This window comes from Theobroma cacao, chromosome 4 (assembly GCF_053813885.1).
Source record: "Theobroma cacao isolate CCN51 chromosome 4, ASM5381388v1, whole genome shotgun sequence".
Lineage (NCBI taxonomy): Eukaryota > Viridiplantae > Streptophyta > Magnoliopsida > Malvales > Malvaceae > Theobroma > Theobroma cacao.
The window spans coordinates 20,534,594-20,678,772 of NC_142642.1; the positions used below are offsets into that span (position 1 = coordinate 20,534,594).

General features: G+C 33.4%; 10 protein-coding genes, 1 non-coding gene and 2 pseudogenes across 14 annotated transcripts; 9 read left to right on the forward strand and 4 right to left on the reverse strand.

Annotated features, from left to right (window-relative positions):
- The first annotated feature begins 10,400 nt into the window (after positions 1-10,400).
- Positions 10,401-14,074, forward strand: LOC148763160 (uncharacterized; annotated as a pseudogene).
- A 3,740-nt stretch (positions 14,075-17,814) lies between these two features.
- On the reverse strand, positions 17,815-21,153 carry LOC18601440 (NADH dehydrogenase ubiquinone complex I, assembly factor-like protein (DUF185)). The gene is made up of 10 exons (XM_007032374.3): positions 20,870-21,153; positions 20,721-20,782; positions 20,300-20,443; positions 20,097-20,207; positions 19,739-19,943; positions 19,507-19,565; positions 18,867-18,919; positions 18,552-18,774; positions 18,305-18,413; positions 17,815-18,180 (listed from the first exon to the last, which is right to left on the reverse strand). The coding sequence occupies exons 1-10, from the start codon at positions 21,078-21,080 to the stop codon at positions 17,921-17,923; spliced, it is 1,437 nt and encodes a 478-aa protein (XP_007032436.2). The 5' UTR covers positions 21,081-21,153; the 3' UTR covers positions 17,815-17,920.
- An 86-nt stretch (positions 21,154-21,239) lies between these two features.
- Positions 21,240-21,312, forward strand: TRNAA-AGC (transfer RNA alanine (anticodon AGC)). The gene has a single exon. It is a non-coding gene; the product is annotated as a tRNA-Ala (tRNA).
- A 1,901-nt stretch (positions 21,313-23,213) lies between these two features.
- LOC18601441 (F-box/LRR-repeat protein At1g55660-like) lies at positions 23,214-24,062 on the forward strand. The gene has a single exon (XM_018119006.1). It carries the CDS (start codon positions 23,214-23,216, stop codon positions 24,060-24,062), a length of 849 nt encoding a protein of 282 aa, XP_017974495.1.
- A 997-nt stretch (positions 24,063-25,059) lies between these two features.
- LOC18601442 (uncharacterized) lies at positions 25,060-26,014 on the reverse strand. The gene has a single exon (XM_007032377.3). It carries the CDS (start codon positions 25,921-25,923, stop codon positions 25,375-25,377), a length of 549 nt encoding a protein of 182 aa, XP_007032439.2. The 5' UTR covers positions 25,924-26,014; the 3' UTR covers positions 25,060-25,374.
- Positions 26,015-29,058: 3,044 nt separating this feature from the next.
- On the forward strand, positions 29,059-33,595 carry LOC18601443 (protein CLP1 homolog). The gene is made up of 10 exons (XM_007032378.3): positions 29,059-29,432; positions 29,829-29,897; positions 30,026-30,121; positions 30,569-30,810; positions 30,981-31,119; positions 31,250-31,306; positions 31,562-31,696; positions 32,145-32,380; positions 32,920-32,964; positions 33,075-33,595. The coding sequence occupies exons 1-10, from the start codon at positions 29,208-29,210 to the stop codon at positions 33,160-33,162; spliced, it is 1,332 nt and encodes a 443-aa protein (XP_007032440.2). The 5' UTR covers positions 29,059-29,207; the 3' UTR covers positions 33,163-33,595.
- Positions 33,596-34,714: 1,119 nt separating this feature from the next.
- On the forward strand, positions 34,715-36,963 carry LOC18601444 (Pectin lyase-like superfamily protein). Its single transcript, XM_088805745.1, has 8 exons — positions 34,715-34,855; positions 34,988-35,125; positions 35,358-35,531; positions 35,651-35,671; positions 35,785-35,992; positions 36,074-36,155; positions 36,294-36,402; positions 36,718-36,963. The coding sequence occupies exons 1-8, from the start codon at positions 34,715-34,717 to the stop codon at positions 36,961-36,963; spliced, it is 1,119 nt and encodes a 372-aa protein (XP_088661871.1).
- A 1,449-nt stretch (positions 36,964-38,412) lies between these two features.
- Positions 38,413-41,113, forward strand: NMD3 (nonsense-mediated mRNA decay NMD3 family protein). Of its 2 annotated transcripts, none has more exons than XM_007032381.3 (2): positions 38,413-38,535; positions 39,368-41,113. In XM_007032381.3, exon 2 carries the CDS (start codon positions 39,373-39,375, stop codon positions 40,891-40,893), a length of 1,521 nt encoding a protein of 506 aa, XP_007032443.2. In that variant the 5' UTR covers positions 38,413-38,535; positions 39,368-39,372; the 3' UTR covers positions 40,894-41,113. The 2 variants fall into 2 exon arrangements, with proteins under 2 accessions (XP_007032443.2, XP_007032444.2); XM_007032382.3 differs by having other exon boundaries at positions 38,426-38,535; positions 39,371-41,113.
- Positions 41,114-43,381: 2,268 nt separating this feature from the next.
- LOC18601446 (serine/threonine-protein kinase PBL34) lies at positions 43,382-47,975 on the forward strand. Of its 2 annotated transcripts, none has more exons than XM_018119509.2 (6): positions 43,382-44,076; positions 44,842-45,176; positions 45,270-45,405; positions 46,256-46,395; positions 46,476-46,599; positions 46,869-47,975. In XM_018119509.2, exons 1-6 carry the CDS (start codon positions 43,902-43,904, stop codon positions 47,381-47,383), a joined length of 1,425 nt encoding a protein of 474 aa, XP_017974998.1. In that variant the 5' UTR covers positions 43,382-43,901; the 3' UTR covers positions 47,384-47,975. The 2 variants fall into 2 exon arrangements, with proteins under 2 accessions (XP_017974998.1, XP_017974999.1); XM_018119510.2 differs by having other exon boundaries at positions 43,387-44,076; positions 46,259-46,395.
- Positions 47,976-55,024: 7,049 nt separating this feature from the next.
- On the forward strand, positions 55,025-58,270 carry LOC18601447 (hypersensitive-induced response protein-like protein 2; annotated as a pseudogene). The gene is made up of 5 exons (XR_016025934.1): positions 55,025-55,159; positions 55,356-55,476; positions 55,628-55,718; positions 55,809-55,905; positions 57,626-58,270. The product of XR_016025934.1 is annotated as a hypersensitive-induced response protein-like protein 2 (transcript).
- Positions 58,271-58,678: 408 nt separating this feature from the next.
- Positions 58,679-61,059, forward strand: LOC18601448 (hypersensitive-induced response protein-like protein 1). The gene is made up of 6 exons (XM_007032387.3): positions 58,679-58,804; positions 59,526-59,752; positions 59,906-60,026; positions 60,118-60,209; positions 60,303-60,399; positions 60,517-61,059. Exons 2-6 carry the CDS (start codon positions 59,564-59,566, stop codon positions 60,876-60,878), a joined length of 861 nt encoding a protein of 286 aa, XP_007032449.1. The 5' UTR covers positions 58,679-58,804; positions 59,526-59,563; the 3' UTR covers positions 60,879-61,059.
- Positions 61,060-61,242: 183 nt separating this feature from the next.
- Positions 61,243-63,896, reverse strand: LOC18601449 (mitochondrial outer membrane protein porin of 34 kDa). Its single transcript, XM_007032388.3, has 6 exons — positions 63,736-63,896; positions 63,565-63,632; positions 62,844-62,954; positions 62,275-62,361; positions 61,880-62,088; positions 61,243-61,784 (listed from the first exon to the last, which is right to left on the reverse strand). Exons 1-6 carry the CDS (start codon positions 63,782-63,784, stop codon positions 61,478-61,480), a joined length of 831 nt encoding a protein of 276 aa, XP_007032450.2. The 5' UTR covers positions 63,785-63,896; the 3' UTR covers positions 61,243-61,477.
- Positions 63,897-67,291: 3,395 nt separating this feature from the next.
- PIN8 (Auxin efflux carrier family protein) lies at positions 67,292-69,567 on the reverse strand. The gene is made up of 6 exons (XM_007032390.3): positions 69,008-69,567; positions 68,336-68,510; positions 68,147-68,232; positions 67,799-67,956; positions 67,650-67,726; positions 67,292-67,577 (listed from the first exon to the last, which is right to left on the reverse strand). Exons 1-6 carry the CDS (start codon positions 69,513-69,515, stop codon positions 67,511-67,513), a joined length of 1,071 nt encoding a protein of 356 aa, XP_007032452.1. The 5' UTR covers positions 69,516-69,567; the 3' UTR covers positions 67,292-67,510.
- Positions 69,568-144,179: the final 74,612 nt, after the last annotated feature.

Consider the following 144,179-nt stretch of genomic DNA (forward strand, 5'->3'; position numbering starts at 1 on the left):
GGCTTGTCCCCATCTCTAATCCTTAATTGATGGTAGCTCGATCTCAAATCAATCTTAAAGAAAGACTTGAGCCCTTTACAATAGATCAAACAAGTCATCAATTCATGGGAAAGGATATTGGTTCTTTATAGTCACTTTGTTCAACTGCCTGTAATCGATACAAATTCTCATTAAACTATACTTTTTCTTCACAAACAATACTAGTGCACCCATTGGTGAAGCACTAAGGCATATGAAACCTTTGTCGAGCAAATCCTCTAACTGATCCTTGAGCTTCTAGAGCTCAACTGGTGATATTCGGTAAGGTGGTATGATATCGAATTGATGTCCTACACCAAGTCTATAAAAAACTATATCTTCCTTTTTAAAGGTAATCTAGGTTTATCTTCCGAAAACACATCAATATAGTCTCCCATAATTGGCACATCAGCCACATTACTTATTTCCACCTAGGTGTTTAAGACTATGGCCAAACATCCTTGGCATCCATGCCTCATCAAGCTACTAGCAGTCATGGACGATATCATACTACTTAAGGCTAATGTTACGATCTCTTTGAATATAGAATGGTGTCCTTTTTAATTTTGAAATTTGATGTTCTCTTCATCATCACTTGATAAGCTTTCAACTAAAAATAATCCTCTTCTAGTTCTCTTTTAAGTGGTTGTCCATGTAGCAATGTAGCTTATCCCACATTTCTTTGGCACTACCACAACTTTGAACTTGATTGTGTTGCTTTTCTCTAAGTGCACTGAGGATAGTATGCATGGCTTTGGCATTGAGTTCAATCAAATCAAGATCATGTGAATTCCAATTTGCCATGTCTTTCTCTATTTTGTATGGACCATCTTCAATTTGCTTTCATGTTTGAATCATTTGCAATAATGAAGTGACTCATTCTATATCTCCAAACATGAAAATCTTCACCATTGATATATGGAGGCTCAAGATGTGGCGATCCTTCTTGAGTCTTGTAATCATCAAGTGCCATCAGACAAAAGTTTGCAACATCATCAGCCTTCTCATCTTAAAAATCATCATTATCACTCCAAGTTGCTATCATCCCTTTTTTCTTGAATTTCTTGAAGTGTTCCTCATGTTGTTGTTGGGGCATTCATATTTGGTGTGACTGAGCCTTTTGCAATCAAAACATATCAAGTGATCTCTTATATGTTCTTCCTTAAGCACATTCCTCCTTGAAGGTTTCCTATTTCTAATATTTATCTTCATGAATTTATTAAACTTCCTAATTAGCATAGCCATGTTCTCATCATTTTCATTTTCACTACTTTGGCTTTTTTCTTCTTCTTTCACTATGGATTAGAGGGCTATTCCCTTTTTCTTTGTGTCTTCTCTCTTAGACTCCTCTGACTCACTCTCACGTTTCAATGTCATTTCATATGTGAGTAGGAATCCTATTTGTTCTTCTAGCTTAAAATTGTCGAGGTTTTTAGTTTCTTCTACAGTCGTTGCTTTGGGTCTCCAAGATATGGGTAAGCTATTAAGAATTTTTTTGATAAGTTGTGCATTTGGGAAATCATTTCCTAAGGCTATTAAACCTCTTACAATATTAGTAAATCTTTCAAACATCTATTTTATGGACTCATTTTCTCTCATCCTAAAAGGCTCATAGTCATGTGTAAGCAATCCAATTTTAGATTCCTTGACTTAGTTAGTCCTTTCATATGCGGTCTCTATGGTATCCTAAATTTGCTTGGCATTTTTGCACATTAACACCTTATTAAACTCACTAGCTCTTAAGGCACAACGAATAATGTTATAAGCCTTACAATTTATTGAATTAATTTCTTATCTTTATCGTCCCATTCTTTCTTAGACTTAAGGATTATTTTGCCATTTACCTCGTTACTTGGAACATGAGGACCATCTAGTATTGCACTCCGAACATCTAAGTCCATTAATTGTATAAACATTTCTATATGTTTTTTTCAATAAACATAGTTTGTACCTACAAAAAAGGTGGTTGTTGGATCGATAGCCCTTCACCATGTACAGTTGCCATCACTTCCATTTTGTCAATTTGAGTTTTTACAAAGGATCTCTCAAAAGCAATTAGACCTACAAAATTTGAGACCAAGCTTTGGTACCAATTGTTAGTGTAGAAGCCTCAATAAGGAATATACCCAAAGGAGAGAAATTGAAATTTAAAAATTCTTTTGAAGACTAAGTATAAAATCAAAACTTTTGCAACCAAAAATCTCTTCTTGTGTCAAAAATAAAGTGTGAGATTTTTCTAAACTAATTTTCAATAATAAATTGAAATGAACAAATAATAAATCAAATAAAGATATTTTTCTAAGTCAAGTGCAAGCAAAAATAATGAAAAATATTTTCTTAAGCAAAAAATAATGAATCAAGGTAAAATATTTTCCTAAGCTAAATGCAAGTGATAAATCATGATAAGAAAAATTAAAAAAAAAAAGACACAATATTTTTATAGGGGTTCGACTTTCTCTAGTGCCTACATCCATTCCCTTTAAATACCAAGGAATTTCAAATTCACTAAAGGAATGAGCTTTTTATGAGATCAAGTGAAACCCTCACAATAGATTTTTACGAGATCAAGCGAAACCCTCACAATGCTTTTTCATGGTATCAAGCGAAATGTTTACAATGCTTTTTCATGGGATCAAGTGAAACCCTTCAACAATGGTTTTTCATAAGCTCAACCACACACCCCTAAATATCTTTTCAAGGTTAAGCTAGAACCTTAACAATGAAGTATGAAGTTTAGCAAGAAAATGCCTCTACAAAGGCTGGGTGCTAGGAGTTTAAGCATGAGTATATGAAGAGAAGAAATATCAACTCAAATGAAGCAAGTGTAAAACTTTTCAAAGCTTGGTGGAAGATTAAGATGAAGCTATAGAGTGAGGATAAGCTTTTGGAAGTCTCTAGAGGGTTTGAAACTTTATCTAAAGTCTTCTCTTGCTTCCAAATAGTTCAAAGGAGGCTATTTATAGCTGGTGTGAAGTTTGGAGCCATTAGACACAAGTATGAATCAAATTTAACTATTGATGGAGCTTGAGGGTTGACTACAACGCTTCTAGGTTGACTATGTTTCTTCAAATTTCTCAAATTAGGGCTCCATAATCGAGTATAATCTTTCTCTATTCGATCCAATTCCTAAGAGCTTGTTTTTTGCAAGTTTGGTTTATGGTTGTCAATTACCCCTTTGCAATAGTTGACTATGGCTATGTAAAGTCTTTTTTCTCACACTTTCAACTTGTTAGGGTCGACTATGTTTGTTCAACTCTTCACTTTTTTGAGTTTTATGGAACAAGGTCGATTATAAGCACTCTAACATTGACTATGGCTTTATATTCTTCAAGTTTTTCACTCTTTCTGCCTTTCGATCGACTTAAGCTTCTTTAGGCCAACTCTTAACTTATGTCTTGAGATTTCCTTAGCCTTTTGGCACCTCTCTTCAGCAATTTCTTCCTTGCTTTATTCCTACAATCAAATAATAATTCAAAGAATATTTGCTCTTTGTTTTCTTAACTGAATTTGCATTGTTTGAAAGCTTTTATGATATTTTCTAACAATGCATAGCTTTTCAAACAATTATATCACCTTAGGGAATTAAAAATATATTTAAGACAATTTCAAATGCTTGACATTAAGTTCAAGAAAATATATAATTTTTTTGTTAAATCAAAACATGATGTAACTCAAGTCTAACACTTTTAGAATTATATTAAATTTATTAATTTATAGATTTAACTTTTTTAAGGAAAAATATTTTCAAAGTCCAACAAGAATGAAAGTCTTGAGGAATACGGAAAATATTTATCCATAAAGTCTATGAGGAACACAGTGCGGTGAAAAGATGGATTAGTAAAGATTTCAATTAAATGGCCCTTACTGATATTTTTTTTCATTTTAGAGGTTAATTCCAATCTATTGGTAAACATTATGGCAATTAGCAGGTAAATAAGGTTTTTTTAGTTATTTAAAAAACTAAAATAATAAAATTAGATTAAAAAATTTTCAAGTAAAAAAATTAATCATAAGACAACATGGACTTAGACTTACAACTTAGATACCTAAGAATGACATGCATATTCTTCTTCTAAGTTTTCAATAAGTTTTGTTGGAATATGTACTGCATTTAATGGATCCAAATCCATTAATATAGCCATATAGGCCAGAGTTGTTACTTAGTTGACCATCAAAATTATTTAACAATCAGTTTTAAAATTTAAAAAAAGTAGAAGCATGAATCTTTTAAAAAGTGACACACTTGAAATTTTTTTGGAGTAGATCTTTGAGATTTATCTTAAATATCAATTGTTGTTATTAAATTGAAATAAATTTTTGCATCTTAGAATATATCAATTGTAGCAATAGTTGTTTCTTTCCTATTGAGTTAAAGTCGTTTGTCTTTATAATTGTCTTCTTTTAAGAGTATATTGCATTACATTTTTAATATTTAACATTATTTTCATTTGTTTTGAATTTGTTAGTTTTATAGCCTTACAATTGATCCTATGTTTTGAAATGACAAAATTCAATGATCAAAATTGCTTAAATATGTTTCTGAACAAGTGTGAAAACCCCTCAACATGTTTAAGAGAAATGGTTAAGTATTTATAAAAGAAAACCAACCCAAAAAGCTTTCAAAATTGGATTCTACACCAAAAGGCTAAGTATTTATAAAAGATAACCAGCACAACAAGCCTTCAAAATTAGATTCTACACTAAAAGTATAGAAACTTGATGATCAAGTATCAACACCTTCATGCAAGTATCAATATCGTTGAATTTATCGATACATGTTTTTCAAAAAATCAAAAAGTCAAACTAAAAGTATTGATACCCATCGTACAAGTATAAATACATTTTTGACAGAATGCTTAAGACACTTAAGTTGATATGTAAGCATCAATACTTGGCTCTCAAGTATCGATACATATGAGGCAAAAGCATTCTGCCTGATAAGTGTCTATACCTACCCAGTAAGTATCGATACATATGTGCGTAATTCAAAATTCTTGCTACGTGAAGTATTTATACTTAATCATAAGTATCGATACCTAGTGACTGTTGAGAGTGATTTCCAAGGGCTACTTTTGCATTAAATGCTACTCCAACAACCTCCAACGGCTCCCACACTATAAATACAGGCTTTTTACTAAATTTATGAGAAGAGAAGACTTTGGAATCAAATCAAAACAAGAAAGCAAAAGCTAAAAGCATTAAATTGCTCTTTATTCTCTCTTAAGCCTTGTAGTCTTCATTTATTGTGCTAAATTTCTCCGTTCTCCATTCATTACTCCTTCACTACTTATACCTACCAAGCTTACCAGCCTTAAAAAGGCATCTTAGCTTTTCTATTCCTTCATCATTGTTATCATTTTTGGCTATACCTTAACCATTTAAAAGGAAGTTACATTGGTTACACCTTAACGTCAAAAAAGGTAGAGGGATTAAATCTTATCATTGAAAAGTTCGTTGTAAAGGTTATGCTTGCACTTTCAAAAGCCATTTACACTTAGTGGGTTTGAGAATTCCTTAGGAAGTTAAGGGACAGGACATAGGCAAGACATTGAACCTTTATAAAACCTCAATTGCAAGCTCTTTTCTTTACTCTTTAAATTTTGTTTTGTCAAATCTTAATCTTTGAAAAGAGTTCTTGTACACATTAATATCTGAAATTTAGTTTCAAACTCATTTCCTAGTCTCAAAATCAAATTTGCAAAAAGCTTCGATTATTTCCAATTCACCCCTTCTTGAAAATCTTTTATAGATTAAGCTTTTTCTTTAACAAATTATTACACGGTGATGTCAAATTTCTTAAATCTCCAATATAGATTTTTTACACTATCACGACCCAAACCCAAAGGTCGTGACTAGTGCCCGAGTCTAGCAGGCGAAGCCCATTAAACCTAAGCAAGCCTCAAAATACAAACGATCAAAACACCAAATAAACAAACACAACATTTGTCTAAACAGAAAATGCCCAATGGCTTACTTATCTAACAAGAGTTCAAATCATTGTTTTACAAATGTTACACGTTGGCACATATTTTAACTTAACTTAATGCTTCAACATAATCAAAAGTGCAAACATGAACTATACACAAAGTATGCCATATCTTGGCTAACATAATGGGTTTAAACCCATACATAACAACTGGATAAAATCAACTAGCAACAACGTGCCTAAAAAACCAAAACTAACTAAGATAAACCAAGACAACCAAAATAGGACCAGCAAAACGGACTTGTCAAATTGGAATTTCTACTAAATGCCAAGAGGGTCATCTACTGAACAAATGCTAACCACTCGTTTCTCAAGTAGGGATCCCCAAAAAGATACTTATTTACACAAGGCAAGAATTTAATTAGGGTAGGTTCTTTCATAACTCAATGAGTGCAAAATAGAGGGACACAAGCCAAATATAAGGGAGTTTTTATATAAAAATAGAAAGTTCAAAAATATACAAAGTAAACTTATCATAATGTAAATCAGTCTCATAAACCAAAGTAAAACAAGTTATATACACATGTAATGTGTAATTCAAACAAAGAGCAAATTTGGCATACTTGAGCCAATTCAAATATCGAACAGAGGCAAATTTGAAAGTCCATCTCATACGGCAGATTGGGTATGCGCATAACTTGTAAGAAAAATATATAGAAAAAGGCATACTGAACCAAAATAAATAGCCACACAAGGGCTAACTTAAAGACCATCATGCTGCCCACATTTACCCAAGTAGGGTTTTCATATCCTAGTGGTTCCTCAAAATCATATTGAGGTCCTTTTTACCTCCAAAAGTCAAATTTCATGTGAACATCAAATGCTTTTATTAATTAACTTTTCACATTGGCTATAATGCTGCACTTATGCACAATTTAGATGTAATCTTAATTAGGGATGTCAACGGGGTAGGGTATCTACTAATTTTAAGGTAGCAAACCTGAATCTTACAATTACCCAATTATTTTTTAAATTTACTACCTTAACTCGAACTCAAACACATACCCACTATCCAATAATTACCTGAACTCGTTTAAAAACCCGATTATGTAAAAAAATTATTAAAATGCTCTTAATGGGTACCTAATTACCTAAACCTGAATCTATACTTGTATCTATATACAATAATATTTCCATCCATATTCCATATAATTCACTAATAATTAAATTTATAAAAGCACACAAATAATAAAATTTAAATTTAAATAATCAAAAAAAATCTCAAGTATCAACTTAAATAACTAAAAACAAATATCCAAACAACAACTTAAACAACAATATAAGTTTAATTAAGTATATGGGTTTGTCCTTAATTACAAGAAATTACAAAAAAATAGCTAGGTTCTAAAACTATTCTAATCTCACAACTTCTCTTTAGGTATATATTTTATAAGTTTATATAAATAAAGATATATATTATACTAAATAATTTTATAAGTTATAACTTTTGTAACATTAACACAAAAAAGAAAGTAAACATGTTTATATTTAAAGTATATATATAAAAGTAATTATAACACAATATATAAAGTATATGTATTAAAAAAAGATTATTAGTTAATTAATAATCATAGTTTCATAAATTAATTTAATTAACAATATGAGTTTGCCTTTAATTACATAAAATTAAAAAAAAACGTAATCAGGTTTGGGTATCGGGTACCCAAAAGGTTGCACTCGAACCTAATACAAGTAGTGAAATTACTAGATAAACCCTACCCGAACCTGATTATAAGTTACCCTGATCCTATATAATTGAGTCGAGCCCGTAACAAGATACCCTTTACCATCCTAATCTTAATCCAAACCAAAATGTCATGGGTAGACATGTATAAGTCAAAAAAAGACTATTAAAAAGAAACAATTTAAATTCACATATGACATTTCAGCCAAGTGGAAAACTTCAATGCATAGTCAAACCAATATAAATGTCCAATGATGACTAACCCGGAAGCCTATCTTAGTACCCAATATACACACATAAGGGACTCGGAGCTTTTCAAATCTTACAAAAACAATTTTGGGGTTCTATCCTACCACCAAATTTCATTTAAGTAACATGCATTCTTATTAATTAATAAGATTTCATCAAATTAATGCCCCATGTAACTCAATAAATAAGATCAGATTTCAGAACTCCTTGCTTAATGCTTCTTCAACGAATGCATTATTTAACTCATGATCTTTCATGATCCACAAGTCACAACTAATTTAGTGAGGTACAAGCGTCTTACTAAACATAACCAATTTGAACTTACCTTAGCACTTTTTCAATTGCCAAATACCTTTAAGTTCATGTAAATGTCACAATCAAAATTTATCACAATAATTCACCATGGACAGATTTCATCATTAATATCAAATGCATTGGGAACTTCCCTTTTAATTGGCTATATAAAAATCATAATTTGAACAAATTGACAAATTGTGGCATGACAAATATTAAACTTAAAGCAAGGCTTGGATCTTTTAATTAAACTCCCAATACAGAAACCCTATAATAGAGCCTTTCCAAAATTTATCTCTAACTCCCTTGCCTTTTCAGTGTCAAGGCTACTAATGGAATATCAAAGTCATCATCTAGAATTAAAATCATCGGATGGCATAATTAACTCCACAAAAACGTATGGAATCATAGCCATCAAATGAAAATCAAAGCATTGCAGACGGGAATCACAAGTGAGACTTTTACCACCGTCCCTGCTTACCACCATCTCTGCAAGTGACAACTAGTACCTATGAGAACACTGCAGGAAATAATCATAAACGAAACTCTTACCACCATCCTTGCAAGCAAAACTAGTACATATCAAAGCACTACACACAAAACTCTTACCACCATCTCTACAAGCAAAACTCTTACCATTATCCCAGCAGGCATTGGGTGGAGAGCCATATGCAACACAAATATATATGTACATTTCAAAAAACTCAACAAACTATCATAAGACAAAGGCTATAATGCTCAATCGTCAATCAAACTTATTCATGGCAAGCTCAATAAACCATCATAGTGCAGAAGCAAATTTGCTTGCTGGGTTATCATAATACAGAAGTAAATCACATTTCAGAAGCAATGGTGCTTAACAGCTTACGTAAGGTAGACTAACAAAGCCAATAGGCCCTACTCTCAATACAAAGAGAATCAAACATAATTGTCATTCTATGGCTCTTAACAAAACAAAAAGAATTTTACAGAAATCTTTGAAGGATTTGAAACGTGTTTTAAAGGGCTTGTCTCTCATTTGCAGAATACATATTAATATTTGTATGTATAGCTTTTATAGGTTTATGAAACTTTTTCAGAAATTAGAATCATTGCTCAAACAAATCGGAAATTCAGTTTCATAACCAAACAATAACCTAGGCTCAATCTTTCTATGTTATCTTCCCATAAATATATAGCGCTAGCACGTGCGTACACACACACGCATATATATATATATATAGAAATTTAGTTTATTTTATTTTTTAAAAAATGCCTCTCTCACAATGACAATTAATCCTCCACCTAACAAGCCAATTCGGACTCTCCTTGTTCACCAACACGCCTTCAAGCTCAGCCACAACCCTTTAAGCTTGAATACTCACTTATACAAAGCATCAACCATTTCTCAACTTTTGAATAAATTTCCAAAACATAATTCAACTTAACCTTTAACTAACAACATGTCAAGATTTACAACATCGGCCCGATAGTTCTAGAAAGATAATTCTAGGACTTATGTGACCAAGTCTGTTGTTATTTTTTAACTTTGGTTTGTTAGCATAACGTAAATGGGTCTAGTTACTGCTACCAAGTCTTTTGCTAGTTTAAAAGTTATTTCTATTTGTTAGTGGATTTAGTTGAGTAGTGTTACAAAGTCATGGTTTAGTGGGAGTAAAAGGAGGAAAACATGTCAACATGTACTTCTTACTTTGTAAGCCTATATAAAGCTGATCAAATAAAAAGGTGAATTGTCTTGTCATATTTAACAAGTGGTATCGAGCAAGGTTGTGTATCAATATTTTGGTAAAAGTTATCATTACCAATACAATGAATCATCTCCAAGTAGTTAAAAGAATCAAAAAGCTAAACAATCAGAATTTCAACACATGGGCGACATGTATGACGTCATATATGCAAGGCCAAGATCTTTGGAAGGTCGTCAATGGAAGTGAAGTTCAACAACCGGAGGCAAAAGATGTAAATGGTGCCTTGTGAAAATAGAAGATTAAAGCGGGTAAAGCAATGTTTGTTTTAAAGACCACAATTGAAGAAAACATGTTGGAACACATCCGGGATGCTAAAATACCAAAAAAAACATGGGACACACTTGCTACAATTTTCTCAAAGAAGAATGATACAACATTGCAACTTCTAGAGAATGAGCTGTTGTTGGTAGCGCAAAGTGACATGACGATCACTCAATACTTTCACAAGGTGAAGTCAATACGCCACGAAATTTCAGAGTTAGATTCAATTACTCCTATTGGTGAAACTAGGATGAAAAGAATAATTATTCATAGTTTGAGACCCGAATACAGAGGCTTTGTTACTACTGTATAGGGATGGCCAAATCAACCATCACTTGTTGAGTTTGAAAACTTGCTCGCCGGTCAAGAAACCATGGCTAAGCAAATATGAGGAGTCTCATTTAAGGGTAAGGAAGAAGCACTTTATGCCAACAAAAACAAAGGTAACTTCAAGCAGCGCACGTTGGTGGATCTAAAAAATGATTGATGACAAGGCAAAAAGTCATCAAGGAGAAGGGAGTTTTAATTCAGGGGGAGCTTCGAAAAATCGTAGCAACAATAAAAGATTTGAAAGGAAATGTGTCAAGCCCTACTCTATAATATACTTGCCATGTCATTCATGTATTTGACAACATGCTTGCATACTTGAACACCTAGAAAAAATCGTCAAAAGTTGGTAGTGTACCTAGTGGTACAACTAAGTTGATTTAAGCCTCGAACTAGTTCAAATAAAGATTTTAAGATGCAATTGAGAGTTATTGAATCTTAGAATGACTTAATATGGTGATTCGGAGTTCGAAGATTGATTTGGAATTAAATTGGAATTTTCATAACGTAGGGGTAAAATTGTCATTTTTCCACTCGAGGGCAAATTTAGGATGGTGGATGAAATTTTGATCAAGTTTGACTATTTGGAACATAATTTGAGCTTGAGAAGTGAAAAATTTTAATTTCGATAATTTTTCGAACATAAGGGCAAAAAGGTCATATCACGTGTCCACAAGAACGTAATTAGAATTTTTAGAATTTTACACCACCTTGACACTTGTCAAACCCATAAAATTTATTTTATACTTTGGATAATTGAGGAATTTTATGTGGTGGAGAAGAAATGCTTAATTATTAAGTTTTATGTATGGACCAATCACATGGTGACAAGTGTCAAGCTTTAATATTATTATATTTTCCTTTATAAACACAACTAAAACTCTCCCATCTCATTTCTCTTGGCCGGCCAAGGCAAGAACAAAAGGGAAAAAGCATAGAACAAACCCTATAGAAGAAAATCAAGAGAAAATTCATTGGATTTCAAGGAATTAAGCAAGTAAAGGTAAAATTTCTTAATTCGAGCTGGTGATCTACCTTTTCTATGCATTCTTTTTCAATTACCATGATTAAAATTCAAGATCTCATGAAGGATTCATGGCTGACCGAATTTAGGGAGAGAAGATTTGATGATTTATTTGGTTAGATTTCAAGGTATCTTAGTGTTTTTAGTTGTTTGGTGATGTTTAGCATGAAAAACAAGCAAGAAATTTCATGCCCTTCACCCACACTCCTTGGCTGAAATTTTCAAGAGAGAAATTGGATAATGGACTTTGATGAATTTCATGCTATTTAGGTGTTTTCAGTTGTTTTATGATGTAAGGTGTAAAAATCAAGCCTGAAAATTACATGTTCTGGACTAAACCTTCAATGGCCGAATTTTACAAGGAAGATATTGATGATGGATTTTTGTGATATTACATATTATTTAACTTGTAATTGATGACTTGGAGTGTTGGAAGTGGAATCAAGTTAATTGAAGTTGAATTGGATTTATTGGCCAATTAACCGGTGTATAGATCGAATTAGGCCAATACCATTTTATTTCGATACATAATTGAAGCTACGTAGAACACCATAATTAGATAATAATTCAAACATTTCGCATCCCATTTCATGCATTCATATAGAGCCTAAATTAGTTTTATAACGATTTAGTACAAATATAGTAAATTGCTTGTTGTGCATTACGTTTAAGTGGTGAAACTTCCGATAAGGGTAAGGAGATTGTACCCGAAGATCGGGACTAGGAGTACTTTGACTCCCGATATTGTGAGTAACCTTATTATCGTCTTAATTATCTAAAGTAGTTTTTATTCGTTTTTGTGATTTTATAAAAAATGAGTTTAAATGGTAAATTCTTATGTTTTATAAGTAAAATGTGATTAAATGAAATGAGTTTTATAAATTATTTTGAAATTGAATGATGATTTTAGAAATTGAGTAATTGGAGATTGTTTGATTGTGTTGTAAATTTATGGTTTGAATTGAATGGCTTATGGTGATATTGGCATGAATGGCTGAATTGAAAATTGTGTTGAAATTGTATGAACTGTTTGTTTTGCCTTAACAAGCTGGGTAATAATATAATTGTCATGTCATGCTATCAAAACTTTTATTGATTTGGTGGGATATTGATTAGTCACTGCAGTGGTGGGTTTCCGTGAACCAGCCTGTTAGAAAAAGCCACGGTAAACCCAGTTATATTTTACCTCAATACGAGAGGTGCAGAAGGTATCTCGTGAGGTAAAGCTTTAGAGTTCACTACACGCTAAACCACCACGTGAGGGTGAACTCAGCCAACGTCAAGGAACGACTATGCTTTTAAACGTAAAAATGTGTTTTATGCGTATATGAACTTTTCTTTAACAGCCTTGGCGGACTCGATTTGATGCCCCGGCCAAGGTATTCCCGAGAATGAGTTTTGGCATGAGCCAAATTTTTAATAAATTCATAAGCCATATTGATTATTTAAGTGAAATGAAATTATTTTATTTAGTTGAAATGAGTTCGAAACGTTATGAATCATAGTACGATGAACTATTTTAAGTTGTCTACATTTACTTGACTTTAGATATTTTAAATGATGTTTGTTTACTCACTGAGTTTATATAAACTCACCACCTTCCTTTCCACTCATTCCAGGATCAGGACAATCTGTAAATAACTGATTACGTCGAGGGTAATTATTGGACTCGCCTCCTCAGAAATTATAGGTCCATAGCCTTTGTTACTTTTGGTCATTCGAGGGCCCACACGTCATTGTAAATTAAATTATATACTCTGGTTATCTATGTTACTGTATGTATGGATTTATTTTACTTTTACGCTACAAAAATTATTTACGTAAAGTTTTATAAATATTGTTTTATAAGAAAATGGAATTTTTCATTTAATATTTTTATTTTATTCTATTAGCTACAATTTCACCCTAAATGAATGTTTTAGACATAAAAACTTGTTTTTAGTTATGAAATGTGTATTTTCCCCTATATATTATATTTTCAACAAGTTTCAAAATTTTTGGAAAAAATGATCAAAGTGCCCTTGTGAGACAGAAAATATTTTTTTATTATTGTTTTGATTTGGAAATAGCTTATAATCTTTTAAAATATGATATTTAGTAATTATTGCTCATAAGGGAGGTGCGAAAACTGATATTAAGCCTTGCGAGGTTTCGGTTGGCATTCAGGGTAATGAATGTCTATCGAGACATCGTGACTGTTGTCACGGGCTCGAGGAGAGTACCGGGTCATGACAAAATGTTACAATTATGGAAAAAATAGTCATATGGCAAAAGTTTGTTAGTCCAGTAAAAAGTCTGTGGAGAACAATGCTGCTATTTCCAATACAAATGAGAGAAACAAAGATGATTGGGACGCTGAAGCATTCTTTACTATAGAAGATGAGGAGTTAGCTCTCACAGTAACAACGTCTAAACAGATTGATTATGAGAATGACTGGATCATTGACTCGGGTTGCCAAAATCATATGACGAGTGATAAATAGAAGTTGCAGAACTTATCAAAATACAAAGGAAGCCATATGGTGGTGATTGCCAACAACTCAAGATTATTGATAGCTCACATATGTAAGATGACAGTTTCTCCCCAAATTGGTGCTAATCAGATGTTGCTTCAAAATGTCTACCATGTTCCAAGTATGAAGAAAAACCTGTTTTTAGTATCACAGTTAAGATTATCAAGCCATTTTGTTTTATTTAGTCCACCAGATGTGAAGGTGTATCGTGACCTCAAGATCTTAGAAAAGTCGATGATGAAGGGATGCAGGTTAAAGTCGATCTATGTGATGTCAACTGAGTTTGCATATGTAGACAAGACAAAGAAGAACGAGACAGCAAATTTATGGCACATACGGTTGGGTCATGTTAGCTACTCCAAGCTAAGTATGATAATGGAAAAGATGATGCTTAAAGGGCTTCCTCTACTTGAAGTACAAATAGGCACAGTTTGTACAGGATGTCAGTATGATAAAGTGCATCAATTACCATTTGAAGAGTCCAAGTTTAAAGCAAAAGGACCACTAAAGTTAATACACTCTGACGTGTTTGGACCTGTCAAGCAACCTTCAATTGGCAAGATGAAATATATGATGACTTTTCCAGGTATATGTGGGTTTTATTTATGAAAGAAAAATCTGACACTTTTTCAAAATTTAAAGAGTTCAAAGGGACAGTTAAACCAGAAGTTGGAAAGAAAATTCTTTGCTTGCACACTGACGATAAGGGAGAATATAACTCAAGCAAGTTTTTTCAGTACTCAAGGGAATGTCGAATACTTCATCAATATACTTGTGCCAATACACCACAACAAAATGGTGCAGCGGAAAGAAAGAACAGACATCTTGCATAAATCTATCGAAGTATGCTAAATGCAAAAAACGTACCAAAAAGGTTTTGAGCAACAGCAATGAGGATAGTAGCCTTTGTGATCAATAGAGTTCCTTAACAAAGGTTAAGTTTTCTTTCACCCTTTGAGAAATTGTGGCATATGACACCTACAGTTAACTATTTTCAAGTATTTTGATGTGTATGCTATGTGTTTGTACCAAATCATTTACGTAGCAAGTTGACAAGAAAGTTGTTAGATGCATTTTTGTGGGATATGACAGTCAGAGAAAAGGTTGGAAATGTTGGGATCCTATGACTAGAAAGTGTTACACATCATGAAATCTGGTATTTGATGAAGCATCTTCATGGTGGTCCTTAGAAAAAGAGACAGACTCGAACAAATTTAAAGATGAGTTTCACATTGCTCAAATTCGGTCAAGTTCAGATGAAACTGGAAATTCATATGAAGACGGTAATGCCGAACAAGGAGCAACTCAAAATTCTTGGCAAACTAGTCTGTATCGACTACCAAGCGAAGAAGGTGAGCCTAGTGAAGTGGAACTATCAAGCCCACAACTTAGAAGATCAACAAGAATTCGAAAGCCAAACTCCAAATATGCCAACGCAGCCATAGCGGAAGAAGTAAATGCAAAAGAACCTGGGACGTCTAAAAAAGTATCTCAGAATTTTATGTGAACTAAAGCTATGGAAGAAGAAATCATTGCACTAAAGCACAATCAGACTTGGGAACTTATGCCAAATCCAAGAAATGTGGAACCTATTTCTTGCAAATGGGTTTATAAAGTAAAACCTCGCACAAATGGTTCAATCGAGAGGTGCAAAGCTTGACTGGAAGCTCATGGGTTCACTCAACAATATGGGCTAGACTATGATGAAACATTTAGTCCAATAGCAAAGCTTACAACCGTGCGAGTCCTACTTGCACTTGCAATTAAGAAAAATTGGAACTTGAGGCAGATGGATTTGAAGAATGCGTTTCTACATAAGGAATAGGATCGAGAGATTTACATAATTCAACCGATAGGTTTTCAAAACGAAGGTCATCCTGAAAAATTTACATCAACTAATAGACTATGCAATTCCCCTATACTGTGACAACCAGTCGGCAGTTCGTTTGGCAAAAAATCCAATTTTTCATGCAAAAACAAAATATGTGGAAGTGCAATATAATTTTATCAGGGAAAAAGTTTTGCACGAAGAAATTGAGTTGAAGCAGATCAAGACGGAGTATCAAGTTGCTGACTTGTTCACAAAAGGCTTGAGCGTCAGCAAATTTGAAAACTTTTGTCATCAACTAAGCATGATTAGAAGAATATTGAGAGCTGGTTTTGAGGGAGAGTGTTAAGATTACAACACCAGCCCGATGGTTCTAGAAAGATAATTATAAGACTTGTGCGACCAAGTCTATTGTTATTTTTTAACTTTGGTTTATTAGCATAACGTTAGTGGGTCGAGTTGTTGCTACCAAGTCTTTTGCTAATTTAAAAGTTGTTTCTATTTGTTAATGGATTTAGTGGAGTAGTGTTACAGAGTCATGGTTTAGTGGGAGTTCAAGGAGGAAATTCTTGCTCTGTAAGCTTATATAAAGCTAGTCAAATAAAAAGGTGAATTGTCTTGTCATATTCGATACAGCATACCATAGCTAACTTTCAGCTTATCTATATTGTCCAAATCTCATTTCACACTAAACTTACCCTTAGTAGCTCACCTCAAACCAATTCAAGATTCACAAATTTCCCAACTTAGAGAAACACGATTTAGCTTAAACAAAGCAAAATCTAAAATTATAAACTGATTAAAATGTAAAGTAAGTAGTCAGGAAGCTTAATCTTACTTAACTTTGCGTTTTCTAGGCTCTCAAACACTTCAAAGGAGGCTTGATCATCATGGAGAAACTTGGGGTTTCGATGGCAGAACATTGGAGCTTTATTTGCCTCTCATTTAAACTAGATGGACTATCCAAAATCTTTTTATTTTTTGCCAATTTACCCTAATTTATAGATAGTTTTCAAGTAAAATGCCCCTAATTGTGTTCTGCCTCATATCTATCAATAGATTCTTATGAATCTATTAATAGATAATATCTAGAATGATCCCCAAAGCTCACTATCATGAATCTATTGATAGATTTAAAGAATTTATCATAGATTTTGTATGGAATCTAAAATTTCCATAGTTCTCAGCCTCTAACTTCATTTTTAAGCCTCCAATTCATTTCCACTCTGTCCAATCATCATAATTCAGCAAGCATGCCTCGTACATTCAATATACGTGTCAAAATATATCGAAACATAACCCAAAATTCAATACATACTCATCATCAAACATATAGCCTTGTTTTGCATAAGCGACATGATTCCATACACTTATAGCCTTGTACACATGTATTCCCATTCGTAACCTTCAAACATAGGAAACTTTAGATTCTCTATTCAAGCCTACAGTCATTCTCTTAATTTCATATACATTTACATGATTGCTCAGCCAATAGCCATTCATATACATCAAATTCAGAATTGTGCACCCAAATACACTCTTGCATACTTAAGCACATAGACATGCTCCCCAATTTATATACATATATTCACTTGTCCTTATCAAGACCAATAAGGTGATCTACCCAGAACTAAGCATAGTTCACTTGACTTCCTCGAAAGTCGGGCGTCACATACACAACCAGAAACCAGCGTATACACATCTAATGCGTTACGATTACCAATCAAAATAGAATTAGCCATGGGTGAAGATTTTACACGTCAAAGTTGTGGGCAATTCTTCAACAATATAGCACATGGCAGAAGGGTACATCAAACACAGAAGAAGAAAGAACACAATAATATAAATGCATCCTACCATCTGTGGTACAACTTGAATGAAATTTCAGACAAAAAAAAACTTTAGCTTTATTAAATTGTAGCAGTAAAAGATAATGTACATATATGCTTAAAAAAGATTTTATAAAGACAACACTGTTTAAAACTTCATTAAAATGGAACTGGGATGCCTTGCTTCTTGTTAACAATGGCCATTGCCAGGTAACGGGTTCCCATCCCAATAGGCACCTGTTCATCTGGTCCCTCCCAAAAGGGGCCTTCACCTTCACCCACCAAACGCCAGTATCCTGTCCTTAGAGATTCAGCTTGTTCATCTGTGCAGTTCTGTAGCAGGGCTTCAACTCGGAAATTTATTCCAAGGGAACCGAGGAACTCAGACTGAGTAATAGGGCCATGAACAGACACATCATCTGAAAACATGTTGAGACCTTGAAATTAATCTTTCATTATTCCCTCACTGACTTCATTCCACACTCCTTTCAGAATGATATATAGAAATACAACTAGTACAGCCAATACAGTAACGATGCAAACCTGAAGCTTCCTCAGCAGAGTGCCTGATGCAAGCAAAATCAACATAAGCACTGAGATCAGCAGTCCCAGGGTTGTCTAGCATGTCAACAAATTTATGCTTTCGAATGGCCTGCACAAATTTACTAGGGATTACGAAAATGGAGGGAGAGAAAAAAGAAAGAAAAGCAATTTTATCATTGTTAAAGTGGCAAAAGCTAGAATCAGTTATTGTCCAGTGCATCATTGATGCAACAGTGAGGAACTAGACCTGCAGACTATCTGACACTACTCCATTCAGGCCATAATCAATAATAAGAGCCCCGCCTCCATCAGCACTTATTCTCTTCGCAAGTGTGTGAGTTAAGTCCATTGCTTTGGGGCAAACTTCAATTTGATTAAGTTTCTTTATTTCTTCAGGCACAGCCCACTTGCAGCGCTTCAGTAGGTACAGAGCTGCAGGTGTAGGCTGCGGAGATAGAACAAAGCGAAACCTAACCACATTATACAATAAGGTATCAAGCATCTGAACTCTTAAAATTTGCAAAGTGACTGAATGTTGTCAGAGAAGATGCCAAATTCTTACAATGAATCTTCCGTGACATCTATCATTTTCTCACACCAGCCATGAGAAGCCCTCTGCAAACAAGTTCTTTAATTAGAACAATGCTTGTGAAACAGCAGATGAAAAAAACCATAAGAACCCATATAATGTATAAACAAGGTTGAAAACTTTCAGCACAAGATTGCTAAAAATTATTTCACTTAAAGAGGAAGACAACAACTCATGACTAGGTAACAAATTGACAATTTATATAGCCAACTTAACTTTTAAGTTATTTAGCTTTAGCAATTGTTCAAAGCATAAAATTATAAAATCTGTCCATGTCTTACATGAGTAGATGCAGATTTTACTGTTACATTATTTATTCATGATCTTCGATGACCAGCAATTAGATAATGGATCAGTAAGATGTATTTTACAATTTTCATAAAACATGATAACAGATGATTCAAATGGCAAGAATGAAGGCAAAAACAAAAAGTTTGCACTGTTTAATCAAGAAAGCTGCAAATGATAATAGAAACCTCCTATAATGAAATTCGTCCAAATAAAGGGTCTCTAAGAGTAAAAATCTAAAAATCAACTTTACAAGTTCCGGGGATTTAATATTTGATGATGCAAGGAACAGGCAGCACAGGTAATTAAAATGAACAAGACAAACCTGAAATTGATGGATTGGCAGTGCATCATAGAATTCATGGGCAATAATTATTGTGGGCACTGCAATATAAGCAAACAAATAAACAAGCATCAAGGGAAGAACAGAGCAAGTTTTTTTTAACCCAGTCCATTAATTATGGGATATGAATAGAATAATTCAAACTGCTTTCATAAACCACAGGGCATGCGTGTGCTTGTTTTCACAGAAAGAAAATTTAGAAGTAATCCCATACATCCTGATGGAACCTGTTCCAGGGCCACATGCCACGATACAGGTGTTCCAGCCAGTGTACTTGTAATCCTTTTCTCAACACCTTCGCTGGTATTATCATCATCCATACATTGCAAACTTTGGTGCTGAAGCTTTTGCAATGCTGGGCTACATTCTACCAAATGTATATGCAATGACTCTGTGAAATGTTTAAACTTTGATGCACCCTATAAGAAAAAAAAAAAAAACCCACGCATATTTAACACCAGGCTAAATGGAGTCCATATAAAACTGATGCAAAAAGTAAACTTAAAAGCACTAACTTGCATATCTTTTACATTTAGAAGGAAATTTGACAGAAATATAAATGGCTATCATACACGAAGAAGATCAGCCATCAGAGTTCCTCGGCCAGGGCCAAGCTCAACCAGGTTCACTCTCTTTGGTTGTCCCATTTGCTCCCATAAACACATAGCCCAAACACCAACCATCTGAAATCATTCCAGTAGGAAAAATAAACTAACTGCGTCCTTGAATATTTATACACATACACAAACTCAGAATCCAGTAGAGATTAAATTACCTCGCCAAACATCTGGCTTACTTCTGGAGATGTTATGAAATCACCTTCAGCTCCAAAGACATCCCGGTTAATGTAGAACCCAGCCTTGGGATTTGTTAGGACTTCTTCCATGTATTCTGCCACCGATATCGGCCCACCCCGAAACTGACAAAATTTATAAGCTCTAAAGCATGATGTTCAAAGCACAAAAGCCACATTTGCAATTTCCCAAAAGAGACATCAGAGGCATAAGTTTACGGGTTTACGGGTTTTCGCTTAAGAGTGTCTTAAGTGCTATCCATAGAAGTATTGCTATGTTAAATGCAGCCGTTGACAGGTAATTTTGATGATTCCCAATGCTATTGAAACGAAGATATTATCTTAAACACAAGAGTAACAAAACCCTCAATTTATTAAGTCATAAAGGACCAATCTTACTAACCTTAATAATGCCTTTGAGATGCTTGACAAGTTCAGAGTCTGAGGAAGGTTCATGGGAATGCTCTAAAACACACCCACAGAAAAAAAAAAGGAAATAACTAAAAAAGTTGAATGATAGGAACATAGATAAAGAGAAGCTGAGAAAGTTACCTGGAGGATTGTAGAGGCCAGAACGGTCAATGGAAATGGTCTTCGTGGGTTGGTCTTCAATCTGTTCGATGGAATTAGTCTGAGGGATTTCGGACCGTGAAGATGAAGAGTACGAGCAAACAGAGCATTTGTTGAGTAAAGGAGCTATCGACTGAGCAGACAGTAAACGCCGAGCTGTGGAAGCTTGTTGAAATAGCAGCTTCCTCAGCATTTTTGTTGCTCAAACTGCCAAAGAAAACAAAAGGCAGTGTTCTTTTTCTTTGGAATGCCAAGGAAACTGAAATCGGGTTGGGGGCAGATCATCAACGGGATGATTCAAAACCGAGAGATCAAGTTGGTTAGATGTAGATTGAACAGTAAACATTCTAAGGGGGATGTAGCTCAGATGGTAGAGCGCTCGCTTAGCATGCGAGAGGTACGGGGATCGATTCCTCGTATCTCCAATTGATGTTTTTCAAGGGGTTACTAATATTAATCTAAAAATTACTCAATACTGTTAGAATTGAAAAAATATATTTTTTAATAAAAGTAGTTCAAATTTATTAATATGTATAATAAAATATATTTTTCGTGATAGTATTTGATACATATCCGCATTCTTATTTATTTGCAAATTATCTATAGATAATTTTTTTAATAGTAATAATAAAAAATATTTAAAATGATAATTTAAACATATAATAAAGAAATATGATAATTTTCACAAATAAAAAGTTTGTCATACTTTGATGAATATTATAATTTTTTTTTTAAATTGAGTCAAATTGAAATCCTTATATATAGGTTATATTCGATTAAGTAGTCCTATTTATTTCTTGGATCTTAAGTTTCCCCATAATAAACCCTAAATCTAGAACTTCATATGTATAAAAGGAAAACATAGGAAAGATCAGAAAATTTTCTCTGAATCTGCCAAGAAACTAATACAAGGTAATTTAACTTTTCCTTCTCTATTCCTATGAGTATATGTTTTATTTAATTTAATCTTAATTCATTCAACATAATCTATTGTTTTGATTTATCAATTGCATTACTTGAGCTCTAGATAATATGTCTACAGCCTTACACTAGTTGGTAGACGTCGTATGCTTTTTTTCTTATTTTAATTTTATTGAATAGTTGTTAAGTGTTATGCTTTGAATGATGATTGCAAATGTTGTTCAGGATTTAATTTCTCTTTTTGTTCTTGATGTAGAATGTCTAATAGATAATTTTTAAAGATAAGTTGCGCATCAGAAGCCAAAACAAAAACCTAAAAGTCATAAAACTAAAAGTTTTAGTCTTAGAATTGAAAAACACTTCAATCCATACACTATTAGTTAGATTAAAACAGCAAAAAAGATTCATGTAACAGAACGGTGTAAGATACTTTTTTCTATTGATAAATGCAAGAATGAAATATATTTTAATATTATGGATATAGATGCTTATCACCTGTTATTTGGTAGACCTTGGCAATTTGATATTGCAACGTAGCATGATGAAAGAGAAAACACTTATAGATTGGAAGGGTTTACTTTCTTTACCCTTATTCATTCAAGAAATGAGATAGAAGCTACTTTTAAGGAGTCAAAGGAAGTGCATGCTCTGATTGTGAAATAGGTGTTGTCAATTGAAGAGGCTTAGAAAATAATAGAGCATTTAAAAGCAATCAAACCATTATTAGAAGAACTCAATGAGGTGATGCCAGAAGATTTACCTGATGGTTTACCATCATGAGAAATATTTAGTCTCATATTGATATGATTCCTAGTGCTAGACACAATGACAATGCATATGTTGTGAATTTGCCAGACATAATGAGAATTTTCAAAACATTTAATATGGTAAATATTTACTCATTTTATTCATCAGATGAACCTTTATATTCAAATGTATAAGTTAAACTTGAGGTCGAATTTTTTCCAAGTGGAATGAACTAATGTAGAATGACAGGTAATTTCTTAAAATAAGTTGAGCATCAGATATCAAAACAAAAACTCAAAAGTCATAAATAGGTATATTCATAATTTTTAATATTTTTCTTATTTAAGTCATAAATGGGCATATTCATAATTTCAGTAGGAGTCCTAAATAGAAATTATAAGTATAATAGAATTTTTTTTATTTAATTTACTTGTTTTAAAACTTTAAGATAATCATATTCTAATTAAGAATAGAATATTTATTGTATTTAAATATCTTATTAACTACTCTAGTTATACTGGATAACTAAAAGTAGAGTTTTATTAAGACTTTGGCCTATAACACTCTAAATAGGAGTTTTTACATTTAAAATTTTGTTACTTAATCAGGTATTAGTATTTGTTTTCACACTAACTCCATGGAAACCCCACGGGAGTCGATGGAGCTGATCACCTTCAATATGCAAAACCTTTGTAGTTTATACGATAGATTCAGTGATCTTCCGGAACCAATCATTCTTCATGTTTTCTCATTCCTGGGTTCCAATGATATTGTTCGGCTATGTTATGTCTCTAGAAAATTTCGAAAGCTATGCATGTCTAGCCCTAACTTGTCATTCAAGTTAACATTCGATTCTGAAAAATGCACGGCCAAATGTAAAAAGTTGCAGAGGTTTCTAAAGGATTTTCTGAGTATACATAATGCACCAGAGATTCATCGTCTTCGACTGCATTGGTTTTGCCACTCCGTCAGATATGATGCTAAAGGATCTATTTTTAGTTTGTGGGTTCAAAAGGCTGTAAGGAATAAGGTGCGAGAGCTGGATATTGGGGTTCCTGTAAAACCTCATAAAGCCTTCTACTTGCCTGCTGGTGTAGAGTCGCTGAGGGTGTTGAAATTGAAGTTGCAAGGGGGAAATTTAAAATCGTTTGCATCGGTGTTTGCCTCACTCGAGACCTTGTCACTAAATTCGGTATCGATTCCTTTCTTGGAATTTGGAGAATGGGTGTGCAATTCCTGCAAGTCCCTTAAAGTTTTAAATCTCGAAAAGGTTAATGGCATTGGCAATCTCAACATTAGCAGTTCATCTCTCAAGGTCTTGACAATAGTTTGTTGCGCTGATGAAGAAGATGGTTTGGTTTCAGATTATTCGGTCACCAAAGACTGTAAAATTTTCATCGACTGTTCCTCTCTTGAGAACTTAGCAATCTCTAAATGTCTGTTTGACGGCTTGCATCTCAATGTCAATGCACCTTCTCTCAAGGGTCTGGAAATCTCCGACTGTTAAATGTATGACAACTTTGATATTAGCATCTCAGCTGAGCAACTGCAAACATTGACTTTGACTATGCAGTTGATGAGTTTCTGTCTCCGGTCTGGCCGCATATGTAAAATCTATTCAGAGAACTTGCTGTCTCTACGCAACGCCACCCTTAGTCTTGGAGATAATATGTACGACGAATTCACCAATGATGGCTTGGTTGAGCTTATTGATAGTGTAAGATATGCCAAAAGTCTACAATTGAGCTTTCAGATTATTGAGGTAAGTGGAATATTCTCGTATGTGTGTAAATAGTCCTTGCTGTCTGTCTTGTAAAATGTCTTTGCTACGTCCTTTGGCATTCCCTTATAATCCCTGTGGTGCTTCCACAGAGCTGACCAATTTTCGATATGTATGCAGGCTTTGTTTATAAAGGATCAACTGCAGGATATAACATTCCAACATTTGGAACATTTGGAAGTAAGAGTTTCCCAGTTAAGCTTAGATGACTTCACTGCAATAGCTGCCTTTCTTGTGGAAGCTTGCAGTCCAAAGATTCTTACATTGCGATGCGATCAGAATGCTAGTGAACTTTGTGAAACCGAGGTTGGTAACGGCTCAGCTTTTTGATTTTCCTGTGGGATCGAATTTTCAGCTATTTAATTTGTTTGGCATAACGTTTTTCCATTGCTCTTGCAGATAGTCGACCAACCATGCGCAGAAGTGGAGAAGTTTGGGGCTGAGTGTGGAGATATAAAGATTAATTGCAGTGTAATCAAGTGAAGGACGGTGAAAAAGAAAAGGCTTCCATGGAGGTGGAGAACAGGAGAGTATGAAGGGCCAAAGGTGCACAAGGCTTTGACCGCAATTCAAGTTGGCTCCTATAGCACTAGTTGTTTCTTTCCTACGAAGCTGCTTAACTTTTTAATTGTCTTCGTTTAAGAGTATATTGCCTTCTTTCATTCCCCTGTCTTTCACGTTTTCATAGTATTCAAACTTGACAATAATGAAAATGACATTGAAATTGCACATAGATAAACTTTGAAAAGAAATTGCAATAATAATCAGGTTTTACAACTTTTTTTTAAGATTTTTCTCATATAACAAAGAACAAGCTATGAATACTTTACGATTTTTTTTTTTTTTTTTTGTGTTTTTGAAAGGCATTGAAGTTGATTTCATTGCTTCATAAAAATACTTTAGGATATAAATATATAAACTTGACACTAGTTATTGATGCCAACAAAGGCTTCACCCCCGAGTGTGGGGGTGTATCTCAGATGGTAGAGCGCTCGCTTAGCATGCGAGCGGTACGGGGATTGATGCCCCACATCTCCATTTAGACATTTTCTGGACCTGGCACAACTTGCCTAATTTTACTGTCACATACTTTACTAGTGGATGGAGAGAATCCAAGTACATGGATTCTAAGTCTGTAGGTAGAGCTACCACTTTGTTTTTGTTGTTGTTGTTGTTGTTGCTGTTGACCATCATAGACAAAATATAAGAAGAAGATGAAAGCACTGGCCAAAATTGCAAGAGCAAAGACAAAAGCGGCTGCAACAGGGTGAATAAAGGTGGAGAATTGATAAGCAAATCCAAAAAAGATGACACTGGTTAAAACCCAGATGACAGATTTCAAGAAATCTTTCCTTGGCGAACGATCCTGGGGAGGTAAAGCTTGCAACAGCGTCATGCAATACATGAGAAAGAAATACGCGAGGTAAACAAAAACAATGAAAGCTACCATGGGAAAGTCACCATGAGCGTAGGCCTGGTAGATTGTGGAGAAGATGTTGAATGTGAGGTAGAAGTGAGCCACGACTGGAAGGAATATGGGTATTTCAGGATTATTTGTGTTTTGGGTTTGATCATTGGTTGGCAGCATTTTGTCGAATAGGAAATTGAAGATTTGCTGTGGAAATTATGCTTACTCTAATGGAAGATTGCTGGTTCGTTTTGAGAATGATCTGGTTTTGGAGTTGAAAGCAGCACCAATTTATACTCAAGTGAGTTTTGAGTTTGTGAAAGTACAGAGAAACTGCATTGAAGATGTCTGGATGTGGCAGAAGAAAGCTCTCGCCTTCCCCGAATAAGAAAAATAATAGAATATACGCGTAACACTTTACATGAAGTTTCCTGGAAAATTGGTTAAGTTTTTTTCTTTTCTTATCAGAACTTTCATGGAAGTTGGAGCAATGAAGAGTATAAATTCATTTGAAAGTTAAAGAGTATAAATTCATGGAAACTCTGAGAAATGAACTTGGATATATGGTCCTTAGTTCACGCGATCAGCCCATCAGACTATAGAATTAAAAGCAAAAATTTTGTAATTAAAGACATAATAATAATACTCCCTTTTCAACCGAAAGAAAAATGGATTTCAGTATGAGAGAATAAAATGTTTCAAAAATTAAAAATTTAAAAAATCTTGATACAGGTCAAATTGTTTATATTATTTTATTATTATTTTTTAGTTTATTAAATTTCAAAAGCTTAATATATAGACTATATAAAAAATTTCCTACCAAACGGGTAAAAATATTGAATTCATGGAATTTTACTAAAATTTATGCAATTATTCAATTTGTTTATTGTAGATAGTCAATTTTAATTAATATCTATTCTCTAAAAAATTATTTTATAATATAATATTATACAGAGAATAATATGAACAATTATTACAAGTGAAGCACTATTTTGTGCATAACAATTAAAACAAGTGAAATATTACTAATTCACATACAACAACTAAAATAAATAGAGCACTACTTCATGGAACAATTAATATTATTAGTACCTGTTTGGCTTGACTTATTTTTAATTTATCTATTGCTTCAAAGCAAAAGTTGAGTCAAACAGGATTTCGTAAAAAACTCTTAAAAAAAAGTAATTTTTTTTAAAGAATAAAATTTGAAAAAAAAAGGAGCTTAAAAAAAAGCTCCAATTAAGAGCTTTCTCTTCTTTTTTTTTTAAAAAAAAAAAACACGTCAACTTATTAAGAAAGCTATTTTTTCCCAAAAAGATCTTCTCTCTAAAAAATACTCCCTTCCTCTCTCCATATCGATCTTCCTCTCCTCTCTCCCTTTCTATAACTCATCATTTTAGGTTTTTTTTTTAATTCTTGCAAAAATTAAGCAAAAAGAAGATCCAAAATTTAAAACTGCATTCAGGTATTATTTTTTTTCTTTATATTTTGTTTTTTATTTTATTTTTTTTATCTTTTTTTGTACTTTGAAAACTCTTTTTATTAGTTGATATTTCTCAATTTATTGTTTGATATGACAATTATATGATGTTTGTTTATTCTTAATTTCTTTATGGTGCATATAGTATTTGATGATTATGATTGAAATAATTAATTAAATAGGTCAATGGTTGTTGAGATAAATTAGATGAAAATTGAGATAATATTTGTTGATTATGATTGTTAAGATAATATTGTTCATGGAGGTGAACTTTGTTAGTAAGGACATAAATAGCTAAACGTGATTTTCTTGATTTATTATTACCATCTTAGACTTCTCTTTTCTTTTTTTTTTAGTTCTCATTCATTGTTAGGGTTAAGAGTTTCAGTAGTCGACTCACTTCTTTCTTTTATTTCTCATTTTTTTGTTTAATTCAATTTTTTTCTCTTAGTTTTATTTATTTATTATTATTCAATAAAAAATTATTTATGAATTATGTGTTACTTATAAATTGTTTGTGGAACTCTTTTTTTATGATTTATTATTAATTATAAACTTTATATTATATAAAAATCCTTTTAATATTTTCAAAATTTTATTTTAAATAGATAAAAAAATAAAATTAATTTTTTTATTTTGAATAAAGAAATTCGTGATTAATAAAAAGTTATTTATTAAATACCTTTTATGTTAATTTTAACTAAAATTAGAGTTTATATAAGTTATTTTGCCAAATAACTTATCTATAAAAAAGAACTTATAAAAAGTAAATTTACCAAACAACTTTAACTTAATTTTAAAAGCTATTATTTTTTTATAAGAGCTTTATAATAGCTTTTAAGTTAAAAAAAAGCTAGGTCTTAGAATAACCATTTCACGCAAATAGTAATGAAAGCAATTTGAAATAAGCGACACAATTCATAAGTTACTTTCATCTTAATATGTTTTGAAGAATTTAACTTAGTGACTCAGATGTGGAGGTAGTTAAAAGGTCTTCCTCTTAACATTTTTTTTAAAGTACAAGTGGTTTACCCTTCTATCTTATTTTCGTGTACTTATTCACATATAACTTCTTCTTTTAAACCTGTTTACATACACTTTTTTCTCTAAACTTTTTTTCATATACCTTTTCTCATATACTTGTTCTCTACTACATTCAATTCGAGAACAAGTCTTATTATACCCAATTACTTTAACAGTCGCTCACATTATATGTCCTAAAATTATCACCTTAATGTCCATATAATGTATTACAGTAACGGTTACTCTCGTTAAAACTCTTTATAGTAATATCATTCATTAGGCATATTAAAATCTATTATTGAGTAATCCACACTTTTTGCACAATATAAATATTTACAATTCATTTAGAGGGACTTCTTTTCTTGGAAAGAACTAACACATTCTCCTCGATAGCTTCTCTCTAAATTCACTATCTAATTCTTTTTTACTTTCTAATTCTCTTTCACTTACCACGACACTTAGTACTTCAAGAATTACTCTAATTTTCTTCTCCGTTGTCTCCAGTGCACCCTTTTACTTGTTTGCAACATTTCCTCATGTGTTAATTTTTTTTATCAAGTATATATAATATTAATTGTTGAGTTTTGATAAAATACAAATTAAATTGTAATGAATATATAAAATGAGATGTTTATTTTTTGTAATTTTGTATAAATGAAGATTTGAATTTATTTTTGAATGGATTTATTTTTTAAATTAAATTTAAAAAATTATAGAAATACAAAATTTCTACTTTGAAATCTAACTTCTTTAAGAAATATATTGAATAAAATAAATCCCTTTTTGTTAATAAAACACTTGGAATAAAGAAGAGAATAAAGTTCCGTTTCCCGGTCCAGTCCAAGAGAGGGATACCATAGAATGCACAAAAGAAGAAGAAATTCTGGTCATACGGATCGGGTCATTAAAACCCTATATAAACCCCAATCACAAGCTCCGGCAATCAAAACCGCGAACAACCATGTCCTATGGCGGTAAAACCATGGCGGCGCCGGCGGCGGTGAGTGGCTCTGCCTCGGCGTCGACGATAAAGCAAGTGAAGTTAGAGAGAGAGAGCGAGCTGAGAATCGAGGTGGGTAGTGAAACGCCGCTTAAGCTCCGACTTCTTAACGGCTCAGCCGAGATTTTCGGATCCGAATTGGCCCCTGAGATATGGCTCACTTTCCCTCCTCGCCTCAAATTTGCTGTAAGTTTCGAAGATTCCTCTGCAACAATAGAAAAATGAGTTCATCTTGAGGAGAATATGAATATTTTAGTATGCAATTTTAGCCTTGTTTAGTAGATCAGATTGAAGTGTACCAACTTTTATAAATTGGTGTCTATGGGGTCAGTGAATGGATTGTTTTCCTATGAATAATTTCATTAGGAAGAAATGAAATGCAACATCAAAAAGTTTTCCTTGTTATGTAATGGTGATTTGATGCATTTTTAATTTTGTCATTTGCTTTATCCAAATAGTTTTGTCATAGTTAGTTCTGCTTTTCTTGCTTTTGAAGGCAAAACAAAGAAACTGAATGACTATTTCATTCATGGGTTATTTGGCTACGCTATGTGGTATTAAAGGGAATTTGTTCATGTATAGGTTTTCACTTGGTATGGAGCTACAATTGAGATGGATGGCGCTACTGAAACTGATTATATGGCAGATGAGGTACTTGTTTAAATTTCAAACTTTTTGGAATATGATTTAGATACATGCTTTATTGTAGTGCAAAATGAAGGGCAGACCTCAAAACTCACATGATGATTGCTGATTCTGTTGCAATGGTTGATTTGCAGACACCTATGGTCAGTTACGTCAACGTGCATGCTGTATTGGAAGGACGTAGAAACCGTGCTAAAACTTCATCACCTAATGATTCTGAGGCATCCCAGGTATTTTTTTTTCATTTCTTTTCTTTTCACAACCTCTGACAGAAGTTATGTATTTGACAGCAATGAGTAGAGGCATTTAGAATAGCTTTTGTCCCTTTTTACCTTTTCAAATGTGGTTTTTACTACAAGAATGAGAATTGGTTTTAATTTAAGACGGTTCTGTTGTAGAAGGGTTTTGTCTTTCTTAGATTACACTTGGATTTTAATGGTGTTACTATTCTAATGTTTCAACTATCATCCATTTTTGGTATTAATAATACCCTTGAAGGATGTACCTTTTTTTTTCTTTTCTCAGCACCTTGAAGGATGTAATTAGGCTCCTCTTTTTTACCTTTTGCTTTGGTATCTTTGTGTTTCATTTGTGCTAGCTAATAATTTTTGTTTTCAACTCCATTTGAGCACTCATGCCTAACTTTTATATGTCAATGTGATACTTTGGGTGGTCAGGGACCTAGGGTGATTGTTGTGGGGCCTACAGATTCTGGAAAGAGCACCTTATCAAGGATGCTTCTTAGTTGGGCAGCTAAACAAGGTTGGAAACCTACCTTTGTGGATTTGGATATAGGCCAAGGATCTATAACTGTTCCAGGATCTATTGCTGCTACGCCTATTGAAATGCCCATTGATCCAGTGGAAGGAATTCCTCTTGAGATGCCTCTTGTTTACTATTATGGGCATACAACTCCTAGGTATAACTAACTTTGTGTTTTCTGATTTTTTTTTGTGGTCATATATTTTCTTTGGATAAAATTCAGACTGATTGACAAATAATGAGAAATTTTGTATGGCCGTATACTCCTTTTTAGATTCAATTTGTCGTTAAAATTCTCTGATATTTATGGATCTTGCTGGTTTGCAGTAATAATGTAGATTTGTATAAAGCACTTGTGAATGAGCTTGCTCAAATGCTGGAGACTCAATTTGCTCATAATGCTGAATCACGAGCTGCTGGCATGGTAATCAATACCATGGGTTGGATAGAAGGTACAGGCTATGAGGTAATGAAGTTTGAACCTTCTACAGATGTAAATGCTGATAAATTTAATGGTTATGTTTGCTTTTATTAATATAAAAAGTATCATTTTTTGGTGTTTCTGACTGTTCTTGATGTTCTATATCTTCCCGCAGTTGCTTCTCCATGCAATTGATATATTTAAAGCCAATGTTGTCTTGGTTTTGGGTCAGGTAATCGCCAACATTGTCCCTTTTATTGTTTTTTTTCCTTGTTGTTTTAAGTTCAAACTAAATAATTCTAATACATAAGCATTTCTCAAAGTATCCCTTGATCTTATCTTTTCTTTTATGGTTAAGTTTTTCTTTAGACTTGCAACTCCTAGTGTATGGCCCAAATTATATCGTTGCTCCTAAATCATTTCTGAATGAAGTACATATTGGTATTTTTTTTTTGTTTACTCAGTAATCTTTCTAAACTTGGTGCAGGAAAAACTGTTCAGCATGCTCAAGGCTGTAGCAAAAAGTAAGCCTAATGTGGATGTTGTGAAACTTCAGAAGTCAGGGGGTGTTGTATCCAGGAATGCAAAATTCCGTCAGAAAGCTAGGGCTTACAGGATTAGGGTAAGTGCAATATTTACAGTCAGTGGATGGATTCTTTCATTTATGTTTTATTCCTAGTTTCCTTCCATGTTTGTTTCATCAGAAATTCATTATTTCATACTTGTGACATGCCTTTTAAAGGGAAATAAGGAAAAAAAAAAGAATAGTAGGAATGACGAATGATAAATGGTGATTCTTTTTTTTTTTTTTATGACATCACAAGGTAATGGATGATAGTCAAATATCTCATTGCATTTAGGAGACCAAATTTAGAGTTCATTTTCAATTGGTTGGTGATAGCTTAGTTCATTGATGCCTTAAAAATCTGGTTTCTCTCTGTCTCTTATTTTTTTAAATTTATTCATTTATTGAGAAGGGATATGGATGGTTGTATTTCTCTTGATTTCATAATGTTTGCACTATATTTTCATCCTCCTAACAAGTCTGGTCATGCTGTTGATTCTACCAGGAGTACTTTTATGGCCTCGCAAATGATCTTTCCCCTCATTCTAATATTGCAAACTTTAGTGATCTACTGGTCTATCGGATTGGTGGTGGTCCACAGGCCCCAAGATCAGCTTTGCCAATTGGTGCAGATCCTGTTGCTAACCCTTTAAGAGTAACACCTGTGAATATTGACCAGGATTTGCTTCATACTGTTCTTGCTGTTTCATATGCCAAGGAGCCTGACCAAATTTTGTCAAGGTTAGTTGTTGCTTCTTGAATCTCTTACCAAATCTTTAGTCATCGAAGTAACTAGGAAGAACAAGCAAAGTTATAGATCTATTTCATGTAGGAGACTGTCAATTTAGTGGGATTTTCCATAAGGTTCCTATTGTTTAAATGCCGAAATAAATGACCTAAGTTTTCTGAGGCATGTATGCTGTAGCTTCTTAGCAATCTTATGAATTGATCTACAATCAGTCATTAGGACTAACTACTAGGGTTTAATTTAAGTTGAATTAGTGACTAGTGTTCAAATTGACTGCAATTGCAACAAGTTGTATGACTTTGTTATGTAGATCTGACATCTGTTGTGCTCTGTTTATGTGTAGCACACAACTGGGCTATACATGTAGGAACTTTACTCATTGAACAACCTTTCTAACTGTAGGATAGTTCATGTTCGGTTGATCTAGAGAATTTATTTAGCACACCTATGAATAAAATATATATATATATATATATATATATATATTCTCTCTTGCTTTCCCTGCTGCTTACAGTATTTCTCTTTGGTGCAGTAATGTTGCTGGGTTTATTTACATCACTGACATTGATATTCAGAGGTTTGAATCCTGTGCTCTTATAACACTTTAGTATAATTTCTTACATAAGTATAGGTTTATTTCTTGTACCTTTTTTATTCTCAATTTTTACTCTACTTGGAACATTGCAGGAAGAAAATTACATACCTTGCACCATCAGCTGGGGATCTACCAAGCAAATATTTGATTATGGGAACCTTGACATGGCTTGAAACTTGAATCATCTTTGAGCAAATATATTTGATTCTGCCTGTATTTCACCTACTGAAGCGAAACAGAGGAGCTGTAACTTTAACAAGTCCAATGCCTGATGTGATTTAGCTTGGACCATCGAAACTTTATTTCTGTAAAGCAACAAAAAATTGTCATGCTTCCTGGTTTTGGTATTACCAATTTGTTCTTCTTAACCAATCTTGATAGTTAATTGAGTGGTACTGTTTCACTTTCGTGCTTCCATATTCAGGTTAAGCTTGCTCAAGGAATAAGCCAATGTTATCAATATATATCGAAATTACATGCTCATGGGCCGACCTGGCCGTTGGAACTTGTCTTTTCTCGCGATGGAGGTGGAAGGAAAAGAGAAAACAGGATTTGGCGGTGCTGGTGTCAGCCGGCGGACGGTTGCACTGGAGCTTGTTTAGTAGGCCATGAAGAGAGAGAAAGAAAAAAGAGGAATTTTTTCTAATATGTATGGTAGGTAGGGTTAGTAATTTCTTACATTTTTGTTTAAAATAAGGCCCAAGAGGCCCTAATTGGCAATTAAGGTGCCTTTGGAACCTTACTTTTATATTATGTAATAAATGTCCTAATTTTTTGTTAGTAAATATGAAAAAGAGTCAAGATATCATATGTCAATCAGTTCCGTATGATTGCAATTCAATATAACAATAACTCTTTTATATTTAGAAGATAAAATCTTATTACTATTTAATAATTTTAATTAAAATTAATCTAAAGTTTTAGGCACATCTTTACTTGGATATATATTATGAATTATAAATTATCGATGTAGATTATATATGATAGATATATAGATATAGATTAAAAAGAGAGATAAAGTTATATTATTAAAGTTCCTTTAGATATATACAATATAAACTTCTATAAATAAATACTCTTGAAATCATCAAAATTTATTAATTAATCGAGACATCATTTAATTGATAAATTAATAATTTATTAATTTATACATCAATTAATAAAAAATTAATTCATTAAGATACCTTTTTTTTTAAAACATTAAACTTAATACATGTATTTTACGTAATTTTCTTTTACAATACAAGAACACTACACTAGAGTTTTTTAATACACTAAAAAAAGTTAAAGACGAGGTCTAATGAGACATCAATTTTAAGAGAAAAAAAGTAAAATTGAAATTATATTTTACAAAAGTCTCCTAATTGAGTCATATGATGTACAAAGAGATTAATAATTTATATATCAAGTGAGACCTCTTTGTTTTTTTTTAAATGCATTATTTTATAAATTTAATGAATTATTAATTCATCACATTAGTCTTAAGTTGAGATCGGTCAAAAATATTATTTAATCGAGATTATTAATTTATCGGAGTATTATTTTATAGAGGTTATTCTTTACTATGACTCCAACTTAGTGAAGATAATGAAAAGAAGAAATTAAGGATAAAGCAAGAAGCAGTCCATTCTTATTAGATAAAAACAAAGGATAAACCTCTCTCTCTCTATATATGACTCCTAACTCAAAACTTTGTTTTTGTTTCATGACTAATTTGACTGACTATGACTATATGGCCACCTGCAAACCACTCTTCCTAATTCTTTTGATTCAATGCATTTTATTGGCTGAATCTTGTGATCAAGATCAACACAACATTTTTGATGTCATTAATTTTGGAGCCATTGGAGATGGAGCTAACGATGATACAGAGGTTTTTGAATATTAATGACTGCAACCATTTTTTTTAGGGTGTATATATATATATATATATGTATGTATGTATAAGCCAATGTTTTTATTATTATTTTGACTATTTATTTACAATGTAAGTGTATAATTTTAGGCCTTTAAGCATGCTTGGGATGCTGTTTGCGGATCTTCAGTCTCTTCACCAACCTTCGTTGTACCTGGAGGAAAGACCTTTGTGCTGCAACCCTTGACTTTCAATGGCCAATGCAACTCAACTACCTTCACTTTCCAGGCAATTATATCTCTTCTCCCATATCAATTCTATCGTGTTTTGCACCTTTTGGTCAGAATGGCTGCACACATAGTGAGCCTGGATGCATATATATAGACTCGTTTTCATTTTTTTAAACCCATGAAAGGGTCACTAGCACTAGAAGTGTTCTATATACGTAAGGCCAATCATTAAACACGTAGATAAATTTTGGATTTAGCAACCTCTTTTCTGATTTCTTTGCCTTGTGCAGATTAATGGCACTATCATTGCCCCAAGCAATCCTTCTGAATGGAAATGCAATGATAAAAACTGTCACCAGTGGATTACGTTTGAACATTTTGATGGCCTCTCCATTCAAGGATCTGGTACCATCAATGGCCAGGGAACAAACTGGTGGACTCTTTCTTGCGAAGATAATGAAGAGGTAATTGGCATCACATTTTGTATACACATAGAAACCCAATTTAAAGGAGAAAAACAAAATGTCTTAATTTGTAAGTTGTAATCAATCTGCTACTGACACGTTCCTTGCTCTGCTCGCAGCTCTGTGACAAAAAAGCAACGGTAGGTGGACCTCTCAAGTTGAAGTAGTTTTGGAGTTGTTAAGGATATGCATACCTACATAGAAAATTAAGTTAAGATCCACTAAGTCTAACTACAATGTTGAATTTGTCCAGGGCTTTGTTATAGCACACTCCAACAACGTACAGATTAGTGAGTTGACCTTTGAGGACAGTCCCAAAGTGCACATCTCATTAGAAAGGTCTACGTTGATTAATGCCACCAGACTCACAATCCAAGCCCCAGGGGACAGCCCCAACACTGATGGCATTCACATCCAGCACTCCACTAATGTCTCCATAGACCAATCTCTCATCCAGACTGGTACATGATCCATCTCATCCTGCATGCCACTAATTTAACCTGTGTTTTTTATTTCATTTCATGCGGTTTTGGATCTTTCAGGTGATGATTGTGTATCAATCGGAGACGGTTCATCATACATCGATATTAGCAACATCAACTGCGGTCCAGGCCATGGGATCAGGTAAATAGCAATTTCCTATACTCTTTATGCTACACACACACATATATATATATATATATATATGATCTTCCTCTTCCTTGTGAAAATTATTTACTAGGTTTTTCTTTATTCTATTCTTCACCCCCCCTCCCCCTGAAGCATTGGAAGTCTTGGAAGGAATGGACACAATGAGAGCGTTGAATTTGTTCATGTAAGGGATGTTTCTTTCAACAGATCAACGAATGGGGTTAGAATAAAGACATGGCAGGTAATTGAGGCATTCACTGAAACTATGAGTAATATTGCCATGTATTATACTTATAGTAATTATATTTAGAACAAAGCATTGTGTTTGATGTGTTTAGGGAGGACATGGACATGTAAGAAACATAACATTTGAGCGTATAACATCTCATGGTGCAAGACGCCCTATCATCATCGACCAATATTATTGTCCCCATGATCATTGCAGCAATGAAGTAAGTGAATGAATGATTTCCTAGTCCCATTCATATATTTTTCCAGCCCCCATGAACATTCTTTCTAATCCTTGTTGCGTGGGTGGGTGCGTATGTTATTGCAGACCTCGGCGGTGGAGATTGACAATGTTGCTTACAGTCAAATAGAAGGGACAACAGACAGAGAGACTGCAGTGCAGCTTGCATGCAGTGAATCAACTCCATGCACGAACATCTTCATGAAAGACATAAATTTGCGATATGAAGAAGATGAAGAGAAGACTTCATCATATTGTTTGAATGCTCAAGGGTTGAGAAATGGAAGAGTTAGTCCCAATGTAACTTGTTTACAACAAGATGATAATTTCTAAATAGGATATATATTGCTTCTTATGACTTTGTAATTTCATTTTTCAAGTTTTGGATTTTTGGTTTAGAAATATATATGAATGATTATATACCTTGTTATTTATAACAAAATATGGAAAATGTCTCCTTTAGTCTTTATAATTTGGAAAAGAATATATGGTGACTTGGTTACCATTTGGTTCAAAAATATCATGTCACTTTTTTTGGATCAATGATTAGGGTAGACATGTAACTAACACATGACATAATTTCATTACTTAAAAATTTTAAAATTAAAAAAAAAATTGCAAAGATTTTTTAAAAATATTTTTTTTATATGTTGAATAACAAAAGTTAGAAAATTTAAAAGAATTATTTATTTTTCTTCTTTCCCTCTTTCTCCTCTCATTCTTTTTCTTTTTTGTCAAGATTCAAAAATAGAGTGAATATATGTGTCAACAATGTATTTGCTTAATAGAGTGAATATATGGATGCAAAAGTAGTGGTATATATGATAAATGAGGGTCATTAAGGATCCTTTAGGACTCGCTTACTTCCATTCACAGATTTTTGAGTGGTATCTCTTTTCGGATTTCGCGCATCCATCGAGAGGGACCATGCACATCCATCGAGAGGGATCATCTCTCAAATAAAAGGCATACACACCAGAAACTGCAGGTATTTTCAGAAGTAGAAGGGCAACTTAAAGGTATACTTGGATTAGATAAAGTTAATTTTCCTTATGTTCGTTTTAAATGAAAATAAAGGAGTAATACTCCTAGTTTATTTTTCTTATTTTGTTATTCACATAGATTTTTGTAGTATGGGAGTGTTTCAATTTTATGACGATAGTAAAAAATATGGTCATAAAATTAAACACCCTATTCTAGGTGCTTTTCTTATTTAAATTTTCAGTTTTAAATTTTACTTTAGTTTATTGTCTCAATATAATAGTAAGGAATATCTGTTTTACTGTAACATCAAAAGTTATGCACGTAAAATGATTTTCCTTACTCTAGGTGCTTCTTCGAAATTTTCTCATGATCATGTAATTTGAAGGTACGGTTTAGGTCCCTCCTTTGTATTTTATTTCGTAATTAGTAAAATTTAATAAGGTAGCTGGATCTTGCGTAAATTTTCAGCATAAAAAAAAAATATGTGTCAACACTGTAGGAGCAAACTAAAAGCTATACATATAACGACCATGTTTATATACATTTATAATATAGAAAAAATAAGAGTATTGAATATTAAAAAAAGAATTCATTTAAGGATATCTACACAATTTTTTTTAATTATTTCATAAACAATATTATTGGATTAAATTTAATTCATAACTGTTATAAATTAATAATGTTAGAATTTTGGGCCCATGAGTAAGTCTGATCAAGTAGTTGTAGGCCCAACCATCCCTAAGCCTAGGCTTTTGGGCCTAACTAAATACGCCTGAAGAATACTGAGCAATTCTAAGACAAATTAGGCCTTCGGCTTTTACCAGAAAAGCCAGTGGCTTTATATTATAGGGTTTTGCAGGAACCACCACGGTTTCCCCCATACTTCGTTGCAAATCAGCGGTGCTATCGGCGGTGGTAAAGGTAAATTTCTCTTTTATTTTGCTTCGTAGAGTTAATTTATTTTCATGATAATTTTGTAGTATCAAATCATGCGTATTTATCGCTTTTGGATTTCATAAAGAGTAATAAAATTCATGCGTATTTCTCTAATTTGTGCTGTTAGGGATTTTGATACTATTTTTCATATTAAATTGGAATTGTTTTTATTGTTTTTATTTTTATATGATTGAGCTTTTCTTAGGTATGTGTAAAACTTTGAATATATTGAACTTTAAAGATTGTCCTTACATTACTTTTTTATTTTATTTTATTAAAATTATTTGAAATCTGGGTTTCTCTTGTTTTAACTGGGAATTTTGTTGTTGTATTATTTCTCTGCAAGAAAAAAAAAGTGGCTTTTGATGATTGTAAAAACCAAAGGGTTAACTTTCTTATTCTGCCATTAATTTCTGTTGCTTTTAGCTGTTCATATATATATTTATATATACTTGTTGTCTTTATTTTTCTGTGACCGGCAGCCATGGCGGCAAATATGTTCGTGGTTCCTCAAACCATAGGTAGTGTCTTGTTGAATAGTATGTTGAACTTAGGAGATTGTCCTTATATTTGATTTTTATTTCAAACTCGTTTTAATCCGGGTTTCTCTTGTTTTAACCTAGGATTTTGTTAATTTTAAGTTTTTACAATGAAAGCAGCAGCTTTTAAGTTAACCTTTCATATGAACAACATAAAGGTTAACTTGCTTATCTCTAATAGTTTATTCTTAGTCTTCTTGCGCCATTGATTTCTATTGCTTCGAACTGTTATATACTTATTAATATCTTCCTTTTGTTTTCTCATCTTTATGCACCAGTAGCTATGGCTGCAAATATGTTTGTGGTTCCTCAGACAAGAGGTACTGTCTTGTGTTGCAAGTGTGGTATTCCAATGGCACCAAATCCTGCCAACATGTGTGTGACATGTTTGCGGTTGGAAGTTGACATCACGGAAGGATTACGAAAGCATGTGATCATTATGTATTGTCCTGAGTGTGAAAGCTACTTGCAGCCCCCTCGTACTTGGATAAAAGCTCAGTTGGAATCAAAGGAACTTTTGACATTTTGTGTGAAACGGCTGGAGAATGATTTGAAAAAGGTTAGGCTAGTAAATGCTGAATTTATTTGGACTGAACCTCATTCTAAGAGAATCAAGGTCAAGCTGAAAGTTCAGAAAGAGGTTCTTAATGGAGCAATTCTGGAGCAATCTTACGTTGTTGAGTATGTTCAACAAGATCACATGTGTGAATCTTGTACAAGGTTTCAGGCCAATCCTGACCAGTGGGTGGCTGCAGTGCAGCTCAGACAGCGTGTTCCACACAGGAGAACTTTCTTTCATCTGGAACAGCTTATTCTGAAGCATGATGCTGCTGTCCATGCCATTAAAATTAAGCAGATGGATCAGGGTATTGATTTTTTCTTTGGTAACAGGAGTCATGCTGTGAAATTTGTCGAATTTTTGGGTAAAGTTGCTCCAACTAAGAGTAGACATGACAAACAGCTTGTTTCTCATGATCCAAAGAATAATAACTACAATTACAAGTACACGTTCTCTGTTGAAATATCCCCCATTTGCCGTGAGGATTTGATTTGTTTGCCTCCAAAAGTTGCTGCTAGTTTGGGGAATCTTGGTCCACTTGTGATCTGCACAAAAGTGACAAACAATATTGCATTGCTGGATCCTTTTACTCTGAGGCAGTGTTTCTTGGACACTGATCAGTATTGGAGGCATTCCTTTAAGTCTCTACTTGGTAGCAGGCAACTGGTGGAATATGATGTTTTTAATGTTGAAGTTGTTTCTCCTGAATATAATGTTGGGGGCTCCAAATATGTTTTAGCAGATATTGAGGTGGCTCGTATAACTGATTATGGAAAGTTGTTTTACATAAGAACACATCTAGGCCATATTTTAAAGCCTGGAGATCGTGCTCTTGGTTATGATCTTTATGGGGCTAACAGTAATGATATGGAACTAGACAAGTATAAAGGACTTGTTCTTCCGGAGGCGATTTTGATAAAGAAGAGCTATGAAGAGAAGCGGCAAAAGAAGCGTGGGAAGCCTCGTTCATGGAAGCTTAAGTCCCTTGATATGGAAGTTGATGATACTAAAGGTAGAGCTTATGAAGAGAAAATGAACTCAGAGTACGAAGAGTTCTTGAGAGATCTGGAAGAGAACCCTGAATTAAGGTTCAACTTATCACTGTACCGCAACAGAGATTACCAGCCATCAGAAATGGCATCAGTGTCTGAAGGGGATGATATGCCTTCTGTTCCTCTGGAAGAGTTGCTTGCTGATCTTGATTTGAGTGAACAGGAAGATGGTGAAGATAGCATGAGGGAATGATTAAAGTTGTCTTTTTCTTGTACTTTTTTTGAGTCTTGCCTTAATATGATGTTTGAGTTATTGCTTTGTGTTCTCAGTTTCTTTTCTTTTTTTTTTTGGTGTGATAAGCATATAAATAGTAGTATCAATTTTGTTACGACCCAGGATCAAACTGGGGACCTTTAAGCGTGTAATCCTACATAAATGTCAAAAAACTGTGCTTTTCTGTTTGTTTGAAGAAGTTATTTGATAATTAACCATACAATATAACAATTCAATAAAACATGGTGAGTTCTTCAATATTTTTGAACATGTAGGTTCAAACATAAGTGGTCTATCTCTTAAATGGTGCCTCTTGGCAGGTAAAATAAGTTCCAAAAGGAACAAGCTGACATGAGTGAATGAAAAGGAAGACAGATTGTAGAAAATTTGGAAGCACTTGCTAATCTAAAGATGATTTGAAGATATAAGCCAAATGATAAGGCTAATTCTGGATATAAATTTGCATGGTTCATTTTGGATTTTGTTGAAATGGGTTGAGAAGAAGAAGCAACCCCAACTCTCATTCAGGACATTGCAAGAACAACAAAGGCTAGCTTACCTACACGTATGCACGCGTGTATGCACACGCTAAATTATTAAAATATTAATTGAATATGAGATCATAAAAGAATATAAAATTTTAATTAAGTTCAAATCAGCATAATTTAGATCTACAGGCTAAGTCTAGATTTGTAGCAGGTTCTATGTTATTAAATATTTATTTTTAACTTTTAAAATGCATTTAAAGTATCAAATATCAAGACAAAAGTTTATAATATTTTAATAATAAAATAGATTGATTTGATTAGAGGAGTTTGAGTCTAAATTTTAGAGGTGTCAATGGACCCAACTCGGCTCGTGGTTGATTGAATAATTAAAAAAATTGGATCGCAGCATAAGGAGGACAGCCAAAATTTCAAAGCTTTGTTCTAAAGCTTTCTCTAAAGTCACCTCAAATCATCTTCCTCACAGTTAAAGCAGTGCAAGTTGCACAAAAATTCAGATGTGTCTTTCTGCTGCTAGGTTGTCAACATGTAGATTTTCAGTCCACACTGATTCACAAAGAAACCATGGTTGCTCATTCCATGTTCAGCGGTCAATGATTTTAGGCTTTTATTTTCTCACTGTTTGGGTGCAGACAAAAAGGGGCAGATGGGGTTTGAAAAATAGTGGTAATACACAAAATCTATTGAGAGTGATTAAAATATGATTCAAGATTTGCATAACTCATTGCATGGATTAAGTTTTGTAAGCCTCCTTTTTCTCTGTGAGTGCTGCCATATCATAGAAATTGGTCCAATAATAGTGGCAAGTGGCAAGTGGCATGCATTTTTTCCTGGATGTGATTATGTTAATGGAGGCCAGGCTTAAAGGGCAAATATGCAAATCATACAACAAATTATTGATTGCAATTGGGAATCAAAGCAACTATAACAAGGTTTCAGAGACTTTCTTTCTTTTTATCTGGACAACTAGACTACTCAAGTGGTCCTCTTTAGATCTTTGTATCATATATGCCATTTTTCTTTTAATTCATTATTGCTTCTTTAATGAGAGGCCCTAATACTTTTTCTTGTACCAGCAGCAAAAAACCTCTCAATTTTCTTTGGAAACAAATATTATCATTAAATTATAGGGTTAGGACCAGTATCAGGTCATATCGGAAATATGGTGAATGAAACTGTACTAAGAATCATTTTGATAAATAAATAAATAAATAAATAAAATTGTTTACCATTTAAAGAAGTAAAAAAAGAAAAAAAAATAGAAAAATCTGTCACAAGAAATGGACTTGCATAGCAGGTCTCAAAAGCAAACTGCAAGAATAAGAAAAAAAAACAAAGGAGCAGAGTTCCATTACATGCGAAACCTATAGCATGCATTAGGCTGCCAATATGACAAATTTTGGTATTCCTATCAACCCATTAGCCTTTGCTTTGCTCTGATATATGCCATCACCATCTAGGACAAAGCTTATCAGCAGAATAAAACATGTTTTAGAAATATGCTATTCCTTTGTTTGTTGTTTGCCATGTGTGGTAGATGTTGGCATACCAACCCATCTTCACAAATGGTGACACAGCAATCAGATTATCCTCCCTTTGAATCTTCACTAATTTTTACTTTCTTGGTAAGAATATGTTATGTCCCATTTCTAAAATGGAAAAAAAGGTACAGTTTAGAGGATGAACATATTGAAAAATTTTAGATCGTAAAGCCAAAAAATGAGAAGATGAATAGGGATATCCATTTTAAAGATGTGATTCGTAATTCCACTAACTGGCGTGTGGTAATGGAAAAATTCAAGCACTGTTAGTTTGGCAGCAAACACACCAAAGAAAGTGATAGTTGTCTTTGTCTGTTTGTAAACATGTTTTCTCCTTTCATTTTTTATATATTTGTTTAGGCAAAGAGAAACCCACCTCCATGCTAAGGTGGCACACGCTCAATGGAACTTCACGCATCCTAATCTTTTCAAGATGTAAGATAATCCTAACCCAACCCCAGAAGCCATTAAACAAAACAAAATCGTAAGTATATCCACTTCGATGTCCTTTTTCTAACATATGAATTTCTTTTTCTTTTTTGTTTGGAATATGCTAAGGTTACTGTTGTTAGTTAACAACACAGAAATGAGAAATGAAAATTTTACTTCTTTCTTTGTTTCTCTCTCCTGCCCAACCTGCCCTTTTTCTCTGTTTCAAGCTGCCCAACCTGCCCTTTGTTGAACACTTTCCCTCTTTCTCAAGCAGCCATTCGTTGTCTCTCTCTCTCTAAAACGCCCTTTTGACTAAATTTCATAAACTGGGTCTTAGTGATTATCAGCTAAAAATCCATTTTTGGATGTGTTTGATTTCTTAAAATCACTTGTTTTGAGCTGTTTTAAGATGGGTTTTTCGGTTTTATGACTACAAGGTCTTGTGGTTTGCTGGCAAAAAAATTATTTTCCCGAGGAATTTTGATGGTTTTAGATCGGTTTTAGAAATATGGGTTTTGGTCATCAGTCTGAAAAAGTTGAGGAGAAAAAATCATCTAGGAAGAAGAAAGATGGAGGAGAAGAAGAAACAGGATGTTGGGTTAAATTAAGGTTTATGGGAAGTTGCATGTCTTCAAGATCAAGGGTTGATAACTCTATGAGTGGAAGAACAGGCACTCATTATGGTAATCTTCTCTTTTCTTTCTCTTATATTTATTTATCTTTTAAAAAAGGAATATTATAAGTTTTATGTGTGAAAAAGTGTTTGCTTTTTTCAATAGGTTGAGGGGCAGGGATATTATCATTTGTTGGGAACATTTAGGAGAAAGAATTGTATTGATATAAATGAAGAACTGGAAAATTTTAAGATTGCATAGCCAAGTTTTTCGTATTAAAGTACTTATCTTAAATTGTAAATAAACAGAGAAGAAAAGATTTGTATTTATACTGCATATAAATTCATCTGAAATTAATAAATTGTTCTCTTTTATGGTTGTTTCATCTTTTTTAAAGGTAAATATATTAGTGATCAAATTTATTTTTTGGAAAATATAATTAGTTTGAGGAAGAGATGGAGCCTCTGCAAAAGTTATTCATTTAATGGTTTTCTCACATGTTATATAAGGTTGGTTAATTAAGCTAACATAATATTTTGGTGGCTATTTTACTATATTTGCATGTTAATGCGTTAATGGTTTTTTTTTGTCCTTTCCATTCGGCACAGGGTAAGTTTTGCTGAATGAGGTTATGAGTTGAAAGCAACTAGTTTTCTACCACTTATTATTTTGGAAAGGCAATACTTATATGATTAGCCTTGAAGCATTGGATGCAATTTTCCAAACATTTAGTGTGTGATAAATGCATCTGTATGACACGGTATCTGATAGTTACTATTTTTGGTATTGTTGCATGACCATTAATTTTACTGCCTTGGTCTTTGTAAAATTCAGCGGAAAGCAAACCTACAAAAGAGAAAAGCAGAGATCAACCAGTCGTTCCAGTGTCTTCTACAACCACTAGTAATGCAGAAAGTGCTTCATCCACACCAAAATTCAGTGAGGAACTGAAAGTCGCTTCACAGCTTCGGAAGTTTACATTTATTGACCTTAAATTAGCAACCAGAAATTTCAGACCTGAGAGTCTTCTTGGTGAGGGTGGGTTTGGTTGTGTCTTCAAAGGTTGGATTGAGGAAAATGGAACTGCTCCTGTGAAACCTGGTACTGGGCTTACTGTTGCTGTCAAAACCCTAAACATTGATGGACTTCAGGGTCACAAAGAATGGCTGGTATGACATCTGAACTTACTTTTTTCCTTTTTCTGAATGATGTTTCTTTCAATCTTATCCATTTAAAATTTCATGTTTTCTCTCATATGTCAGGCTGAAGTGGATTTTCTTGGTAACCTCCTCCATCCGAATTTGGTTAAATTGGTAGGTTACTGCATTGAAGATGATCACAGATTACTGGTATATGAATTTATGCCTCGAGGAAGTTTGGAGAACCACCTTTTCAGAAGTATGTAATCATCTTTGGTTTGTCATATACCTTTAGCATGGTTTATGTGATTGTTTAAGCAAAGTACTGTAGCACTTAAATGGTTCAGTTGAATATGTGGCCAATGGCATTCAAAGGTTGTGTGATTTGGATGCTTTGCTATACATGTCTGATTACTAGGATGTTTTTTAACTTAGGTTAAACAGAGATTCAAGGCTTTATTATTGGAAGGTATTCTCATCAGTTGTTCAAAATTTAGCTTAGAGACTATTATGATGCCTCAAGTGATCCTCTATATCATGTTTTAGTATCATACTTTATTTACCTTTGACATGTATGTTTTGTCCGTGTAAGCTTGTATGCTGATTTGGCACTGAAAAGATTCATCAAATAGTTGGAATTTGGCAGTTAGGGTGCCATATTAAAAGTGATCCTTCTGTGATTATAGCAAGTTCTAGCGTTAGAATTGTCCTTTTCATTTTTATTTGTGTAAAAGAATCTACTGTGTGAAGTAGCCAAGTAAATGTCTGGCAACATAACTTGTATGCTAGCATTAGTTTTTTGTTTGCTGTGTTTCAGCATAGCCTAAGTGACATATTCTTAGAGACTTTGTCCAAGTGACATACCATCTTAATCTTCTCTTACCATTGTCTTACAGTGCTGCACCATCTTATGCTGATCAATGTCCTTTCTCCTTGTTGCCTGAGTTTGTCATACTATGTTGTCTAGATGGTAGTGGAATGACCACTTACGGCGGGAACGAAATATCTGTTGCTTGGGATTATTACTATTGTTAGCATTGTGCCCTTGTGCATTTGCATGTACATTGTTGATGTTTAATTTTCTCTGGTGACAACCATTTTTTACGCAGAAGGGTCCTTGCCACTTCCTTGGTCTATTAGAATGAAAATTGCCCTTGGTGCTGCAAAGGGTCTGGCCTTTCTTCATGAAGAAGCAGAAAGACCAGTGATATATCGTGATTTTAAAACATCTAATATCTTGTTAGATGCGGTAAGTAACTAACACAGAAATATAGCAAGTTCCTTCCCTAATTTTAATCCTTCTTTTTCTAATAGAGTTACCAATTTCAGGATTACAATGCCAAGCTCTCTGATTTTGGACTGGCAAAAGATGGTCCTGAAGGAGATAAAACTCATGTATCTACTCGAGTTATGGGAACATATGGCTATGCTGCACCAGAATATGTAATGACTGGTATGTGGTAGAATCACTTTTTTATTTCTGGATATGATGTTTCATGAACTATTTTCCTTTATCTCCAATTTTCTTTCTGCTCTGCTTTTGGAATTAGCCCTCCACTGATGTGCATTTATTAAAAAGTGTTAACCATTTTATAGAGATTTTGTTTCCTTTTAAGATTGTATCTTTATTACTTAAGTATTTTTTCTATAATGTTTAGACATTTGGAAAGTTCTTTTATCAAGATCTGTGGTTACATAAATCTAATACAGTTATTAATTTAGGACATTTGACGTCAAAGAGCGATGTCTATAGCTTTGGAGTAGTTTTACTTGAAATGTTGACTGGCCGAAGATCCATGGACAAAAACCGACCAAATGGGGAGCACAATCTTGTGGAATGGGCAAGACCACATCTAGGGGACAAGAGAAGGTTCTTCCGAATATTAGACCCTCGCCTTGAAGGCCACTTTTCTATCAAAGGTGCACAGAAAGCTGCCCAGCTGGCTGCCCAATGTCTTAGCCGTGATCCCAAAGCCAGACCTCGGATGAGTGAAGTTGTTGAAACCCTAAAACCTCTACTAAACCTTAAAGATATGGCCAGCTCTTCCTCTTACTTCCAAACTATGCAATCTGATCGTAGGTCCAACTTAAATGCCAAAAATGGAATCAGAACACAGGCAGGATTTGTAGTGAGGAATGGACAACCTATAAGGAGCTTATCTAGTTCAAATGGTCCACAGGCTTCTCCATTTCACCATCCTCACCCTTCACCAAAGCCTAAAGCAAAAGAAGCATAGGTTAAAGTTTCTGTATGTTCATATCTAGAATTTGGTTCCTGTCTGGTGTCCGCTTCCTCAGACTGCATTATCAACAGATAATAGGGGGTGCCTTTGCCATTTCTTTGACAAGGATTGTTTATATTCCGCTGTTTTATTGTACGAGTAGAACTGAACAAGTCATACTGGACGTGCAGCATCATGGTCAGTTCATTGAACTCAAGGAAGCCGGTCTCATTTATTTCTCTCTTTCTTTACTAGCCTATACATTTTATCTGGGATATTCAGGTTACGTTGGAGAATAGAGAATGAAAGTTACTCTGGTAATGGATTAGGTTTATGTCAGCATGCTGATGAAGAGGGGGATACGAAAGCAGTTGGCAGGCTCGAACATCATGTGGTTGAACTAGGGTGATGGTAGGTGAAAGTGAAGGCAATGCTGAGGCTAATTTATGTAACTTTTTGTTTTTCTTCTCTTTTTTTTCCTCTTTGGAATGTGATCACTAAGAGTGCTGCTACCCACTCTTTCACCTCAAAATTACCCTCTTGATTGTTGCTGTTGTACAAATGGATCTCTTTTTAAGTCTTAACATAAGAAGAACTTGTGTAAAAACGTAGGGTGTTGTTGTGACTCCTTTTCTCCATTAGTTGACTCAACAGTTTTTATGTTTCTTAACCTGTTCTGAATTATAAAATTGGTCGTGAACTACAGTAATGGATGGTTCAGTGGCTTTTCCCTTTAACATACTGGATGGAAAATGCTTGGTTGGGTGCATGTGAAATACTCCAAGCATAGAAGAAGACTGAGACAAGAAGTTGGGGTTTAGGGGGAGGTCGTTTTGTGGTGTCCCACTTGAGATTCGAATCAAATCACAAGAGGCAAATGTTGAAGAATGATGGTATCACGTTCACACTCCCATTAATTAGTCCAAAGTTTGTTTGGTGTCACAATCATATAATTATCTTCAACCAACTCTTTCTTTCACTTCCATATAATCATATGGTGCTTGCAAAGACAAGTGATAATTTTTGGTTGAGGAATCCCAAGAAAATTACTTTATTTTTTTTTTACATCACATGGTTTAATTTGACCAAAAATCAGGAATAAAATGGTACACTTATCCTGGCACCCCTGAGTTTCTATTGGTTGCATGAATATACCTTACCATTGATTGGGTTGGCCACACAAGCAATGTTTTAAAAGGAAAACACCCAACTTTGAGTTTTATCATAAATTGTTCGTTTGGCAATCAACAACTAGATAGAGTCCATGGTGACAGTAATTATTCCAATGAAGGAACACTACCCTTACCCTAACACACTTTGATGATGTCCCAAGTAGGGTAGAGTTAGACTAAATTATGTTTTATTTATGTTTCCTTATTTATTGTTTACTTTACTTGCATTACAACTAGATTAAGTTAAGCAATTTTCATATTTGTGGATTGTCATATTTCTATTAGGTCTATATGGGTTATCACTATAAATAATTCCTTTAAGCAATTTTCATATATGTGGATTGTCGTATTTCTATTAGGTCTAGATGGGTTATCACTATAAATAACTCCTTTAAGTTTCATTATAAGGCACCAAGTCACCAGCCAAGCAGCTAACACAAGTACTTCTCTTTTCGAATGCATGTTCCATGTACAACTTTGTGCTTTCTGTTTGGTTCCTGAGAAACCATGGGAAACTTTAGGATTTTGTTTACATTATATTTATAAAGATTTTTTTTTTCTCATTTCTCATTTTTTATTTTTTTAGGTTATGCTTGTTTTCTGCTAAGATAACATGAAGCTTAACAGAGTATGAAAGAAGAAGAGAGAAAGATAGGATCAAAAACATTACTTCATTAAGTTAACATAAGGTTTAAATACCCTGTTTACATGATGAACACTTGTAAATATATATACTTAACAATTGTAAGTGAAGATTACATGCAAACTAACACGTAAAGGGACAGCTCAAGACAAAATTACATTATTAATTATAGTACAACGAAGCAAACTGAAACAAACTAAGAAAATAAACTTAGTTAAGAGTAAACCACTTGCTGCATGCATGTAAGTATTATTCCTCAACATTTTCCATGCAACTTTTCTTTTCTGCTTGGTTCCTGAGAGAGAAACCATAGGGACGTCTGAGACTCTTGCAATGCAGTAGTTTCTAACGAATTCTTTATTATTATTATTTGTATATATTAACAATAAATTCTTTTTTTTTTTCTGTTTTTTGACTGTATCACTTGGGAAACGTCGTATTTTTCCCAAAAATATACAAGAAAACAAAAGAGAGTCAGGCTTTATTTATGTCTTGTTTTTGTTGTCTTGAGTTTCTTTGGAGTCAAGTTTTGTTAACTGTTTTATTCACGGGACATTTTAAAATATAACCCTTAAAGATATAATATTTTCAACAATAACCCTTTTTATAATTTTAACTATTTTTAATTTAATTGGACAAAATTATCTTTAATGATGTTACATGTCATATTGAAAAAATGTTATTGTTACTAAAGATGGCAAAGAGTACCCATTACAAAGCACCTGACCCGATTTTATAGGGTTAAGGTACCTTATAATCAGGTTCGGGTAGTAATTTTATTACTCATATTGGGTTTTGATATCACCTCTTGGTTATCCGATACCCGAATTTCATTATTTTTTTTAATTTTATGTAATTAATTACAAATCTATATTATTAATTAAATTAATTTATGAAATTATGATTATTAATTAATTTGTAATATCTTTTAATACATATACTCCATATATTGAGTTAATTTAAAAAGAATATAATTACTATAATATATATATACTTTTAGTGTATATACTTTAATTATATAAACATATTTACTTTCTATTTTATATTAATGTTATAAAAATTAGGGGCATTTTTAAAAATAACCCTTAAAGATAAAATGTTTTAAAAAATAATCCTCTTTATGATTTTAACTATTTTTAACCAAGTTGGACAAAATTGCCCTTAATGAAATTACACGTTATGATGTTACACGTCATGTACAGAAACATATGACATGCCATGATTAGGTTATTACACGTCATGTACAAAAACATATTACACGCTATGGTTAAAAAAGGTTGTTACACGCCATGTTGAAAAAAAAAATACTTTTGTTATTCGTCATGTTGAAAAAATATTATTGTTACACGTCATATTCAAAAACATTTTGTTAGACTTTAATGTCTAAAATGTTATTGTTACTTACGAACCAAAACTTCAAATCCTCTCAACTCTCTTCATTTCTTTTTTATTTTATTTTATAATTTGGCACCGATTAAAGTGTTTCTAACATATTTTCATAAATCAAAACATAAATTTTCTTATCTAAAACACCTATTTCAACTAAAAATAAAATAAAAATTTCTTTGAAAACCTAGGTTTATAAATTTCAATTTTTTGAGTTTATTGGTGTCTAGGTCCCGAATTGATTCAATTAAAAGCTATTTCAAACATCTGTGATCATTTCTACTTTTTTAGTTTTACCCAAAATACCTAAAAATCAAATTTTCCAAATAGCCACCTACTCAAACACATCAAAACCATTGCTTGGTGTCTTGAAAGCGCAAGAAAGAGAAGTATAAAAATGCGAGAGAGAGAAATCGAAAGTATAGAAGATGAATGCTGAAGAGAGAAATCGATAAAATTTGAGAGACTAGGATAGTGAGAGAGAAATCAGAAACACAAATGGGAAAAAATTGTGATGAATGGTTTAATTTATTTAAAATAATTTTAAGGGCATTTTTGTCAAATCATGGCTAAATATGGCTAAAAACAGTTAAACTTATTTTGATGGTTATTTTTAAAATGTCCTTATCAAGAAAGACTATTCCTCATAATTTCCTCTAAAAATTATAGCTTATAAAATTATTAATTGTAATATATATATATGTAGTTTTGTTTATATAAACTTATAAAATATATACTTAAAAAGAAGTTGTGAGATTAAAACAGTTTTAGAACATAGTTTTTTTTTAATTTCATGTAATTAATAATAAACCCATATAGTTAATTAAACTTGTAATGTTGTTTAAGTTGTTATTTGGATATTTGTTTTTAGTTATTTAAGTTGATATTTGATATTTTTATTTTTTATTATTTAAATTTAAATTTTATTGTTTGTGTGCTTTTATACATTTAATTATTAGTGAATTATATGGAATATGGATGTAAATATTATTATATATAAATACATGTACAAATTCGGCTTCAGGTAATTAGGTATCCATGAAGAGCATTTTAATATTTTTTTACATAATTGGGTTTTAAAATAGGTTCGGGTAATTATCGAGTATTGTGTATGTATTAAGGTTAGAGTTATGGTAGTAAATTTAAAAAATATTCAAGTAATTATAGGGTTCGGGTATTCCATTTACTAATCAAGTTCGAGTTTGAGTATCTCAAAATTAATAGGTACCTTACCTTTTAACATATCTAATTGTTATATGTCATATACAAAAACATGTTACATGCCATGGATAAAAAAAATTGTTGCACGTCAAGTTGAAAAAAATATTATTATTACACGCTATATATAAAAATATATTACACGTTATGGTTAAAAAAATTTATTACACGTCATGTTGAAAAAAAAAATATCGTTGTTACACGCCATTTACAAAAAAAAAATATTACACGTCATGTTAAAAAAAATATTGTTGTTACGCGCCATGTTAAAAAAAAATGTTATTGTTACACGTCATGTACAAAAACATGTTACATGCTATGACTCAAAATGATTGTTACACGCCATGTTAAAAAAAAAATATTTTTACACGCTATGTATAAAAACATGCTATATGTTATGGTTAAAAAAAAGTTGTTACACATCACGTTGAAAAAAAAATGTTATTATATGTAATGTACAAAAATATGTTACACGTCATGTTGAAAAAAATGTTGTTGTTACACGCCATATTGAAAAAATGTTATTGTTACATGCCATATTTAAAAAAAAATTGTTATATTTTAATATCTAAAATGTTATTGTTACTTATGAACCAAAATTTCAAATCCTCTCAATTCTCTTCATTTCTTTTTTTTTTTTTTGACAATTTGGTATCGATTAAAGTATTTCTAACATATTTTTATAAATCAAAACACAAATTTTCTTATTTAAAATACTTATTTTAACTAAAAATCGAAAAAAATTCCCTTTGAAACTTTAGGTTTATAAATTTCAAATTCTTGAGTTTATTGATATCTAAGTCTTGAATTTATCCAATTAAAAGCTATTTCAAACATTTGTAATCATTTTTACCATTTTAGTTTCATTCAAAATACTTAAAAATCAAATTCTCCAAATAGCTACCCATGTAAGCATATCAAAACTATCACTTGGCATCTTTAAAAGCACGAAAGAGAGAAACTGGGAACACAACAAACAAATGTTGTAAGGAGAAATCGATAGAATTAAAGAGCGTTGGATGATGAGAGAGAGAAATTGGAAGCACAAATGAGGAAAAATTATGATAAATGGTTTAATTTATTTGAAATAGTTTTACAAGTATTTTTATCAAGTTATAATTAAATATAATTAAAAATAATTAAATTGATTTTAATGGTTATTTTTGAAATACCTTATCAGGAGGTTATTCCTTTCAATTCTCACTTTATTTATTTTATTTCACTAATAGTATGTTTGGTTGGGGGAATGATTAAGACATTCCCTCTTTATTCCTAAGGAAATTTTGTTTTTTTATTTGGTTGTGAAATAGCTCAAGGAATAGTCATTCCTGTAGAATGGCTATTCTCCAAATCCTTTAAAACTAAGGAATAGCTAATACCATCCTCCTCATGGTATTAGCTATTTCATGATTGATGAATAAACTTAAAATATAATAAAGATCAAAATAACCCTTACAAGTTTGAAAAATTACAACTCTATTTGTATAAAATATTATTTTCTCTCTCTCCTCCTTCCCCTTGATTCCAACTTCTAATAAAATATTAATATTTTAAAATATTAAAAATTAAATTATAAATAAAATATTAATATTTAAATTATCAATTACTAATATTTAAAATAATTATAAATTATTACTATTTAAAAATAAAATAAATTAAAAATAAATAGGCATACTAACATTTAAATTATATATAAAATATTAATAATTAAATCATCAATTATTAATATTTTACATAAATGATCAATTATTAATATTTAAAAATAAAATAAAATAAAAAATTAAACATCATAATATTTAAATTAAATAAATATTAATAATTAAATTTTCTATTATTTATATTTTAAATAAATAATCAATTATTAATATTTAAAAATAAAATAAAATAATTGATCATAATAATATTTAAATTAAATAAATATTAATATTTAAATGATCAATTATTAATATGTTAAATAAATTATAAATTATTAGTATTTAAAATAAAATAGAATAAAAAATGATAATAATAATATTTAAATTAAATAAAATATTAATATTTTAAATATTAATGATTAAATTATAAATAAAATATCAATATTTAAATGATCAATTATTAATATTTAAAAATAAAAAAAATAAAAATAAAAATAAATTGATCATAATAATACTTAAATTAAATAAAATATTAATATTTTAAATATTAATGATTAAATTTAATATTTAAATGATCAATTATTAATATTTAAATATAAAATGATATAAAGAATTGATCATCATAATATTTAAATTAAATAAAATATTAATATTTTAAAATATTAATGATTAAATTATAAATAAAATATTAATATTTAAATGATCAATTATGAATATTTTAAATAAATTATAAATTATTTAATATTTAAAATAAAATAGAAAAAATGATAATAATAATATTTAAATTAAATAAAATATTAATATTTTAAATATTAATGATTAAATTATAAATAAAATATCAATATTTAAATTATCAATTATTAATATTTAAAAATAAAATAAAATAAAAATAAATTGATCATAATAATACTTAAATTAAATAAAATATTAATATTTTAAATATTGATGATTAAATTTAATATTTAAATTATCAATTTTTAATATTTAAATATAAAATGAAATAAAAAATTAATCATAATAATATTTAAATTAAATGAAATGTTAATATTTTAAAATATTAAAGATTAAATTATAAATAAAATATTAATATTTAAATTATCAATTATTAATATTTTGAATAAATACTAATTATTAATATTATAAGCAAATTATCAATTATTAATATTAAAAAATAAAAATAAAATATTAATGATTAAATTATAAATAAGATGTTAATATTTAAATTATAAATTATTCATATTTTAATTAAATTATAAATTATTCATATTTAAAAAATCAAATAAAAATAAATAATTATATATAATAAAATTTTTTTATTTTTTTATTTTTTATTCTCGGTTTATTCTATTTTCAAATAATAATTATTTTATTCAATTTCTACGTATTCAGCCAACCCAAGCTAACTTAAGTACTTCTTGCTTCCCAGGATTGAAAAGTTGCAATTTCTTAAGCCAAATAATTGTGTCAGGCATGATTCTCTGGGTTCCATTTTTCTTTCCCAACAAGCAAATTACTGATTTTTGGATCAAGCCACTTTTGTTACATAAACTGTTTGTTTCTTTCAAGAGAAGAGTTAATTTCTCCCTTTTATGTATAGTTATCAATGTCTACTTGCAGGATTGAAGTGTGGGTCAATCATTGGGATGGTTTCAAGTGGATCAATCGACTGTGGCTGTCAAGGACCACTTTGGAAAGTTTGATGAGGTGCTTGAGCCTGGATGTTACTGCTTGCCCTGGTGTCTTGGCTACAAGATAGCTGGTGTTTTAGACTGAATTTGGACTGTGCTTCTTGTATATTCCATGATCCGGAGCTTTTTGCCATCTTCACTTGTTCTTTTCAATGTTTCTTGAAATTCCATTGCTATGTAGATTTCTTTCGATGCCCACCATTTTGATTTTTCCTTTCTTGAATTTGATTTATTATACTGCCTCAGGACAATGTCTTTGTCAATGTGGTTGCATCTGTTCAATATCGTGCCCTGGCAGACAAAGCGGCTGACGCTTTCTATAAGCTCTCACACACCAAAGGACAAATCCAATCCTATGTTTTTGATGGTAAGCTTAATGTTTCAAATTATAGTTCGAATTAATTAAGGTGTACTCAATTGTCAAGTGATTTTATGAACAGTATACTAGTTTTAGCCTTTTGGGCAACAACAATTTTTGTAAACATGTTGATCTAACAACTAACACTGTATATTTTCAGTTATCAGGGCAAGTGTGCCAAACTGAACTTGGATGCCGTCTTTGAACAGAAGAATTCTATTGTAAAAGCTGTGGAAGAGGAGCTTGAGAAGGTAATATATTAGTTTGATCAGTAATGAACATAATGATCCATTACACCTATTAGTACAAACACTGTTCATTGTTCCTTCTTCCTTTTGCAGGCCACGTCTGCCTACGGTTATGAAATAATACAGACACTAATTGTGGATATAGAGCCTGATGTTAAAGTGATGAAAGCAATGACTGAGATAAATGCAGGTAATACTAATGCTCCCTTGAATGAAATTTATATGCTGGAGGGTTGAACCATATGTCATCGAAAGTGGTCTGATTTCTGTCTACTTTTTTTTTTTTGGAAATTTCATTTGAATTGAAGAAAGGGAGAACCTGAGTTCACGACTTACAACAATTTTGCAAGGTTATGCCCCAATAACCAGGGGTATACCATTACAAAATTCTTTCATTGTCGAGTTCCCTGTACGCTTTCAGAAAGGAAACCACCCTAAACACCCCCAACGAAAACAGCCAACCCCACTGACATCTGGTTAGCCACTTGCACCCAAAAAGCACCCTCATACAATGAACAAAATGAAAAGATAACCCTTAACAGTAAAACAGTCCCCTGCATCAACAGACACCACAATAATCATGCGAAGAGAGACCAACCAATAGCACTACCATTACCCATTAACCGCGTAGGGACGCCCCATCTTGAGCAACGCCATCATAATCATCCCTGCAAGAGGAGCAGACCTCAAACTCGTGGTTCACATTTCATTTGCAGCTGATTGCCATATCTCTTGTTCTCTCTTCTCTGTTTGGTTCATCCACCCATATATTGAGCAGATCAATCTCCCTACCTATTCCAGATTTTGCAAGGTTATCAGCGTGCTGGTTGGCCTCCCTTCTTACATGCTTGATTGCCCAATTTGCTGTCCTTTTTAGTGCTTCAATATTGAGCACCCATTTCCTTAACCTTCATGGAGCTGATTTTGGCTCCTGCACCCATTTCACGCCGTTCAGTGAGTTGCTCTCCACTAACAGCTTGCGAGAATCGCACCACTGGGATGCTAAGAACATCACAAAAGCTGGCTTCCAGGCTAGCTAGAAATTCAGCTAGACTTGAGTCCCCCACCCCTATGGACTTCGAAAACATCGTTCTAATTTCTCCCTTGGAATTCCTTAGTAACGCACCAATTCAAGCTTCATTCGTGCTTCCACTTGTAGCCCCATCGACGTTAAATTTCATAGTTCTATCAGTAGGTTTTTCCCACTCAGTTACTGGTCTGGCCTTCTTGACATTTTTTATAGCAACTCTGATACTTGGTTCAACAAATGTGTCTAAAATCCTCCCATACTCCCTTGGCCACTTGGCTTTAGCCCATGTAGCCACACGCAGTTTGATCAACTCATACAGCTGGTCATGACCCCATGGTTTGCCCTCAAACACAACATCATTTCTAGCTAGCCATAGTGACCAAACCATAGCGTACATTGCCATTTTCCAAACTTGAATTTCTCCTTCCTTTGTGACCACCTCATTCCAAGCACTAAATAACGTAGCCATGTCATTGGGTTGCACCCAAATAATGTTCCAATCCCTACACCACCTCATCCAAATATACCATGATTCAAAACAGTTTAAAAAAAGGTGATTAATTGTTTCAGGAACCTGGTGGCAAAGGGGGCAAAATGCTGCACTGTTTCTCATCAATCCCCGTCTCGCAAGTTCGTCCTTGACAGCCACTCTCCCTTGGAGTAGCTACCACATAAACACTTCGATTTTAAGAGGAACAAGATTAGCCCATATGTTTTTCTATATGCAGATTTCTGTCTACGTAAGCCTTGTTTCTTATTAATGAATAGTATACGATTGAATTCCATAATGTATCAATGTGTTTATTGCTTTTTGGTGAAAGTACATGCGTTATCCCATAGTACGAGTATTGATTCTTTTTTCCCTTAACTGTCACAACAGCTGCTAGATTGAGGGTGGCGGCAAATGAAAAGGCTGAAGCAGAGAAAATATAGCAGATCAAACGAGCTGAAGGAGATGCAGAGTCAAAGTACTTGTCAGGACTTGGCATAGCTCGTCAGCGCCAGGCAATTGTGGATGGACTGAGGGATAGCGTGCTTGCCTTTTCTGAGAATGTTCCAGGAACAACAGCCAAAGATGTCATGGATATGATGCTGGGGACTCAATACTTGGACACCATGAAGGAGGTTGGTGCATCTTCAAAGTCTTCTTCTGTTTCCAATCCACATGGACCTGGTGCAGTCCAGGACATATCATCACGGATTCGAGAGGGGCTTCTCTTCAGGCCCATGCTACTCGGCACTAGAGGGAACATAGGCTTTTGATTCATTGACTTGGTAAAATGTTTGGTCTCTAGTAAATAGATCGGTAGCTAAAATTGAGACAATGATCACAGGTTTCTTTCATGTGATGACTAGGAACTGGGTTGTTGGTAAGCAAAACATAGAATATTGTGGCATATAATTGCAAGCAACAGTTTAGGTTAAAGTGTAATCTTCTTTGCAATTTCCACCCTCTCTCTCTTTCTTCCTTGTCCTTGTGTTTGAAGAAAGCCATTATGTATTTGTTTATGAAATCTGATTTACCTTAAGAGCTAAAATTTAATTGGTGTCTATTTTTTCCCTGTTCAAATGGACAAATTTATATGTTAAATAAATGAGAAAAAAAGATTGCGTGAAACCCAATGTTTCGATGTGATAAGAACTTACTAAAAATACAAAAGGATGTCATCATTAGCAAAGAGTTATATACATTGATTCCCTCTTCGTTTTTTGTTTTTGGGTTGATACTAAGTATATCAACATCCATTGACAAGTGCATATACTCACTAATTAATCCAATTATTGACTTTTATGTATCCAAAGCATTATAATAAGTGGCGGCAAATGGTATTACATTAAATAAGAAGTCATTGTCTGCTGACTTTCATTGGTTGGAAACTTGATAAATAAAATCGATGAATCTTAATATAGGATTTTTTTAAAAAAAAAAACAAAATTAAAATAAGAATTTAGTGAATTGCATTCTTTAAAGAAATACGGTTAGCAGATTTATCCGGCTGTATCTATGCCATTATTTATATCATCCTTGTTTTCCTTTCCCTTCAAGCTACCCCTGGTGGTATGTTCTCTCTTTCTCTCTCTCTTTCTTTGTGTATGGGTGCTTCAGCATATGTGCTTGTATGTGCAGTGCCGGCGCCCTTGTTGCCTTTTTTTTTTTTTTTTTTGTGTGTGTGTGTGTGATTAATTGACAATAATTTCAAATTCTGAAGTCTGGAATGTGTTTCTGCTGAATCAAGTCATGGCCCAGTGCCCAAGTCTAATTGTTTCATTTTAGGCCGAATTTAATCTAATGTTTATCTTGCCATTTTTGCCAAAAGAAGCTGAAGGATGCTCGATCTTTGTCAGAAGCTTTTGGCAGCATTTGGCTTTAGGATGCTTATCTTCTAAAGAGCTTTTATCTCTCTCAGTTCTTGCATTAATGCTGGGTTACTCTTTGGTGTTAATACTTCACTATAATCTCTTCCTTGTAAGTCTAACCACATAGAATTTGCATCTGGTGACCTATCTTCAAGATTGGTTGTTGGTCCAGCAAATAAACCTTTGATTTCAATCAATATAAACTAGCCTATAAATCTGGCTGCAGACAACTTCATAGCCAAACCAACAGGGAACTTTTTTCTCTCCTGGTGCTCAGATGACGGGGTCGCAAACTTGAGAATGCTGCTACATGAATTATGTGGATTTTATACCAGAAATATGTTTTCTGTCTATATATTTCTTTGTTTCTGTTCTGATGGTTTCTTATTTTCTTCCTTTCTTTTTATGTTGTTTCTCCATAGGAAAAGATCATATAGAATAGCTAAAAGATATAAAACGGATGGGCAACCTATTTTGCTGTGTACAAGTTGACCAATCAACAGTTGCTATCAAGGAAAGGTTTGGGAAGTTTGATGAAGTTCTTCAACCAGGATGCCATTGTTTACCTTGGTGTCTCGGAAGCCAGCTTGCCGGCCATCTCACACTCCGGTTGCAGCAGCTAGATGTGCGTTGTGAGACCAAGACAAAGGTTTGTTTCTTGTTAAACTAAGCAGACAAATTCCTTCCAAGCCGGCCAGCCTACCTCTTGGCTTACATGATGTTATCAATTTCCTGACTAGATAAAATACCACTATGTAACTTGTCCATATCATTCGATTTTGATTCACAATGGCTCCTGCAGGACAATGTTTTTGTTAACGTTGTTGCATCAGTACAATATCGTTCCCTGGCAGAGAAGGCGAATGATGCTTTCTACAAACTTAGCAACCCCAGGACACAAATTCAAGCCTATGTTTTTGATGGTATAATCAAAACCTTGATATAACTAGTTTGTTGCCGAATGGTGCCAAGAAACTAAACTTCAATTTTCCTCTTTCTTTTGTTGATCTTTAGTTATCAGGGCAAGCGTTCCAAAGCTTGATTTGGATGATGCTTTTGAGCAAAAGAATGATATTGCTAAAGCAGTTGAAGATGAGCTTGAAAAGGTGAAAGCATTTACTTCTGTTAATACCGGCTATGAATTCTTGATGTCCATATCAACTTTATTGATAAGCACTTTGATTTATTGTGATTGATAGGCTATGTCCGCTTACGGGTACGAGATTGTCCAGACCCTCATTGTTGATATAGAACCGGATGAACATGTGAAAAGGGCCATGAATGAAATTAATGCTGGTGAGTTATTGTCCGCAATTTGGTCTTTCAATCAACTTAAGCAAATTATAATGATAGAACTTTTACTGTGACGTGTTGTTGTTTCATTTGGTGTTTGTTATTCCTAACTTTTCACAGCTGCAAGGATGAGAGTTGCAGCAAACGAGAAAGCAGAGGCCGAGAAGATTATACAGATTAAGAGGGCAGAGGGAGAGGCAGAATCCAAGTATCTATCAGGAGTTGGCATTGCCAGGCAGCGCCAGGCAATTGTTGATGGCCTAAGGGACAGTGTGCTTGGTTTCTCGGTCAATGTGCCTGGGACTACTGCTAAGGATGTTTTAGACATGGTCCTCATTACCCAGTATTTTGATACCATGAAGGAAATTGGTGCTGCCTCTAAATCTTCATCAGTGTTTATCCCACACGGACCTGGCGCAGTTCGAGACATTGCAACCCAGATCCGAGATGGGTTGCTTCAGGCATCTCACCATCATGAATAAAAAGCCTTATATGCGTGAGTTTTATAAGCAACAAGCTACCGTTATGTTAAAATTACGCCAATACCTATAGGTCATCTAACTGATAGCCAAGCTTTACTGGCTATCCTTGGGCGTTTTGAGTGAAATCTGTACCCAGTTCCTCTGTTTAGAAATATAAATGTAATTGCTGTTTGTAAGGTAATTTGTAAAATCAACTACGGGGATAGATATATGGGTCACATTCTTTGTTTTTCTTTTCTTAACCCCATTTCATGAAATATTATCAAGAGAAACTGCATGGTGCTCACAATACTACGTACTGAAAAGACTTTAACGGGGTGGAAGGGAAAGCTAGAGAAAACCAAACAAAGGGAGCCAGACAATCTGGAGCAAATTTGGAAACTCAAACATCAGGTACTCCATGAGTTAAACAGGGGATGATTAAAAAAGTAACCACATAGTTTAAACCACTATGCCACTTCTATTTCTTTTTCCTTTTATTTTTACAACGAAAAACCGCTGACATAAAGAGTAGACTGCAACACCATGAAAGTCAGTGTGAACAGACTACACTGCAAAATTCTAAGCCTACCATGCTCTTCCAAAATGAGCTATAAAGCTCAAGGCTTCAGTGCCAAAGCAAGTCCGACCTTGGCACTCTTGTCAATGGACTTGGTATCTACCTCTCCAGAAATGGTAAAGAGAGATCTAGGGCGCCACTCGTGCTGGATGAGAGCACTTGCCTTACCAGCATTGTTCACCCGTGCCTTAACCATGGTCAATGGATCCAATGCATGTTGTGTCCCGACAGTGATGGTATTCTCATTAGTTGAGAAGCAATGGGTCACCTCAGCACCAACGGCAGTGTTAGTCAAGGGATTCACTATATGATAGTAGGATGCATTAAGAGAGTCACCCTTTTCATTCCTGCATCAATAAATAAGAATAATATTAATAGCTGAAGCATATATACTGGTACAAATGAGGCACCTACAGACAGTTACACAGAACATTTTACATACAGAGCCACTGAAGCAATGAGATCTACATTGGAGAAGCTCAATCCAGCATTGCATTTGGTGAAGTTCCCAGTCTTTGTGTCAAATGAGAAATCCGTACCAAGTGCAAGAACATTAGTTCCAAAAACACCTGAGAAGTTAACTATTGGATTTGCAGTCAATCCAATGCTTGAGCTTATCCCAGCATAGTCATGCAAATACTGGAGTTCCACCTGGTAGATAATCACAAACAGAAAGATAATAGCATTGGTCATCACCATCATGAAACATTTTAAGTAACACAGGTTCCATAACCATGCTAGAGGCAGTTATCACATGTTCTACAGCTTCAAAGCAAAACCAAGATATTGGAAGTTTCTGAGGCTATAAATTGATATTTGAAGACAGCATCGTCTAACCTTGCCAGACCTCTGATCAGGGACTCTGAAGCTAAAGATTGTCTTCAGGCCGGGTGCAGGTTCATCAACTGTTATGGTGGTAAAGAGCTGACAAATGAACACTAGTTTAGTAAAATGTGTAATGTTCATCAAAAGAGCCTATAAAAGATAGCAGCCACATAAATTCAATGGCAAAGGACATTATGGGGGGAAAAGTGAACTACAAAGTCAACCAAAGCAATCTTTCAACAGGAGAGCATTCCCTCCAAAGAGTTCAGATGTCAAAAGTACATAATGCTCCTCTGTATTCTATATAATTTTATCAGGTACATAATGCTCCTCTAATATGGTATTCTATATAATTTTATCAAGCACATTCCCCTAGTTAAAGCAGAGGTTTGGAATGAAGAAGGGATGAGCCATAACAACTAATGTTCTTAAAAAATATTTTTGATAAAGGCCAAACAGCTGAAGCATATCCAATAAAAGCAAATAACATTAGATCTCACTTGCAAAAAGAAAATGACCAAGCACTCAAACTTATACATCAATAAACTAGAAATCAACAAAAGAATAGATGAAATACTTACATTGGAGCTAGTGTCCACTTTGATATCAGTTGTGACATTCCTATTCTTCAGCTGGGTGTTAACATCAGCCACAAAGAGATCGCCTTTCTTTGTTCCAGCAGAGGTAATTGCCTAAAATAAAGGAAAAGAGAAGATAAACCACCCACAATGCCAAAGAATCCATTAAAGTCCTTGTAGCAGATGGAGAAGTGAACATCTTACATGATGCATTACAGTAAAAAGAATAAGATAACCATGCTAAAATTATCAAAATATAATCCTTCAATATTTTGAGCATTAAAAAATAACAGCCAGAAATGCACTGAAATCAGCTACTATAACAACTTACAAACTTAAAAAGTCCCAAAAAAAGTAAAATATATATCTTTGAAGAACAAATCTGACAATATAATTGAAGTCAGCTTTAATTAACATTCTTTCATCTTATGAACAAGACTCTACACTAACAGATAAACAAATTCTAAAAAAAATGTAAAAATCAGCACTTGTTAACTACAAGAAATAACACATGCATTCGATAAGGCTGAAAAAACCCAAAAAGAAACCCAAAAAAAAAAAAAGAAAAAGATAATGTCACAAAACTCAAAACTTTGGTTCACCAAAGTAAAGCATCCGCAATTAATTCTTTAATACAAAAGCAAAATTTTGAGCAAAAACAAAATCGACCCAGAAATGAAAACAAAAACTTGAACCAACAAGCCAAAAAAAAAAAAAAACTTACAACTCCAGTTGGAGAGAAGGTGGTCAGAGTGAACTTTTGGTCAGTCTGATAATCCTTGTAAAGAAGATCTGTAAAGTCCCAAAATATTGACAAAGAGAAAACAGCTTTAAAATTAAATTACAATATGTATAAAAATTGGTATTTCTTAGTTCAAAAATTGTACTTTTATACCTCTGGCTTTCTTGCCGATATCAGTGTAGAGACCTGGACCCTTACCCATGATTTTTCCTTTTTGGAAATAAAATTTTCAGAAAGAATGTGATAGAAAAACAGGGAAGAGAGCAGGAAAGTACAGGTGGAGAAATAAATAGGAGGAGCCCAAAACCCTAATTTCACCATCCTTTTTCGGGATTGGGGGTTTTGGTTAAATATTATTTTATTGTAGGAAAAAAAGGTGGGCCGTTGGATGTTGGAGGTGAGTCGGTTTCTTGATGTCTTCACCGTTGATTCCTGATTGACCAACAAGAAATGGACTTTTCTCTATTATTTATAATTACTATTATCATAATAATGAAATGTTTATGTAAATTATTAATATTATTAAGACAAAGCTTTTAGTGTTTTTGGGTTTTAGGATTATTAAATAAAATGGTTGAAGAATATTGGGATGTCTATAGTATTTTCGACAAAAATATAAATACGAGCTTTAGAAATTAGAAATTGTGAAACAGAAAGGAATTGATGTAAAATGTTGCCACTGAAAAAGTTAATTATATGAAAATGACGTCACATCTTTGGAACTATTCTAATTGCCCATTGATTATGTCACAATTTTACACCAATAAACTTCATACCAGTTACCCCTTAATTAACAAATATAAGTTTTATGACAAATTAACAACTTTAGTCAATTCTTTTATTTTATTTTTTTAACCATAATGTTTTAGAAAAACTTTTCACGTATTTAAGAAAATTTAAATATATTTTTATTTTTTAATTACGTTCATTCAAATTTTTTATTTTGAGTCTAATAAAACTGTATAACTAATGATTGACTAATAAATAACAACTATTAATAAAGATACCACTTGTCTTTTTATATTTATATGATGTTGAAGTACATAGTAAAAAATGTTATTATTATGACACATTAGCTTACCATATCCCTATCCACTATTACATGTCCACATGCTATGTTAGTACTAAATGCTATAAAATAGTAAGTAGTATTTTAATTAACAACAATAGTCAATCGTTAATCATAAGAATTTATTTTACTAAAAATAAAAATGATCAAAATACCTTAACAATCCTTGTATTCATGCATTTTCTTCATTTTAATCTATCTACTTAAAATCATAACAATTTAATCCCTTAATTTTGAAATTGTTTCAATTTAATTTTTTTAACATTTTTCTTTCGAAATTACCATTCACAAAACTGATGTCATTATTGACATGACGTTGACATGGCACTGCTTGATGATGTGGCATATGAGATATATTGGAAATGTTGACACGATAGTGCCATATCACTTTGATTTGCTGATATGGCAATGCTATGTGGCATTGACATATTGATGTAGATATGCCATGTAACATGTTAGGAAGGGCACCATGTGTATTTCATGCCACATGGTATGTTCAAAAGGTGACATGTGGCATCACAAGAGAGCAACACGTTTTTCTTCTTTGTTTTCTCTAAACAAGCACAACAAGCTTCTTACCGCCAACTTTAAGCCTTTACCTTTGATTATATATTGCTTTTGTTTAATTTTTTCTTTTTCTTTATTCTTTTTTTTCTTGTTTTTCTCCTTTTTTTTCTTTCTCTCTCCTCTCACCTTCTCCCTTAAGGACTGATCACCAGTTATCGGATGTTGTTGCCGATTGTCAGTCGACGATCACCAATCACTGTCATGGCATGGCATGTGCGGTGACCATCGACTAACAATTGATGACCGACGTCTGGTCACTAACAACCGGCGGTCGGTGACGACATTTGATGATTGGCTATTGATTCCTAAAGAAGAAAGTGAGATGAGAGAGAGAAAAAAAAAAGAAAAAAGAAAAAGAGGAAAGAAAAGAAGAAAAGAAACAAAAGCAGTATATAAACAAAGGTAAGGGTTTAGAGTAGTAGGTGGTAAGGAGCTTGTTGTGCAAGCACATAATATTTTTAGGAAAAACAAGAAAGAAACACGTATAACTCTCTTGTCATGCCATATGTCACCTTTGGACATGCCATGTGGCATGACATGGATAGGTGTTGAAGGAGAATGCGACACGTGGTGCCTTCCCTGACATGCCACATGGCATATCTACATTATTATGTTAGTGCCACGTGGCATTTCCACATCAACATATCAAAGTGATATGGCACTATCACGTTAGCATTTCCAATCCACCTCACATGCTATGTCAGCAAGCGGTGCCATGCCAGCGCCACGTTAGTAATGATATCAGCTTTGTAAAGGGTAATTTCGAAAGGAAAATGTTAGATGAACTAAATTGAAATAATTTTCAAAATTAAGAGATTAAGTTGTTGCGATTTTGAATTGAAGGACTAAAGTGAAGAAAATGTATGAGTATAGGGACTGTTGAGGTATTTTGACAAAATAAAAGTATAAGTGCTTAATTGAAAGTAACAAAAGAATAAAGGTTTATCTTAATTTTTTTAAATAATTTAAGAAATTATTTAGATATTATACATTCTTTTTTATCATGATTGAGTCATCCACTCTATGTTATTTTATAATAACATTTGTAATATTAGATTTTTTTTTTCTAAATTTCATATTGTTAGGTAACATTTCTTGAAAATGTTTGTTTTCGGGAAAAATTGATATTATTATTGAATTAAAAGTATGCAAGTAGTGTAGGACTAGGAAGTTGATTTCTGGTATAAATGAAATTAACCATTTGTTTATATAAGTAATATTTATGAATTGGTTTGGATATATTTATCATAATATATAGATATATATTTAAAGTATTCAATCACTATTAATGTGATGATTTATCAAGTGATTTTGATAAATATGAATGCATTAGATGTTAAATTCAGAAACAGAGAACTAAGCCCAAAATTTGGTATTACAGGGCGTGTAGATTGCGAGACATGCATGGTAGTTGTTCGATGAATATATTCTGAAATCTCAATGAAAGATGCTGCAAAAAGGGGGGGTGGAACACATCCGATGCTTTTAGCAGTCACATGGATACTAGTTGGCCACGTTCATTATGCACAAACTGTGGACAGTTTTAAGCATTTTACAGACAGGAGTAATCTTATTTGTGGGAATGACAGTAATCTATCGAATCTTCAAAAATATATAAGACAAAGAAAAATAAAGAAAAACTAAAGCACTAGCTAATGGTAATGCACACATTCACATCACATTTGCATACATGTATGAGCACTTAAATGCATGTACTACCTGTAAACCTGAAATTAATCTTATTTGTTCAAATTTAATTGAAATTAAAACGTTGGTGTCGTGGAATTGAGATGGAAATGTAAATTTAAAGGTTATAGCATTGGACAATACAATACGCACGAGGAGTTTCTAGGAGAAAATGTCTGATGAATTGGCAGGGTGGTAGTAGAACTTGGGGATTTGGAGATGGAATGAAAGAATTTAAAATGTCTATGACTTATTTTAATTGCTATGAGCTGATGATCAACTTGCTGGTATTGATGTTGCGGGCAATCTCAAACAGATGATAAAAGCGTTAGCTTCAGCAATGCTAATTCTGTTGTTTTTCTCATATTGTAAACAAGTAAAAAGCTATAATAATAGCTTTTGGCTTTTAACTCGGCAAGCTTGTTAAATGTAACTTGTATAAATATAGTTTTTCCTCCCGGGAAACAATCAATAATGTCAAAGAATTTTCAGAAAACTGAATTGGACATCTACATCCATCTATGCAACTTTTGACCCTTCCCCACAACTGATGTCAGGTATAGAAGTTAATGTTTCTGGAACAACTGAGCAGAATTCTCCCGGAATTCAGACTGCTAAAATAAGATAGTAGACCAATGCTACAGGTAAGGCAATGAGCAAGCCAAAGATTACCCTGAAGCCAACACAAGCAAACCTCATCATTTAAGGACAAAAACCGATATTAAGACTGTGTTGAAATACTTACCCTGTGCTCAATACATCGGGATGAACGTTGTACTCTTTAGCGAAAACAAATGGCACGACTCCTTGAGGAAGAGCTGCCTGCAATGTACATCATATTGTTTACCTTTCATCCTTGATTGCTGAATTGAATGAATAATAAAATCGACTAACCTGCACAATTGCTACTCTCAATACTTTGCCTCTAAGTCCGAGGGCAGCAGAGGATGCTGCCATCAGAGCAGGACCCGCCATGAATTTCATTGCCATGGCTACTGCTGCCATTCGAATACCACATGCTATTATGCTAGGCCTTGATGCCATAAATAGCCCTGTTAAGTGACACCAGCAGGGGTTAGAATTGATGTGTAACAAATTATTGATTAGGTAAATATGATTGCTTCCGCCTCATGGTTCAAGTATTACCCCCTCGGAGAATGGGATTTTAGGAGTTGCGGAAAGGGAATGGAGGATGGATTATTGAACCAAAATATATAGATGCAACTGGGTGTGTAATCGTACCTAAGCTGAACATTGCCATACCAAGTCCTCCACTTGATAATATTGCGATTGATTTTTCAATAATGGCTGGGAATTTTATGTTCCACCTACAAGATAAAGAAAGTTATCAATTACCATTGATCTTTGTCAAGATGAAAATCACATAGCTGGGTTTAAAATTTTCTCTAAAGCTTCTTCTGTAAGCCCTACCTGAATTGTATGCTTGCCCAAATAAGACCCAGCAAGGTTGCATGGGTATTAGGATTTGCCATGAGCTTCTTCCCCACTGTCAAGAAAATGAGCATAGCCTTCGATTTCCTTGGTCTGGTGTGTGCCTCTTCTCCACCCTCTTTCGCTTGTGCTTCTTCGGGGGCCTCTAGGTCACCTTAATTCAGAAAAAAATAACAGCAAGAATATAATATATAGAAGAAGGCCTTTTATTCAGACATCAAAATCAAAGCTTAGTAGTCATTCTTGGTATGAAAATGCCATTAATTATGCCACATGCAGTATGCATTATTCTATCTCTCAATATTATATTTCTGGCCATATTTATCTGAAGGATCTTACTTGATACACGTGCAAGAGGAATGAAGAAATTTAACTGAAAAAGAAAACATAAAAAAAAAAAAAGAAAAGAAAAGAAAAGAAAAGGAAAAGACAGATGTACAGAAACCTCATTGCAAAAGAGAGATGGAGAGAAATCTATATGTATTATGGACCCACTTGATATATCTTTTATTGCTAAAGTTGACTGAACTAGCTTGAAATTCAATCAACCCCATTGATTTTTGGGAGTTCAAATTGAAGTTTTAGATGATAAAAGTTCAAGTTTATAAAATTAATCCATGCTTATATGTAATACAAAGTTTGAATGTCTACCTGAGTCTTGTGAAGGTGGTGTCTCAGAGGCTGCCTTTGTGGCGTTTAGCTCATACAGAAACAACAGTATATTGTACCATATCAAGCTTTGTAGGACAACTATCTGAGCCAGGAGTGTAGCTGATTTATCTCCATACATGGCCCTCAACAGCGGAATCCCCAGGATTAAGGTGTTAGGCAAGGTTGATAGAGAGAGGCCAGTTATGATCGATGGTAAACCTCCCCGGGAGCTGAACTTTTCGATGGCCATTAAAACCACAAAGGCTAGTAGTTTTTGAAGGAAGTCAGCAAGTATGAGTTTCAGGTTCATCTTGTAGGGGTTGTTTTCTGAGATCACTTGGAAAGACAATAGCGGGATTGAGAATTTAGCTACAAACTTGTTTATGCCTGCACATTGTTCTGGTGTAAAGAGCTTCCACCATTTCACAGAGGTGTAGGCCAAAATCATGGCGAAGTACAGCGGGACAGTGGCTGCGACAACATGATAGACATCTGCCAGGGAAATCATGGTTAGCTAGTGATTGAAGGGTTGTACAAGAATGTACTGCTTTTCTAGAGAACCTTGGTAATGGAACTCTTTATATATGCTCTATTGGTTGCTTTGTCAGATATAAAATGTTAGGCAGGATCACCTGTTCTGCAAGAAGCTTAATGAAAAAGTTTCCTCAATCCCCAGAATGACCTTAGGGCTTAAACTGCTTGCATCCGGTTGCAAATCCTCATTATTGCCTTTTTTACATGAATGACTGGGATGTTTATTCATCTACTTTTTTTCTTTACATTTACTCTTTTTAATGCTGTAATGGCTAAGTAATATATAATGCTAGACATGGTGATTATACAACTATAAAGAACTTTATTATCAGTAGAAAGTCAGGGTATTTTTGTCATCATAGGTCAAAAGGTGGATTCCAGTTTCCTTGTGATTATGTTATACTGGTTTATCACTCCTTTAGGGAAAGGAGGGCTAGATAGGGTAACTCTAGAAAAATCTTGCCTAGCAGGCTTTAATTTAATGAATTCAATCTCAAAGAGCCAAAAAGAAGATTCATGTTTTTCGTTTTCCTTTTGTTTTTTTTCTTCTTTTGCAGTTATTAGGGTAAAAAATATGGATAAAGACCACATTCAATGCTAAATCTGAGACATCTTGAGAAAATCTCACAAGATCTTCTAAGCCAATCTAACCAACAGAAGAAACATCCAGTCAACTTTTGACCTTGAACACTTACATTCTTTACAAAGGCAAGGAAGAATTCATTGTGATAATGATTCCAATGGGCATCATATATATGCCTATGTCCCCAACTGTTGTCTGTCTAATATCCATTTCTTCCTGGATGTATATCTACAAGATGAAAATTATGTCCTTTCATGTTCTCAAGTAAAAGGGAATTTAACTGCTAAATCCTGTCAACCTAGGTATTCTTAGCTTATGATTACAGATTGCTTCACAGAATTTCTTGGAATTAAGCTGAGGAACAAGGAATAAAGAAGTGAATTGCAAGGGAAGTAATTGAAGTACTGAGTTTATGACAGTGGCAGGGAAGCATTTTTCTAATTATAGTTAACAGTGTGAGAATAAGTGTTGTGATGAATTCACTTTTTAAAATGTGATATTTTGCCATAAAAAGTCCCTCTCGTTTCTTTCTTCCTCTTGTTCATCAGGTGGCAAAAAAGTCTACAAGAGTTCAATGCCAAGGGATCATTCAAAAATCTTCTAAATTTTCAAAAGTAGGTCAATATCTTCGCCTCAAGGCTTTCCCATACTTACATTTTCCTTATTTGACTATAATAAATCCCATCAGGGAGTGTATGGTGCAATGGAAATTGATTATTAACAGGACTTCCACATCTGGGTGATTTTAGCTCAAGGTTTGCAAACAGATGTGTTTGCCTGTTCACCAGAATATAGGTCAAAGTAACGAAAGACAACTTTTTCCATGGATTTCATGTCTGCTTAACCATCCAATATGGATTAGTAATACCTCACTTGCATGGTCTACAGCAGCTGTCTGATGCATTTACAGTGTCGGGATTGAGCTTGGTAATTTCCAATTGTCCCAATCTAGCTGATGAAGATTAGATTAAACAATCATTTCCTGCTAATTAAATCCTATACGTGGACGAAGGAATGCCAAGAGATGGACTGATTTGAACATTGCAAAGCCACCAAAAGTGTAAGTACTGAAGAATTATGAGAAAAATTCCATAGAGCAAAAAGGTCCACAGACTTCATTTTCATGGGCATCTTTGTCTGCTTGTTGTCTGCAATGCATGGATATGTATGAGTACATTGTATTGCCTTACATTAAATATACTGAAAAATCATTTAAGGAATAAACGTGCCATTGGTAGAAAAAAAAGATCTTGACTCTTAGTTCCACTCTCTTTTGAGATTGAAGAAAAGAATGTTTTATTATTATTGTTATTATTATTATTATTATACAAACTCAAACTCACACGATGTTGACTAACAAAACTACCTTGAAACCCCTCATTGATCTATTTTTAAATGTTGCAGCTCTTCTCTCTTTTTGACAAACTGCTTTTGTCTTTACTAATTTCCAATAGCTAAACAAATTAGTGAAGTAAAGCTTACAGAACATTCCTTTCCCTCCCTGAGAAATGCTAGTTTTTTCACTTTTCCCCCTGCTTTACTTATGTTGCCAAGTTTCCTAGCTTTGTGTTGACAGCCATTTTAATAAAGCTGAAATGCGACGTACTGTTTCTTGTCAATTCATGATTTTGTCATCATATAAGTTTGCTGTTTCTATATAATTTTTTCTATAAATTAATTCTTAAATATTTGGTTTTAATTTATTTAGATTCTAAAGTTAAATCTATTAATTTGAGATATTTAAGAGAGTTCAAGTTTTAGTGGCTCAGAGTAGAAAAGAAACACTTATTTCTCAATCTTTTTTACAAAGCCATGTGCTTCTTTTGTGACATTGACCTTTACATAAGGTGTTTTAAACTTTTAAAGTTACTTCTGTCAATTAATAACCAATTATAACTTTCTTCTTAGACCGTGAAATTCTCTACCATTACAAATAATCTTTTTTGTTATGAATAAATATGTGAATGTCCATTATATTATAATCCAAGAAGTGCAGACCAAGTCAAACAGCCTAAAAGGCAAGATACGAGAAATGTAATATGATTTGAACTCTTAGATAGAATTAGATTAGGATTATGATTTAAGGGGTTGTTAACTTATAAATAGACCCTTTCACTTCAATTGTAAATGCATACTTGAATAAAATCTTTTTACTCATTCTAAATACTTTCTTTCCTTTAAATACTTTCTCTTATATTTCTCTTATAGTTGTTCTTTTAGATTTATTTCATAACACGTTATCAGCACGATCCTCTCTGATCTCTCAAGTTTTGGAATTATTTTGTTTCATCATCTTCAAGCTTCAAAAGGATTTCAATGATTCGGTTTTGATTTATAGTTTTAGCAAATCAGGTAAGTGTTGCTATTACTTTGTTTTCATCATCTCAAAGCTCTAAAAGGATTTCAATGGTTGGTTTTTAATTTTTGGTTGTAACAAAATCAGGTAAGTGACTTGACATCTCTTTAGCATTTCTATTCTCTTAAAATCAACATGAATTTTACTATCATATAGTATATATTATATTCTGTCTCTTAATTGAAAAGTGAATTTGCTATTATATAGCTATTAATGAAAAATCATAATATTCATTCCCTGAAGTGAATGTGACAAACGAGCTACTAATAAAAAAAAATTATAAATTTATCCATTCCCTGAAGTGAATGTGACATTATTTAATAATTATGGTCATGGTCATGAATCTATCTATTCCCTGAAGTGAATGCCACATCATTTAATAATTACAATCATGGATATGGGAGAGGTCGTTATAATTGTCACGACCTATAACTCCCATCGAGTCCATGACAACCGCCGTAACGTCCCGATAGACATTCTTTACCCGAAATGTCAATCGAAACCTTGTAAGGCTTAACATCAGTTTTTCTCGCTTCCCCTGTGAGTGTTAGTTACTAAAATTATGTTTTGAGAGATTATAAACATTTTCCAAAACAAAACAATAGAAAAACAATTTTTTTCTCACAGGGGCATTTTGGTCATTTTTTCTCAAAAATTTAGAAATCCGTTAAAAATATTGTATGCAAGTACAAAATACATAATTCATAATAAAAAATAAGTTTAAACATCTAAAACCTTCATTTAAAATGAAATTATTACTATTAGAATAAAACAAAAATATTGAATAAAATACTCAATTTTCTCATAAAATAATATTTTTAAAACACTGTGTAAATAATTTTTTTATAGCGTAAAAGCAAAATAAATTCCTACATACAGTAGTACATATAACTAGAGTATGAAATTTAATTTACAGTGACATGTGGACCCCTAAATGACAAAAATAAACAAAGGCTGCAAACCTACAGTTTTTGAGGAAGTAAAGCCAACTGTAGTCTTCGACGATATCAGCTATCTACAGTCTATCTTGAGCCTGAAATGGGTGAAAAGGAGGGTAATAAGATTATAAAATCTTAGTGAGTAAACATATACCATCTAAAATATTTAAAGCTGAGTAAATGGAGACAGATAAAATAGTTTAATATACTGTGATTCATCACCTTTCAACTCATTTCATTCAAATAAAATTAATTCATATAAATCGAGTAATCAACATGGCTTATGGATTTCTTAAAACTTTGGCTCGTGCCAAAAATCATTTTCATACCCAGTTATCAGGGATGCCTTGATCGAGGGCTATCCCAACCGAGTCCGTCAAGGCTGTTAAAAAGTTATGTATGCATAAATCATGTTTTTATTTTAAAAACATAGTCGTTCCTTGGCGTTAACGGAGTTCATCATCACGAGATGGTTTGGCATGAAGTGAACTCTAAAGTTATACCTCGGGAGTTACCCTACTCGCCTCTCCAATCGAGGTAAAATATAACGGGATTCCGTGTTCCTCTAATAGGCTGGTCCACACAAAACCCGCCCTTTGCAGCAGGTTAAACCCACCATACAATAAAATTTTGACAGCATGACATGGCTAATATAATACTATCCAGCTTGTAAATGTAAAACAGAGCAATTCATACAGTTCACAAAAACACAACCCAGCCAGTCATGCCAACACATTAACATAAGCCATCAATTCAAATCATAAATTTACAACACCTCAAGTGGTCTCTAGTTACTCTATTTTTAAACCAACATTCAATTTTAAAACAATTTTATAAAATCATTTTCATTAAATCACATTTTTTTTATAAAATCAAAAAATTTATCATTTAATTCATTTTCCATGAAATTCACAAAATCGAATAAAACATACTTTAGATAATTAAGACGATAGTAAGGTTACTCACTTCACAATAGCGGGATTTTTACATCGCTATTGATTCGTACTCATATAATTATTCTTAGTTGTCAGTCACCTTCTCGTTCAACGCGCTCTCACGACAAACTTTCCAAGCAACAATTTAAATTCAATATACTTAGTGCATCAATTCCACTTCTCTCTCTCATTCTATCATAAATCTACATTATTTCTCCTCATTTCTTCCAATATTTTACCATTCAACTTAACACTCTCAACCAAATTATGCATCTAAATTCCTCCAACATCAATAATTCTTCACAACGAATCATTTAAAATTTCTTAACTTTATTCGAGCACTATTCGAAAATTTCACATTTTCTTCTTTACTTTAGTCCTATGACACCTCTTAATAAAATATTTAAATGTTATATTAAAGTAATTTAAATTTAATTCATTTCACCAAATAACCAATGTATAATTAAATAAAATGGGCTAGTCTCTATATAGTCCAATTTCACAATAAGCCATGGAGTAGAGTAAAAAATTTTTACCCAATTAGGCTAGGTTGGTCCAAATTTCCACCTTCCTTTTCTTTTGGACTTTTCTTCCTTTATAGCTATTGGGCTCTTTTATGATCTCTCCTCAATTTTTTTCTATTGGGCCATGCCCATTTTTCTTTCTTGTTGGGCCATGCCCATTTTCCTTTCTTGTTGCTTTCTTTTCTTTTCTTCCTTTCTTCTACCGTCTAGCAGCCCTTGATTGTCTTTCTTTTTCTTTTCTCACATGCACAAACCGTCCCAATTTCTTCCTCTCTCTCTTTCTCTCACCACCGGCCACACTTTCAAGCTTTTCAACCTTTAATTTTCAGCAGCTAAAGCTGTTCATATTGGCTTCAAAATCAACAGCTAAACTACTCTATTTTTCCTAAAAAAAAAATTAGCAGCTAAGCTGCACTTTTCCCTCCAAAACCAGCAGCAAAGCTGCACTTTTCAGCCCCCAAAATTAGCAAAAAAATAGCTCCTTTTCCTATTTAAATGGTGGCAAAACCGGCCCCTTAACTTAGCTCTTTCCCTCCTCTCACTTTCTCTCTCACGCTCGGCTTTCTCTTCTTTTTGTTTTTCTTTCTCTCGACTACTTCTTTCTTCTTTCTTTCCTTTGTTCTTTTGTTTCTCTTTTACTCTCCCTCACAACCGACTTCTCTCTTCTTCATTGTCTTCTTCACTTAACTCATTCAATTATGTGTATATATTTTATTCCTTCATGAACCTTCCAATTTATTCCAACTTGACCGCCCATCACAATTCTTTTTCTTCCTTCACCATTTTGCTCCACATGGCTGGCCCCCTCCATCTAACAAAGTAAAGAGTCTTTGACTCTTTTTATTGACCACATGGGTGGCTGCCCATGTTGGTCTTCTAATATATATATATATATATATATTATTTTTATACTTATATTATTATTTCACTATTTATTTATTTTATTTCTTCTATTAATTTCACTACATAATCCTTCAATCTTTATGTTTTAAATTCAATCTCTTTGATGCGTCCAAAAATTTCAATTTTCATTTATCTTCTTTTCTCTGTGCGTGTACCACCGAAATATAAAAATTGCACCTTAACGCGATATTACCACAATATTTAAATATTTACTTATCCGCGTTGGCTCTACTTAGCAAAACACGCGTATTTCACTTTTGTCGTTCATCTTCAAAAAAATTTATTTGTATTTTTTCTCCCCCACTTGGATTAACAATATGATCCTTCTTCATGACTGATTTTGATTTCGATATTCGGTTAAATATTAATATTTTAATATTATTTTATTCTAAAAATTTTATCTTGTCTCCTTGGTTGCCAAAGTTCCTTATTATACCTCAATTGACCTCCGAATCATCCTTTTATCTTACCAATTCTCCTTCAATAAAATATTATTATTTTATTATTATTTCCTCACGTGCGAAATATTTTATCATAAACTATTCCTTTCATCTTTTATCACTTTTAAACATTTTAATTGACCTCAATTTGCATCCGATCAACTTTATTTATCACCATATCAAAGTATGGGGCATTTCAATCTCCCCCATTTAAATAGAATTTGTCCTAGAATTCCTATCGATGTTGACTTATCAATTTCATTCTATGATCTTATTCCATTTTTCTTCTATAGGGACATTCAATTTATTCACCTTGTTCACCTTCAGTTTAATTTAAACACTTCATTTATGTCAATTATCATCCTTTGGAGCCAAATCAACAGTACCTTTCACAATCATGATCTCTTATATCGAGTCACTAAACATGCCTTTGTCACTCTTATTAAATTTGAACCATAACCTTATCACAATTATACCGATTTTGATCACATAGTATACTTACTTATATATACCTAATCATCATTTTATTAATTTGCTCCTTGCTAAATTTCTCAACCTTGATTCATTCATCTTATGCTTTTCCATACACTTCCTTTAATAGAGTGCCATTGAAAACTTAAACAATCCAAGGTTTACCTTCAAAGTCACTCACAACTTTAGTCGTTCATTGCATGCCCGATAACACTTTAACTCACTGATCTCCTCTAGACATTATTTGAAAATCTCTTAATTACCGAGAACAATTCTTTACCTTAGTCAAATTATCAATTTCATATATACATATGTACATGCATTTTCAAATGTCAACATTCCTTGTTATGTATAGGGATCCATGTGTTCACATGCCTTGGATTACATTCCCCTTTATTCATCTGCATCCAAATCTTAGATTCAATATAATAATCCTTATAGTGCATATCAACTTTCTTATTATGCTTGTGTATAACTTCATATCCTTTATATCATTTCCAATCATATGCTTGAGTTTCATCATGCTATATCCTCACATTACAATGTCATTAATCACATCCACTTACTAAATGTCACTTAAAAACTTAGACTGATTCGAATCATGCATGCCTTAAGCATTTTCAAATTCCAATTTCCATTCTACCCTAGTAAGTTTTCATTATTGGCTTCATTATCCAAATTATCTTCAATCATCCTTTGTTCTATTATTCTATACTAATATGACATCATTCTCCTCGGACCAATCTGTAGTTTATACTTGAAACTGCATGGCTTGAAACAAAGTTCTTCTTAAGTACTTTTTAACGTCAACACAAATTTCACTGCTAGCTTACGGCTTCCTCTTTATAGCCATATAGCTTAATGCTAACTTTCACAAAATCCATAGCAAAACTCCTTTTGAGCATCTCCTTAGGAATATCTATCTTAGACTTATGTCTCGCAGCACATGATTACTTAGCTTGTGACTTAGCCGTTAGGCTCCGTAGCATGTTTTAAAAATCTCACATTTTATTCTTGTCGTGTATGATTAGAAATTTCTTTTCAAAGATACTTGTGCATTTCTAAAACACTTAATCTTTTATTTGCTCCTTAAAATCTCGAGCATATCGTTCTACAAACGTGCACTTATTCTTAAAGGTATATAAATACGTATTTATCCATTCAATCGCCAACTCAATTTTCATAGGTTCCTAGGGTGCTACACAATTGGCCTCGTGTTGTTACTAACCCTTGTCGTTTAACTGAATCAAGACAGAAATTGTAAATTCTCATAATGATATTCTATATAAACTTGTTTTCTATACCATCCTTATAATCTTTCATTCACACTTTCATGACTTGGTATCTTATCTCAATATAGCCATCTAAAAAATCTTTCAATTTTTTTTCTTTTAATTGTATGCCCATACACAAGGCGATAAAGAAGCTTTTCAATTTGTTCAAGTAGACATTCTCCAGAATATTTAAAACTCTTAAATAACAAAGCTCAATAGCCAATAACCAAAATTCAATTTGTAAGCTCATTATCGTGTCACTCCCATCTTACTCATGTATCATAGGCGTGAGGTATTCGGAGTATTGTAGCGTTGGACAGTCAGTGCTGCGGCAGTGTGACTACTAAAAATTTCCTCATCAAAGCTATTTGTCTGCATTCAAAGTTACTACATCAATCATCCTCAACAATTGGGTTTCCCTTCTAGGCATATATCATGAGTTCCATAAGTATAGGTACCTTCTCTTTGCTTATCATACGCACTAAGCCAAGTTTATACTTTCAACTCATATAATCTTTTAACTTTCATCAACATTCATAGAATCCTACGTCAAAACATCCTTTCCATACGGTGTAATAAATTCATAACACATATACCACCTCACACATAAGTTGCTTACTATCTACAGCTTTCCTCAAATTTATTGTCATTCCTATCTAATTATCTTCCTTGTCTTGTACTCCAATAATTTTATTGACTATCAGAATAATTAACTACGAAAATAGCTTAGCTTCCTCCTCACTTTATTCTCGCAATCCTTACTAAATCAAAATTTCATATTCCCCATACATATCCAGTCATTTAAACAGCTACTTTATAATCCATTCTAGTCACACACTTTAAAAGTCAAACTATTAACTTCTTTGTACAGATAAGTATTATCTCATTTACATTACATCTACCTAGAGTTAAAGTAGTACAAAATCCTACGAAAATATTACATATCATTGGGATCATTATCTTAATCTGATCTTATCGGAAGATTTTACTCCAAATCCTTTTTAAGATCCTCTTCTGAGTTCTCCCCCTCTTGAGATTTTCTCCTTTGTTCCTTAATCCAGGCTTGTTGTATTCTCCTACGTTCCTCATCACTCACTGGTGCAGCATTTCTTCCACAACCGGGAGGAAAATGTCATACAACGTTCACCTTCCTACGGGGATAATATGTGACAATTACGTTTTCCTTATTATTCTCTTGTTGTTCCTTTACATTCATCCCACAGCTTGGAGGATAGTGTCGAACAACTGTCACGCCCTTCTTAGGACGAATACCTCCTTTGGTTATCCTTAATTTCCCCCTTTCTTTAGCATATTCCTTAGATTCTCTCAAAAGGGAACCTCTCATGCTTACATTAATATTATTACTATATGCACTTTCTGGACTACTCAGTTCGGGCTGCCATCAGCTCCTAGCAGTAGAATTTAGCGATCTCTCGCTAATATTATGAGAGGCGTCAAGACTATCGTCTCTCATAGACATGGTGTGTACATCACCAACGCACCTCAAAACCTATATATAATCAAAGAGTAATTGCTTAATTATTTACGTATCACAAGAGCAGGTAGGTTTCTATATGCAAATACATGCATTCAACTCAACCTAACCTAACTTGACTTAATTTGACTTGACTTGACTTAACTTGGGCCACATTGACACTGTAAATTTTAAAATAACTTTAAAACAACTTTAAACCAAAAAGCACTAATCTTAAAAACCAAAGGCTCTGATATCAATCTAATTATCATGACCCGAAACTCCCATCGAGCCCGTGACAACTGTCGCGACGTCCCGATAGATATTCTTTACCCGAAATGTCAATCAAAATCTCGCAAGGCTTAACATCAGTTTTTCTCGCTTTCCCTGTGAGTATTAGTTACTAAAATTATGTTTTGAGAGATTATAAACATTTTCCAAATCAAAACAATAGAAAAATAATTTTTTTCTCACAGGGGAATTTTGATAATTTTTCCTCAAAAATCTCAAAAATTCGCTAAAAATATAGTATGCAAGTACAAAATACATAATTCATAATCAAAAATAAGTTTAAACATCTAAAACCTTCATTTAAAATGAAATTATTACTATTAGAATAAAATAAAAATATTGAATAAAATACTCAAGTTTCTCATAAAACAATATTTTGAAACCATTGCGTAAATAATTTTTTTACAGCGTAAAAGCAAAATAAATTCCTACATACAGCTACAGATAACTAGAGTATGAAATTTAATTTACAGTGACATGTGGACCCCCAAATGACAAAAATGAATGAAGGTTGCAAACCTACAATTTTTGAGGAAGTAAAGCCAACTGTAGCCTTCGACGATATTAGCTATCTACAGTCTATCCTGAGCTTGAAATGGGTGGAAAGGAGGATGATGAGATTATAAAATCCCAGTGAGTAAATAGATACCATCTAAATATCTAAAGCCGAGTAAATAGAGACAGATAAAATAGTTTAATATACTATGATTCATCACCTTTCAACTCATTTTAATCAAATAAAATTAATTCATATAAATCGAGTAATCAACATGGATTATGATTTCTTAAAACTTTGGCTCATGCCAAAAATCATTTTCATACCCAGTTATCAAGGATACCTTCATCGAGGGCTATCCCAACCGAGTCCGCCAAGGCTGTTAGAAAGTTATGTATGCATAAATCATGTTTTTATTTTAAAAACATAGCCATTCCTTGGTGTTAGCGGAGTTCATCATCACGAGGTGGTTTGGCGTGAAGTGAATTCTAAAGTTATATCTTGGGAGTTACCATACTCGCCTCTCCAACCGAGGTAAAATATAATGGGATTTTGTGCCCCTCTAATAGGCTGGTCCACAGAAAACCTGCCCCCTACAGTAGGTTAAACCCACCATACAATAAAATTTTGATAGCATGACATGGCTAATATAATACTATCCAGCCTGTAAATGTAAAACAGAGCAATTCATACAGTTCACAAAAACACAACCCAGCCAGTCATGCCAACACATTAACTGTCAAGCCCGACCTTATAAAATACTTTCCATGTCATTCATATGATTGACAATATGCTTGCATACTTGGAAAGCCCCGAAAGAAAAATCGTTAAAAGACGATAATGTACCAAATGGTACAATTAAGTTAATTTAAGACTCGAACTAGATCAAATAGAGAATTTAAAATGAAATTAAGAATATTAAAGTCCTAGAATGGTTTAATATGGTGATTTGGAGTTCGAGGATCAATTTGGAGTCAAACCGAAATTTTTACTGTCCAGGGGCAAAATGGTCATTTGCCACCTAAGGACACAATGGGAACTTTTAGAAAAGAATTTTTTTTTGACCCCATTTGACTTATTGGAGTATAATTTGAGGGTTTGGCAGTGAAAAACTTTAATTCCGGTGATTTCTAGAGTGTAGGGGCAAAATCGTAATTTTACCACTCGCGGATAAAATTTGAGATTTTGAGAGAATTTAGATCAAATTTGACAAATTGGAGAATGGTATGAGTATAAGGGATGAAAAATATGTCTATGGGCAATTTTTCAGTTTTTGGGGTAAAAATGTAATTTTTGACTTTTACGGGGGTAAAAGGGTAAATTTTAAAAAATTACTCCACCAAGACTTTGGATAAGTCTGAGAATTTTATCTAAGCTATGGATATGTGGTACAAGTGTATGGTGAAAATTTGGAAACAAATAGATGGCTAGAATTTAAGGAATTAATAAAATATTAAAATAAAATAAAATAAAATAATATTATTTTAGCCTTTAAAAAGGTAAAAATTCCAGAATTCTCATCTTCTTCAGCCGTCCAAACCAGGGGAGAAAAGGGGGAAAAAACAAATAAGAACCCTACCTGAAACTTTGGGGAAAATCAAGAGAAATCAAGAAATCAAGCATTGAAAAGGTAAATTTCATTGATTTTCCTTGTGATTTTCACTACCCATGCATTTTTTTCTCATTTCCATGCAAAATTAGAAAGTGGGTATGGACACCCATGCTGGCCAAACCTCCATGGATCAGTTTTGAGCTTGATTTTTGGTTGATTTTAATTGAATTAAGTGATTTTAGTTAAGTTATATTGAAATATAGCAAAAATAAGCTAGAGATATAATTTTCTCCCATTGAAACCCATTATGCCGAATTTTCTAGGGGAATATTGGCTGCTGATCTTGATGTTTATTTGAGGAATTATGATGACTAATGATGAATTATGAGCCTAGAAAAATAATGGGAATTTTCGGAGTAAAAATACAAATTTTTACCCACTAGGGGTATTTTCGTAATTTGCTATCAGGACTGATAATTTGCACCACACTGAGGGACATTAAGTCAATTTGGGTGGAATTGAGGTATAGAAACTGAAAAAAATTAATTTGGAGTTTAAACGGACGCGTATATCGATTTATCGAGTAAAAGACCGAAATAGGCTAACACCGCATTTAGGCAAAAATTTAGACATTTTTGCATTCCATATCAAGCCTTAATAGTCTAAATTAGTTTAATTTCAATTTAGTACCAATGTGGTGAATTTCTCGATTTTGTACTGTGTCAAGGTGGTGAGTCCTCCGATAAAGGCAAGGGAATTGCACCCGAGGACCAGTAGTCTGAGTATTTCGAAAATCCCCACTCTAGACACGGTGAGTAACCTTACCATCACTTTAATTATCTAAAGTATGTTTTTATTCGATTTTGGTGAATTTTATGAAAATGAGTTCAAATGGTAAATTTTTATGTTTTGTAAACAAAATGAGTTTAAATGAAAATATTTTATAAATTGTCTTGAAACGAAATAACGATTTTGAAAATAGAGTAATTGGAGACCATTGATATGTTGTAAATTTAAAATTGAATTAATGGCTTATGTTATTGTATTGGCATGACTGGCTGGGTTGTGTTTTTTATGAATTTAATGAATTACTTTATTTTACCCTTGCAGGCTGGGTAGTAATATATTAGCCCTGTCATGTTGTCAAAATTTTATTGTATGGTGGGTTTGACCTACTGTAGTGGGCTGGGTTATGTGGACTAGCCAATTAGAGGGGCACGAAATCCTGTTATATTTTTACCTCGGTTGGAGAGGCGAGTAGGGTAACTCCCGAGGTATAACTTTAAAGTTCACTTCACGCCAAACCACCACGTGAAGGGGAACTCGGCCAACGCCAAGGAATGACTATGTTTTCAAAATAAAAACACGACTTTCTAATAGCCTTGGCAGACTCAGTTGGGATAGCCCTCGGCCAAGGTATCCCAGATAACTGAGTATGATAATAATTTTTGGCATGAGCCAAGCTTTTTAAGAAATTCATAAGCCATACTAATTACTTGCTTTCAATAAATTGATTTCATTTGGTTGAAATAAGTTGAAAGATGATAAATTACAGTTTGATGAAATGTTTTAATAGTCTCATTTTACTCGACTTTAGATATTTTGAGTGATGTTTGTTTACTCATTGGGATTTTATAATCTAACCACCCTCATTTCCACCCATTTCAGGCTCAGAATAGATTGTAGATAACTGATATCGGCGAGGATTATAGTTGAACTTGCAACATCCAAAGACTGTAGGTTCATTTCTTTTGATACTTTTGGTCATTCGTGGGCCCACGTGTCACTGTAAATTAAATTCTATACTTTGGTTATCTGTATTACGGTATGTAAGAATTTATTTTGCTTTTACGCTATAAAAATTATTTATGCAGTGTTCTTAAAATATCTTTTTATGTGAAAATTGAATATTTTATTTAATATTTTTATTTTATTATAACAGTCATAATTCCATTTTAAACGAATATTTTAGACATCCAAAATTATTTTTGATTATGAAATATGTGTTTTCCACTTACATACTATATTTTTAGATAATTTTGAGATTTTTGGGATAAATGACCAAAATACCTCTGTGAGATGAAAATTATTATTTTATTTGTTTAAGTTGGAAACAGTTTAAAATCTTTTAGAATGTGATTTTTGAAAATAGTTACCCACAAGGGAAATAAGAAGCTGATATTAAAGCTTTGTGGGGTTCCGATTGACATTCCAGGTAATGAATGTCAATCGAGACGTCGCGGCGGTTGTCACGGGCTCGATGAGAGTTTCGGGTCGTGACAATTAAGTTGGTATCAGAGCTATTGGTTTTAAAGATTAGAGTTTTGGGTTTAAAGTTATTTTAAAGCTGTTTTAAAAATTTACAGTGTTAGTGTGGCCTCGAGTTAAGTTAGGTTAGGTTGAATAAAATACATGCATAAGCATATAGAGCTTGAGGATGCCTAGACTCACTTTGTTCCCTCTTATAGATTATTATGTCTCCTCGACGCGAACAACCACCTCTCACTCGATCAGTTGGGAGGGGAAGAGGTCGTTTCCAACGTCGTCAGTTAGGTGCAATAGAGGAGGAATCGACTGCATCCTCCATTCGGGCAGCACCTGCTGCTGAACAGACCGAGACTCCTCCACATCCTCCACCTCCTCTGCCACTTACTAGTATTTATGCCATGCCTCTTGAGGCAGTTCAGGCATTAGCAGCCTTCTTTACTGCTATTGCTGGCCAGGCTCAGGTTGGTCAAGCTCTTCCTACAGTTCCTCTAGCTGCTCCTTCAGTACCACCATCCCCACCTCCTGTCCCACCACCAGTGCTGGATGTTTCTGATTCTAAGAAGCTTAAAGAGGCTAGGCAACATAGTTGTGTTTCTTTTAGGGGTGAGTCGGACGCAACTGTGGCTAAAGAGGTGGTGCGAATGGCTTTAAGAGTTGAGAAGCTTGCGAATGAAAATAGGAGTCTGCGAGCTGAGTTAGCAAAAAGGAGAAATCTAAGTGTATCTTATAGTCAGCCACCAAAAAGGGGCAAAGACTCCTCTGTTTCAGGAAGTTCACGTAGATGCAGAAATTGTGAGAATTATCATGTTGGGCCGTGCAGAGGGCCTGCACGATGTTTTCGTTGTGATCAACCGGGTCACATTAGGAGAGATTGCCCATAGTTAGGACGGCCTACGGTAGCTGCTCCATCTCCACTAGCTCATACGGATATGCAGAGGAGAGATTCCTCTAGATTGCAACCGAGACAAGGATGATTTTGACATACCACCAAGGGTAGATTAAATATGTTGAAATTAGTGCTATAATAAAGTACATATGATAGAAAGCTAGTTTGTAAGTTGTAGTTTTCATGATCATGAAATATATAAAGATTATCAATATATGGACATACATTTGGAGTTGTAAATTACAAGTTTGAAGTATTTAAGATATGATTAAATGGAATTAGAATTAGTTAAGGTACGTAAATCTTTTAATTAATTTCTATGGAGTATGCGTGATAGTAGAATGGAGGAACATCGTGCAGTGATGCTATATGGTGAAATCACTATACAATATGGAAAGGGTATTTTCGAGTGGGATTTATTGACTGATGATAAGTGATGAGCAATTTGAGATACATGTAGCTATGAATAAATTTGGAGATTTTTGCTTAAGCAAACTTGTATTAAATGTTATGGTAAAGATATATGAATGCTAGTGACAAAATAAATATGTTAAATCAATGTTTTGATCGCACACTTGTGATAGAAAGTTAGTCTTGCTAATTGTGGTGTAGACTCGAAGGGAAGCCACACGATTGTGAATAATTGAGGTAGTAGCTTTAAAGGTGGAAGAGTTGCTAAGATAAAGTGAATTCAAATCGTTGCAACGCCACAGTACTGATTATCAAACGCTGTCACGTTAAGAACCCCTAATGGCTAGAAAGCAGAGCAAATTGAGAGTGGCATGAAGATGAAACTCACGAGTTGAAGAATGGTCATTAGTTTTCATGCTAAGCTTTGTTGTTTGGAGTCTTAAGTGCATTGGGAGGTATTAAGATAAAGATGATGAGTGAAATTGCAAAGTTTTTTTTTTTATTGCCTTATATATATTGGCATGTAAGAGAAAGAAAAGTTAGAGAATTTTTGAGATGGCTACATAAAAATAAATTAACATGTGGAGTGTTAAGATGAATAATATGATGACTGAAGTCAAATCTTAAGAAATAAAGAAGACAAGAGATTAAGTCTTGTTAAAGACTAAAGAGGAAGCGAGCGAAAGGTTAGATGAATGTATGAGATACTGATAAGAGATGTCAATACCAAGTGAGGAAAATGTAAATAAAGATTTCAATAATGATATAGCAAATGAGTTTATATAGAATATTGTTATGAGAATATACTATCTTGTCTTGACCTTGTTGAAAGGAAAGGATTAGTAACAACACAAGTAAACTAGGTGACATGCTAGAAACCCATGGAGATAAATTGAAGCATGAGTAGTTGGGCATGCCATTATGGAAATGATATACTTGGTGTATAAAAGAGTAAATAAGTGATTAAGTGTTTCAAGAATGTTTACACGCCCTTGAGAAAGAATTATAAGTTATACATGATGAGCATAAGATGCGTGACTTTGAAACTTGCTAAGGAGCCAAATCGCTAAGTTATGGGTTAAATGATCATATGTTGTGAGACATAAATTTAAAGTAAATATCCCTAAGGAAATACTCAAGAGAAGTTCTGCCATGGATCTTGTGAAAGCAAACACTAAGTTATGTAGTTATAAAAAGGAAGCTATAAGTTGAGAGTGGTACAAGTATTAACATTAAAAAGTACTTGAGGAGAATTTAGTTTCAAGTCTTGTAATTTCAAGTACAATTTGTAAATTAGTTAAGGAAGAATGATGTTATATTCATATGAAAGAGTGGAATAAAGGATGATAGAAGTTAACCCTGATAATGAAGTCAGATAATGAAACTTTCTTAATATATTTTGGGAATTGGAATTCGAAAATGCGTGAGGCATACATGATTCAAATGAATATGAGTTTTAAGTGACAAATCAATATCGAAATGCAATAAGGATACAATATATAGGAGACATGAAGGATAATCGAGGAATAAGGATGACTTTTAGGAATTGTAGTATTGCATAAGATGCAATGATCAAGTCAAGATAAAATTTTGAGATACCAATGGGATTATAAAACATACACGCATAATAGATTATAATTCAATGGAGATGACATTGTGATGCAATGATATACAGTACAAGGAAACTTAAGCATATAATTGGAAATGATAAGAAGAGAATATAAGTATATAAATGATGAGGAACTATGCACAGGCATGATGAGAATTTGTATGAATTATGAAGATTATTTTATTGAATCTTGATTGTGGATGGGAATGAATTAAGAGAAATTAGTCTGAAGGCATTTGAAAACAGAGAGTCGTATACATAATAAGGAATATACACATTTGAATGTACATATATATGTATGTGTGGAGTAGTGATGTACCCAACTAAAATGAATAATGGTTTTAGTGGTTTGAGATTTGAACTCAATATATTTGATGAGTTGTATAGATAATGTAACGATTAAGAATCTTATCAGAAGACGATTTATGGTGACCTAAGGAATTTTGGAGAAATAGTTAAGGGAATATAATTTATAGTACGATTAAGCCATATGAGATGGATTAATAGGATTAAGAAGATTGAAATTTCCTAAATGCAAAGTAAACATGAAATATGTAGAAATAATTAAAGCCATTAATTTTCCCGAATGCTGAGGATATGTACAGGAATGAGTATGGCGTGTTAATGATATTGTAAACTACACAATAGTGTATGAGGATAGAATGAATGAATGAAAGTCGAGAAGTTTGATATGGAATGAAGTAATAAGATAGTGATTGGTATACCTAAATAAGAATAAAATGCGATCGAAATTGGTATGATTGAGATGGAGTTATGGTTCAAGCTTAATGATAGTAATAGAAGCATGCTTGGTGTCTCGATATAAGAGATCATAATTGTGAAGGTTATTGTTGATATGCTTTTAAAGGATAATAATAGACATAAGCGAAGTACTTGAGTGGAATTGGAGGTAACTGAGGTGAACAAATCGAAATTCCCTATAAAGGGGAGGACAAAAGAAGTCGAGCATTAGATGAGAAAACAATACCCCCACCTTTTCTCTGAGTTCATTACATGAAATTTTGAGGTCAAAATTTTATTTTAAGGGGGGTAGTGTTGTCAAGCCCGACCTTATAAAATACTTTCCATGTCATTCATATGATTGACAATATGCTTGCATACTTGAAAAGCCCCTAAAGAAAAATTGTTAATAGACGACAATGTACCAAATGGTACAATTAAGTTAATTTAAGCCTCGAACTAAATCAAATAGAGAATTTAAAATGAAATTAAGAATATTAAAGTCCTAGAATAGTTTAATATGGCGATTTGGAGTTCGAGGATCAATTTGGAGTCAAACCAAAATTTTTACTATCCAGGGGCAAAATGGTCATTTACCACCTAGGGACATAATGGGAATTTTTAGAAAAGAATTTTTTTTTGGCCCCATTGACTTATTGGAGTATAATTTGAGGGTTTGGCAGTGAAAAACTTTAATTCCGGTGATTTCTAGAGTGTAGGGGCAAAATCGTAATTTTACCACTCGCGGATAAAATTTGAGATTTTGAGAGAATTTAGATCAAATTTGACAAATTGGAGAATGGTATGAGTATAAGGGATGAAAAATATGTCTATGGGCAATTTTTCAATTTTTGGGGCAAAAATGTAATTTTTGACTTTTACGGGGGTAAAAGTGTAAATTTTAAAAAATTACTCCACCAAGACTTTGGATAAGTCTGAGAATTTTATCTAAGCTATGGATATGTAGGACAAGTGTATGGTGAAATTTTGGAAACAAATGGATGGCTAGAATTTAAGGAATTAATAAAACATTAAAAAAATGAATAAAATAATATTATATTATTTTAGCCTTTAAAAAGGTAAAAATTTCAGAATTCTCATCTTCTTCAGCCGTCCAAACCAGGGGAGAAAAGGGGAAAAAAAAAAAAAAGAACCCTACCTGAAAATTTGGGGAAAATCAAGAGAAATCAAGAAATCAAGCATTGAAAATGTAAATTTCATTGATTTTCCTTGTGATTTTCACTACCCATGCATTTTTTTCTCATTTCCATGCAAAATTAGAAAGTGGGTATGGACACCCATGCTGGCCAAACCTCCATGGATCAGTTTTGAGCTTGATTTTTGGTTGATTTTAATTGAATTAAGTGATTTTAGTTAAGTTATATTGAAATATAGCAAAAATAAGCTAGATATAATTTTCTCCCATTGAAACCCATTATGCCGAATTTTCTAGGGGAATATTGGCTGCTGATATTGATGTTTATTTGAGGAATTATGATGAATAATGATGAATTATGAGCCTAGAAAAATAATGGGAATTTTTGGAGTAAAAATACAAATTTTTACCCACTAGGGGTATTTTCGTAATTTGCTATCGAGACTGATAATTTGCAACACACTGAGGGACATTAAGTCAATTTGGGTGCAATTGAGGTATAGAAACTGAAAAAAATTAATTTGGAGTTTAAACGGACGCGTATATCGATTTATCGAGTAAAAGACCGAAATAGGCTAACACCGCATTTAGGCAAAAATTTAGACATTTTTGCATTCCATATCAAGCATTAGTAGTCTAAATTAGTTTAATTTTAATTTAGTTCCAATATGGTGAATTTCTCGATTTTGTACTGTGTCAAAGTGGTGAGTCCTCCGATAAAGGCAAGGGAATTGCACCCAAGGACTAGTAGTCTGAGTATTTCGAAAATCCCCACTCTAGACACGGTGAGTAACCTTACCATCACTTTAATTATCTAAAGTATGTTTTTATTCGGTTTTGGTGAATTTTATGAAAATGAGTTCAAATGGTAAATTTTTATGTTTTGTAAACAAAATGAGTTTAAATGAAAATATTTTATAAATTGTCTTGAAACGAAATAACAATTTTGAAAATAGAGTAATTGGAGACCACCGATATGTTGTAAATTTAAAATTGAATTAATGGCTTATGTTATTGTATTGGCATGACTGGCTGGGCTGTATTTTTTATGAATTGTATGAATTGCTTTATTTTACCCTTGCAGGCTGGGTAGTAATATATTAGCCCTGTCATGCTGTCAAAATTTTATTGTATGGTGGGTTTGACCTGCTGCAGTGGGCTGGGTTCTGTGGACTAGCCTATTAGAGGGGCACGAAATCCTGTTATATTTTTACCTCGGTTGGAGAGGTGAGTAGGGTAACTCCCGAGGTATAACTTTAAAGTTCACTTCACGCCAAACCACCACGTGAAGGGGAACTCGGCCAACGCCAAGGAATGACTATGTTTTCAAAATAAAAACACGACTTTCTAATAGCCTTGGCAGACTCAGTTGGGATAGCCCTCGGCCAAGGTATCCCAGATAACTGAGTATGATAATAATTTTTGGCATGAGCCAAGCTTTTTAAGAAATTCATAAGCCATACTAATTACTTGCTTTAAATAAATTGATTTCATTTTGTTGAAATAAGTTGAAAGATGATAAATTACAGTTTGATGAAATGTTTTAATAGTCTCTTTTTACTCGACTTTAGATATTTTGAGTGATGTTTGTTTACTCATTGGGATTTTATAATCTAACCACCCTCATTTTCACCCATTTCAGGCTCAGAATAGATTGTAGATAACTGATATCGGCGAGGATTACAGTTGAACTTGCCACATCCAAAGATTATAGGTTCATTTCTTTTGATACTTTTGGTCATTCGTGGGCCTACATGTCACTGTAAATTAAATTCTATACTTTGGTTATCTGTATTACGGTATGTAAGAATTTATTTTGCTTTTACGTTATAAAAATTATTTATGCAATGTTCTTAAAATATCTTTTTATGTGAAAGTTGAATATTTTATTTAATATTTTTATTTTATTATCATAGTCATAATTCCATTTTAAACGAATGTTTTAGACATCCAAAATTATTTTTGATTATGAAATATGTGTTTTCCATTTACATACTATATTTTTAGATAATTTTGAGATTTTTGAGATAAATGACCAAAATACCCCTGTGAGACGAAAATTATTATTTTATTTGTTTAAGTTGGAAACAATTTAAAATCTTTTAGAATGTGATATTTGAAAACAGTTACCCACGGGGGAAATGAGAAGCTGATATTAAAGCCTTGCGGGGTTCCGGTTGACATTCCGGGTAATGAATGTCGATCGAGACGTCGCGGCGATTGTCAAGGGCTTGATGGGAGTTCCGGGTCGTGACATTAACATAAGCCATCAATTCAAATCATAAATTTACAACACCTCAAGTGGTCTCCAGTTACTCTATTTTAAAACCATCATTCAATTTTAAAACAATTTTATAAAATCATTTTCATTAAATCACATTTTGTTTATAAAACCGAAAAATTTATCATTTAATTCATTTTTCTTGAAATTCACAAAATCGAATAAAACATACTTTAGATAATTAAGACGATAGTAAGGTTACTCACTTCACAATAGTGAGATTTTTACGTCGCTATTGATTCGTACTCGTATAATTATTCTCAGTTGTCAGTCACCTACGTCGTTCGGCACGCTCCCATGACAAACTTTCCAAGCAATAATTTAAATTCAATATACTTAGTGCATCAACTCCACTTCTCTCTCTCATTCTATCATAAATCTACATTATTTCTCCTCGTTTCTTCGAATATTTTACCATTCAACTTAACACTCTCAACCAAATTATGCATCTAAATTCTTCCAACATCAATAATTATTCACAACGAATCATTTAAAATTTCTTAACTTTATTCGAGTACTATTCAAAAATTTCACACTTTCTTCTTTACTTTAGTCCTATGACACCTCCTAATAAAATATTTAAATGTTATATTAAAGTAATTTATATTTAATTCATATCACCAAATAACCAATGTATAATTAAATAAAATGGGCTAGCCTCTATATAGTCCAATTTCACAATAAGCCATGGAGTAGAATAAAGAAAATTTACCCAATTAGGCTAGGTTGGTCCAAATTTTCACCTTTCTTTTCTTTTGGACTTTTCTTCCTTTATAGCTATTGGGCTCTTTTATGATCTCTTGTCAATTTATTTATATTGGGCCATTCCTATTTTTCTTTCTTGTTGGGCCATGCCCATTTTCCTTTCTTGTTGCTTTCTTTTCTTTGCTTTTCTTTTCTTTTCTTTTCTTCCTTTCTTCCACCGTCCAACAGCCCTTGATTGTCTTTCTTTTTCTTTTCTCACATGCACAAACCGTCCCAATTCCTACCTCTCTCTCTCTCTCTCTCTCTCTCTCTCTCTCATCATCGACCACATTTTCTAGCTTTTCAACCTTCAATTTTTAGCAGCTAAAGCTGCTCATATTGGCTTCAAAATCAGCAGCTAAGCTGCTCTATTTTTCCTCAAAAAAAAATTAGCAGCTAAACTGCATTTTTCCCTCTAAAACCATCAACAAAGCTGTACTTTTCAGCCCCCAAAATCAGTAGAAAAATAGTTCCTTTTCCTCTCTAAATGGTGGCAAAACCGACTCCTCAACTTAGCTCTCTCCCTCCTCTCACTTTCTCTTTCACGCTCGGCTTTCTCTTCTTTTTGTTTTTCTTTCTCTCGGCTACTTCTTTCTTCTTTCTTTCCTTTGTTCTTTTGTTTCTCTTTTACTCTCCCTCACAACCGGCTTCTCTCTTCTTCATTGTCTTCTTCACTTAACTCATTCAATTATGTATATATATTTTATCCCTTCATGAACCTTCCAATTTATTCCAACTTGATCGCCCCTCACAATTCTTTTTCTTCCTTCACCATTTTGCTCCACATGGCCGGCCCCCTCCATCTAACAAAGTAAAGAGTCTTTGACTCTTTTTATTGACCACATGGGCGGCTGCCCATGTTGGTCTTCTAATACATATATATATATATATATATATATATATATTATTTTTTATACTTATATTATTATTTCACTATTTATTTATTTTATTTCTTCCATTAATTTCACTACATAATCCTTCAATCTTTATGTTTTAAATTCAATCTCTTTGATGCGTCTAAAAATTTCAATTTTTATTTATCTTCTTTTCTCTGTGCGTGTACCACTGAAATATAAAAATTACACCTCAACGCGGTATTACCACAATATTTAAATATCTACTTATCCGCGTTGGCTCGATTTAGCAAAACATGCGTATTTCACTTTCGTCGTTCATCTTCAAAAAAATTTATTTGTATTTCTTCTCCCCCACTTGGATCAACTATATGATCCTTCTTCATGACTGATTTTGATTTCGACATTCGGTTAAATATTAATATTTTAATATTATTTTATTCTAAAAATTTTATCTTGTCTCATTGGTTGCCAAAGTTCCTTATTATACCTCAATGGACCTCTGAATCATCCTTTTATCTCACCAATTCTCCTCCAATAAAATATTATTATTTTATTATTATTTCCTCGCGTGTGAAATATTTTATCATAAACTATTCCTTTCATCTTTTATCACTTTTAAACATTTTAATTGATCTCAATTTGCATCCGATCAACTTTATTTATCACCATATCAAAGTATGGGGCATTTCAATAATAATTTAGACTATCACTATTTTAATTATAATTATAATTTTACCACCAGAAGTGGATAATAATTTTACTATCAGAATCTAAGGTTAATTTTGCCATCAGAAGTGGATGGATAATTTACCACCAGAAGTGGATGAATGCCATAACCTACCAAAAAAGGGATAATCCATCATATGTGGATCACCCACCAAAAATGGATGTATACTTGTAACCTACCACAAATAGATGAATACTTTCAATGCACAAAAAGTGGATGGATACCTTAATCCATTAACCGACCAAGAAGTGGATAACCCATCAAGAAGGGCATGAATACTTGTAACCCATCAGAAGTGGATAAATAATGAAAAGAATAAAAGAAATATAGAAAACGTATTATTATTGATGTGGCATGAAAGATCATTGGTCACGTACTTGTTGTACGTCTTAAATTTTATCAAGCATCACTGAAAATTAAAACAGGTTGTGATAATGTTAATCATGGCCAAGTTGATATAGCACATCAAGATATTTATCCACCCTGAAAGAGGAATTGATTACATGATTGGTAATAAAAATATCTATTATTGATTTTCTTGTCCTGAAAAAGGAATTGATCATTTGATTGATAATGGAAATATCCGAGAATGAACTTAATAGTAATTGGTATATTTAGTATAACTATATTATGAGGATGCTTTAATATGTTTTCATTATATTTAAATGATATGTTTTTATTGTGTGTTTTAATTCTATATTTAATATTCTTTTATGTTAACTTGCAAGTTTCTTATTGTATATATTTTATTTTATTGAAGAAAATATAGATATTGATCTTGTTGGATCTAAGATCAATAATGGAAATATATGTCCAGCAGACATTGCTACATCACACACTATATTTAAAGACAATAAATATTTTTCAACTTGACAAAGAAAAAAAATCAATATCAGTTCAATATCTGGTAGTACAAGATTAATTGGAGGCTCTATAAGAGTTAATATTTACTACCTTGAGGAATAAAGTAATAGAGGATGTATTATTTTCTATTAAGTCTCAAAGAAGTTTATTAAGTTTTAAAGATATTCGTTTGAATAGATATCATATTGAGACAATGAATGAAAGAGACACTCAATACCTCTATATTACATCTATTATCTCAAATAGAAAATGTGTGTTGAAAAAAGAAATTACTCGCTCTGTTCTTAGAATTAAACTATACAAATATTAGAATAATTGAAATGCATAGTAAACCAGAAGTTTACTAATGATTTTAATGTTTGGCATGACCGGTTGACCATCCTGGATCAATAATGATGCAAAAAAAATGAGTGAAAATTTATATGATCATTCATTGAAAAATCAAAAGATTTTTCAATCTAATGAATTTTATGTGCTGCTTGCTTTGAAGGTAAATAAATTATAAGGCTATCATCAGCTAAAGTTGGGATTGAATTCCCTACGTTTTTGAATAATATTCAAGGTTATATGTGGATTCATACATCCACTATGTGAGCCATTTAGATATTTTACGGTTTTAATTGATGCATCGACTAGATGGTCACATGAGTGCTTATTATTAGCTTGCAATTTGGTATTTGCAATCATTCATTTGCAAGCACTTTTTCCTAGTTAAATAATCAAGATTATTTGTCTTGACAATGCTGGTGGATTTATATCTCAAGCCTTTAATATTGCATATTAGTTGGAATAACTATTGAACAACCTGTTGCTTATATTTATACACAAAATGGTCTAGTAGAATTATCTATTAAACACTTCCAATTAATTGCAAGGCCATTACTTATGAAATTCAAACTCCAATGATTGCTTAAGGGCATGCCATTTTGGATGCAGCAGCATTTGTATGCATCAGGCCAAACGAGTTATTATAAATTCTCCCTATGTAATTGGTTTATGGTCAGGAACGAAATATTTCCCATCTAAGAATTTTTGGATGTGCGGTGTATGTTTCAATTGTTCTAACCACAACGCACAAAGATGGGTCCTTAAATAAAGTTATGAATATATGTTGGATATAAATCTCCATTTGTAATTAGATATTTAGAATTATCAATAAGAGATTTATTCATGACAAAGTTTGTCAATTGTCATACTGATGAAACAATTTTTCCAACATTAAGGGGAGAATAATAAGCAGCTACAAAAGAAAATTTCTTATAATTATCTAGTTTTGATCCTCACACAAATCAATATGAACTTGAAGTTCAAAAGATAATTATTTTGCAAAATATAGTAAATTAGTTGCCAGATGTATTTTCTGACCTAAAGGGAATAACTAAATCTTATATACCAGCTGCAAATGCTCCTATTAGCATTGATGTCCTTGTAGGACAAGGCATGCCAGAAGCGTGGAAACCAATCGGTTCCAAAGATAAATCCTCGAAAAAAAAAAGGAGTAAATATTTCAGATGGTCAGAAAGAGGAAGTAGAAACTCTAAAAGAGACCCCTGACATAATTCATAAACATTCTAGAAGAAATTCAGATACTTGAAATTAGTGAAAAATGAAGAGATCTCAATAAATTATGTCATGATGGGAAAAAGATGGAACCGAAAAGAAATAAACGTCGACAATATTTTTGCATACAATGTAGCGCTCAATCTTATGAAAGAAAATGAGGATCTTGAACCTACATCTGTTGAAGAAGGTAGACATAGAAATGATTGGCCAATGTGGAAAGACTCAATTAAGGAGGACATGTATTTAATTACAAAACGTGAAGTTTTTGGACTTGTAGTCCGTACACCAAATGGCGTAAAACCAGTGAGATATATACATGAGTATTTGTGTGGAAACGAAATGAGAAAGATGAGATTATGAGATATAAAGCACGACTTGTCGCACAAGGTTTTCTCTAAAGATCTAGTATTGAAGATGAAGAGATATTCTTTGTGGTGGATACAATTACAATTCTATATTAACTAGTTTGGCAATATATGAGAAAATTAAAATACGTCTAATGAGTGTAGCTACAACCTATTTATATGGCTCATTTGATATCAATATCTATATGAAAAGCCCTGAAGGATTTTAGCTGCCTGAAGTACAAAATTTGAGTTCTCAAGAAATTTACTTGATTAAATTAAATAAATCTTTATATGGATTAAAGCAATCCAGACACATGTGGTATAGTTGCCTTAATGCATATTTGTTGAAAGAAGGCTATAGAAATAATCTTATATGCCCATGTATTTTATAAAAGGGTTTAGATATGAATTTATTATAATTGTTGTTTATGTTGATGACTTGAACATTATTAAACTCTTGAAGAGTTATTAAAAGCCGTGAATTACTTAAAGAAAGAATTTGAGATGAAAGATCTTGGAAAAATAAAGTTTTGTTTGGGTCTTCAAATTGGACACTTGACAAATAGAATTTTTGTCCATCAATCTAATTGTATAGCAAAAGTGCTAAAACAATTTTATATGGAGAAAGCATATCCATTGACTTCACCAATGGTTGTAAGGTTATAAGATGTGAAAAAAGACTTTTTCGACCTCGTGAAGATAATGAAGAACTTCTTGGTTCTAAAGTACGATATCTTATTGCAATTGGAGCATTAATGTATCTTGCTAGCAATACATGACTTAAGATATCAATTGGTGTGAATATATCAGCAAGATATAGTTTTTCTCCAACTCAAAGACATTGGAATGGAATTAAACATATACTACGATATCTCTGAGGAACAATGGATATGGCTTATATAATTCAAATGCATCAAAATAAAATTTAATTAGTTATGCAGATGCAGAATATTCATCTGATCTACACAAAGCTCGATCCCAGAGAGGTTATTGGTTCACATATGGAGGTATGGCTATTTTATGGCATTTTATAAAGCAAACTATAGTTGCTACTTCTTCTAGCCATGTAGAAATTTTATGTCACGACCCAAATTTCGAGACATGACCGGCGCATGAGCCCAATGGACGTAGTCCACTAAGCCCAAGCAAGCCTATTAATATAACATTTTCACCATTCCATTAAAAGTTGCTAAGTCACATTTTATAACTTTGAATCAAAATAATACTAAACATTACCATCTCATAGTGGCATAACAATCAAAGTGTACATATATTGTCTAAACATAATTTAATAATTTACATCGGTTTGTTTATACACAACAAAAGAGTACTCGACTTCCAGTGGAGAAACTCAAACAAATGTACAGCTACTGAATGCCGAGACACCTACCAATAGTCGAATCTACGAGGTCACCTCGACCTAATTATTGACTGCCTCCTGATCTGAAAACATGAAGTTGAAAATGGTGAGTATAAACCCAGTGAGTGAACAGAAAGGGAACAAGCAATCAATAGGAAAAATTTGAAAATCATGCTGCACTTGTTTCAAAATAATGCACTTTAGTTTTACTCTTATTAGGGCTTGAGTTACTAGCTAGACGAGGGTTTCTTAACCGACCGAGGGTTTCTCTTAAAATTTCCTCATTCCAAACTTAGTTATATAATCCCCAAACATGTTGGAAGTCCATGCTCAACTAGGGTATAAATGAAATGGAACAAAATGGCAAGAACCCACAAGATAGCAAAATGGACAGAAGGTTTCTCGCTTCAACGAGTTTCACTTGGCCAAAACAGAAAGTTTCTCGCTGTAGCGAGAAGCTACAGTAACTTTCTCGCTGCGACGAGAATGCATTCTCACTGCAGTGAGAACCAGGTCAGGTGAAGGCCCTCAAACCAGAAAGTTTCTTGCTACAGCGATTATGAATCTTGCTGCAGTGAGAAACAGAGCACCAAGAAAAAGGTTTCCTTTCTTTCATGAAAAAGCCATCCTGCTAAAATGACAAAAGCAACATGAAACACAAAAAATTTCCCAAAGTTCAACATGCCAAATTCATATGCATTTCAACCATAAACCATATTCATGAGTTTTCATTCTCTAAACATATATACATATACATACATGGATAAATACCAATACCACTATCATCTCATCCAGCTCATGTGCATCCCCCCATATCGTGCACATAGCTGGAGTTATCGTGTGCATCCCCCCACATCGTGCACAATTAGTGCCATCGTGTACATCCCCCTACATCGTGCACACGGGCACTATCATCATCCATCTCCCTTACCACCACCATTACCGACATGTGCATTCCCCCACATCGTGCACACACACGGTTATAATCATCACACAATATCAACCATCATGCACAACATATATATATACCAACATAATGTAGTAGTGCATGAATCCATAACAATCATATATCACAACATAAAATCAATTTATCGAAGGCTTGTTCCCAATGCACTTGTTTTTAAGGAAAGTTGGATAAAATCATTCAAGTATATTGTGCAAATAAGTTTACATTCCCAAAATAAATTTTGAAATGCAAGTTCACTCACCGGTATTTTGTTAAATCGTTACTCAACTCCAACTTCCTCTATTGGTCCAAATGGGGTGATGGGGCTTCGTTGGAACCTATTATCACATTAGCATCACCATTAAGTCAATTCACATACTTATAAAATCTAAAAGCTTTCTCTTAGTTAGCTTTCAAATTGCCATTTAAGTGGCTATCTAAGTTCACTATTCTAATCACTCTAAAGTGAATGAACAACCCCAACTACCAAATCACCCCAAAGTTTAAACACTAATCATTTTCAACATAAAAACTCAATTCTAGTGTACTACTCACCTTGGTAGCTTGTATTTGAAATTCTTCCCAATAACTTTCAAGCTATTATTAAAGCTTCCTCTTTCTCTCTCTAAAACACCTAACTAGTGAGAGATAGTATGGAAACAAGATTTTTCAAGGGTTTCAAAGTGAGAGAGTGGAAGAGCACAAGGGTTTATGAAAGGAGTGCACCAAGGCATGAAAAGTGGAGCTATGTTAAAAGAGGTTATGGAGCTTTCATATCAAGCTTTCATGGAAGATGAAAACAACGTGAGATGAGAAGAAGAAGAAGGAGAAAAGCTGCTGGAGAATGAAAAAGCTGTTGGAAGAACAAGATATTTATAGCCCATGCTTATTCACTTCACTTAAATTACGAAAATGCCCCTCCACAAATTAACTTCTTTTATTCCAATCCTTTATGCAATCTTTTTACTCTTTTGACACTGGGACAAGGTCCATAATGGTCTAGAAATGCTTGGGTTCATGAAAACTTAAAAATTTTGACTTGAGGTGAAAAATGACCATTTTGCCCTTACCGTGGAAATCATCATCATTTTCATTTCCTTCGTCATTTACCCATATATTCATCATTCATTTATGCCTTAGGCCTACTTAGGCCTTAATATTGTTTAAAACTTACTTTTAGGGGCTTACTAAAGAAATGACTAAACTACCCCTAGCCCGTGTTATTACGTCCATTACTAACTATGAGTCTATAAAGGTCAAGGTCTCACATTTTAGCAACTCATGAGCAAGTCATGAATGTGTCTGGTTAAGATCTTTAACTTAATATATTCGAGAAATGTGTGGCATGTCAACCAAGAAGGATATTCCAACAACGTTATATGAGGATAATACTGCTTGCATAGCATAGTAAAAGAAGAATATATTAAAGGCGATCGAACAAAACACATAGTTCGCCAAAAATTCTTCTTCACTCATGATCTCCAAGGAAAAGGTGAAATTAGTATTCAACAAATTCAATCAAGTGACAATTAGCAGATTTGTTCACCAAAGCCCTTTTTATTGTAATATTTGAAAAGATTAGAATGCACTATTTTAAAGATTCTATAATGTAGTCATCAGGGGGAGTAAAATTCACACTGTACTCTTTTCCTTCATCAAGGTTTTTCCCACTGGGTTTTTCTTGATAAGGTTTTTAATGAGGTAGTATTTCAAAAGCGTATTCTTGAAAAGAATTATGTACTCTTTTTCCTTCACTCGAATTTTTTCCCATGAGGTTTTTTCCAGTAAGGTTTTAACGAGGCATATTCTTAATACAATGGACATTCAAGGGAGAGTGTTATGAATAAATATGTGAATGTCCATTATATTATGACCCAAGAAGTGCAGACCAAGTCAAACAGCCTAAAAGGCAAGATACAGGAAATGTAATATGATTTGAACTCTTAGATAGAATTATATTAGGATTATGATTTAAGGGGCTGTTAGCCTATAAATAGACCCCTTCACTTCAATTGTAAATGCATACTTGAACAAAATCTTCTTACTCCCTCTAAATACTTTATTTCCTCTAAATCCTTTCTCTTATATTTCTCTTATAGTTGTTCTTTCAGATTTATTTCATAACATTTCTGAATAATTTGAAAGGAAAATTTTCAGAGATTAACATTAACTCTATTTAAAGCTTTTCTCACTAAACATTCTCTCTCTAACCTTGTTTTTTTTTTGGCATCCATTATGCTTATATCCATCTTTTATTATGAAGCACCTTCTTTGCACTATGTACCCTTTTTTAGTCCATCCTTGCTCAGTTTTTGGCCACCTGTATTGTACCAAGGCTCTTTAGCATTGCCTACTTTACTTTTTTGCTTCTCTTCTCTTAGTTATCCATCCCATTACTACAATGCGACACTACCTTAACCCTTACAAAAGAATCCTTCACATTTTGGCAACTCCACTGAAAAAGAGTGATTACACAAAGTAATTGATGCCTCTTATTTTTAGCTAGCAAGACATTGATGAGTTAACCAACTATCAACATGAGGTATCTTTTCATATGCATGCATAGATGAAAATGTTACAAACCACCCAAGAGAGAAAATATTGAAAATAAGATGATCAAGTAGAATAACAAAAAGATGATGGCTACTTTCTCCTCTTTCATGTAGTAATTACACCTGAAAATGAACTTGATGCTTTAGAAGGTGTTGTGAACCTTGGTCTTAATAACGATAAGAAGGTACAACCTCATGTTGTTGATTCAGAGAAAAAAGGTACAATAAGGATAATGCATATGCTTTTAGAATCCATATTGGAAACATCTTAACCTTTAACATTGATGTTCTTATCCCCAAGCCAACTGTAACCTCTTCTCCCACTTTTTCAAAGGAGGAACTTTTAAACCTGTTGGAAAAAAGAATGAAAGTTTAACTTAAAACTTCCTCATTTATGTAGTATAGTAGACAAGTCTTATCTTAAAAACTGTACTAGCCTTAAATATAAACTCTTTGATGGTAAAATAGGAAATGCCAAAGGACTTCTTTGAAGTTCGTGGAAACATTAGGTTTGTAAGGTTTAGATAATGACTTGAAGTTGAAAGAATTTCCCTAGTCTCTCACTAAAAAGGTATACACATCATATGCCAATCTTATCTTGGTTCTGTGAGATGTTAGAGTAAATATGTAAGATGTTTTGTGAAAAAGTTCTTGTTCCTCAATCTTTCAATTGTGGTGTTCAAACTACAACACCATCTATTGTAACAATAGTCTATAAACTATATCCCTAAGAAATCAATGAAAGAGGAAAACTCACAATAGTTTTGGCTCCATCGAGACAATGATGGCTTATAGATAGAAGTGGAGAGCAAGACCCAATCCTTGGTGGTTATAACCTTCTTCAACAATATACCACTAAGAACCAACCCCAATTGGCATAATATGATCTACGAGCATCATGGAAAGGTTGTCATTCCTTGCAAAAGTGTGAAACCCACCCTAATGTAAGATGTTAAGTTAGAAAATCCTTAGGTGAGCGTGTATGTCTCCTGTTATGAGCTTTAAATTGAGTTTTAAACTTAAAAAAGTGGTGTTTTGAGATACTAAGATGACTTGCAAAGTTTGACGAAAAAAAGAATCTGAATGGACAAGTTTTTAAGTTTAATTTTTCTTATTGAAGTCTACTTATCAATAAATGTTCTTCATTTATCAATATATACAAACTTGGAAAAGTTTGTAAGAAAATGGAAGAAGATCTATCGATAAATGTTCATCATTGATAGATCTATCAGTAGATGAACCTATCTATTCATAGATGCATGGCATCTATAGATAGATAGAAACCTGAAAGCTTTCAAAATAAATTCTGAAAGGCATCCATCGATAGATGACCTCATCTATTGATTGGATGACACCATTTTCTTAAAAAATATGAGGATAGAAAGGTATTTTCACACCTCAAACTATAAATTCCTCACTTTCAATCAAGGTTATTAGCTCTTAGCTGATTTTTAGAGGTATTCTTTTCTTTTGTAAAGCTCTCTCAACCTTTTTTTCACTCAAATCACTATTTTTGAAAGTTTGAGCTTGGTTTTGTGTTTTAAAAGCAAAGGTGATATTTTTACTCTTGAAACCTTTAAAACTTGGGTTTTTAACTTTGAAAACATTGTGTATTGCTCTAAATTTATTGATTTCTATAAACTAAGGACCTTGGATGGATTTTCTACTTGTTTAGAGCTCACTTAAGGTAAAGATGATGGATTTATGAATTTTCTACACATGGGTATTTGTAGAATAGTGAACTTAAGCTGGTAAATTAGTTTTAGAAGAATCTAAATAGGTTCCAAAAATCTTAGAATGCTTAGTACTTGATCCCTAGACTACTTATTGATGGTAAAAGTTATTGCATGTTTAGGAATGATTGAAACTTCAAAGGAATTGCTGGAGTAGATTTGTGTTTGATTATAAAGGTTGACTTTACGAGGTGAGTGGTTACACCACTTTTGAAATTATTTGAGTATGTAAAGTTGGAAGCATGGTTTGAACAATATGATGGATTATTGATGAACATGGTTTCCATAAATATTTGATTGAGGAAAAAAATGTTTGTGGATGAGACAATGTTTTGGAAATGGCTTTCAAAACTAATATGTATAAGTAAATATCCTATTATGTAGTAGTTTTCAATAAAGGGGGACAAGCCCTATCAATGTTTTGAACATTTCCCTTGATTACTTCAACCTTTGAGCTAGTGTGGGTACAAGATAATTAGTTGAGAAAATGATTGTTGATGATTAAAATGCTTTTGCATGTGAGTATTATGACTGTGGATTGAGAAGGTTTCCACTTTTCCATTATTTATGTGATTGACATGATGTGTTATTGATGCTTGATCTTGGTATGATCTTGCATGGAACCTTGATTGTCTTGTGATTTGGCTCTAGTCTTGGTGTAAGGGTAAGAATACCATAAGGTAAGGTTGGGCATTATATCATCTTTCTCCCTCTTCACGAGTCCTGATGTGGAGGTACGAATACCACAGGGTTAAGCTTGGCCAACATGTCAGATTTTCCCCTTTTTGTATGTTGACTCTAGTTCCGGTGTGGGGGTAAGAATATCACAGGATTAAGTAAAGCATCATACCACTTTTCCCTTCTTATGAATCTTGGTGTGGAGGTAAGAATATCACAAGGACAAGTTGGCTGAATATACCCATTCTTCCCTAAATTTGTAATGGCATGTACTGATATGTTATTTGTATATTAGATATTGTGATGCCTATGATTGTATAACACCCCAATTTTTTGTTAATGTTAACCATGTACAATGTTAGAATAGCTTATGGGTTAATGTGACCTTGATGTGTTTGTTTATGAATTCAAGGAATGCTTATGTCCGTAGAGAGATGGTCATAAAATCTACTAGTGTGTAAAAGCTAAAATGATGTTGTGTATACGCTTGGCACATGAATGATATAGTACTTATGTTTGACACTAAATTGAGTATGATATGTAAGTAAATTATACTATGTTAATGGATATACCATGTGACATAGAGCATGAATGAAAGATTGGTGTGTATGATGGACTTGTGTGTTGATTTAAGTGAAATATGAGTTATTGGAGGTTGTGGGGAAGATTTAGAATGAGTTTAGACCTCAAAAGAACCAATTTGATGAATTTAGACCTCAAAAGTCGATCCGAGTAAATAGGGGATCGAATTTGTGAAGTAAAGGCTTGGAGAGGAAAGTTTATCGACCCAGGATTGAGAACAGACCCCTTATAGTCTATCCTAGGGCAAGAAAAAGGAGCAAGGGTAAAACAATCCGGTTCAAGATCGAGTAGCAATCTCCCATAGTCGATCCTAGGCTGCTAGATTAACCAAATTTGTGCTTAAATGGCCCCAAACTCGATTTCCCCTCATTTTCTCCCTATTTCTTCAGCATTTCTTCTCAACTTTCACACCTTTCAAACCCACTCAATACCAATGATAAATCATGGATTTTGAGAGGTAAAGGAAGGAGATTTTAGCTCCTAAAATCTTGTTTGAGGATTTTTACTTACTCTTTTTAAAACTAAACCCTAGCTTCCAAGAACAAATTTTTGAAGCACTTAGAGTTGTTTGGAGTAAATATGAAGCTGGGGAATGGTTCTAGAGGTAAGATTGAGCACTTTGCCCTGTTGATTTTCAATTTGAACGGTTGATAACTTAGATTTTAATTGATGTAGCTTTGGCGAAAAAATTACTCTCTTGAGTTGGTTGAATATTTGGGGTAAACAATAGCATAATCCCACTTCTTATTGGCTCCATTAGTTTTTGACGATAATAAAACATTCCCATTCATTTGTGTCTAATATCTCTACTTGAGTGTGCAGGACAAAAGTTGTATGCAAATAATTATTCAATCATTCAAATGCATATATCAAAGAGCATAGGAATAAGGAAGTCATAATTGATCAACAAGACAAAAGCCCCTTAGTCGATTAATGAAAAGTTAGTCAACTAACATTTAAATTAGAAGTTGGCGGGCTGAAGAGTATTGAGAAACAGAACTAACTTAGTCGACTAAGTGCTCACTGCCAAAAACTGGAAACAGAAAAACAGAGACAACTTAGTTGACTAAGAGCATTTTGTCTGCAAGTTTGAATTCTACACTAGAAGGCAAGTTAACGGCCAGAATTGCTACCTAAACTATTTCCAACGGTCAAAAATTGCCTAACTCACTTCAGAGTTAATTTTCCAAATATAAAAGGGACTTCCAACGGCTAGAAATGAAATAAAAGGCTTCCAAGAATACAAAAAAAGAGCTGAAAAACCTGAAAATACTCTCTGCTCATTTACTGGTCTCAACTTCTATATTTGTAATCGTGATCTGCACTTTATTTGTACCATTTAGATCAATCTTGTGATCATAGGTACACTCTTATCTCTTCTCTCTTTGTATTCTTAGAGTGAGTGAGTCACTCTAAAGGATTGATTCAAGCTAGGATTGCTTGATTGAGTATAGGTTCTAACTTAGCCTTGAAAAGTTAGGTGTTGGGTTTTAGTTGATCCTGGTAAAAACTATTGTGAAAGTTTTTGGCTAAACCTGGTAAAAGCCATTGTAAAGCTTGGTGAAAGCTTGTGAATTTCACCATTCATAGTGGATTAGTTTGAAAAATCCTTGGTTGAATAGTCAAGGTAGTGGATGTAGGTCTTGGACTGAACCATTCTAAATTTCTGCGCATTGTCAACTCTGTTTTTATTTTCATTGCTTTTCGAATTAGTTCCTTATCTTGCCAAGAGCCAAAAAGTGCTATTCACCCCACCTCTAGCACATTTACTTGGGACCAACAAGTGGTATCAAAGCCTAACCCCTGTTATTAAGGTCTAACACCCTTGGGAAGATCCAAATGGCTATTCAAAAATCCATAGTTGCTGAGGGACAATCAACAAACAGACCACCTCTGTTTGATGGCTCTAACTATCCTTATTGGAGCATTACGTTGTCAATATATATTAGGGCAATTGATTATGAAATGTGGGATGTCATAACTGATGGACCATTCATTCCCTCAACTCTAAATGTAGTGACAAATGAGATGATCCCTAAGCCAAGGTCTGAATGGATCGAGGTTGAAACTAAAAGAATCCAGACCAATTTTAAGGCAATCAACACATTGCATTGTGCCTTAACTCCCACCGAATTCAACATGTATCAAGTTGTACGATAGCAAAACAAGTGTGGGACAAATTTAGGATTATCCATGAAGGGACTTCTCAAGTCAAGGAGTCCAAGATTACCCTTTTGAATCATAATTATGAAATGTTTAAGATGGAGCTTGGTGAAGATATCACCAACATGTTGGATAGATTCACAAACATCACAAACATCACAAACAAATTAAGTCAACTAGGCAAACCAATTCCTGAGTATGAATTGTTAAAAGACTTTTTAGAAGCTTACCTAAAAATTGGAAGCCTAAGGTGATAGCCATCCGAGAAGCCAAGGACTTAAATGTTATAACTTTGGATAAAATTTGTGGTTTTCTCCTTACTCATGAGTTAGAACTCAAGGAAGAGGAAGTAGAAGATAGAAGGGAAGTAAAAGAAAAAAAGAAGAGCATCGCTTTGAAGCCAACATTCTTGAAGAAGAACTAAATGAGCTTTCCTATGATGATGATGAAGAACTAGCACTGGTTGCTAGGAGATTCAGATAATTGAAGGGGAAAAGAAATCTAAGATTAGCTAGAAAAGGGTTTAGAAAAGAGCAAGGTTTTTCATGGAGAACCAGAAACAAAAACGACTCCAACAAAAAGGAAGAGCTTACATGCTTCGAATGCAAAAAGCCTGGACATTTCAAGTCCGAATGCCCCTTGCTGAAAGAAGAAACTCCAAAGAGAAACAAGAAATCAAAGAAGGCAATGGTGGCAGCTACTTAGTCAGATAGTGATACTTCAAGTTCTGAAGCTAAGGAAGAAAAAGCTGAAGAAAGAGTAAACCTGTTTCTGATGGCACGGGATGATGAATCCAAGGTATCCTCATCCCTTTGTAATATTTCTGTTGATGAACTTTAGGAAGAATATGAATGTTTATATGATGAATTTGAAAAAGTTATTTTGAAATACAAGACTTTAAAGAAAAAATCTGCATCTCTAGAATCAGATTTGAAAAAGATTAAACTTGACTTTGACTTTGTTTTAGAACAAAGAAATTTTTTGCAAATTGAATTGGAACATTCAAAAACAGACTTTGAAACTCTAAAATTAGAATTGGAAAGAAAAACAGAAGCCTTACAAAAGGTAAGTGAAGAAAATGCTACACTCAAAAGTTTGAAAAATAAAACTCTAAAAAGAAATGCTTACTACTAGAAAAATTCTACTAATGCATCATCTAGGTGTTTTATTTGTGATAAAATTGGCCATTTATCCTATGATTGCAATAGAAAAAGAAATGTACAAAAAATAAGAAAAATATAGGTTCTAAAAGGATCCTATGTTGCTACTAACAATTAAGGACCCATCAAGGTATGGGTACCTATAAAGAAAAACTGAATATTTATTTTGTAGGTTAAGTTGCACTCAAAAGATACATGTTTAAGAGCTCAACTCAAGAAGAAGCAGCCTTGGTATATGGACAGTGGCTGCTCAAGGCACATGGCAGGAAATGAAATGCTATTTACATAACTAGACAAGAAAAAGAGAGGAATTGTATCTTTTGGTGATGATTCAAAAGGTAGAATTAATGGCATAGGAATGGTTGGTAAGAACTCTCAAACTCAAATTAGTCATGTGTTGTTGGTTAAAGGTTTGAAACATAATTTATTGAGCATTAGTCAATTGTGTGAAAGGATTTAAAGTATGTTTTGACTCAACCAAATGTAAAGTGATAGAAATAAGCACTAATAAAGTCTCATTTATAGGAAGAAGATTAAAGAATATGTATGTTGTATTTCACGAGGACTGGAAATGGATTGTGAAATATGTCTTGTAGCAAATGCTGAAAATGATAGTTGGTTATGGCATAGGAGATTAGGACATGTGAGCATGCATACCATGTCAAAGTTAATTAGAAAAAATTTAGTTGTTGGACTGTCGAATCTTAAGTTTGAAAATGATAAAATATGTGATGCTTGCCAACTAGGAAAACAAGTTAGAACATCTTTTAAGACTAAAAAGGTTGTCTCCACATCTAGACCTTTTGAATTGCTTCACATTGATCTATTTGGTCCAATAAGTACAACTAGTCTAGAAGGAAAATCTTATGGCTTTGTAATAGTTGATGACTACTCTAGATACACTTGGGTATATTTCCTTGCTCATAAGAATGATGCTATACCAGCATTCATAAGTCATTGTTGGAAGGTAGAAAATGGAAAAGGACTAGCCATAGTTAATATTAGAAGTGATCATGGAAGAGAGTTTGAAGGAGGTGAATTTGAGAATTTTTGTAATGAAAAGGGGTTGGATCATAACTTTTCTGCACCTAGAACACCCCAGCAAAATGGTGTTGTAGAGAGGAAGAGCCGAACCTTGAAAGAAATGGCTCGAACTATGCTATGTGAGAATAATCTACCTAAATACTTTTGGGCAGAAGCTGTTAACATAGCAGCTTATATACTCAATAGAGTCTCAATTAGAGCCATGATATCAAAGACTCTATATGAACTTTATAAAGGTAGGAAACCAAATATCTCTCACCTTAAAAACTTTGGCTGTAAGTGTTTTGTATTGAATAATGGTAAACAACCTTTAGGAAAGTTTGATGCAAAGAGTGATGAAGCTATATTTTTAGGATATGCATTAAACTCAAAAGCCTATAGAGTCTTCAACAAAAGATCTTTAACTATTGAAGAATCCTTCCATGTAGTTTTTGATGAATCCAATACCTTGCAAAAGGAAATTTTTGATGATGAGCATGATATGGATGATCTTGAAAAACAAATGGAAGAAATGAGTTTAGATGATAGGAAAAACAGTGAAGAAAATTCACTAGGAAGAGAAACAGAACCTCTCCCCATAGATACCTTGCAAAAAACTGAAAATCAGCATAATGACCTTCCAAAGAGTTAGAGATATGCAAAAGATCACCCACAAGAACTAATCATAGGTGATATTTCACTAGGTGTTAAAACTAGGAGAGCAACAAGAGAGATTTGTGAGTTTTTAGCTTTCATATCTCAAATTGAACCTAAGACATTTAAGGAAGCAGAAAAAGAAGAAAGCTGGATATTGGCCATGCAAAAGGAACTTAATCAATTCAAAAGAAACCATGTATGGTCATTAGTCTCTAGGCCTTTAAACCACCCTATTGTCGGAACAAAATGGGTGTTTAGAAATAAGGTAGATGAGCAAGGGAATTTAGTTAGAAATAAAGCTAGGTTGGTAGCACAAGGATACAACCAAGAGGAAAGAATAGACTATGATGAAACCTTTGCACTGGTTGCTAGAATACAAGCAAGCAAATGCTTGCTTTATGAACTTTAAGTTATTTCAAATGGATGTAAAGAGTGCATTCTTAAATGGTTTCATCCAAGAAGAAGTTTATGTTGAGCAACCCCCCGGGTTTGAGGACTATGAAAAACCAGATCATGTTTTTAAACTTCACAAAGCCTTGTATGGATTGAAAAAATCTCCTAGAGCTTGGTATGAGAGGCTTTCAAAATTTTTAGTTGAAAAAGGTTATGTTAGAGGTAGTATTGATACAACATTATTTATCAAAAGATATTTAAATGATTTAATTATTTTTTAAATTTGTGTGGATGACATTGTGTTTAGTGCAACTTGTCAAGCCCAGTCCTAAATTATCTACCATGTTACACATGAGACTGATAGAGTGATTGTATATTGGAACAGTCTCAGAAGAATATTTAAAAGTCGGTATTGTGCTTAAAAGTACAAGTCGATTAAGCCTCGAACTAGTTAAAATAGGAATTTTAAGGTGAAATTAAGAGCTTCACAGTCCATGGATGACTCAAAATGGTAATTTAGAGTTTGAGGATCAATTTGGAGTCAAACTAGAATTTTCACTATCTAGGGGCAAAATGGTAATTTGCCACTTGGGGACAAAATGGAAATTAAAAATTTTTTTTTTCCCCATTTGACTTATTGGAGTATGATTTGAGTATTGGAGTATGATTTGAGGTTTAGAAGTGAAAAATTTTTAATTCTCGGTATTTCTTGAGTATAGGGGCAAAACGATAATTTTGCCATATTGGGGGCAAAATGGTAATTTTGCATCACCAACACTTGTCAAATTTGTGGAATTTAATTATGGTGGGAATGGATAAAGATGGAATAAAGGTGTGGTGGAAAATTAAAATTCAAAGTCAAAATTAAAAAAAAAGGGTAATGACATGATGCCACCTGTCATGCCTTTATTAATTTATTATTTTTCCTTTTTAAAAGGCTTAAAAACCAGCCCATCTTCCACCCCATGGTCGGCCAAACCAGCAAGAAGAGAGAGAAAACAAAAACCAAACCCTAGAAAGAGAAAATCAAAGAAAAAGTATGAATTTTTAAGGAAATTAAGTGAAAAAGGTAAGATTTTTTCTATTAAGCTTGAGTGTTCTTATTCCCAAGCATTTCTCTTTATTTTCCATGATTAAATTGCATGTTTTCATGGTGATTTCATGGCTGGTCATATGGGTCTAGAGAGAGAAAATTATTGGATTGATTTGATTTTGATATATGTTAGTGTTTAGTGTTAGTTTAGCATGTTAGTAAACAAAATATGTAGAAAAACATTCATTTTTTCCATTACCTAGCCTTAGCCGAATTCTCTAAGTGAATAATGAGGAAGAATGGGATGTTATTCTAGGTGATTTGATTAAGAAATAATAGTTTTTAGTGTAGGAATTAATGAATTATGGAGAGAAAATTAAATAGGAAAAATCACAGTGTTAGTGCACTGTAATGGCCGAATTTTTCCATAAAGAAATGGGAAGATTTTGATGCTGAAATTGGTGTTATTTGAATAATGTTTGGTGAATTGAGGTATTAGAAAAGAAATGGAGTAATTTTGGATTAAATTAGACGTGTTAGTAATTTAATCGGGTAATAGGCCGAATTAGGTCAGCACCGCATTTAAGCTGTAGTCGGATAAGTTGCATGTCATATTATGCATATACACTGAGCCTGAATTGATTTATAATGGTCAAGCATTAATGTGGTGAATTATGTATTGTACATTGTGGATAGGTGGTGAGCAAATTACACTGGTAAAAGTACAAAGATTGTGCTTGAAGACTGGGATTAGGAGTACATTGACTCCTAGAATTGTGAGTGAACTTATTATCGTCTTAATTATCTAGAGTAGTTTTATACAATTGTATGATTTTATGAAAAATGGGTTTAAATGGTAAACTACTGTGTTTTAGGAGAAATTGTGATTTTATAAAATGATTTTATAGATTTTATGGAAAATTGAATACTGGTTTTGAAAATAGAGTGATTGGAGACTGCCCGCTTGTGTTATAAATTATGTTTTAAATTATATGGCTTATAGCAATATGTGAGCATGAATGGCAAAGTCTGTGTTTGTATCAAAATTATATATACTATGTATTCAGCCTTGAGAGGCTAGATTGCGATAAATTGCCATGTCATGCAGAAAAGGATTTTATAAATCAGGTAGTAGATAAAATAATTCATAATCCCTGCAGTGGAGGTTCTGTGGACTAGCCTAAGAGAGGGGGCACAGAATCAGATATACTTTACCTCGATCGGACAGCCGTGTGGAGGGTATCTCTGGAGGTAAAGATTTGAGTGCACTTCACGTGGACCATCGCGTGAGAGTGAAACTCAGCCAACACCAAGGCATGGCTAGAATTTCGGATGTAAAGACATTTAACAGCCTTAGTGGTCTCGGTCAGATGCCTAGGCCAAGGCATCCCCGAGAATGATTTTGGCAAGAGCCAAGTTTTGTGAAATACATAAGCCAAGTTGATTATTTAAGTAAATTGATTATTGATATTATGAAAAACATACTAGAATGGAATATCTTGTCTCCATTTACTCGACTTTAACTGGTTTAGATGGTATCTGTTTACTCATTGGGATTTTATAATCTCACCACTCTCAATTCCCCACATTTCAAGCTCGAGATAGCAGGTAGATAGCCGATTGCATCAAAGACTTCAGTTAGCCTTGCATCGACAAAATTGTAGATTCATAAACTTGCACCTTATTGGTTATTGGGGGCCCACGTGTCATTGTAAAAGTAATTTTATACTTTAGTTATCTGTTTTAAAGTACGTATGAATATATTTAGCTTTTACACTACAGAAATAAATTACGAATTTCTCTATAAATATTATTATATTTTTATTTAGAAAATAGAATATTTTATTGAATATTATTATTTTATTCAAACAATTATAATTTCATTTCAAATAATTATTTTAGACATCTAAATTTATTTTTAATTATGAAACATGTGTTTTTCACCCACACACCACATTTTTGGCGGGTTTCGGTATTTTCAAAGAAAAAATGACGAAAATGCCCTGGTGAGCTAGAAAATAATATTATATTATTTTGATTTGAAAACGACTATTGATTTCTTCAAATGTGAGATTTGATAACTATTGCTCACCGGGGAAGTGCGAAAGCTGATACGAGAGCCTTGCGAGGTTTTGATCGACATTCGGGGTGAAGAATGTCTGTCGAGGCTTCGTGATGGTTGTCACGGGCTCGATGGGAGTTCCGGGTCGTGACACAACTAATGAGGTTTTATGCAAGAATTTTGCCAAAGAGATGTAGGGAGAATTTGAGATGAGCATGATGGGTGAGCTGAAGTACTTTCTTGGCCTTCAAATTAAACAAAGTGAGAAAGGAATCTTCATCAACCAAGAAAGATACACTTAAGACATGCTCAAAAAGTTTGATATGCTAAAGTTGAAATCAATTTGCACACCAATGAGTCCATCCACCAGACTTGATTTAGATGAAAAAGGAAAGGATGCTGATCAAAAGCTCTATAGAGGTATGATCGGATCACTTCTTTATTTAACAGCCAGCAGGCCTGATATACAATTTAGTGTGTGTTTGTGTGTTTGTTTTCAATCTCAACCCAAAGAATCACACATGACTGCTATTAAAAGAATTTTTATATACCTCTTAGATACACAAACTTTAGGCATATGGTATCTTAGAGAATCATCTTTTAACTTAGTTGGATACTCAGATGCTGATTTTCCTGGTAGCAAAACGGATAGAAATAACACTAGTGGAACTTGTTAGTTTTTAGGTATCATGCTTTCTTATGGTCTAACAAAAAGAAAAATTCAGTTGCTCTGTCTACAGTTGAAGCAGAATATGTATCTCTAGGTAGCTGTTGTGCTTAAATCTTGTGGATTAAACAACAACTGAAAGATTATGGAATGTCAGTGAATAACATACTAATATATTATGACAATACAAGTGCAATCAACATTTCAAAAAATCCTGTGCAACATTCTAGGACTAAGCATATTGAGATTAGGCACCATTTTGTTAGAGATCACATAGTGAAAGGTGATATTAAAATTGAGTTTGTAAATACTTTACATCAATTACCTGACATCTTCACAAAACCCTTAAATGAGGATAGATTCTATGAGATTAGAAGAAATTTAGGAATGGTTAGTATGCAGGAGTTTTAAGAAAAATTTTGAAAATTTCTCTTAAGACGGTAGGCACTTAGTCTACTAAGAGAGACACTTAGTCAACTAAGAGTTTTCTGTCACTCTAAATAATAAGACTTAGTCAGGTAGAAAGAAAAGGAATAAAATAGTGAACAGGAGCAATATACCGGGTGAAGAGAATGGGTAGAAAATACTACTTAAATGAAAAATAAAATATGAGGCAAAATTTGAATTTTGAATAGGAGAAAAACTGACAGCATTTAAGGGGGAGTCAGACAATTTTTGGAGAAATTTACCTACTTATTAACTCATTTCCTCTACATTTTCTCCCATCTGAAATTGACCCACCCAAGACTGAAACCCTTTCCACTTAGTTTCTCAAAACGCTCAATCAGAATTCTCTCAAATCCAAAATGGCAAAAACCTCTTTGACTAAAGAGATTGTTGAGAAGAAGAAACGAAAATTGCCACTAGAAGAAAGCAAGCAAGAAAAATACAGAAAAAGAAACATAAAATCGAGTCTGCATCGAAGAGTGAAAAATCTAGAAAGTCGCAGAAGGAAAAGGAATAGAAAACAGAGAAGAAGAAAGAGAAGGGAAAATCACCTAAGAAAGCTAACACCTCATCTTCTAAGTTTAGGAATAATGCACGTGAAGGTAGATACAAGAAATTAAAGAATGCCCCCATTACTTGTGGAAAATACATCGATTGGGATAGTTTCAATTAAACCCTAAAAATTCAGATAAGTTTATCTGATTATTTTGAGAAGTTAAAACTGAAGCAGTATAGTACCTTTAAGAATTGATCATACAGTGCCGGTTTAGTTAAAGAATTTTTTGCAAGTATTGCATTAGGAAAGGAGGAACTTGAAGATTCTAATGATTATCTTGATGATGGCTTGAATGTGTTTTTAAATGGAAAGGAGTTTACTGTGACTGCTGCTGATCTAGGGAGTTTACTTAAAATCGAATGTGAGGAAGAAGAGTTTGAATTCCCTGAAAATTATGACCCATCCTCCTTATGGGAAATAATTATAGGGAGGAAAGAAAAATACTCCTCAAAAAGTAATGTCGGCCTGATTACCAGTCCTCAAATTAGGATTTTGCATTACTTTATAGTAGCAAACATTCATGGCAAGAGTGAAAGTCTGAGCTACATTAGCCTTCAGGACTTATGGCTAATGGAGCATGCATTCAATGCTGCTCCCCTGCATCTGGGTGGATTTATGGTTGAAAGGATGAGAAGAGCCTATACAAGAGACAAGATAAATCTGCCATATGGGAATGTCATCACTTTTTTAATGCAGAAAAAGGGAATTTGGACTAAAAGATATGGAATGGACTTGGTAAAGAGTAGAGACCAGGTTATCTACTTAGGTAGTCTACCAAAGATGGGTTACAGGTTAGATGGAGAAACTTTTGTTAAAACACCCAAGGTCTCTGCAATACTAGCATAGTCAGAGGCAACATCCTCACCATTTTCCAGTGAAATGATCTTCAATCTGTTGATGAAAATGAATGAGAAGCTTACAGAGTAGTCTTCAAAAATGGTGAAAATGGAATAAAGACTTGCAGAGCTTGAAAATATGATAAAAGAAAAAGGGAAATCTACTACTGAGCCTGTAGTTGAGGACACTTCAGCAACTTCAAGCCCAACACCAGTAGGGCAAGCTGCTGAAGGCCCTGCCTTCCAAGCTAAAAATTTTGCAGGCCCTGTTCATCAAGATGAAGGTATTGAACCAATGATTGAGCTTGAAGCTGATCTTGAAAAGGAAAAAGGATCAGATGAGGGAACTGAAGTTCTTGGATCTCTTGATGGGAACTCTCCACCTCTTCAAGATCCACAACCAGAACCTCAACCATCTCTTCCACATTTTGAAGAAGTTTCAATCATGAGTCCTTTTCATCCAATGGTTCATGAGGTGCAAGTTGAGAAAGAAGCAGTTAAAGCAAAAACACAGCAAGCCACATCTACACCAGCATATAAAATAGAGAAACAGGATGAGAAAGGGAAGGAGAAAGCCATTACAGCTCCACCAAACAAATCAAAACCACCTAGTAAAGGCATCAAAAGAATGGCAACCAAGACCAAATTTCTCAAAAGAAGAAAATCCTTCAGAATTGCTGAAAAGGCTAAACCAGCAATCATCTCTTCTCCTTAAGCACCCCTGAAAGTTTCTAATAAATCCTCACTTGAACAATCTCTACAAAAATCACCACCAGAACCATCACCCAAACCTCTGAATGTTTTCTATGGTATTGATGAGTCCACTCTTTCAGCCTCTTCAAAGGATTGACCCCCTTTCGGATTTGATGATGCCAAAAATGGGGAGAAATGGAAAGCTAAAGGAAAGGGAAAATAAATTAAAAAAAAATGTTAGGGTAGAGGTACTAGGAATCTAGGTGAAATTTAGAGTGTTGAATCTAGCTAGGTTGTATATGGTAGCTTGCTTAAAATTGGATGCTGATCATTGTGCTGAGACACTGTTTATTTATTTTGTTTTGTTGCTGATGACTAATGCTGAAAGTCTGTTGAGAACTTATTCTGATAATTTATTGAAGACTTATTCTTATGATATTTTGGTTGGATTGTGAATGAATGTAATGCTGATAAACTAAATATCTAAAGCTGCTATTGAGTTTTGGCTGCTGTTTAAAGCTTTGATGCTGTTACGCTAACAATTAATTATTGATATGATATTGTGAGTGAAATTTGAATGAAAAATAAATATGAATGCTGATATTTTGACTGGATGGTTTGTGGCATTTAGCCTTGGAATGAATTAAGTCTGAAAACAATATGACAGACAGCAAGCTGAAGTAGTAACAATGTTCTGTCATCTTGTCACTTGCTTATTATTCCATAAGTTTGCGTAAATATATTCTGTCATCAATTTGAACCCTTACATGTCATTTTCTGTATAACAAGAATAAAAACATGCTGAAATGAAAAATAAAACTATGCACACACTTAGGGGGAGGAAAACTTCCATTTTGTGCAGAACTGAAAAGAATAAAAGGACACTGTGCTATTAACCAAGGAATATTTTGTCATCATCAAAAAAGGGGAGATTGTTGGCTCCATTAGTTTTTGATGATAATAAAGCATTTCCATTCATTTGTGTATAATATCTCTACTTGAGTGTGCAGGACAAACGTTGTATGCAAATAATTATTCAATCATTTAAATGCACATATACAAGAGCATAGGAATAAGGAAGTCACAATTGATCAACAAGATAGAAGCCCCTTAGTCGATTAATGAAAAGTTAGTCAGCTAAGATTTAAATCAGAAGTTGGCGGGCTGAAGAGTATTGAGAAACAAAACCAACTTAGTCAACCAAGAAATAAGTTAGTCGACTAAGTGCTCAGTGCCAAAAACTGGAAATAGAAAAACAAAGACAACTTAGTCGACTAAGAGCATTCAATTTACAAATTTGAATCCTGCACTAGAAAACAAGTTAATTGTCACAGCCCAAATTCTGAGCTATGACCGGTGCATGGGCCCAATGGGCATAGCCCACTAAGCCTAAGAAGGCCTTTTTTTTTTCATAATCCCAATCATCATTCTCAATAGTCATTTCTAAAATCACATATTGTAATTCTTAATTATAAATATTTTAGTAACGTTTTATAGCAATCCAATATTCACATTTGTATTATGCTAACATTGTATCACTCATTTGCCACCTTATAGTGGCATCAGTAATCAAATATACATATTTGATTTTTAACATGAATCTTAGTGGTCTTCATTACTTATACATGTACACCAGCATAAGACTCTTGACTGTCAGCGGAGTGACTCTGGATGAAGATACAGCTATTGAGTTGCCATAGTACCTACCTAAAAGATGAGCATACATGGATAACTCAACCTAGGTCCCAACTACCTTTGAATCTAAAAGCACGAAGTTTAAAAACGTGAGTATAAAACTCAGTGAGTGAACATAAGAAGGGAACAAGCAATTGGTAGGAAGAATTTGGAAATCATGATGCATTTGTTTCAAAAACAATGCAATTGATTTAATTTCTTACTAAAAACCCCTCATTTCAAACTTTGATTAATAACCTCATAGTGTTGTAAAAACCCATGATCCATCCATGAAGTTAAATGGGTGAAAAATATGTCAAAATCAAGCAAGGTAGCAAGTATGGCAGCAAGTTTCTCGTTGCAGTGAGAAACAGTCTCAGTTTGCATATATTTTAGTTTTTCTATCATATCTTCTACTAAAGAAGTTCAATTGACCCTATGTTTAGACCATTAGAAAGATAAGAGGAAGGGCTACAAATTTTATGTTTACCACTTTGCCCATTTATGACTGGAAAGTGGTCAAAATCGTTGTAAAAAAGAAAGCATTGCACTAGAATTTTGGGTCTACCCGAGAGTTTCTCGCTGCAGCGAGAATCCAATTTCGCTTCAGCAAAATTACTCGCTGCAGTGAGAATTCTTTTTCACTGTAATGAGAAACAGGGCTGGTTTGTGCCCCCACCACCCGAGTGTTTCTCATTGCAGTGAGATTCAGGGTAGATGACAATTAAGAGGTTTTCACATGCCACAAAATCCATTCCTACCATATTGCACATCAAAGTGAACACATTAACAATAATCAAGTTTCTCATTATTCATTTCAATCACATATTATAATCATAAACTTTCTATCGCATATACATATATAAACATATATAAACACGTACACCACCCCACTTCATTCATCGTCACAGCCAGGTCATCATCATCGGCTTATGTGCACTCCTTACTCGCACATAGCCGGGTCATCATCATCGGCTTATGCGCACTCCCTACTCGCACATAGCCAGGTCATCATCGGCTTATGAGCACTCTCTACTCGCACATAGTCGGGTCATCATTGGCTTATGCGCACTCCCTACTCGCACATAGTTGGGTTATCATCAGCTCATGTGCACTCCGACATCGAACATAGCTGGGTCATCATTATCATACAACATTATTCATCAATGCACAACACATATTCATATAAATACATACCAACATAATATAGGAGCACATGGACTCATCTTTTTACACATTTCACAATTTCACAACATCAAAACATTTTATCAAGGGCTTGTTCCTATGCATAATTTAATGAAAACCAAGTAATATCATTTAAATGCTTCATCCCAACACATATGTATTTCTCAAAAACACTTTCATGCAAGTTCACTCACCGGTCTTGTTGATTCTTTTGCTTGACTTTAACCTCAACTAATGCTCCAAATGGACATGTGAGGCCTTGTTGGAACCTTGATGGATTTGTAGTTGAATTCTCTTTCAAAATTCTTCAAGCTAACAAGGGAAATCACTCTCTCAACATGTCCAGCTAGTGAGAGGAAGATGGAAGTAAGACTTTTTAAGGGTTTTAAGGTGAGAAAGTGAAAGAGCACCAAAGGTTCTATGAAAAAGTGCACCAAAGCGTGTAAATTTGAAGTTAATTTGAGGGAGTTATGGAAGCTTTAAGGGAGGCTCCCATGGAGATGAAGAAATGTGATATGGGAAGGGAAGAAGAAATGGCTAGAAGCTACTACAAATTGCCGGAGCTTTAGATATTTATATCTAAAGTTTATCCAATTATCATGTAATTTACCAAAATGCCCTCCATAAGGTGACTTTGTCTTCTTCTTTCCTTCGGTTCAACTTTTTACTCTTTAGACACTGAGACAAAGTCCATAAGGGTCTAGAAATACTTGGGTTCATAGAAACATAAAAATTTAGACTCTAGATGCAAAATAACCATTTTGCCCCTATCGTGGAAATTATCATTATTTTTATCTTCTTCATTTATTTTACCATCATAAACATCATTCATTCATTCCTTAGGCATATTTAGACCTTAATAACATAAAAAAAACCCACTCGTAGGAGCTCACCAAGTGAAATTACAAAATTACCCTTGGTTTGCATTTTCGCGTCTACTTCTAGTTATGTGTCTATGGAGATCGAGGTTTCATAGGCTCACTTTTGAATTACCCTTTTTAACTCAGTAATTAACCTCAATTGGCATCTGTAAACTTTATTAGCCACCGTATCAAAATACGAGGTACTACATTAACGGCTAGAATTGCTACCTAAACTGTTTTCAATGATAAAAAACTGCCTGACTCACTTCAGAGTTGATTTTCCAAGTATAAAAGGGACTTCTAACGGCTAGAAATGAAATAAAAGGCTTCCAAGAACACAAAAAAAGAGCTGAAAAACCTGAAAATACTCTATGCTCATTTACTGTTTTCAACTCCTATCTTTGTAATCATGATCTGCACTTCATTTGTATCACTTAGATCAATCTTGTGATCATAGGTACACTCTTATCTCTTCTCTCTTTGTATTCTTAGAGTGAGCGAGTCACTCTAAGGGATTGATTCAAGCTAGAATTGCTTGATTGAGTATTAGTTTTAACTTAGCCTTGAAAAGTTATGTGTTAGGTTTTAGTTGATCTTGGTAAAAACTATTGTGTAAGGTTTTGGCTAAGCCTAGTAAAAGCCATTGTAAAGCTTGGTGAAAGCTTGTAAATTTCACCATTCATAGTGGATTAGTTCAGAAAATCCTTGGTTGAATAATCAAGGTAGTGGATGTAGGTCTTGGACTGAACCATTTTAAATTCCTGCACATTGTCAACTCTGTTTTTATTTTCATTGCTTTTCGAATTAGTTCCTCATCTTGCCAAGAGCCAAAAAGTGCTATTCACCCTCCTCTAGCACATTTACTTGGGACCAACACTTCGAAGGTATGGATTAGCTCATTGTTGAATGATTTAAGCTTATTTATTGATATGCTAAGGATTTGACTATTTTTGGAAAAGATAAAAATAATTTGAAATCTAGGATTTGGCTATAAAATGAAAAGTTATGGCATAAATAATAATGCTCATGTATTGCTTGTCACAACCCGGAACCTCCCTTGGGCCCATGACAATCGCCGCGACGTCTCGATTGACACTCATTACCCGTAATGCCAACCGAAACCCCGCAAGGCTTACATATCAGTTTCTTTCATTTCCTGTGAGCAATCGTTGTTAAACATTCCATTTAAAACAATTACCGGTCGTTTTCGGCTCAAATAAATCCAAAAAAAATTTTTTAAAAAAGATTTATAGACAAATATCACTATTCAAAATATTGATTAAAATATAGCATTTTTATATAAAACAATATTTATAGAAACACGTGTAAGAAATCTTTTGTAATGTGTAAGTAAAATAAATTCATACATACAAAAATTTACTAAGTTATAATGTACAATAATGGTTACAATGACAAGTGGCCCAAAATACACCCAGTGTTGGTGCTAGAAACCTGCTGTCTGTGTGGTAGAGATGTCAATAGGAATCCTTGACAAAATAGGGTATCTACAAGCTACCACAGACCTGAAATGTTTGGAAAGGAGGTGGGTGAGATTTTGCAATCCCAATGAGTAAACAGACATTATCATAAATATCTAAAGGCGAGTAAAATGGAGGTAAGTTTAAACAACAAATTACGAACCATTTCATAATGTTTTCAATTTATTTCTTAAACCATAAAATATTTGTAATTTACCAAAACAGTTGTTAAGGCTTATGTCTTTTATTAAAAACAAGGCTCAAACCAAAACTAATCCTCAGGGATACCTTGGCAGAGGCATTTAACCAAGTCCGCCAAGGTTGTTATAACATTACATGTGAAACACATTTTTATTTTTAAAACAAGCCGTTCCTTGGCGTTGGCCGAGTTACACATTCACGTGGGGGTTCGACGTGAAGTGAGCTCTAATACTACCCCGGGAGTTATCCTCATCGCCTTTACTATCAGAGTAACTATATAACCAAGTTTACCGTGCCCCTCTAATAGGCAATCCACGGAAACCCGTCACTACAGTGACTAAACCCACCAATTTTAATAAAATTTCGACAGTATAACGTGGTTTTTATTTATTTACCCAGCCTGCATAGTAAAAACAGCTTACATAAATTCCCAATGCAATTTATCAAATATAGCCACATATACTCATATTTCATAAGCCATTCATAGGAAAATATATATTTCAAAATAATTGACAGCCTCCAATTACTCAATTTCATAATCAACACAATATATTTTTATTTGTCACATTTATTTCTAAAACATCAAAAATCCCGTTTTAATCTTGTTTTCATTTCATAAAATACATAAAGAGCATTTAAAAATAAACTCTAGATAATTTACAATAATAATAAGTTTACTCATCGTTTGTATAAACTAAAAGCTTTCTAGGTGCCTCGATAACTACTCGTTGAGTACGATTTCCTTGCCTTTATCGGAAGGCTCTCCTCCTAGACACATTGCAAAAATTTATTCAATTCATCACATTAATGCTAAATCACTATATATTTGACTTAAATCCTATACTAATGCATGATATGAAATGCAATAGCCAAAAACGGCTTAAATGCGGTATTAACCTATTTTTGGCACTTTACCCGATAAATTGCTAACGCGCTCCATTTTAGCTCTAAATTGTCCCATTCTCTCTCCAACATTTCTAACCATTAATTATCAGCCAATATTCCTCTAAAATCACCAAAATCAGCTCACTCTCTTCCTTGGAAAATTCGGCCAAAAATGGGACATTAACTCGGTTAATTTTCCACTTTGTTTTTCTATCACATTTAACCATTTTTCACCATTTTCTCTTCATTTCTCTTAAAATAAAAATCAGTTCATCATCATTGTACATCAATGCATATTCAGCCAAGGGTGGGTATTGTGAAAATTTCATGCTTTCTTGCCCAATTTAATTTCTATACACATTTAACTAACTAAAACTACCAATTTAACTAAAAATGAAAACCTAAAAATTCCAACATCTCTCCCCTAGAATTTCATCCAGCCCTTGATATCACTTTTTGATCTCTCTCCTCAAGCATGCTTAATGGAAATAAAGGCATAGGAAAGGTAGAAATCAAGCTAAAATAGAAAAATCTTACTGTTAGACGCATAAACGGGTGAAAAACGCGAATTCCCCTTTGAATTTTCTTGTTTCTCTTTGGTTTTTCTTTTTTTCTTCCTTTCCTCTCTATTTCCTCTCTTGTTCTTCCTTATGGCCGGCCATCACTTAAAATGGGGTTTAAATGGGCTGACTTTTCATTAAAATAATATTAAACTATTAAAAAATACCATGTGTCACTTTCCCATTGGTCTGTTTTTAAAATTTCATCCATTTGTTTTCAAATTTTCACCATACACTTGTCCCACATATCCATAGCTTAGATAAAATTCTCAAACTTATCCAAAGTCTTGGTGGAGTAATTTTTGAAATTTACACTTTTGCCCCCGTAAAAGTCAAAAATTACATTTTTGCCCCAAAAACTGAAAAATTGTCCATAGACATATTTTTCATCCCTTATACTCATACCATTCTCCAATTTGTCAAATTTGATCTAAATTCTATCAAAATCTCAAATTTTGTCCATGGGTGGAAAAATTACGATTTTGCCCCTAAACATCAAAATTTTCAATTTTTCCCCAAATGAACCCTCGAACTTTGAACAATTGTTTTTAGTCATTCCTTGACTATAAAATGTTAAATTTCATCATACGATTTCTATTTGAACTAGTTCGAGGTTAAATCAATTCAAGTGTACTGTTAGGTACAATACCGGGTTTTGTCTATTCTCAGAGACTTTCCTAGCAGAATAACATGCTACTCAGTGCATTTATATTATGACATGTATTTATAGGGTCGGGTTTTACATTGCTGATGCTAGTTGATTATAAGAATGAGAATGATGCTTAAGCACCAAGTTGCATGCATTAAAGTTACAACAAAAGTGAGTTGCAATTACCAGTGTTGACAAAGAACCCTTGAATTGTCAAGGTGAGTGGGAAAACTTTTATGCATAGGAGCATAAGGACTAGGGTGAATATATGCTTCAACAATGATAATGCATAATGTATGCTATGTATGAATTATAAGCATGTTTAGAGGTAGAATTCCTAGACTAGAAAATATGTGAGAATGATGTGATATGCCTAGAAGGATTATGCCTAGGCTAATGATGTTGATGTGAATATGAGTTAATATAACGGAAATGATGACATTATGTTGAATATCTATATGGTCAACATGTCTAGAAATGTTATGTCTAGACTAGTGAATGTTATGAGACCTCAAGAATGCCTAAAAGGAATATTCCTAGGCTAAGTGATTAATATGCTCATGAGTATTTTCTGAATATGAGAATCGAGGCATGATGATGAATGATTTACTATGTATGATGACAAGCACGATGATTAATGAGTTATGTGGAGTTATATGTTCCATTTGTGGATGGTTCCGGATGATGCTATGATGTTGATTATGCATGTTTCATCTGTGGAGGAATTTTGAACAATGGATATGATGAGGTTGAGTGTGTCCATATACCTCTGACTATGTATGTTCCGTTAGTAAGGATAGTAGTAAGTAGGGGTGGTGGTTTTGTCCTACCTGTGATTCTTGTTTATTGTGCGATGATGACTATATCAAGCCCGACCTTATAAAGTACTTGCCATGTCCTTTATGTGATTGACAATATGCTTGCATACTTGGAAAGCCCCGAAAAATCGTCAAAAGTCGATATTACACCAAATGGTACTACTAAGTTGAATTAAGCCTCGAACTAGTCTAAATAGAGATCTTAAGATGAAATTGAGAATTGTTAAACCCCAGAATGACTTAAAATGATGATTTGGAGTTTGAGGGCTAAATTGGAGTCAATTTAGAATTTTCATGTTCTAAGGGTAAAATGGTAATTTTGTCACCCGAGGATAAAATGGGAATTTTTAGAAAAGATTTTGATCACATTTGACTCATTGGAGTATGATTTGAGTTTGAGAGGTCAAAAATTTAAATTCTGACATTTTTGGAGTCCTAGGGGCAAAACGGTAATTTTATGAGTTTATGAGGGTGATGTTGGAATTTTGGAATTTTACACCACCTAACACTTGTCATGCCCATGGATTTCAGCCATTAACATTTTACATTGTGGATAATTGAAACATTTTATGTGGTGGAGAGAGATTGCTTAATGGATAAGTATTACACATGGACCAATGGAAACATGCCATGTGTCAAGCTTGGATTATTCTAGAATTTCCTTGTAAAATCTATTTAAAACTCTCTTAGTCTCACCCACATGGCCAGTCAAAGCATGAAGTGAAGAGGAAAGGAAAGAACACAAACCCTAGGTGGGAAAATTGAAGAAAAAGTGTGGGATTTGAAGGGATTAAGCTAATAAAGGTAAAATTTTATGATTTTATCTTGTGATTTACACTACCCATGCTTTCTTTTTCATATTTCATGCTTAGAACTCAAGTTTGCATGATGAACCCATGCTGGCCGAATTTGAGAGGAGAGGTTTTGAGCATTGATTTTGCTAGATTTCAAGCTAATTAAGTGTTTTTGGTTGTTTGGTAATGGAAAGTATGACAATCTAGCAAGGAATCACTTTGTTCTTCATAAACCCACAAGAGGCCGAATTTTCTAGGGAGGATATTGAGGTTGAAATTGACGATATTTCATGATATTTTGGTGGTATTTAATGATTGGTGAGGTTAGAAATTTAATGGGAAATTTTGGCATGAAAATCTGAAGTTTTACCTAATGTATAGACATGTGCGATTTATGGTTCGGATTGATAAATTGAATCATGTTCATAGTCATTGAGGTAGTTTAAGTATAATTGGAGTGTAGAAAGTGAAAGAAATCGATTTGGAGTTAAATTGGAGGTTTTAGCCAATTACATCGAGAATAGTGCAAATTAGGTCGAATACCGTATTTAAACGGCTATTCGGACATTTTGCATCACATTTCGTGCATTCATATAGATTTATAGAGCCTGAAATAGTTTATGATAGATTGACACAATTTATTGAAATTCATGTCACGGATGATGTATAGGTGGTGAGCCCTTTAACAAGGGTAAAGAGATTGTGCCCGAAGACCGAGAATAGGATTATATCGAACTCCTAGTACTGTGAGTAACCTTACTATCGTCTTAATTATCTAAAGTGATTTTTATCCGATTTTGTGAATTTCATGGAGAGTGAATTAAATGATTAATATTTCGGTTTTATAAACCAAATGTGATTTAATGAAATGATTTCATAAAATTGTTTTAAAATTGAATAATGGCTTTGAAAATAGAGTAATTGGAGACCATTTGAAGTATTGTGAATTTATGGTTCTAATTGATTGGCTTATGACAATATTGGCATGAATGGCTAAATTGGTATTTGTATTGAAATGTATCAACTGTTGTTTGCCTTGATAGGTTGGATAATGATAAAATTGCCATGTTATGCTGTTGAATTTTTATTGTATGGTGCGTTTAGCTTGCTGTAGTGGGCTGGTTCTGTGGACTAACCTATTAGAGGGGCACGGAACCTGGTCATATTTTTACCTCGGTTGGAGAGGCGAGTAGGGTAACTCCCGAGGTATAACTTTAGAGTTCACTTTACTCAAAACCACCTCGTGATGATGAACTCCGCTACTGCCAAAGAACCGCTATATTTTTAAAATAAAAATATGATTTATGATTATATAACTTTTTAACAGTCTTGGCGGACTCGATTTAGGATAGCCCTCGGCCAAGGTATCCCTGATGATTGAGTATGATAATGATTTTGGCACGAGTCAAAGTTTTAAGAAATTCATAAGCCATGTTAATTACTCGATTTATATGAATTGATTTTATTTGGTTGAAACAAGTTGAAAGGTGATGAATTTCAGTATGTTAAACTGTTTTATTTGTCTCCATTTACTCGACTTTAGATGGTTTAGATGGTATCTGTTTACTCACTGGGATTTTATAATCTCACCACCCTCATTTTCAACCATTTCAGGCCCGAGGTAGCTTGTGGATCGCAGATATCGTCAAGGATTTTAGTCGGCTTTACTACTCCAAAAACTGTAGGTTTACTGCCTTTGTGCACTTTTGTTCTTTGTGGGCCCACGAGTTACTGTAAAGTAAATTTCATATCCCGGTTATCTGTATTATAGTACGTATGAATTTATTTAACTTTTACATTACAAAAATTATTTCCCGATGACTCTATAAATATTGTTTTACAAGAAATTAGAATATTTTATTGAATATTTTTATTTTATTCAAAGAGTTGCAATATCATTTTTAATAAATGATTTAAACACCCAAATTTATTTTAAATAATGAAATATGTGTTTTCCACTCATCTACTACATTTTTAGTCGAGTTCGAAAAATTTTGAGGAAAAATGACGAAAACGCCCCTTTGAGGCGAAAATTGTTTTTTCACGGTTTTGAAAAGGAAAAAGCTTAAAATTCTTTAAAAACGAGGTTTGGTGATGATTACTCACAGGGGAGATGAAAAAAAATGGTACTAAAGCCTTGCGAGGTTTCGATTGGCACTCCGACTAACGAATATCTACTGGGATGTCGCGGCGGTTGTCACGGGCTCGAGGGGAGTATCGGGTCATGACAATTCGAGTGGCATCAGAGCCTTTGGTTTTAAAGATTAGAGCTTTTGGGTTAAAAGTTATTTTAAAAACTACAGTGTCAGTGTGGCCCAAGTTAAGTTAAGTTAAGTTAGGTTTGATAGAATAGAATACGTGCATCTGCATATAGAATTTGGAGTTGTTTAGACTCATTCTGTTTCTTCTTATAGGTTTTATGGGAGCATAAGTCATAGACAGGGAGCTATATGAACTCCTGTTCCCAGTAATCCACTATTTTGTTAATGTCATGCAAAGGTCATAAGTAGGGTTGTTGTCCGGGTTTAAGATGCCACCCGTGACACAAGCTTGTGTTAGAGAGATCTTAAAACGAATGCTCCTAGTGAAAGATTAATGAAATGATATATCCTTCCAATTAAAGATGGAGAAATTTGGAGTTGGACTAATAGGCGTGATAATTTATTCATTTGGTGGAGTTATAATTAAACTCATGGTTGTCAATTGGAAAATGATTTGGGGACTATGGATTGTATTGGAATTAATATAAAGGAGCACATGTGATAATGGTAATAAGGGGCGCACTTTGATTAGAATGAATAGTGATGGTTGTAATTCACTTGGAGTGTATAAATTAAGTATTGAGGTAAGAGTAAACCCATAGTTATGTGCATGAAGATAAGAACACTATGTTGATTGAGCTTGTTATGCCCATATAAAAGTGGTGTTGGGATTTTGAAATATTTTATATGTGATTATGTGTTGAATTGGTACAGCAACTTATAGGGAACTGATGTTGATTTCAATTAAGCGATTATGAGATTTCAAGAATTAATTAGACCTATTATAGTTCATGGATATAAGCACGTGAATTAACTCGAGAGTGAGTATTAATGATTACTATAATTGATGTGTGGTCATGAAGTAAGAAATTAGTAAACAAATCTACTCTAAGGATGAGCTTGAACTTTGCTATCATAGAAAAAGGGGGAGCCAAGGGATTAAAGGACTAAATGTGGAATTGGCAGCTTGAGGTTAAATGACTTGGAAATGTCGAATCTAGTCTAAGTGCCATATGAAGTTCTATAATTGAGATTGATATACGAATTACTTGAAAGATCAATTTAAAAGTTTATTCGGTTCAAAGTGTGGCCTATGATACGAATGATCAGTCTTGAAGGTGATCTCCCCGGAGTAAGGAATTTAGAAAATGTTGATGCTTGGATATACTCTAAGAGAAAGAACTTCTGCATCCTAAGTTTAGGACAACTTTGATCTTATGATCGCAAAGGCAAGGTGTAATAATTAAGTAAATTATTCACTTAATAAATGTGATTGTTTATTGATGAATAAAGTCAAGATCTTAACATTTAGTGGTATACAATTTGATAATTATGTATTTAAGAGTTATTTGGAGACAATTCCTTCATCAAATTTGCACTAAATGCTATGGTAAAGGCATATCAATGTTAATATGGAAATGTATCCAAGAATGATCTTAACATACCACCAAAAGGGAATTAAACATGTTGAAATTAATGTTCTGATAGTGTGCATATGATCAAAAGCTAGTTTGTAAGTTGTAGTTTTCATGATCATGAAATATATAAAGATTATCAATCTGTGGACATACATTTAAAGTTGTAATTTATAAGTTTGGAGTATTTAAGATATGATTAAATGGAATTAGCATTAGACAAGGTACGTAAATCTTTTAATTAATTTCTATGGAGTGTGCATGATAGTAGAATGGAGGAACATAGTGCTGTGATACTATATGGTGAAGTTACTATACAATATGGAAATAGTATTCTAAATTGGGATTTATTGACTGATGATAAGTGATGTGCAATCTGAGATACATGTAGCTATGAATAAATTTGGAGATTTTTGCTTAAGCAAACTCGTACTAAATGTTATGGTAAAGATATATGAATATTAGTGGTAAAATAAATACGTTAAATCAATGTTCTGATCGCACACTTGTGATAAAAAGTTAGTCTTGCTAATTGTGGTATAGACTCAGAGGGAAGCCACACGATTGTGAATAATTGAGGTAGTAGCTTTAAAGGTGGAAGAGTTGATGGGATAAAGTGAATTCAAACAGTTGCAATGCCACAGTACTGACTATCAAACGCTGTCGCGTTAAGAACCCCTAATGGCTAGAAAACAAGAACAAACTGTGAGCAGCATAAAGATGAAACTCACAAGTTGAAATATGGTTATTGGTTTTGATGCTAAGCTTTGTTGTTTGGAGTCTTAAGTGCATTGGGGAGGTATTAAGATAAAGATGATGAGTGAAATTGCAGAGTTTCTTTATTGCCTTATATATGGGCATGTAAGAGAAAGAAAAGTTAGAGAGTTTTTGAGATGGCTACATAAAAAAAAATAACATGTCGAGTATTAAGATGAATAATATGTTGACTAAAGTCAAATCTTAAGAAATAAAGTAAATCTTGTAAAAGGTTAAAGAGGAAGTGAATGAAAGGTTAGATGAATATATGAGATGTTGATAAGAGATGTCAATACCAAGTGATGAGAGTGTGAATGGAGATTTCAAGAATGATATAGCAAATGAGTTTATATAGAATATTGTTACGAGAATTTACTAATCTTGTCTTGACCTTGTTGAAAGGAAAGGATTAGTGACAACACAAGTAAACTATGGGGTATGCTAGAAACCCTTGGAGATAAGTTGAAGCATGAGTAGTTGGGCATGCCTTTATGGAAATGATATACTTGGAGTATGAAAGAGTAAATAAGTGATTAAGTGTTTCAAGGATGTTTAAACACCTTTGAGAAAGAATTATAAATTATATTTGATGAGTATAAGATGCGTGACTTTGAAACTTGCTAAGGAGCCAAATAGCTAAGACACGAGTTAAGTGATCACCTACTGTGAGACATAAGTTTAAGATAGATATCCCCAAGGAAATACTCAAGAGAAGTTCTGCCATGGATCTAGTGAAAGCAAGCACTAAGTTATGTGGTTATGAAAAGGAAGCTGTAAGCTGAGAGTGATATTAGTATTAATATTGAAAAGTACTTGAGGAGAATCTAGTTTCAAGTCTTGCAATTTCAAGTACAATTTGTAAATTGGTTAAGGAAGAATGATGTTATATTCATATGAAAGAGTGGAACAAAAGATGATTGAAGTTGACCTTGATAATGAAGTCGGATAATGAAACTGTCCTAATATATTATGGAAATTGGAATTCGAAAATGCTTGAGGCATACACGATTCAAATGAGTCTGAGTTTTAAGTGACAAATCAATATCGAAATGCAAGAAAGATACAAGGCAATGTAGAGGTATGAAGGATAATCGAGGAAAAAAGATGACTCATAGGAATTGTGGTATTGCATAAGATGTAATGATCAAGTTAAGATAAATCTTTGAGGCATCAATGGGATTATAAAGCATACATGCATAATAAATTATAATTCAAAGGAGATGACATTGTGATGCAATGATATATAGTACAAGGAAACTTAAGCATATAATTGGAAATGATAAGAAGAGAGTATAAGTATGTAAATGATGTGGAACTATGCACAGGCATGATGAGAATCTGTATGAATTATGAAGATTATTCTATTGAAACTTGATTATGGATGGGAATGAATAAAGAGAAATTAGTCTAAAGGCATTTGAAAACCGAGACCCGTATACATAATGAAGAATATGGACACTTGAATGTGTGTGTATACGTATATGTGGAGTTAGTGATGTACCCAACTAAAATGAAGAATGGTTTTAGTGGTTCGAGATTTTCTTAATAAGTACTTGATCATAAAAGTATGAGAGTTTCTTTTTGAGAATATGGTTACTAATGGTTATCAAATTTGACTTATTTATGATGTTAAATATATATCTATGGATAAATAAAAGGTGTTTGATGCTTATGTATTATAAAATGCTTGAATGTTGGAAGGTTTGATAAAAGATCAAGGTAGAGAAATTATGGATAGTTAAGTAAACATGCATGATTGATGATTTAAGGATGATTTGACTTAGATGCAATCCGTACGTATTCTAGATCAAAAGGATCGAATGTTGAGGAATAAAAACATCCCAATGGTTAAAGGCGCTCCCTTCGGGGGGAGCAAAAAGGTCTCTGGCTCGAAGCTTGGTGAGAAGGTCCTGCAAGGCCTGTCGTGCCACCCTTAGGCATGGCGAATACGAGTAAGGCAAGTGATGGGGACCCGGATATAATAATACCTAGGAGTGGGCTCTCAAGGGGGATGCCACAAAATGCTCGAATGGAAGAGATGACGTGGGAAGTCGAGCACTAGATGAGAGACCGATATCCACGTCTTTTCTTGAAATCCAGTAAGTGAAATTTTGAGGTCAAAATTTTATTTTAAGGAAGGTAATGCTGTTGAGCCCGACCTTATAAAGTACTTGCCATGTCCTTTATGTGATTGACAATATGCTTGCATACTTGGAAAGCCCCAAAAATCATCAAAAGTCGATATTGTACCAAATGGTACTATTAAGTTGAATTAAGCCTCGAACTAGTCTAAATAGAGATCTTAAGATGAAATTGAGAATTTTAAAACCCCAGAATGACTTAAAATGATGATTAGGAGTTCGAGGGCTGAATTGGAGTCAATTTGAAATTTTCATGTTTTAAGGGTAAAATGGTAATTTTGTCACCCGAGGACAAAATTATAATTTTTAGAAAAGATTTTGATCACATTTGATTCATTGGAGTATGATTTGAGTTTGAGTGGTAAAATTTAAATTTTGACATTTTCGGAGTCTTAGGGATAAAACGGTAATTTTACGAGTTTACGGGGGCAAAGTTGGAATTTTAGAATTTTACACCACCTAACACTTGTCATGCCCATGGATTTCAGCCATTAACATTTTACATTGTGGATAATTGAAACATTTTATGTGGTGGAGAGATTGCTTAATGGATAAGTATTACACATGGACCAATGGAAACATGCCATGTGTCAAGCTTGGATTATTCTAGAATTTCCTTGTAAAATCTATTTAAAACTCTCTTAGTCTCACCCATATGGCCGACCAAAGCATGAAGTGAAGAGGAAAGGAAAGAACACAAACCCTAGGTGGAAAAATTGAAGAAAAAGTATGGGATTTTAAGGGATTAAGCTAATAAAGGTAAAATTTTGTGATTTTATCTTGTGATTTACACTACCCATGCTTTCTTTTTCATTTTCCATGCTTATAACTCAAGTTTGCATGATGAACCCATGTTGGCCGAATTTGATAGGAGAGGTTTTGAGCATTGATTGTGCTAGATTTCAAGCTAATTAAGTGTTTTTGGTTGTTTGGTAATGGAAAGTATGAAAATCTAGCAAGGAATCACTTTGTTCTTCACAAACCCACAAGAAGCCAAATTTTCTAGGGAGGATATTGAGGCTGAAATTGATGATATTTCATGATATTTTGGTGGTATTTAATGATTGGTGAGGCTAAAAATTTAATGGGAAATTTTGGCATGAAAATTTGAATTTTTACCTAATGTATAGACATGTGCGATTTATGGTTCGGACTGATAAATTGAATCATATTCACAGTTATTGAGGTATTTTAAGTATAATTGGAGTGTAGAAAGTGAAAGAAATCGATTTGAAGTTAAATTGGAGGTTTTAGCCAATTACACCGAGAATAGTGCGAATTAGGTTGAATACCGTATTTAAACGGCTATTCAGACATTTTGCATCACATTTCGTGCATTCATATAGATTTATAGAGCTTGAAATAGTTTATGATAAATTGACACAATTTATTGAAATTCGTGTCACGTATGATGTATAGGCGGTGAGCCCTTTAACAAGGGTAAAGAGATTATACCCGAAGATTGAGAATAGGAGTATATTGAACTCCTAGTACTGTGAGTAACCTTACTATCGTCTTAATTATCTAAAGTGGTTTTTATCTGATTTTGTGAATTTAATGGAAAATGAATTAAATGATTAATTTTTCGGTTTTATAAACCAAATGTGATTTAAAGAAATGATTTCATAAAATTGTTTTAAAATTGAATAATTGAAAATAGAATAATTGGATACCATTTGAAGTATTGTGAATTTATGGTTCTAATTGATTGGCTTATGACAATATTGGCATGAATGACTAAATTGGTATTTGTGTTGAAATGTATAAACTGTTGTTTCCCTTGATAGGCTGGATAATGATAAAATTGCCATGTTATGCTATTGAATTTTTATTGTATGGTGGGTTTAGCTTGCTGCAGTGGGCTTATTCTGTGGACTAGCCTATTAGAGGGGCACGAAACCTGGTCATATTCTTACCTCAATTGGAGAGGCGAGTAGGGTAACTCTCGAGGTATAACTTTAGAGTTCACTTCACGCAAAACCACCTTGTGATGATGAACTCCACTAACGCTAAGGAATGGCTATGTTTTTAAAATAAAAACATGATTTATGCGTACATAACTTTTTAACAGCCTTGGCAGACTCGGTTTGGGATAGCCCTCGGCCAAGGTATCCCTGATGATTGAGTATGATAATGATTTTGGCACGAGCCAAAGTTTTAAGAAATTCATAAGCCATGTTAATTACTCGATTTATATGAATTGATTTTATTTGGTTGAAACAAGTTGAAAGGTGATGAATTTCAGTATGTTAAACTGTTTTATCTGTCTCCATTTACTCAACTTTAGATGGTTTAGATGGTATCTGTTTACTCACTGAGATTTTATAATCTCACCACCCTCATTTTCAACCATTTCAGGCCCAAGGTAGCTTGTGGATAGTAGATATCGTCAAGGATTTTAGTCGGCTTTACTTCTCCAAAAATTGTAAGTTTACTGCCTTTGTGCACTTCTGTTCCTTGTGAGCCCACGAGTCACTGTAAAGTAAATTTCATATCCCGGTTATCTGTATTATAGTACGTATGAATTTATTTAGCTTTTAGATTACAAAAATTATTTACCGATGACTCTATAAATATTGTTTTACAAGAAATTAGAATATTTTATTGAATATTTTTATTTTATTCAAATAGTTGCAATATCATTTTTAATAAATGATTTAGACATCTAAATTTATTTTAAATCATGAAATATGTGTTTTCCACTCATCTACTACATTTTTAGTTGGGTTCGAAAAATTTTGAGGAAAAATAACGAAAATGCCCCTGTGAGGCGAAAATTATTTTTCCACGGTTTTGAAAGGGAAAAAGCTTAAAATTCTTTAAAAATAAGGTTTGGCGATGATTACTCATAGGGGAGATGAAAAAAAATGGTACTAAAGCCTTGCGGGGTTTTGGTTGGCACTCCGGCTAACGAATGTCTACCGAGACTTCGAGGCGGTTGTCACCGGCTCGAGGGGAGTACCGGGTCGTCACAGATTATGTCTGTGCCTTAAGGACGGTGGTAAATATGGGTTGTGGTTGAAAATTTCTGTTGTGATTCCTACTTGTTGTGCACGATGCCATTCGTCAGAATATTACTTCGGATAATGATTGTGATGCCACCTATGGAGAATACTCCAGGTGATGCCATTCGTTGGGATATTGGCCCATATGAGATTATGATACTGTCCATGGAAAGATTGCTTTGGACAATGACTTTGATGTTTCGTTAGTTGCTTTGGCACTGGGTGTGATTTGTTTTTCCACCAGCTAGCCACTGTGTGTGATTTGTTGATGTCCAAGGGAGAACCACTCTATGATATGGTATGACAATTATGTAATGGCATGCCTTAGGTTTTGAAATATGAAATATGTTATAAGATGTCATGAAATGATGATTAATGCAAAGGCTTGAGGTAAGATCTATATGTAATTGATATATGATTATGATGTATTGCATGCTTGAGGAGCTGTGATTTAGGGTTGAGGTGAGCGCTTTAAGGTATTATGCTAAGCCATGTATGTAGACTGCCATATGGTGGGCCGGTTCATACAGTAGATTATATTGATAAATGGTTATGTTGGTAATGATGTTGAATGAGTAAGGTAAGGATGATTATACCACTTTAGTATGTTAATAGCTAGAGATATGCAACACAGTACAACTGCCATGATATGACAGACTATGTTTGATAGGTGACGATTGACTTGTCTTATATGTATATGTATTATGATGTATGAAATGCATGCATAATTATAAGATATGTGTAGCAACTATCCCTGCACATTTACAACTATTTTATGCTCCCACTCGGTGAGTACTAGTGTGACTTATCCATTTCAATTGTATTGTGCAGATAAATAGACACAGAGGATAGGGTGACTTAGCATTGTCGACATCAGACACACAATTTTGATAAGTGGTATGTTATCCACTGACAATGAATCTCTGCTACGTCATAGTCTTAGTCATATGTACTCTTTCGTATTGTAGACAAAGTATGTCATAAAGGAAATATGTTGGCATGGAGTTGCTTTATGTTTTGTAATGAAATGTTAAATGACTAGATGAACTAGCCGATGTATGGCTATGCTTATGTTATGTTTAAGTCCTGAATGTTATTATGAGTCGAGGGGCTAATGTTGAATATTAAAGATTAGAGTTTAATGAAATGATGTTGGCTACGAGACCTTATGATTATGAATTATGATTAACAAGACTTAATTACAAAGGCTTCTTTTAGTCTTACGGGCTTGCCTGCTAGGCTCATGCATGCCGGTCATAGACCCGCTGGATTTAGGTCGTGACAGATTGGCAATTGATGATTTTGTGTCTATCTAGAAATGATGAGATGATTTGTCGAATGAATGATACATTCTTGATTTGAATGTTTGATTTTGAGTTTAAAGGTTCAAGGATTCCCTTTCGTTATCTCTTTGCAAATGCTTGGTAAGTTAAGCTGGTATATGGTTATTATATTTTATGCATTTAGAGTTATCAAATGCGTTTTTGGCTATTGAAAGGATTTATATGATCATCATCTTGTTTCGTAAATTACGATTTATTGCAAAACACTTCTCCCTTGGCTTGTCCCCTTTCCCATATTCATTCATGGAGTCTTTGTGACTGATACATTATTTTTTTCTATTTTGTTTTATAGATCAGTAGCTTGCTTAACTAAGCAACTTGTGGAGTAGAAGCCTAATCCATTCGTGTAAGTGTGATGAGCCTTTTTTCCAACCTTCTCGCATTGTTACACTTCATAATGTGTTGAGTTGAGTCTTTAGATTATTACGTTAATAATAAATTTTGGTTATGTAAATAAATTACTAATATACTTGTTTACGTTTTTGCATATTGTGTTAAACCCTAGATGAGAGTACATATAATGTTGAGACTATGGTGCACGACCCATAGTAATATAGGTATGGGGATATGTGTCGGACCACAAATGAGAATAAATTGTGAATATTGATATAGAATGAAATAGAATCACACATTATGTTAAAAGGGTCCATAATTGTGTTATGTTATGAATGAAATGAATGTTTGATTGTTGAGCTACACATTACATTTAGGAGTTCCATAATGTTGTATTGAGGTTATATGATAATGATTTTGTATGAATGTAGTGGATGACAAGCCCACGCATGTTTTCTATAAGGCTTGTTTGGGCTTAGTAGGCCATACCTATCTAGGTCCATGCACCAGTCATGTCCCGAAAATGGGATGTGACAAAGTTGGTAAGAACTCTATTGTATAAAGTTATCTTCATATTTTTGGGCATGAAATCAGCTAAGTCCTTGTGTTTTTAAGTTAGTTTTAGGTAGTTTTTATGTTTTTCGTTAATAAGTTCAAAAACATGTTGAATTATTTTAATTCAAATAATTTTAGTTCAATTTCATGTTAAAAGTCCTAATTTCAGTCAGCATTGATTAAGTTCTTTGTTTTTGAAGGTTTATAAATGCATAAAGCTTAATGAATGATGAACCATGAAAGGATGGCTAGGTGCAAACTTTCACTGAACATGCTACGGTATCTTGAGCATAACTCATTCTATAGAAGTTTGGTCAACATGATTCTTGAATAATTGGAAAGCTTAGAGGCAGCGCTACAACTTTTATGTTATCGCTTCACCCAATTCTAATCAGATCATGGTTAAAATTATGTTGGAAGTAGCTATATTGCTGTAGTTCTTTACAAGGCAACATGAAAGGCCAACGCAGTAGCCTCAAGGACTCCAAGGATGCAGCACCAAGGTTGTTGGAGCATTCCCATATGTAAGGTAGATAGCTCGGTGCCAGCCACCTAGTACGCCATGCCCTGATGCCACACCTTTCATAATTAAGGCCGAGAGCGCAACGCCAACCACCTAGAGCCGTGGCGCCAACACATGACTTAACAAATCTGAAAGTTATAGGATTTTGATTTTTGGGCTTTAAAAGGTGTTATAAATAAGGCTTTCTTAAAAGCTTTTAGGGGGAGATATAGAGCAACTATTATGTAGAAAAAGAAGCCAAACACAAAGTAAGAAAACAAGGGAAATAAAAGAAGATTAGAGATTCAAAAGTTTGAATTCTTAATTTTTCTCTCTACTTTTGTTCTTCTCTTACTTCCTTTGATTTAAATTGATGGTTGATTTTCTTTGGATGATGTTTTCTATGGATATTATGAAGTAATTTACTTTTTGTAAGATTATGATTAAACTCAACATGTAGTTTGAATACTTTATATCTTTTTTACTTATTATCAATGGAATATGAGTTATTTATTCCAATTTTGCATTTAATGCTTCTAATTGTTTGATTACCAATTAGATTGATTTGGATATCCAAATACATCTTGACAAAGGAAGTTTAGATTAGGCAATGAATGGAATAGATATGTTCAAATTCTGTTAGTTGATTAGGTGATTTGATTTGCATGTAAGATAGACATATAGCTACGTGTGGCATATAGACAAGATTAAAGCAAAAACTTAATGATAGAATTTATCACACATTTCCTCAAAATTTTGCCTAAGTGTCAACATATACATTCTCAAATACTCGATACATATAACATATCATTAATGCCCTCAAGGCACAATATATTTGAATATATCATTCTCAATTAACTTAATTCACATAAAAAATTGGAAGTGTTACAACTAGGGTTGCTCGCACCTCTCTCCTCCAATAGAGGTCAAACTTTTTTCCTTTTTCCCTTTCTTGGCCATAAATTCTAGGAAGAAAAGAGAGAATACATAAGCTACCATCTTGTATTTTAGTATTTCACACCTTGTCCACTTAAAGTTCAAGTTGAAAGCCATTCTTGAAGAATAAATGGTAAGTTAAGTTGGTTAATAAATCAATTTTTGGTGTGGTGGTGAATTTACTACAATTCATAAGGAGTCAAGAATCAAATGTCTTGCAAAGGAAAGGTATGTTCCATATTCTTTATAGATTCTTGATTTTGTAGATGTGACTATATGAATTTGCAATAAGTATGATGTGTGAATTACACTTATGTACTTGGATTGCTTCCTTTCTTTAAAGAAAATTTTTGAAATCCATGGTTTACACAAAGACATCTATGAAAAAAGATCTGATCTCCAACAAGTCGACCATTGTAACATGCCACTTTTATTACTCTTGCTTATAAACATTCTTGTGAAGTTGACCATTGTAGTCCTTTACACCACTTTCTTTACTCTTGCATACAAACATTACCATAAAAAGTCAATTATTGTGGTCTCTTGCACCACCCCCTCTTTGCATTCCTTAAGGGAATTCAACCATTATGTTAAGGGGGAGAATTTAAACTTGTTTGTTAAATCTTTTTCAACCCTCACGACTTGTCTATTTCTTTTTGAAACGATTTCTTGAAATATTCTTCTTAAGTTAAACTTATTTGATCTAAATTTTAAAAACATCTTAAGCATTTCAAAAATGATCATTTGCCTATGGTTGATTGAATAAACTTGTTTAAGATTTGCATAGTCATCAAAACACTCTTTGAAACTTGTCTCACAAGCTTGAAGAACGAGTCTTTGGTCAAGGATTTGTTAGTATAAGCCCTACAAGCCAATCTGTGGTTGTATGGGAATTGTAATTTTGAGATACTCATGTATGACATTTTGTTATTCATAATGTCACGACCCGGAACTCCCATCGAGCCCGTGACAACCACCGTGACGTCCCGAAAAACATTCATTACCCAGAATGTCAATCGAAACCTCGCAAGGCTTAACATCAATTTTTCTCGCTTCCCCTGTGAGTATCAGTTACTAAAATTATGATTTGAGAGATTATAAACTATTTACAAATCAAAATAATAGAAAAACAATTTTTTTCTCATAGGGGCATTTTGGTCATTTTTTCTCAAAAATCTCGAAATCTGCTAAAAATGTAGTATTCGAGTACAAAACACATAATTCATAATAAAAAATAAGTTTAAACATCTAAAATCTTCATTTAAAATGAAAGTATGATTATTTGGATATAATAAAAAAAATAAAAGAAATATTCAATAAAATATTCTATTTTCTTATAAAATAATATTTTTAGAGTTATATGTAAATAATTTTTTAGTAGCAGCGTAAAAGCAAAATAAATTCATATACACTGTAATACAGTAAGCCAGAGTATTTAATTTAATTTACAATAACCAGTGAACCCCCGAATAACTAAAAGTAAGGAAGATTGTGAACCTACAGTTTGGAGGATGCAAATCCAATGGTAGCCTCAATAAAATCAGCTATCTACAGCCTATTCTAAGCTTGAAATGGGTGGAAATGAGGGTAGTGAGATTATATAATCCCAGTGAGTAAACAAATACCATCTAAAATATCTAAAGCCGAGTAAATGGAGATAGATAAAATAGTTTAACATACTGTAATTAATCACCTTTCAACTTATTTCAACCAAATAAAATCAATTCATATAAATCAAGTAATCAACATTGCTTATGAATTTCTTAAAACTTTGGCTCGTGTCAAAATCATTCTCATACCTAGTTATCAGGGATACCTTGATCGAGGGCTATCCTAACCGAGTCCGCCAAGACTGTTAAAAAGTTATGTACGCATATATCATGGTTTTATTTTGAAAACATAGTTGTTCCTTGGCGTTGGCTGAGTTCACCCTCACGTGGTGGTTTGGCATGAAGTGAACTCTAAAGTTATACCTCGGGAGTTACCCTACTCGCCTCTCCAACTGAGGTAAAATATAATGGGATTTTGTGCCCTTCTAATAGACTGGTCCACAGAAAACCCGCCCACTGCAGCAAGTTAAACCCACCATACAATAAAATTCAACAGCATGACATGACAATTATTTTATTTTATTTTACAACCTTTCAAGGCAAATCAACAATTTATACATTTCCAACACATTTATCAAATCAACCATTCATGCCAATATTGCCATAAGCCAATCAATTAGAATCATGAATTTGCAACACACAAAAACAGTCTCCAATTACTATATTTTCAAACCATCATTCAATTTTAAAACAATTTTATGAAATCATTTCATTAAATCACATTTTGTTTATAAAACTGAAAAATTAATCATTTAATTCATTTTCCATAAAATTCACAAAATCGGATAAAACATACTTTAGATAATTAAGATGATGATAAGGTTACTCACTATTTCGGGAGTCGAATTCCAAGTACTCTGATTCTTGATCCTCGGGTACTATCTCTTTACTTTTGCCAGAATGCTCACCACCTAGACATAATGCACAATAAGCCATTTACTACATTGTGCTAAATTGTTATAAAACCAATTAAGGCTTTATACTCATGTATGAAATGGGATGCAAATTGTTCGGATTATTGTCTAAACACGGTGTTCTACACAAATTCAATTGTGTACCTAAATTAAATGGTGTTGGCCTAATTCGATCTATGACTCGATTAATTGGCCAATACGTCCAATTCAACTCCAAATAATTTCATTTTTCTCCCAATACTCCAAATCATCAAACACAAATTAAATAACTTGAAATATTGTAAAATCATCCTCACATTTTCTCTTGGAAAATTCGGCCATGGAGGGTGCATCAACACTATAATTTTTCCTACTTGATTCTCACACCATAAATCACTATTTCCTAACCAAATCACTTGAAATAAAATCAAAATCATCCTCAATATTCCACATGGAGAATTCGGCCAATGATGGGTGATGGGAGAACATGAATTTTTCTTGCTTGATTTTCATGCTACACATCACCAATCAACTAAAAACACTAAAATACATTGAAATCTAACTAAATCAAGCATCAAAACCTTTCTACTAGGGTTTGATCAACACACTATCCTTCCTGATATCTTGTGATTCAACCATGGAAAATGCAAAATAATGCATGGGAAAGGTAGATCACAAGTCAAAATTAAGAAATTTTACCTTTGATTGCTTGATTACTTGAAATCCACCAATTTTCTCTTGAATTTTCACCCTAGGGGTCTTGTTCTTCCTTTTTCTTCCTTTGTTCTTGCTTTGGCCGACCATATGAAGAGAAATAGGCTGATTTTGTGCTAATTTATAAGAAAAATAATAAATGGATGAGATTTTGACACATGTCACCATTCCATTGGTCCATGTGTCATACTTAGCCATTAAGCAATCTCTCTCCACCACTTAAATTTCCTCAATTATCCATGATAATATTGGGTAAAATCCATGTGTTGGACAAGTGTTGTGTGGTGTAAAATTACAATTTTGCCTTTAGGGTGGCAAAATGACTATTTTACCCCTATGCTAGAAAAAATATCGAAATTAAAAATTTTCACTTCTTAAACTCAAATTATGTTCTAATTAGTCAATCTTGATCCAAAACTTCTTCCAACATTCCAATTTTAACCTTGGGTGGCAAACTGACCATTTTGCCCCTAGGTCATGAAAATTCCAATTTAACTCCAAATCGGTCCTCGAACTCCGAATCACCATTTTAAGTCATTCTGGGGTTTTAAAATTCTCAATTTCATCTTAAAATCTCTATTTGGTCTAGTTCGAGGCTTAATTCAACTTAATTGTACCATTTGGTACATTAACGTCCTCCAATGATTTCCGAGGTACCCAAGTAAGTAAACATGCATTCTTATGTAAGAATGGCATAATAAACATATTGTAGAGTCGGGCTTGACACATAATAACATTGAGGTAGTTCTTTATCCATAAGTTTGTAATTTAATTACTTTTTATACTAATGCAGATAAAGCCTATGGAATTATATATTCCTTGAAAAGGAATTGTATTGGGATACAATAATGAGATCCTTATGCATTAAAGCATTGTTCTTAAAAGTTCCTGATCATTGTATTATTGAGACAGGGCATCAATAATGCTCAAAGATTGACACATGTTATGTTCTTTACTTATGAAGCAAGCAATCGTTCTCATAGGTTGAAGTATAGAGATACTTGGAACTAGCATGTGGGTGTTTGCCATGGGAGAGCGAGTTTACTAAACATGACCCACCATGAGAAGTGCATTTGGTACCTCACTCAAGTGTCTATGCAATACTTCTTATGTGTCAGTTGTATAACTACTCCCTAGACTTGAGACACCAAGTTTTTTAGTATGTGGAGTACTATGCTTTGATTTCATCCTTATGGGTGCCTAATCAAGGATGCCAAAACAGGATGTTTTTTAATACAATATGAAGCATATGAAGGCAAATGAGTGGTCAAGATAGGAATCATCACCCCAAGTGATTTAAGGGGAAATATCTCATTAGTTCTTGGTTGACATTAGCTTAATCAAATCCTTGGCTAAGGTGATTAGGAGATTATGAAATGAGTTTCATAAGTCTCCATAAAGCTAATGATTTAACTGTAAGAACAAATACAGAGATCAATAAGAACAAATAAAGCCTTTCCGCTGCAGCGACACCTGACTTAAATTATCAACTAGCAGAGGGTTTCTCACCAAACCTCCTCATTTTTAAACTTAATTCATTTATTCCTTAATGTTGGAAGTCCATGCTCAACTATGGTACCAAAGAAATGGAAAATAGGGTAACAACTGAACCAAATGAGGAGCAAAACAGAAAGTTTTTTGCTGCAGCGAAATTTTTGGTCACAAAACAGAAAGTTTCTCGCTGCAGTGAGAAGCTATAGTAACATTCTCGCTGTAGCGAGATTTTCGGCCAGCCTTACCCCTCCAACCAGAGAGTTTCTCCCTGCAGCGAGAATTAATCTCGCTGCAGCGAGAAATAGAGTAGTGAGAAAAAAAATTTCTTTCTTTTCAAGAAAAAGTCATCTTGCTGAAATGACAAAATCAACATAAAACACGTAAAGGTTTCCAAAGTTAAACATGCCAAATTCATATGCATTTCAACCATAAACCATATACATGAGTTTTCATTCTCTAAACATATATACATATACATAGATGGATAAATACCAATACCACTATCATCACATCCAGCTCATGTGCATCCCCCCACATCGTGCACATAGTCGGAGTCATCATGTGCATCCCCCCACATCGTGCATAGGGCACTATCATCATCCATCTTCCTCACCACCACCATTACCGGCATGTGCATCCCCCCCACACCGTGCACACACACGGTTATAATCATCACACAATATCAACCATCATGCACAACATATATATATATCTATATATATACCAACATAATGTAGTAGTGCATGAATCCATAACAACCGCATGTCACAACATAAAATCAATTTATCAAAGGCTTGTTCCCAAAGCACTCGTTTTAAAAGAAAGTTGGATAAAATCATTCAAGTATATTGTGCAAATAAGTTTACATTCCAAAAACAATTTTGAATCGTAAGTCCATTCACCAGTATCTTGTTGAACTTTTTGTTGACTCTACTTCTCTAATTGTCCAAATGAGGCGATGGGGCTTCGTTGGAACCTATTATCACATTAGCATCACCATTAATTCAAGCCACAAACTTATAAATTCTAAAAGCTTTCTCTTAGCTAGCTTTCAATGGCTATTTAAATGGCTATCTATTCTCACTACCCTTATCACTCTAAAATGAATGAACAACCCCAACTGCTAATTCACCCCCAAATCTAAACACTAATCATTCTCGACACCAAAACTCAATTCTAGTGTAATACTCACCTTGGTAGCTTGTATTTGAAATTCTTTCCAAAACTTTCAAGCTATATTTGAAGCTTTCTCTTTCTCTCTCTAAAACACCTAACTAGTGAGAGAGAGTATGGAAATAAGATTTTTTTTTCAAGGGTTTTAAGGAGAGGGAGTGGAAGAGC

Coding starts and splice junctions, on each gene's coding strand:
- LOC18601440 (XM_007032374.3), bottom strand. CDS start 21,080: ATGCTGAGGAAGCTGCTATTTCAACAAGCTTCCACAGCTCGGCGTTTA. Junction 20,444..20,720: donor ATCTCAAAGGCATTATTAAG/GTTAGTAAGATT, acceptor AAATTTTGTCAG/TTTCGGGGTGGGCCGATATC. Junction 18,920..19,506: donor TGCCAATCCATCAATTTCAG/GTTTGTCTTGTT, acceptor ACTTGTTTGCAG/AGGGCTTCTCATGGCTGGTG.
- LOC18601441 (XM_018119006.1), top strand. CDS start 23,214: ATGGAGCTGATCACCTTCAATATGCAAAACCTTTGTAGTTTATACGAT.
- LOC18601442 (XM_007032377.3), bottom strand. CDS start 25,923: ATGCTGCCAACCAATGATCAAACCCAAAACACAAATAATCCTGAAATA.
- LOC18601443 (XM_007032378.3), top strand. CDS start 29,208: ATGTCCTATGGCGGTAAAACCATGGCGGCGCCGGCGGCGGTGAGTGGC. Junction 30,122..30,568: donor ATGATTCTGAGGCATCCCAG/GTATTTTTTTTT, acceptor TTGGGTGGTCAG/GGACCTAGGGTGATTGTTGT. Junction 31,697..32,144: donor CTAGGGCTTACAGGATTAGG/GTAAGTGCAATA, acceptor TGATTCTACCAG/GAGTACTTTTATGGCCTCGC.
- LOC18601444 (XM_088805745.1), top strand. CDS start 34,715: ATGGCCACCTGCAAACCACTCTTCCTAATTCTTTTGATTCAATGCATT. Junction 35,993..36,073: donor CCAATCTCTCATCCAGACTG/GTACATGATCCA, acceptor TGGATCTTTCAG/GTGATGATTGTGTATCAATC. Junction 36,403..36,717: donor TTAGAATAAAGACATGGCAG/GTAATTGAGGCA, acceptor ATGTTATTGCAG/ACCTCGGCGGTGGAGATTGA.
- NMD3 (XM_007032381.3), top strand. CDS start 39,373: ATGGCTGCAAATATGTTTGTGGTTCCTCAGACAAGAGGTACTGTCTTG.
- LOC18601446 (XM_018119509.2), top strand. CDS start 43,902: ATGGGTTTTGGTCATCAGTCTGAAAAAGTTGAGGAGAAAAAATCATCT. Junction 45,406..46,255: donor GGAGAACCACCTTTTCAGAA/GTATGTAATCAT, acceptor TTTTTTACGCAG/AAGGGTCCTTGCCACTTCCT. Junction 46,396..46,475: donor CTAATATCTTGTTAGATGCG/GTAAGTAACTAA, acceptor TACCAATTTCAG/GATTACAATGCCAAGCTCTC.
- LOC18601448 (XM_007032387.3), top strand. CDS start 59,564: ATGGGCAACCTATTTTGCTGTGTACAAGTTGACCAATCAACAGTTGCT. Junction 59,753..59,905: donor GTTGTGAGACCAAGACAAAG/GTTTGTTTCTTG, acceptor TGGCTCCTGCAG/GACAATGTTTTTGTTAACGT. Junction 60,400..60,516: donor CATGAATGAAATTAATGCTG/GTGAGTTATTGT, acceptor AACTTTTCACAG/CTGCAAGGATGAGAGTTGCA.
- LOC18601449 (XM_007032388.3), bottom strand. CDS start 63,784: ATGGGTAAGGGTCCAGGTCTCTACACTGATATCGGCAAGAAAGCCAGA. Junction 62,955..63,564: donor CCTTCTCTCCAACTGGAGTT/GTAAGTTTTTTT, acceptor CCTTTATTTTAG/GCAATTACCTCTGCTGGAAC. Junction 62,362..62,843: donor AAGTGGACACTAGCTCCAAT/GTAAGTATTTCA, acceptor TTCATTTGTCAG/CTCTTTACCACCATAACAGT.
- PIN8 (XM_007032390.3), bottom strand. CDS start 69,515: ATGATTTCCCTGGCAGATGTCTATCATGTTGTCGCAGCCACTGTCCCG. Junction 67,957..68,146: donor TATGGCAATGTTCAGCTTAG/GTACGATTACAC, acceptor GTCACTTAACAG/GGCTATTTATGGCATCAAGG. Junction 67,727..67,798: donor TGAGAGTAGCAATTGTGCAG/GTTAGTCGATTT, acceptor TGTACATTGCAG/GCAGCTCTTCCTCAAGGAGT.